The sequence below is a fragment of the Poecilia reticulata genome, chromosome 13 (genome assembly GCF_904066995.2).
Source record: "Poecilia reticulata chromosome 13, P_reticulata-male-v2, whole genome shotgun sequence".
NCBI classification, from domain to species: domain Eukaryota; kingdom Metazoa; phylum Chordata; class Actinopteri; order Cyprinodontiformes; family Poeciliidae; genus Poecilia; species Poecilia reticulata.
Window position 1 is genome coordinate 33663511 of NC_088842.1, and position 119105 is coordinate 33782615.

At 45.6% G+C, this 119105-nt stretch overlaps 7 protein-coding genes and 2 long non-coding RNA genes across 24 annotated transcripts; 4 read left to right on the forward strand and 5 right to left on the reverse strand.

Annotated features, from left to right (window-relative positions):
- Window positions 1-6965: 6965 nt before the first annotated feature.
- LOC145554723 (uncharacterized) lies at window positions 6966-8532 on the reverse strand. The gene is made up of 2 exons (XR_014090709.1): window positions 8046-8532; window positions 6966-7377 (listed from the first exon to the last, which is right to left on the reverse strand). It is a non-coding gene; the product is annotated as an uncharacterized LOC145554723 (long non-coding RNA).
- Window positions 8533-19273: 10741 nt separating this feature from the next.
- ostn (osteocrin) lies at window positions 19274-24481 on the forward strand. The gene is made up of 5 exons (XM_008402052.3): window positions 19274-19569; window positions 20469-20558; window positions 22576-22808; window positions 22894-23004; window positions 23074-24481. Exons 2-4 carry the CDS (start codon window positions 20469-20471, stop codon window positions 22979-22981), a joined length of 411 nt encoding a protein of 136 aa, XP_008400274.1. The 5' UTR covers window positions 19274-19569; the 3' UTR covers window positions 22982-23004; window positions 23074-24481.
- Window positions 24482-24929: 448 nt separating this feature from the next.
- iws1 (interacts with SUPT6H, CTD assembly factor 1) lies at window positions 24930-34925 on the reverse strand. Of its 5 annotated transcripts, XM_008402048.3 has the most exons (17): window positions 34623-34925; window positions 33606-33688; window positions 32223-33099; window positions 31527-31592; window positions 31214-31430; window positions 31085-31142; window positions 30907-31013; window positions 30620-30770; window positions 30404-30486; window positions 30192-30321; window positions 29523-29640; window positions 29333-29444; window positions 28476-28532; window positions 27886-27942; window positions 27174-27285; window positions 26355-26506; window positions 25132-25248 (listed from the first exon to the last, which is right to left on the reverse strand). In XM_008402048.3, the coding sequence occupies exons 1-16, from the start codon at window positions 34651-34653 to the stop codon at window positions 26381-26383; spliced, it is 2385 nt and encodes a 794-aa protein (XP_008400270.2). In that variant the 5' UTR covers window positions 34654-34925; the 3' UTR covers window positions 25132-25248; window positions 26355-26380. The 5 variants fall into 5 exon arrangements, with proteins under 5 accessions (XP_017158571.2, XP_008400269.2, XP_008400271.2 ...); XM_017303082.2 differs by lacking the exon at window positions 26355-26506 and having other exon boundaries at window positions 24930-25248; window positions 31214-31427; window positions 34623-34917; XM_008402047.3 differs by lacking the exon at window positions 26355-26506 and having other exon boundaries at window positions 24930-25248; window positions 34623-34912.
- Window positions 34926-35473: 548 nt separating this feature from the next.
- wdr74 (WD repeat domain 74) lies at window positions 35474-39514 on the forward strand. Its single transcript, XM_017303058.2, has 2 exons — window positions 35474-36322; window positions 38819-39514. The coding sequence occupies exons 1-2, from the start codon at window positions 35714-35716 to the stop codon at window positions 39347-39349; spliced, it is 1140 nt and encodes a 379-aa protein (XP_017158547.2). The 5' UTR covers window positions 35474-35713; the 3' UTR covers window positions 39350-39514.
- A 979-nt stretch (window positions 39515-40493) lies between these two features.
- On the reverse strand, window positions 40494-43472 carry LOC145554558 (uncharacterized). The gene is made up of 2 exons (XR_014090540.1): window positions 43337-43472; window positions 40494-40785 (listed from the first exon to the last, which is right to left on the reverse strand). It is a non-coding gene; the product is annotated as an uncharacterized LOC145554558 (long non-coding RNA).
- Window positions 43473-43553: 81 nt separating this feature from the next.
- Window positions 43554-54968, forward strand: LOC103460061 (galectin-9-like). Its single transcript, XM_081614632.1, has 8 exons — window positions 43554-43707; window positions 46559-46647; window positions 48817-49021; window positions 51833-51952; window positions 52061-52168; window positions 52252-52340; window positions 53949-54105; window positions 54684-54968. Exons 1-8 carry the CDS (start codon window positions 43675-43677, stop codon window positions 54828-54830), a joined length of 948 nt encoding a protein of 315 aa, XP_081470758.1. The 5' UTR covers window positions 43554-43674; the 3' UTR covers window positions 54831-54968.
- Window positions 54969-55910: 942 nt separating this feature from the next.
- Window positions 55911-66868, reverse strand: LOC103460059 (arf-GAP with coiled-coil, ANK repeat and PH domain-containing protein 2). 3 transcript variants are annotated; one of them, XM_081614628.1, is made up of 22 exons: window positions 66405-66857; window positions 66197-66266; window positions 66000-66057; window positions 65768-65887; window positions 65603-65656; window positions 65473-65531; window positions 65143-65326; window positions 65025-65069; window positions 64846-64941; window positions 64707-64781; window positions 63864-63967; window positions 63518-63569; window positions 62234-62334; window positions 61849-62139; window positions 61704-61773; window positions 61446-61540; window positions 61297-61373; window positions 60619-60758; window positions 60427-60536; window positions 57769-57879; window positions 57028-57089; window positions 55911-56484 (listed from the first exon to the last, which is right to left on the reverse strand). In XM_081614628.1, the coding sequence occupies exons 2-22, from the start codon at window positions 66247-66249 to the stop codon at window positions 56339-56341; spliced, it is 2103 nt and encodes a 700-aa protein (XP_081470754.1). In that variant the 5' UTR covers window positions 66250-66266; window positions 66405-66857; the 3' UTR covers window positions 55911-56338. The 3 variants fall into 3 exon arrangements, with proteins under 3 accessions (XP_081470754.1, XP_081470753.1, XP_081470755.1); XM_081614627.1 differs by having other exon boundaries at window positions 66197-66856; XM_081614629.1 differs by lacking the exon at window positions 57028-57089 and having other exon boundaries at window positions 56344-56484; window positions 66197-66868.
- A 210-nt stretch (window positions 66869-67078) lies between these two features.
- ilkap (integrin-linked kinase-associated serine/threonine phosphatase) lies at window positions 67079-73315 on the reverse strand. Of its 5 annotated transcripts, XM_008402040.3 has the most exons (10): window positions 72893-73296; window positions 71707-71811; window positions 71471-71588; window positions 71274-71380; window positions 71113-71206; window positions 70948-71035; window positions 70741-70871; window positions 70014-70133; window positions 67414-67495; window positions 67079-67321 (listed from the first exon to the last, which is right to left on the reverse strand). In XM_008402040.3, exons 1-10 carry the CDS (start codon window positions 72933-72935, stop codon window positions 67181-67183), a joined length of 1029 nt encoding a protein of 342 aa, XP_008400262.1. In that variant the 5' UTR covers window positions 72936-73296; the 3' UTR covers window positions 67079-67180. The 5 variants fall into 5 exon arrangements, with proteins under 5 accessions (XP_008400262.1, XP_081470756.1, XP_008400264.1 ...); XM_081614630.1 differs by lacking the exon at window positions 70014-70133 and having other exon boundaries at window positions 72893-73312; XM_008402042.2 differs by lacking the exon at window positions 72893-73296 and having other exon boundaries at window positions 71720-71810.
- Window positions 73316-74447: 1132 nt separating this feature from the next.
- Window positions 74448-118528, forward strand: ltbp4 (latent transforming growth factor beta binding protein 4). 6 transcript variants are annotated; one of them, XM_081614620.1, is made up of 33 exons: window positions 74452-74692; window positions 78184-78254; window positions 79416-79947; window positions 83294-83508; window positions 96677-96910; window positions 96993-97063; window positions 97583-97798; window positions 97908-98010; window positions 98481-98540; window positions 98945-99067; window positions 100358-100534; window positions 100599-100727; window positions 101616-102194; window positions 102738-102869; window positions 106934-107047; window positions 107586-107699; window positions 107916-108035; window positions 108121-108234; window positions 108308-108427; window positions 109358-109483; window positions 109551-109676; window positions 110283-110405; window positions 110487-110672; window positions 111371-111628; window positions 111710-111781; window positions 111855-111983; window positions 112060-112200; window positions 113330-113482; window positions 113559-113654; window positions 113917-114085; window positions 114159-114436; window positions 114729-114881; window positions 115216-118528. In XM_081614620.1, exons 1-33 carry the CDS (start codon window positions 74496-74498, stop codon window positions 115356-115358), a joined length of 5574 nt encoding a protein of 1857 aa, XP_081470746.1. In that variant the 5' UTR covers window positions 74452-74495; the 3' UTR covers window positions 115359-118528. The 6 variants fall into 6 exon arrangements, with proteins under 6 accessions (XP_081470748.1, XP_081470749.1, XP_081470746.1 ...); XM_081614622.1 differs by lacking the exon at window positions 98945-99067 and having other exon boundaries at window positions 74448-74692; XM_081614623.1 differs by lacking the exon at window positions 109358-109483 and having other exon boundaries at window positions 74451-74692.
- Window positions 118529-119105: the final 577 nt, after the last annotated feature.

Consider the following 119105-nt stretch of genomic DNA (forward strand, 5'->3'; position numbering starts at 1 on the left):
ATCATCCATCCGTCATCCACCCATCATCCATTCATCAATCCATTCATCCATCCATCATCCATCCATCATCCATCCATCATCCATCCATCATCCATCCATCATCCATTCATCAATCCATTCATCCATCCATCATCCATCCATCATCCATTCATCCATCCATCATCCATTCATCATCCATCCATCATCCATCCATCATCCATCATCCATCCATCATCCATTCATCATCCATCCATCATCCATCCATCATCCATTCATCATCCATCCATCATCCATCCATCATCCATCCATCATCCATCCATCATCCATTCATCATCCATCCATCATCCATCCATCATCCATTCATCAATCCATTCATCCATCCATCATCCATCCATCATCCATCCATCATCCATTCATCATCCATCCATCATCCATCCATCATCCATCCATCATCCATCCATCATCCATCCATCATCCATCCATCAATCCATTCATCCATCCATCATCCATTCATCATCCATTCATCCATCCATCATCCATCCATCATCCATCCATCATCCATTCATCATCCATCCATCATCCATCCATCATCCATCATCCATTCATCCATCATCCATTCATCATCCATCCCATCCCATCATCCATTCATCATCCATCCATCATCCCATCCATCATCCATCAATCCATTCATCCATCCATCATCCATCCATCCATCATCCCATCATCATCCATTCATCATCATCATCCATCATCCATCCATCCATCCATCATCCATCCATCATCCATTCATCATCCATCCATCATCCATCCATCCATCCATCCATCCATCCATTCCATCATCCATCATCCATTCATCCCATCCATCCAATCCATCATCCCATCCATCATCCCATCATCCATTCATCCATCCCATCATCATCATTTCATCATCCATCCATCATCCATCCATCATCCATCATCCATCCATCATCCATTCATCATCCAATCCCATCATCCATCCATCATCCATCATCCATTCATCCCATCATCCATCCATCCATCATCCATCCATCATCCATATCCATCATCCATTCCACATCCATCCATCCATCATCCATCCATCCATCCATCATCCATCCTCATCCATTCATCCATCCATCATCCATTCCATCATCCATCATCCATCCATTCATCCATCCATCATCCATCATCCCATTCATCCATCCATCCATCCATCATCCATCCATCATCCATCCATCCATTCATCCATCCATCATCCATTCATCATCCATCCATCATCCATCCATCATCCATCATCCATCCATCATCCATTCATCATCCATCCATCATCCATCCATCATCCATCATCCATTCATCCATCCATCCATCCATCCATCATCCATCCATCATCCATTCATCATCCATCCATCATCCATTCATCATCCATCCATCATCCATCCATCATCCATTCATCATCCATCCATCATCCATCCATCATCCATCCATCATCCATCCATCATCCATTCATCATCCATCCATCATCCATCCATCATCCATTCATCAATCCATCATCCATCCATCATCCATCCATCATCCATTCATCATCCATCCATCATCCATCCATCATCCATCCATCATCCATCCATCATCCATCCATCATCCATCCATCATCCATTCATCCATCCATCATCCATTCATCAATCCATTCATCCATCCATCATCCATCCATCATCCATTCATCCATCCATCATCCATTCATCATCCATCCATCATCCATCCATCATCCATCATCCATTCATCCATCCATCATCCATTCATCATCCATCCATCATCCATCCATCCATCATCCATCCATCATCCATTCATCCATCCATCATCCATTCATCATCCATCCATCATCCATCCATCATCCATCATCCATCCATCATCCATTCATCATCCATCCATCATCCATCCATCATCCATCATCCATTCATCCATCCATCCATCCATCCATCCATCATCCATCCATCATCCATTCATCATCCATCCATCATCCATCCATCCATCCATCATCCATCCATCATCCATTCATCATCCATCCATCATCCATCCATCATCCATTCATCCATCCATCATTTATCCATCATCCATTCATCCATTCATCCATCCATCCATCCATCATCCATNCATCATCCATCATCCATATCATCCATCCATCATCCATTCATCATCCATCCATCATCCATCCATCATCCATCATCCATCCATCATCCATTCATCATCCATCCATCATCCATCCATCATCCATCATCCATTCATCCATCATCCATCCATCCATCATCCATCCATCATCCATCCATCATCCATCCATCCATCCATCATCCATCCATCATCCATTCATCATCCATCCATCATCCATCCATCATCCATCATCCATCCATCATCCATCCATCATCCATCATCCATTCATCCATCCATCCATCCATCATCCATCCATCATCCATCATCCATTCATCCATCCATCATCCATTCATCATCCATCCATCATCCATCCATCATCCATCATCCATCCATCATCCATTCATCATCCATCCATCATCCATCCATCATCCATTCATCCATCATCCATCCATCCATCATCCATCCATCATCCATTCATCATCCATTCATCATCCATCCATCATCCATTCATCCATCATCCATCATCCATTCATCCATCCATCCATCATCCATCCATCATCCATCCATCATCCATCCATCATCCATCATCCATTCATCCATCATCCATCCATCCATCATCCATCCATCATCCATTCATCATCCATTCATCATCCATTCATCATCCATCATCCATCCATCATCCATCCATCATCCATTCATCATCCATCCATCATCCATCCATCATCCATCATCCATTCATCCATCATCCATCCATCCATCATCCATCCATCATCCATTCATCATCCATCCATCATCCATCCATCATCCATCATCCATTCATCCATCCATCCATCCATCATCCATCCATCATCCATCATCCATTCATCCATCCATCATCCATTCATCATCCATCCATCATCCATCCATCATCCATCATCCATCCATCATCCATCCATCATCCATCATCCATTCATCCATCCATCCATCCATCATCCATCCATCATCCATCATCCATCATCCATTCATCATCCATCATCCATTCATCATCCATCCATCATCCATCCATCATCCATCATCCATCCATCATCCATCCATCATCCATCCATCATCCATCATCCATCCATCATCCATCCATCATCCATCATCATCCATCATCCATTCATCCATCATCCATCCATCATCCATCCATCATCCATCCATCATCCATCCATCATCCATCCATCATCCATCCGTCATCCATCCATCCATCCATCATCCATTCACCATCCATCATCCATCCATCATCCATCATCCATTCCATCCATCCATCCATCCATCATCCATCCATCATCCATTCATCCATCCATCATCCATTCATCATCCATCCATCATCCATCCATCATCCATTCATCCATCCATCATCCATTCATCATCCATCCATCATCCATCCATCATCCATCCATCCATCATCCATCATCCATCCATCATCATCCATCCATCATCCATTCATCCATCCATCATTTATCCATCATCCATTCATCATCCATTCATCCATCCATCATCCATCCATCCATCATCCATCCATCATCCATTCATCATCCATCCATCATCCATCCATCATCCATCCATCATCCATCCATCATCCATCCATCATCCATCCATCAATCCATTCATCCATCCATCATCCATTCATCAATCCATTCATCCATCCATCATCCATCCATCATCCATTCATCCATCCATCATCCATCCATCATCCATCCATCATCCATCCATCATCCATCATCCATCCATCATCCATCCATCATCCATCATCCATCATCCATCCATCATCCATCCATCATCCATCATCATCCCATCCATCATCCATCCATCCATCATCATCCATCCATCATCCATCATCATCCATCCATCATCCATCCATCATCCATCCATCCATCATCCATTCATCCATCCATCATCCATCCATCCATCATCCATCCATCATCCATCATCATCCATCATCCATCCATCATCCATCCATCCATCCATCATCCATCATCCATCATCCATCCATCATCCATCCATCCATCCATCCATCCATCCATCATCCATCCATCCATCATCCATCATCCATCCATCCATCATCATCCATCATCATCATCCATTCATCCATCATCATCCATCATCATCCATCTCATCCATCCATCATCCATCCATCATCCATTCATCATCCATCATTCATCCATCCATCATCCATCCATCATCCATCCATCCATCATCCATCCATCATCCATTCATCATCCATCCATCATCCATCCATCCATCCATCATCCATCCATCATCCATTCATCATCCATCCATCATCCATCCATCATCCATCATCCATCCATCATCCATCCATCATCCATCCATCATCCATCATCCATCCATCATCCATCCATCATCCATCATCCATTCATCCATCCATCATCCATTCATCATCCATCCATCATCCATCCATCATCCATCATCCATCCATCATCCATTCATCATCCATCCATCATCCATCCATCATCCATTCATCCATCATCCATCCATCCATCATCCATCCATCATCCATTCATCATCCATTCATCATCCATCCATCATCCATTCATCCATCATCCATCATCCATTCATCCATCCATCCATCATCCATCCATCATCCATCCATCATCCATCATCCATTCATCCATCATCCATCCATCCATCATCCATCCATCATCCATTCATCATCCATTCATCATCCATTCATCATCCATCATCCATCCATCATCCATCCATCATCCATTCATCATCCATCCATCATCCATCCATCATCCATCATCCATTCATCCATCATCCATCCATCCATCATCCATCCATCATCCATTCATCATCCATCCATCATCCATCCATCATCCATCATCCATTCATCCATCCATCCATCCATCATCCATCCATCATCCATCATCCATTCATCCATCCATCATCCATTCATCATCCATCCATCATCCATCCATCATCCATCATCCATCCATCATCCATCCATCATCCATCATCCATTCATCCATCCATCCATCCATCATCCATCCATCATCCATCATCCATTCATCCATCCATCATCCATTCATCATCCATCCATCATCCATCCATCATCCATCATCCATCCATCATCCATTCATCATCCATCCATCATCCATCCATCATCCATCATCCATTCATCCATCATCCATCCATCCATCATCCATCCATCATCCATTCATCATCCATCCATCATCCATCCATCCATCCATCATCCATCCATCATCCATTCATCATCCATCCATCATCCATCCATCATCCATCATCCATCCATCATCCATCCATCATCCATCATCCATTCATCCATCCATCCATCCATCATCCATCCATCATCCATCATCCATTCATCCATCCATCATCCATTCATCATCCATCCATCATCCATCCATCATCCATCATCCATCCATCATCCATTCATCATCCATCCATCATCCATCCATCATCCATCATCCATTCATCCATCATCCATCCATCCATCATCCATCCATCATCCATTCATCATCCATCCATCATCCATCCATCATCCATCATCCATCCATCATCCATCCATCATCCATCATCCATTCATCCATCCATCCATCCATCATCCATCCATCATCCATCATCCATTCATCCATCCATCATCCATTCATCATCCATCCATCATCCATCCATCATCCATCATCCATCCATCATCCATTCATCATCCATCCATCATCCATCCATCATCCATCATCCATTCATCCATCATCCATCCATCCATCATCCATCCATCATCCATTCATCATCCATTCATCATCCATCCATCATCCATCATCCATTCATCCATCATCCATCCATCATCCTTCCATTCCCCACGTTCAGTTTATAACCACTCAGTTACCAAATGCAGCATAAATTACAGGCAAAACAACGAGATGAAAATCCTCCAGCTACAAACATTAAAACCATCATAAATATTTTACATTCTGACTCATTGGAGAATCGGAGTCGTGGTCGTCTGGGACGAGAGAAAATGTCTGTTATATAATGTACCGAAAACAAAATGAATTTATTTGTAAAACAAAGAGGGCCGCAAGTTGCAAATGTCAAAGTTTATAGTCACTTAAAAAGGATGCAGAAAGAAAGCTAAGCTAGTTGACGCTAGCTAGCATGAGCTATGTAAATGAAATAACTTACTTTCATTTACATAGCATCAGCTAGCTAGCGTCAACTAGCTAGTTAGATTACTGACGCTATTAACTTTGTACCAAAATACAGATTTAGTCACTATTAGCTATAAATATTAGATTAGCTTCTTGTCTATATGCTGAGTGAGAACTAGCTTCTGTTTTATGTTGGCTCTTAGCTCGGTATGCTAGCTAACGCTACTATAGTTAGCATACTGAGGAAAACTGCTCCCAATTAAAACAGGTTTATACTTTTATAAATCCCATGTAGTTTTCACCTTTTTGAATTTTATTTATGTTTATGATGATTTTATTACACACAACAGAATCAACATGTTGAACTTCTGCACTCAAACTGTCAGCAGCTTCTCTGTAGTTTTGGTATTTTCTGTTTTACACATTTAGCTGCACAGCTTTAAAATCAATGTTGGTTTAAAAACAGCATAAATTCAGAGGAAAAGCAAAGATTTTAGTGATGAAACACTTTAACATTCTGTACTAAATGATGGAATAAAGACGGTTTAGTTCAAGTTCAACGTTTGTTTATCCTACTTAAAAAAGGATGAAATGTAAAATAACCTTAGAAAACATTATCTAAAAGGCCCAATAACAGGAATAAAGTATTAACTATATATGATTTAATATAATAAATAGTGCTAATAAAAATGTAGGCAGTGAAAATGTGCCACTTTATTTCAGTGTTTTATGGGAATGTGGTTCAATCTGAGATTAACTACTAATCACATTTATTGCGTCATGTAGCTTTTGGTGCTGGTTCTGGTCCTGACTGGGCTGATGGGAGGCGGCCTGTCAGCTGTGAAGGTTCTGGTTCCGGCAGCAGTTCAGGCCTAACGAGGCAGCGGGCTACAGGTGGGCTACCTGGTGGTCTCAGTCAGGTTCAGGGGGCAGATGTTAAACCCGCCCGCCTCCCTTCCTCCCCGCTGGGATCCTAATGACGGTGGGCCGGGCAGAGGGGATTTGTTGGACGACAGCGGCGGCTCCCTGACTGCCAGCGGCCTCCTCGCCGCTGGACGTCGCGGCGGCGGCGGCCACTCCCAGCTCGCCTGGAGAAAACGGGCCTCATCTGCTGCTGAGCGGAGCCAGAATGAAAAACCAGAGAGAAAAATAACACACACGTTTTTATAGAGCAGCTCATTAGCTTAGCTTAGCATAAACTCTGCTCAAATATATCTGTATAAAAATGTAACACCAGTGACTAAAAAGGTCAGCATGAGCTAATATTGAGTTTGATTGTTTAATGCTGAGAAAAGACAAAAATAAAAAGCTAAATTATAAAAACGTTGGTTGGGTTAAGCTAAGCTAAGGAAACTAAGCTAAGCTAACATAAGCCAAGCTAAGGAAACTAAGCTAAGCTAACATAAGCCAAGCTAAGGAAACTAAGCTAAGCTAACATAAGCTAAACTAAGGAAACTAGAGGCAAAATAAACTCATATTATATTAAAGCTGATGGGGTGATAAAATATAAGATTAATTAAAATAATGAAGCTTTTTCAGTATCTGCTTGTTTTCTGATGTAAAAAGGAGAAAAATCAAAGAAACGATTTAAACAAAACAGATCAGGATCTTTAAAATGGAGCTGAAGGCGCCAACAGCTGCGGCGCAGTTGTAGAGCAACACACCTGTCAGGTGTGTGTGCGTGCGTGTGTGTGTGTGTGTGTGTGTGTGTGTGTGTGTGTGTGTGTGTGTGTGTGTGTGTGTGTGTGTGTGTGTGTGTGTGTGTGTGTGTAGACCTGCCTGGTTAATCCTGAGCATGTTTGTCTCCTGTAGAGATCATCTAAAGACGCCTGACTTCTGCACAGGAGGCCGCTGCACATTAACTACCCCCCTCAAATCATGAACTGCCCCTGACACACACTCCCTGCGTCATGCATGCATGATTTCACACACACACACACACACACACACACACACACACACACACACACACACACACACACACACACACACACACACACCATCAATCAGTGTGTGTGTGTGAGCCGCCGGCCTCGTGCTGCTGAGCCTTTTCTCCCTCCATAATGGCGGCCTGCGGCTCCGGGCCAATTAAAGCCCGGTGAGGAGCGGCTGAGGCGGCCGCTGCGCCCGGACAGCCCGGTTCTGATCCGAGGCTCAGGCGGGTCCAGCAGCTGCTGCGCTGACAACCTGCTGCGTCTGTTCATGCAGGTCGAGCTGCGGCGTCCAATCAGAGGACACGATGAGCAACCAATCACTGATCAGATCATCATCAGTCAGTTTTAATTATTCTTCTACATTTTATTAGCTTTTATTACTTTTGATCGTTTTTCATATTCAGGCTCATTTTTAGGAGCAGAATTCCAAAAGGTCAAAGTTCGGTGGTTTGAGCATCATTTATGTAAAGAATACTCAACAGGAGAAAACATTTTTTAAACTCTTCTCTTTGCTCCCTAAGTTTGCAGGCGCCATTTTAGCACAGCGCCACCTGCAGGAGCCTGCAGTGCCGTAATCACCGACAGCTGTCGTAAACTGCTGGTGTGGAGAAAAACAGTCACATCCGGTTGAAAGGCTTTAGAAAACGATCATAAACATGAAAACAAAGGTTTTTATATCAGTAAATAATGATAAAATCCTAAATAATGGAGATTATATTTATGTCAGTTAACAAAAATGTTTTATAAATTTCAGTTTTATTTTGTTTCACCACTTGAAGGAAATTCATACGTTTGAGTTATTTTATAATTATTTAATCCATTATTTCTGAAAGCTTTATTTGATTTGTGATAGTTAAATAAAAAGTCAATTTGCTGCACAAATTATATCTCAGGCTGCACGGTGGTGCAGTTGGTAGAGCTGCTGCCTTGCAGCAAGAAGGTTCTGGGTTCGATTCCCGGTCTTTCTGCATGGAGTCTCCATGTTCTCCCTGTGCATGGTGGGTTTTCTCCAGGTACTCTGGTTTCCTCCCACAGTCCAAAAACATGACTGTCAGGTTAATTGGTCTGTCTAAATTGTCCCTAGGTGTGAGTGTGTGTCTCTGTGTTGCCCTGTGACAGACTGGTGACCTGTCCAGGTGACCCCGCCCCTCACCTGGACCAGCAACCTCAAACCTGGATCATTATTCTGTAAAATATTCTAGTCCAGGCTCGAGTTTTTAGTTTTTTTTACTAGATTATTAGATGGAATCTCCCTTTAACCAGAAGCCATCTTTAGCATCTTTAGCATCTTTAGCATTCAATCAAATCAATTATTCAACTTTATCCGAGACGTGACTGAATATCCTGCTTCTATAATATTTGTTAATTATAACTGGAAATCCTCCATTTCAATTCTCACCCTAGCTCCACAGATTAGCCCCGCCCCCAGGAGGGTTAGCCCCGCCCCCAGGAGGGTTAGCCCCGCCCCCAGGAGGGTAAGGGTTAACAGATACTATTATTTCATGTTGATGGGCTGCTGTAACTTTGATTCAATGATATTTAATACATTAAATGAATTAAAACATTTAAACTTTTTCGGTATATTTAATGACTTCATGACATATAAATAATTAAAATTTTGTCCCGTTCAACCAGGAACGGTTCCATAAACAATCAGAATGAATCTAAAAACAGTTTTTTGTTCTGTATAAAAGGTTAAACTAACAGTGTTTCTCTTTCTTCAGGCCATTCATTTGTTTGGAGTCCGGTTTACGCACTTGATGACATCACTGTGGTCCTGGCCTCTGATTGGCTGACTGATAGTTTGGACTGAGTCTGTAGGTTATAATTAATCATCTTCTTCACAACTAAACTCGGATGCTTTTAAAAACAAGATCATTCACAGAAAACAACAGATCACTGCAACATTTTCCTGCAGGAGAATCTGATTGGTGATTTGCTGTTGGCTCAGTTGATATCAGAGGTAAAATCCTGGTTCGCCTCAAACTTTATCAAACGAAACAGTAAAACTGAAATTATCCTCATTGGCATAAAATCTATATTTTCAAAACTCCCACATTCCTGAGCGATTCCTCCGTTCATCCTCTCATATCCATAATCTGGTCTGCATGTTTCCATCAGCGTAACAGAAATCATTCTGTCATTCACTCATTCACAACTTATTGATTACTGCAACTTTCTAGAAACAGTTTCAGTCATAAACAGACATATTCAAGGTTTCCTGTGACTGGAGGCAGGTTAGGCTACGCTACCTAGCCGCTAGCATAGCTAGCTAGCTAGCTGTTTTACCAGTTAGCTAGTTTGTTTTTGCCACTGGCTCCTTCTGTTGCCAACCGGCTAGCACCAGCTAGCTAGCTAGCTTAGTTTGCACAGATTGGTGGTACTTTTGTTCTGGCCCCCAGGATAGATGCTAAAAGGCTAGTTAGCTTACATCGTATGCAAATTTACATACAAAAGAACAACAAAAAATAAAATTCAAATAATGATAAAATAAAATCAATTTCCACAGACCAGACAAAAAATAACAATGAGGATAAAAATGTTATTTCTAATTTGAACATAACTTTTACTCAGACACAGAAAGTTAAATCTCCAATCAGCCTCCGCAGCGGGACGGCGGCGGCTGCTGCGGCTCCAGGTCCAACAGAACTGCGGCCAAGCCCCAAGGGGTCACCGCCGGGCCAACGAGTCCCGTTACCGTGGCAACAGCAGGTCTGGACCAGGACCAGAGACATCCTGCACACGGACCGGGTTCATGGCTTCATTCATCTCTGGATGAAAACAGTTTAAACTGGTGAGAACTAAACACTGAAACCGGCTGCAAACCAAACTGCAAAAAAGAAACAAACTCAGACTAAAGAGCAACAATATGAGATAAATAAAACAAAACACCCACAAATGGTAGAAACAAAGGTTGAAACTTACCAAATAAGAAACTTTGGTTGATTAGACAGAGAGCGGAGCTGCAAATTATCATAAAGAAACAAAAAGAGAAACAAAAAGCAAAACCAGCCACCAATCACAGCGCAGCGCCCCGGGGGGCCGCTGGCTTCACCTGCCAATAAGAGGTTCATCAGCCAATCACAGCGCAGCGCCCCGGGGGGCCGCTGGCTTCACCTGCCAATAACAGGTTCATCAGCCAATCACAGCGCAGCTTCAGTTCACCAGGCTGAGACGTTCAGCAGGAACTTTCCTGAACAAGATCAACACAAAGATCCGATTTTCAGACAATTACATTCACAAAAGCATCCACACAAGAACTCTGGCCATTTTCTGTTGTTGAAAAACTGAATCACAGGAAATAAAGTTTAGATGGAAAAACGTTCATGTTTTTCTGCGCTGTGCTGCCACCGCCTGGCCGCCGGATGAACTGCAGCTGGATCTGTCTATGGAAACTACAACAAATCACACAAATAAAAACTGTTTCCAATAAATTATCCCATCAAATGAATCAATGTACCTAGAAATAAACGTAGATAAATATAAAGATAGTATTTATTTAGTAAATCAGTTGTATTTATGTGTTTTATTTGGATGCTGCTGGTGATTTTGTAGATCTGGTGCTGAAGCCTCTAGACTAGCGGTTCTCAACGTGGGCGGTACCGCCCCCCAGGGGGCGTTCAGAGGACGGCAGGGGGCGCTGGCGGACATTTTTACAAAAGGGGGGCGCTGGGATGCCTTTGGGGGGCGTTTGGTCGAAGGTAAACTTTACACCTTAAATCCACAACAATGCCAGTTTAGACTTTGAGCAACTTGGTAAAACTGTATTGTGTAACATTAAATCATGCTTGGCTGCAGCTCTATCGATGGCAGCTCTTCTTCTATTCAGTGTTTGTAGCTTCATGGCTCCGCATCAGTTCAGCGTTACAGCGGCTGATGACGCTGCTGTGATTCACTTTGTATGGTATTTATGTAGCTACATATGTTTTGGCAGTTCTGTGATCATGTCAAAGCAGCAATTTATATTAAAAAGTGTTTTATTTCCATTTGAAAGCTGCCCGCTTCCATGGAAGGACAACAGAAAATGGCTCTTATAAACATGTAATTACTAAAATCACGATACCCTGACTGTGTATCCCTCTGAAAAATAAACCCAGTTAAATAAAGAAATCCCTCCATGGGTGATACCTCGATAGAGAGCGTTAATTTTATAGCGTTAACACGGAGCTGTAAGTGGTCGGTCTGCATTTTCCGCATCGATATGTTTCCCGACCGCCCTGCACCTTAAGGGGTTAAAAAAAACAAAAAAAAGACGTTCACATTGCGCAAAACTCTGAAACAGGAGAAACGGGACATGAAACTGAGCGACGAACTAGATGTGAATTATGGCATAAAAACAGAGAATCTGAGCTGAACAGTGAAAAATCAACACATGATGTGAAACATGATGATTAGGCGGCGCAGCAGGTGATGAGTGAAGATTACTGATGGTGAATAAACAATAAAATAAATGTAGCAACAGGAAAGAAACTAAAGTGGACATAGCAATAAACCAAGAGAGGATAAAACTAATCAAATGAAACTAAATGGAAATGAATGAAGAACAAAATGAAAGAATAAACTAAGAAACTAAAGTAAATACAGAGGAATAAACTGGTATGGCAAGACCTTTAGAGCAATAATTAATACAGAGACTGTATGGCAAGAATAAACAGACACTATTTCCAGATAAAAGGTAAAATAATGTTGTTGAAGTGCCATGGGCAGGGGCGCAACTACACATTATTCAGGTGGATGCGAAAACATAAATCGGCGCCCCCCACGAAGGAGCGTAGAAATATACGCCCCCCCCCCTCCGCGCGCTACATTTATGTGTGTGAGGTGAAGGAGCGTAAGGCGCTGAAGTGTACGGGAAAACATAATCGGTGCGCCGATTCAAAACATCTACAATAATGATAGTAACATTATTAATAAAATAATTGTAGGTGCAAGTAGCCTACAAATTCTTTGGTGGGGGGCGGTGAGGGACCTGGATTAGGGCTAGGGGGGCGCTGGTCCGAAAAAGGTTGAGAAACACTGATTTAGAGGATATTTATGGATGGAGACGAACGACCCGCTGCCCCTTAAAGGGAAAAAGCAGAAAGTAAAAGAATATTTTCATCGTGTTGTATTTAGTAAAAAGCTGCAGATTTCATGGCTGTTTGGTTTTATGTTCCTTCGTTTCACTGAGTGGTTTTTTCTGTGCTTTGGGTCTGAAATAAATTAATGAAACAGATCAATTAGGTTCCCATCAAATGTTTGTTTTCATGTATCTGCATCTTCCTGTGATTCTCTTTGTGCTCCAGCTTGTTGGCGTCAAACCCTGAAGGGTCAGAGGAGAAACTGGCTTCGGTTGCTGAGCTCCTCCTGCAGTCCATCATCATGGAAACATCCAGAAGCCGTTTCGTTTCTGTTGGGATTCAGGAGCGTCTTCTGTCCTCACGTTTCAGGGCTTTTCCTCTGGATTTGTCTGTTTGGGACGTTAAATAAATCCGTGTGGCTCCATCAGTCGGTCCAGATCCACCTGAGGCTGCAGACGCCAAACGGAACAAGGTTTTTCTGCTGAGACCTCATCAGGTCCAAAGCTGTCCATCCGTCCGTTTTCTATACTCCCTGGTCCCTCAGTGGGGTGGGGAGGGATGCTGGTGCCTCTCCAGCTGGCGTACAGTGGTGCAGTGGGTAGGGCTGTTGCCTTGCAGCAAGAAGGTTCTGGGTTCGATTCCCGGTCTTTCTGCATGGAGTCTCCATGTTCTCCCTGTGCATGGTGGGTTTTCTCCAGGTACTCCGGTTTCCTCCCACAGTCCAGAAACATGACTGTCAGGTTAACTGGTCTGTCTGAATCCTCCCTAGGTGTGTGTCTCTGTGTTGCCCTGCGACAGACTGGCGACCCGTCCAGGTGACCCGTCCAGGCGACCCGTCCAGGTGACCCGTACAGGTGACCCGTACAGGCGACCTGTCCAGGTGACCCGTCCAGGTGACCCGTCCAGGTGACCCATAGAGGTGACCCGTACAGGCGACCTGTCCAGGTGACCCCGCCTCTCGCCCAGTACGCCAGCTGGAGGTCCAAAGCTGAACAGACTAAAACCACAGCAAACTGGATCAACCTGCATCAGAACCAGAACCAGACACGGAGAAGCAGCTTTCAGCTTCTATGCACCACAGATCTGGAACAAACTTACAGAAAACTGAAAACCAGCCGAAACCCTGAGCTCCTTCAAACCCAGACTGAACCAGCTGGTTGGAGTTGCTATGGAAACGTAACCAATGAAACATGGATCAATAATCCGATGTGTATCGACGCCACTTGGACAAATGTAAAGATCATTTCCTGATTTCTGTGCTGTTAAGATTTAAATCACTTTGAACAAATAAAGTTAATTTGATTTCCTCCAGTTCTCCATGACCAGCCGAGCGGCAGGAATGTTCTGCAGCAAACGGCTGGAGCCGTGAGGTTCTGTTTGGTCTGGACTCCGGGTCGGATCGGCTTTCAGCGTGAGAGCAGTCTGGGTAAACAGGTCTGGGTCAACAGCGGAGGCGGCGGGGAGCATCGGATCTGTGTGAACATCTGGGCTGCAGCGTCAGCAGCAGCAGCAGCAGCAGCAGCAGCAGCAGCAGCAGCAGCAGCAGCAGCAGCAGCAGCAGCAGCAGCAGCAGCAGCAGCAGCAGCAGCAGCAGCAGCAGCAGCAGCTGCAGCAGCAGCAGCAGCAGCAGCAGCAGCAGCAGCAGCAGCAGCAGCAGCAGCAGCAGCAGCAGCAGCAGCAGCAGCAGCAGCAGCAGCAGCAGCAGCAGCAGCAGCAGCAGCAGCAGCAGCAGCAGCAGCAGCAGCAGCAGCAGCTGCAGCAGCAGCAGCAGCAGCAGCAGCAGCAGCAGCAGCAGCAGCTCCAGCAGCAGCAGCAGCAGCAGCAGCAGCAGCAGCAGCAGCAGCAGGACGGGAAACAAACGACTTTCTGCTCCGCTCCGATTTACGGAGATGGTCGGCTGATCACTCATTCGCCTCTGCTGTTCTCCCGAACCAAAGACACGAGAAAGATGAGTTCCTTTGGGCGCAGCGGAGGCGGGGGGGGGGGTGAAGGCTGGTAGCCCATGTCTTCCAGATAAAAACCACCGGAGTCCACAAAACTTTGTTAAAACTTCTTTTTGACAATTTGTCGGCATTAAAGTGACAATTTACAGATTTATATCATAAACTTCAATGAAAATGTAGAAAAGTCAAATCACTGTGATTATAGAAAACCGTTTTGGTCTCACATTTAAAGCCACATTTTCATTATTTATGAACTGAAAACAAAAGATTTTGCAGGTTTGCCAGAGAATCTGTTCCTGCTGAGAGGATCTGAACATTTCCAGACAAAATCTCACCAGAGGGCAGAACCGCCAGGCTCACCGCCAGGCTCATTGTCAGGCTCACCGCCAGGCTCACCGCCAGGCTCACCACCAGGCTCACCACCAGGCTCACCGCCAGGCTCACCACCAGGCCCATTGTCAGGCTCACCACCAGGCTCATTGTCAGGCTCACCGCCAGGCTCATTGTCAGGCTCACCGCCAGGCTCACCGCCAGGCTCACCGCCAGGCTCACCACCAGGCTCACCGCCAGGCTCACCACCAGGCTCACCGCCAAGCTCACCGCCAGGCTCACCACCAGGCTCACCGCCAAGCTCACCGCCAGGCAGGCTCACCACCAGGTTCACCACCAGGCTCACCACCAAGCCCACCACCAGGCTCACTGCCAGGCTCAGACTGCAGGAAGTTAGAACAACCACCGCCCCATGCTTCATCTGGCAGCAGAGTTTAAGGATTGAAACCTACTTTGTTTATACATTTATTTACTTTTATGCATTTGTAAGTTTCTTTGGTATGAAGATGATGAGAGAAGAAGTTCATCATTTTCTGCAGACCAGTTAAACAGCAGCTCCAAGCCACACAGGGAGGCAGCTGCAGCTCCTCCATGTTCTGGTTCCTTTATGTTGGACCTGAAGTGTGTTAGCTCTTTATGACTGTTAAATCGATGACGTTGGCAAAGATTCTGGTGAAACAGCCAAGCCATGAGTCACCAGCTGCTCTTATGGCAGGTAGAGTGAAATTTAATGTCCTTGTTAGTTTAAACTCTCAGTCTGTGCCATGCCAGATGAATCATGATGCTTTTGCTCCAGGAGAGCAGCTGCTAAGGTTGGCCGCAATAAAACGTTCAACATGGTGAACTCTGCTCAAGTCAGGTAAAGCAGGTAGATCACGGTAAGTAATTCATCGTTTTAAAAACTATTTTCTGCCACATAAAATATTCCAATGAACTTAGCCGCGCTAACACGGAACTACTTATCAAAAACAGCAAAAAAGCGTAACACCTCTATTGTGAATAGTAGCAGCTAATGCTAAAGCGCTATACCAGTATTGTAAATAGTAGCAGCTAATGCTAAAGCGCTATACCAGTATTGTAAATAGTAGCAACTAATGCTAAAGCGCTATACCAGTATTGTAAATAGTAGCAACTAATGCTAAAGCGCTATACCAGTATTGTAAATAGTAGCAACTAATGCTAAAGCGCTATACCAGTATTGTAAATAGTAGCAGCTAATGCTAAAGCGCTATACCAGTATTGTAAATAGTAGCAACTAATGCTAAAGCGCTATACCAGTATTGTAAATAGTAGCAGCTAATGCTAAAGCGCTATACCAGTACTGTAAATAGTAGCAGCTAATGCTAAAGCGCTATACCAGTATTGTAAATAGTAGCAACTAATGCTAAAGCGCTATACCAGTATTGTAAATAGTAGCAGCTAATGCTAAAGCGCTATACCAGTATTGTAAATAGTAGCAACTAATGCTAAAGCGCTATACCAGTATTGTAAATAGTAGCAACTAATGCTAAAGCGCTATACCAGTATTGTAAATAGTAGCAGCTAATGCTAAAGCGCTATACCAGTATTGTAAATAGTAGCAACTAATGCTAAAGCGCTATACCAGTACTGTAAATAGTAGCAACTAATGCTAAAGCGCTATACCAGTATTGTAAATAGTAGCAACTAATGCTAAAGCGCTATACCAGTATTGTAAATAGTAGCAACTAATGCTAAAGCGCTATACCAGTACTGTAAATAGTAGCAACTAATGCTAAAGCGCTATACCAGTATTGTAAATAGTAGCAACTAATGCTAAAGCGCTATACCAGTATTGCAAATAATAGCGGCTAATGCTAAAGCACTATACCAGTATTGTCAATAGTACCGGCTAATGCTAAAGCGCTATCCTAGTATTGTAAATAGTAGCGGCTAATGCTAAAGCGCTATACCAGTATTGTAAATAATAGCGGCTAATGCTAAAGCGCTATACCAGTATTGTCAATAGTACCGGCTAATGCTAAAGCGCTATCCTAGTATTGTAAATAGTAGCGGCTAATGCTAAAGCGCTATGCCAACATTGCATTTAGAGGACAGCTTCAGGTTCATCTGAGTATTTCTTGGACGTCAGAAGTTGGACCAGGACCAATAGATCATGTTTGACTCTAGAAGACTTTGGGCTACAGATGGACTCATTCTTACCTCCCAGCTGCCATCATTCCGCCACCACCGTGCTTCACAGCTGGCATGAGGCGTTTGGTTTCCTCCATCGTGGTGCAACATCTCTACGTTGCCCCAGAAGTCAGATCAGACTTCAACTCTGCGGCCATTTTGTTTTAAGGAGAAAGAGGCGTTCTCTTTCAACCCAAAGTGTCCTATCATGACCTTTAACCTTTAGCCTGCTAACCGAGGCCTGCAGAGTCGTAGATGGAGCCGTTGAGTTAATCTGTGAGCCTCACGCTGTGACGTTGGGCTCAATCTGCTGGGATGTCTGAGATGTTTTGCTCTCTGGAGAATGATGGGACTTCAGAAGGTTTGGGCATGACCTTTGACCTTTTCCCAGCTGCTTTTCTGAGATCATTCCACCTTCACACACATCCTTATAGAGGCAGCGACTGAGACCAGTCCTGGGGATACTTTGCTCAACTTTTAATGTATCCTGTTTCTATGGCAACGGGGAGAGGTCCAGGATGACATCACCTGGAGAAGGTTGTCCCTAATTAGAGGGACAGCATGTGTTGCTGCCATTAACCCCCGTGTGTTTTTTCAGTGACACAATCCTCCATCCTGTAGTAAGTTGGGGGGGATGGAGCTGTGATGCTAGCATGCTAGCAGCAACAGGAACGCAAAGACGTTGAGGTCGGATTTCAGAGTTATTTGGGTTTTATTTGTTTATTTTGGGTTTTCACAGGATGAATGAAACTCATGTGATATTTACAGAGGAGTTCAGTGTCTCGTCTCAATAAAGCTTAAGAACCTTTTGTTGAGTTTATCTCTGCTGTTAGCATTTTAAATCAGTCAGTCAGCGAGCAAACGGTCAGATCAGTCCTTCCCCACAACTTCTTTAAGTATTTAAAACGTTTTCTCTCATTGGGTTTAATAAAAACTCTTCATCATCTAGACATTGCAACTTCACTTCATCAGGGTAAAGACTCTATTGACTGGATTTATCGCAGAACTTTGAGGAAAAGTCACAAAAAGCATAAAATGGAGCCAAATAAATGAAACAGAAACCTTTTGGTTACCTATAAACACAGATGACTGAATCCCGGTGGTGGGCACACTCAGAGCACCGCTCCTTTTTTTGTTTAGTACTTTAGCTTGTGTATCAATATGGTTAGCATTAGCTTCCACATGTTGGCATAGCGCTTTAGCGTTAGCGGAGCTGAAGCACAACCCTTACAGGCAGGTGTGTAATGACATATTAAACCCTGTGGAGTGCGACATACTGTGCTGTGCTGTTGGCACATGGTCGTATCAACAAGGTTAAAATTTGCACATTAGCTTCTGCTAAATACCTGTTTTATTTTTTATGTTTTTGGAAACAGCTTCTTTTGATATCTAGAGGTTCCTTGATGTCATGAGTTAAATTTGAGCAAAAGAAGATTAAACAAAATGTTTCTGGAGCTTCATGTCTCAATGTTTTCCCTCATTTCTTAAAATCCCGATGCAGTCACTGATAAAACGTGAACTGATGGTGGGAGGTTTGAGTGCAGGTCTTCCTGCTGGGACATCTGATGCCTCCACATCCAGGCGCTGAGGGAACGGCCGTGCTTGGGAAGCAGACGGGAGTCCGACTGTGTTTATTTTAAAAGCGGACTTCCAGGAGGAGGCGAGGTGTGACCGATCCCAGGAGAGCTCTTTATCAGGTAATGGACCTGGTGATCAAACATCTCACACAGAGTGGAAAAGAAGCAAGGGAAGTCGTCGTGTCACAGGAGGGAAGGGTCTGGATTGGACAGGAGGCTCCGGAGCAGCTGCTATAAAACCTGAAGCTGCAGGAAGACAGAAACGCAGAGAAGACGACGGACAGCAGAGTTTTATCTCCAGAATCAAGGTACAAGCGGCATGAAACTGGATGAACCTGCAAAAAAAAATCACTTTCTTCATTCCAAATGTTTTTACTCTAAATGCCTAAACTTCAATTTAGCAAATGTTGAATTCCTTGATGCTTCTGTAGACTGTCAGTGCGAAGCTTTCTAACTACTGCAGTGCTCCCACCTTGTGACACTTTTCTTGTGTAAAGTTGCTGTTTTCTGTAAAAGAGCACTTTGAAGACATGTTTATTTCTGCATAAAAATCCAAGCTGAAGCCGCTAAACGCAACAGAAATAAAACTGAGATCTTGAGAGGGCAGGTTCTGGTTCTGGAGAAGGTGGACCTCCTGCGTTAGGCTGCAGGGTTCTGAGTCCAGCAGAACAAGGAGTGTGTATCACGAGGCGTGTGTGTGTGTGTTTTATCCGGATGTGTGATGGAGGGAATGCAGCAGCGAGTGTGTAAGTGACGCTCAAAAGGCGTTTATTTGCAGGAATGGAAAGTGCTAAAATTAGAAGATGTTGCTGGACAATAAGTTTGAGCTAAAAGTGTCCGGCTGTCTGTGGGAGCCAGCTGTGTTTGAAACCATGAAGGGAAGCTTAGCTCAGGTTTTAATCAGAGGATGTTCTCTCTCCTACCTTTAGGTTCTGAATAATAATATAATTATTCAGAATGATGTGAGGCGGAAATATTTTTACTTTGTCTGCAGAGAAGAGAAATTTTAAAGTTTGTTTGGGTTCATTAAGTCTTTGGTCTGTTGTTCTTTTGGGTAAAGTGTTATTTTTTCTTAAGTTTTTATGTTATTTAGTTTTATTGCCATAACCATGTCCCGCTGTGCAACTTGTATTTTTAAAAATCAGTTTCTTAACTGAGCTCAGAGTTTAGTTGTCGGCTTTCTGCTGTGATTTGTTGCTGTGTTCAGATGCGGCTCTGCAGCCATCTTCTGATCTTCTGCCTGCTGCCCATCATCCTGCAATGCAGCGTCCTTGGAGTCCAACAGCAGCCGGCTCAGGTCAAGACACAGAAACACACATTTCTAAAAGAGGAACCAGAACTAAACCAAACTAACCTCAAGTCAGAGTCTGAAGCATCAGAATCAGGGCGTTAGTACAGGGTTCATCCTCCAACCGGGGGGTTGGCAGTTCCATTAGCAGGTCAGCAGAAATGCACCGAGGAATCTCACCTTCCCAAGGTTAATTTGACGGCTAAAAGTTTAGATATCCTCTAAAAAAATCCACAAACAGGCTAAAATTAAAATAATAATTTTGTGTGGTGAACCATGAAATCCGTCAAGAAAAGGCGGTGGTGTGCTGAACTTTGACATTTCTAGACAGCTGAACAAATGCTGTTGTACACACTGAGGTCTGTAAGGTTTCCTTCAAAAAAGACCTGCAATGTTAGAATTAAGACATAAGATTTCACTTGTCATAGAACGTTTAAAGGAAACCAGTGATGGCCTGGATTAAAAAATATAAAGCAGACAGATGGACGAATAGATGGATACAGAGAGCTGGCATCCATAAATCTGATGTACAGGCAACATCCTGTGCATCCACAACTAAAGATAAATAAAATACCCATTTAAATTTACTGATACACAGATCTTTTTAATCTGTATTTTATGTTTATGTTTTTAAATTATAGAGATCTTTAAAATGATGTAGAATTCCATGGAAAGGCTCAAATAAGTACAAAAAGCAAAACACAGGTTTGTCAAGCGAAAACATTTCTTGACATGTGAAAATGCCTCCACAATGCATAATATCTGTTATTCAGTGCCATAAAAATATTATCAAGTCCTGAAAATATAAATGTCCTCACAAACCAGCTGGTCCCCATAAGGAAGGTATATTTTCATAAATCAGAAGAGTCTTCAAAACGTGAAATAAACTCAAAACAGATTCTCAAATAGGACTGTAAAATTGTCTCAGAGTATCTCTTAGTGTGGCTCAAACTCACTTTAGTATTTAGAAAGCCACATTTTCCATAAAGTGCGTTTAATTGACTGGTCAGACAGAAGATCGGCAGGTGGGCTCCTCCTGGGGGCCAAAGCAAGCAGCTCCTCCTGGGTGCTGATATCAGATGGTGTGAAGCAGCAGGAAGAAAAGCAGAAATCTGTTTTCTCCTCAGTCTATTTTATACCAGATCTTCTGGAGTCTGTAGAGACGAACAGGCAGAGAGGAAGTCAGAAGCTAACGCACTACAACAAAACCAAAGCCTTTCAGGAGGAGCTGGAGGCTTTTTCTATCCTAAACCCTCCAATATAAAATTTAGGTTATTAACTAACTATTAATTAGCAAGCTAAATATGTAGTTTGCTAATTAAATATTTAGCTTCAAAATAAAGTTAGCTTGTACGTACCTACATATTTAATTTGAAGTTCAACATTTAGCTTCACAGCCAAATATTTATATGGAAACAAAAATTTTAACTTATAACTACATACTTAGTTTAACTAAATATTCAGCTTTAAACTAAAAATCAATATTTATTTTGCTAACTAAATATTTAGCTATTTTGCTAACTAAATCCATCCATCCATTTTCTGTACACCCTTTAGCCCTGCTAACTAAATATATCTTGATAATTAAATGTTTATTTTGCAACTGTGACATTTATAAATGAATGAATTACATGGTGTAAATATTACTAACTTAATAACCTTTTTTTGCTGTCTTTGTAAACAGCAGCTGGTGATTTTCTGATGTTTTTTGCCTCTTACTGTCCCTCAATCCACATTAATCAGCAACTTTTCAGAGGGAAGATTATTTAATTCAAACCTATTAGTTAGACTTTGCAGGAAAATATTGAATCTCAGAAACTCAAAGCAGATTATTTATATTCAGAGCGTAAACTACTTTCACATTTTATGTTTTTAGGACATTTTATCCTCTGGAAATTTAAATTGTTATTCAACCCAAATTCCTTCAGTAAAAAACAAACTTTTTCTGTCATGTCGGTTTTATTTCTTCTAGTTCGAAAGAAAGGTTTGAAGCTAAACATGAGGATTGTTGTTGCTCCTTTTCCAGCACATAGACTGGCCCGGGCTGAGGGCGCTGGCCGTCCTGTGGCGCCGAACAGGAAGGATGAAGCCCAGACTGGAGCTCAGCGCCAAACTCCTCCGAACAGACGACCTGATGATGATGATGGAGAATGACGTGACCGAGCCCCAGAGGAAGAGGAGTTTCCCTGGGAACAACGCCCCGCTGGACCGGCTGTCCGTGGGCTCCATGGAAACCAGACAGGGCAAGAAGAAGCAGAGGTAGGACTCACCTGTCCCAGGTGAATTCAACAGAACCACAGGCAGGTGAAGGAAGTTTCTCCTTCCACTCGTCTTTTCTTCCCAGCAAGGTGGCGGAGTCGCCACGGCGACGAAGCAATCCGCCTCCCATCGACCGAGTCGGAATGAGCCGTCTGCCGACGACTCGAGGATAGCAACGACGCCCTCATCTGGACAGGTGAGGAACTGCACAGGGCTGTGTCTATTCAGTAATAAATGTCAACACAACTTCTAATTTTAAACACAGGAATCCATTGTCATCTCTCTTCAGTCGAGTCCCTGCATAAATACCAGCCAACCACCTGGTCACCTCACCTGGACACGCTTTAAATGATGGTGCATTCAGGTGCAGCTCAATAAACTCAGGACCAACAGCTCAAGTCTTAAGGAGACAAACTTCTTCACAAAAACACAGAATTCATGAGGATATTACATAATTTCATGCATTTTAATGAAACTTTAATGAAATGAAAGCATCGAATTGTATCGAATTATTTTAGGCAAAAATTATGAGAAACACCCAAAATATTCAAATTCGACAACAAAGTATAAATATAAATAAAAATGTTTAATACCAGAACTGATTACGATGACCTGAACACCTTAAGTTATTAATCTATTAACGGTGTTAGAAAAATACCTTTGGTCAATAATGTGATTTATTTAGAAAAGCTCATTTTGGTGCAACAACAGTTCAAAATAACAAACCAAATAACAAAATAAATCTTTCACAAAATGTTAATTAGCTACAGATTTTAAGATTTATTTCACTCTAAATCATCAGGTCCACATTTATTGTTGCCGTTAGGGCTGATCTTGGTTCAGACCTTTTGGCTGCACCTGAACGCACCATCTCCGGCTCTCCCTGCTTCACCTGACTGGAAGCGACCGCCGCCTCGACTCGAAACGCCCGACACGACTGGAGCCTTCCAGCTTTCTGCTCAAGTCTCTTTTTAATGTTGCAGCCGGACGCATTTCTGCTGCAGCACAGAAACACACCGACGGGAGGCTGCAGCCGGTTTTGTTCACAGGGCGATGTTAAATCTGCCAAACAGTTCTTGACGGATTTGTTTTTTAAATTTTCTCTTATCAAATAAAGTAAAGATGTAAATTCAGAAATGTCATCTGAAAAAGTAGAAAACCACATTGATCGATATATTTAACTTTTGTCTTCCATTCTGTGAAAAACAATAATTTCTACTCCATTTATTTTAAAATAAACAATGAAAAGATGATTTTTTTGCATCTTGTCACCATGTGAAATTCAAAAATTTAAACTGTATGAACTGAAAGTCACACTGAATAGCATTTTAAACTTTATCACGTCTTTAAAGAGTAACTAAACCCCAAATCAACTTGTTTTGCATTTAAACTGTCTAAATTCTTTGTGCTTTAGTCCAAATGTTTGAATTTTTATGTAGATTTGCTTAATTTTGCAATCGTGGCCTAAATCTGTCTCTGTACTGCCCTCCTTGGGCTGAACGTGGTACTGCACTTGAGTTTTCCTGCTGGTTACATCAGTTCGGCTGATGTTTGGCTGGAGCTGTAATCCAGTTTTCCCATTTTAAAAACCTTCCTGTTAAAATTGAAAAAGATTTTCAAATGTTTTTCTCTGCCTGTGTTTAAATGTACATAATTAAGACAAAGCAAAGAATCATCCGTTTGGGTTGTCGACCAAACATTGAAAAGGATTTCAAATCATCGCCTTCTTAAAAATAATGGCCTGTTTTATCTTTTCCCAAAAGGGATTTTTGTGCAAAAAATTAAAAAATAATCACGTGGCAAAAATGTACATTATTTTATGACAGTGACAAAATTAATTTAGGCTTGGTTGGTACTCTGGGTTTCAGACACAGGATTTGAGTCACGCTCTTTCAAAACGCTTGCTTTATTATGTTTAATGTATTAAATAAAAGCACAAAGCCTGTAAAAGTTTCAGTTACTCTAAATGAAGGCCAACAGACTGAATCAGGCGTTGCTAATGGCTAACAACCCAAACTGGCTAAACTGGCTGACATTGAAACGGTTTCATGTTTAAAACGTGTTACAGTTCCTGACGGTTTGCCAGCTGCTAAAGCTAACAGACGAAAAACGGACGGCTGGTGACGTCATGATGGAGAGTTTATTGAATTTGTTCAGAGAGCAAAAAAGTTTACAGCAGATAATCACATTCGTTAAGAAGCCCTTAGAGAGGCAGAGCTGAACCTGAGGAGGGAGGACTGAGACGGTTCAGGAGAACCACCTTAAAACAAACCCACGAAGAAGAAATCCTAAAAAACTAAAGACAGAGACTGGATCAGAGTGGCATCCGGTTTCCTTCCACGCTGATCTTCACAGCGTGACCAGTCTTCGTCAGCCGCCGAATGTCCGCAAACCTGCGCATCTGTTTATCGACCCGGGACAAACCCTTCTTCACCGGCCCCTGCAAGAGGAAGACAGGAAGCAACAAGCTTAGCCTTCAAAATAAGAGCATCACCATAGCTCTGAACAGGGTTCCTACGCAGTTTTCAGGGAAAAGTTCCAGATTTTCCCAGATTTACAGAGTTATCCGTCTAAATTCACCATAAATTCGACTTGGCCTAAAATTTGGATGCAAACATCGAGACCGAAAGAGAAAGAAAATAGAAAGAAAGAACAAACAAAAAAATGAAGGAAAAAGAGAGAAAGACAGAAGGCAGGAAGGTAGATAAAAAGACAGGTAGAAAGTTAACAGATAGAAAGACCAGAAGACAGAAACATGGAAAGAATGAAGACAGTGAATGAAAAGAAAGAGGAAAAAGAGAAAGACAGAAAGACTACTGCCCTGTTTATGCGCTCTTCAGTAAAACATTTAGTTGCGATCTAACCGCTCGTATTCACGTCTCCAGTGATTGAACTCTCTGACTGGTGATTTATAAAACCTGGTTTCAGAGTGGATCGTTTTGGGCGCGACACCCCAGGAGGTGTGAAAGCACACGTACAGAACGGACAGCTGCTGGGTTTGGTTTGTTCATGCATGAGCAAAAAAAAACCAACACCAACAGCGGCTAGCACCGCTAGCATTAAGCGAGCTGCTTAATGTGGCCAGTTTAACACTATTTGTTAAATTAACATTGGTTCATTAGAGATGGGTTGCTGGTTTCTCAGGGAGATGGAAGTTAAGGGTCAAAAGCACATGAGGGTTTCAGTTACATGCTAAAATCACAGCTCCATCTAGTGGCCTGGCATGGCAGCTACAGCAGATTCAAGGTGCCTAAATGTGGAACTTTTCCCCAATCAGCATCTGAACATACCAGCAGCTTCCAGACAGCGGCCTCCTGGAAACAAAGACTGATTGTGTGTAGGAACCATGTGTCTGGAGCTCTGATCGGATCAGAACCAGCAGCTTCTGATCAGAACCAGCAGCTTCTGTTAGTGGAATCAGCTCAGCTCTAATTGAAGCACAGCCAGCAGTCAGACCAACCAGCCCTGAAGTGGTTGAAACTTCACTTCATCGACCCGATTAGTTCTACGTAGCCGCTGCGCTCCACACCATGCAGACGGACTTACTGCCCCCTGCAGGCGAGCAGCCGCAGCTACAGCGGCATCCTGTTCCCCTCTATGCTGATCTTCACGGCTCCCTGCGGCCGCCGCAGCTTCCTCTGCTCGGCAAAGCGCCGCTTGTGCTTCTCCAGCAGGCTGATGGCTTTCTTATAGCCGCTCTACAGAGGACCAATCAGAGCTCAGCAGCACACCTCACCTGAGTCACATCGTAACAACCCGTAGGTGAGGTGTCGTCTCCGCTCCACGAGGTTCTGTCCTTCAGTGACGGGTTTTATTTTGATTTTAATGCTATAATCTATTTTATGTAAATTTCTGCAAACTACATAAGCAAACAGTTTAAACAATTAAAGATCTAATTTTTTACCCTCAACTGGTTTTATCCTTTAAAACAATCAGTTCATCTCTATTCAAACTAAAATTAAATTCCTCAACCAGATGAATGATTTTGAATTAAAGACAAAAAATAAAAATAATCTTAACCCAAAATGCAAAAAATATTAAAAAGAAGAAATTTTTTTTGAATTTTGTCTAATATAAAAATTTTATGCCAGAATCAATCTGGTGTCTGCAGCAACAGAAACTGTAATAACTTACAATTAAAATGTATTTTCCAACTTTAATATGAAGTGTTCATATTCACATTTTTTTCTTTTCAAAAACAGTATTTGAATAAAACATGAAGTTTTTGGTAATGACCATTAAATAACAGCCACCGAGAGAAAAGTTATACTTTTACTCAAATTTACCTTTTAATTTCTAAAACTTTCAGTGAACATTGTTAATTCAAAATGATCCAGAATAAAAGCTTTTTAAACGGAAACTCACCCTGCTGGAATCCCCCTCCACGTTCCATTTGGGTCGGACCACGTAGTCCTTGTTGGAGGGCATCGGCACCCGAGCCCGGGCGCAGAACCCGGGATCACCGGGTCGCAGAGCTCTGCAGGTCAGAAACATCGATAAGGTTCACGTCAACTTTAAAAGAAATCTGAGTCACACAATCTGTCTGTGAGATGAGTAAATTCAATTATATTCAAATTAAATACGTCTAAATGAGAAGATTTATAAATTATAAAAAGGGAAAAAAATTAAAACAAAAACCTCGTATTACATTTAATAAAATGAAAAATGTATAAAATACATTTCAAAATATAAAAGAAACATTTTATAACAAAATTAAAAAGACTTATTAAATTTAAATATAAAACAAAATTCCTTAAAAATTACATGAATAAAAACACTATAAAATACCTAAAAATAATCAAATCAATTACAATAAAAAAACCAAAAAAATTATATGTACAAATAAATGTTTTTTAATTAAGAGCAGTACTAAAAGATTTCAAAATAAAAGTCTTAAAAAAATATACCCCCCACCCTGCCCCTAAAATTTCACGAATAAAAACGTTAATAAAAATTTTAAAAACAATTTGTAACAAAACAAAATATTAAACAAGGTAAATAACACAGAATTCCTAAAAAAATATTTCCCGATTATATTTCTGGTAAAAAGTGCATGATAAAATAGTGCTGGACTGACTTTTCCTCCCCGGTGAGCTGCTTCTCCAGGTCTCTGCGGGGCGTCTGACCTCCAGAGCTGCAGACCAACACAAACACAAGCTCTGCTGTAATATTCAGACTCAAGCCGCCACACCAGGGCTTCCTCCTGAAGCTCCATGCTGTTATCAGCAGGCTTCACCTCACTGCAGGTTAGTGAAGCCATCAGAACCTGGAGCCGGTTCCGATCCGATCGGCCTGCAGCAGAAACTCTGCACCACGTTTTAGTGTCACTGAGCTTCACACTCTGAGGTTTCTAACTGCTGAGCATGTTCCTGCCAGAAGGCCAGAACAGATTGAAAATGATTTCCATCTTGAGAGTCAGCCCCTCTGTGCAGCAGCGCCCCCTGCTGTCTACAGCTGCAGACTGTTCATCTTAATTATTACAGGCTGTAAATCCAGAGTGCTGCCTGATCGTCCATCTCCCTCAACACAAGCATTCCTTATTTTATGGCTTCTGGATTGCCTCAAGTTCTGCGGCATCACTAACATTCATCTTCAGGCTGCAGCTGCACAGAGGAGCTGCAGCAGAAACACGCGCAGCGCAAACATGCAGCAGCTCTGGGACTGGACCTGGTTGGTGGAGAGAAGACGTCGGGTTCCTGCGCCCTCTCCACCTTCTGAGGCTCACTGGTGGAGGAAGGAGGACGAGGACGAGGAGGAGAGATGGATGAGAGGAAGAAAGAAACACACACACGTTCCTGTTTCCCTATGCTTTTATAAAATAATTACAAAGAATATGAAATAGCTAAAAACTTCTGGATGGAAAGTGCAACATCTGGAGAAAGATGTGGTACTCTCTGTGACCGTTTCGTAAAAACAAATTGAGTGAGACTTCATAATTCAATTTATTTGTCGTTTCTGTTATGTTTATTTATTTTGGATATCTAAAACTTAATAAACTTTAAATTCATCAAAATTTAAAGTTAATTGAGTTTATTGAGAATTTGTTCTTGCATTGCTATACTATTGTCATCGTAATACCTAAAAATGATTTCAAAACAACAAAGTTATTGCTTATTGCAATAACGGGACAATTTATCATCCAGCAAAATTTGTCATCGTGACTGGCCTATTCCTAACCCAAAAATTATTATTTTGCTTTGTGTGAAAATGGCAAAATGTCCTCACAAATACACATGTCCTCACAGTTTTGGTTATTTAAGTACGTCCTCATACAATAGCTAAACAAGTACAAGTACACACACACACACACACACACACACACACACACAAGGAGGACAGATTTACCTCGCTGAGTTTCCCATTAAAAACATCTGACCAGCTGAAACCAGAACCTCCTGTCGCATCATGTGACTACCTGCTACTGCCAGTCAGAGATCTGTGTGTATGTGTGAGTGATGGAGACCTTGAAAAAGCCTCAAAGCGATCAGGTTTAGTCAAAGTTTGAATCTTATTTCTGTTGCTACCTGAGCCGGCGTCTCTGAGGCGTCTGCTGGTCCAGATCCCTCTGCTGCCGCTCTTCCCTCGTCATTCCCTTGTAATTGGACGTCAGACCGAAGATCGGCCGCGACCATTCGTCTGGAAGGAAACGGACCAGAAACATGTCAGGAACGTCTGGACTTTCTGCAGCTGGACCAGAACCGGGTCAGGTCTTACTGATGAGCTTCAGCGCCAGGTCTTTGTTGGCCCGGGATTCTTTGGGATGCTTGTAGAGGAACATGACGGCCCGTCCGATCCCGCTGTGCTTCAGCGTCTCCTGGCTGACGTTGGGGAGCTGCAGGAGGACAACAGGACGTTACTAGGGTCCAGAAGACATCCAGTCCGTCCCTGCTTCCAGTGCTAAATGGTCTTTAGAAATTATTTTAGTGGTCTTTGAGGGTGTATTTGTTATGTTATTTTAATGAAATTAGTCAACAGTGGTCTCAAGCAACAATATTACCGTTTATCGCAATAATTTCTGGAACAATTAATTGTCGTGACAAGCCTGGTAATGAATACTCAGAAGACCGTTTCCAAAAAATGTATTCAATTATTGTTGAACAACCACTGACGGGAGTTTTCTCCCAACTTTTGCTGTCGCCATTTTGCATAAGGATGACCATGGAGCGCCGCAATATGCAGACAGAAACGGCTACATTCAGTTTGAAAGGCTAATAAACAGAATCATAAAATGAAAAACTGATGGATACATCTAAAATTTCAGTATGTTTTAGTTTTTATAAATGATATAGACCAAGTTAGTTTTCCCATTTTTATTTATTTCAGTTAAATATTTTCTCAGTTTTTGTTATTTTTAATAAAATATAATATCCCAGCCTCTCCCACCTCTTGCAGGATCCGCAGCAGCTCCTCTCTGATCCGCAGCGCCGGCAGCGATTTGTCGGGCAGAGGGCTGATCCACTCCTTGATGGCCGACATCACGCCGCTGTCAATGAACGTCTCCTTCAGATCCTGCCTGGGGGGCGGAGAGGACGGTTGTCAGATTGGACCGGGTCGGTTCTGGTTCTGAAGTCCAAACGGAGCGGACAGAAACTCACTTCTTGAGGTGCATGACGACCTGCGGCAGCAGCGTGAGCTTCTTCAGCGCCGGCTTCTTCTGGCTGTTCAGAGTCCGGTCCTCCTGGTCAACAAAGCGGAGTCAGCAGCTCAGCTTTTATTGTGAAAGGATGGCAGACGAGGCTAAACCTGCCAGGCTTTTATTGTGAAACACAGCTGGGACTAAATAATCTAGGCTTTTATTGTGAAAGGCTGACCTCTGCGGCCTCGTTCATCTTGGTGATCATGGCGCTCACGACATCGTCGGCATCGCTGATGAACGTTCCTCCGTCTCGGTGCCTCCTCTTCCGGCTGTTCATGGCTTTCCTTTTGGCTAGCATGATGTCAAAGTCGGACATGAAGCTGGTGCTGAACACACACACACACACACACACACACACACACACACACACACACACACACACACACACACACACACACACACACACAGGTTTAGCACCCTGCTGGGTCCACGCAGCACCGGCCACCTTATGGGGACACCTACTCCTGGCCACTGCGGTCCACTCCTTCGTCGGAGTCGGAGTCATCGGCCGCCTGCTGCTGCTGCTTCGGCTGCTTGCTGGCAGCCTCCAACTCCTCCTGGTTGAAGCCCTGCAGGAGGAAGAGGAGGATGAAGAGGAGCCGATTCCCGATTGGTTCCAGCTCCAAAAGCGGTAACTTACCGTGAACTCCTCCTCTTCCTCATCTCCAGACTCTCCGAAAATGTCTGCGATCATTTTCCTGCAACACATTTAACTCTGGGTCAACTGCAGTTCCGCTTCCTGCCAGCAGGAGACAGTGGTCAAACTCACTCCTCTTCGTCGTCCTCGCCGGAGTCGCTGTCGCTGCCGAACAACGCCTTCTCGTCCTTCTTCACCGCCGTGGGTTTGGACCGGTCCTCCTCGTCGCTGCCGCTGTCTGACCCAAGCTCCCTCAGCTTGGCCGCCAGGCTTCGATCCGGGCCGACCGAGCCGTCGCCGCTGCCCGAGTTCTCGTCGTCGTCGGAAACCGCCCGGCTCCTCTTTGCTGCTGAGACACAAGGAAGTGGACAGATGAAATGACTGGATCGGTTCTAGAGCTCTGGGATGATGAACCGGGTCAGAACAGAACATCAGGCTGACTCACCTGGTTTGTCGTCCTTCTCTTCATCCTCGTCTTCACTGTCAGACAAGATGGCCTTCTTTCTCTTCACTGCAGAAACATATAAAGAGAACCTCAGAACCACCACAGAAACCCGATTCAGATGGTCCAGAACCAGTAATTATATATACTGGTTCTGGACCAGTATATATACTGGTCCAGTATATATACTGGTTCTGGAACAGTAGGCTTCCAAACACACTGGAAGCCTACTGTTGGGTTCAAGTTGTGCTAAAAGGAGTTAGCCTAGCAGTGATGCTATGCTAGCCTATGTAGCATTTGAATGCTAAACATGCTAATGTTAGCGTCCATATTTCTAAAGAAGCCCAGAATGATCCAGGCTTCCTGAAACACCTGAAGAATAAAATCTATAAATAAATCTGGTTTTGAGCTCATGTGGAACTTATTCAATAATTTAGCAGGAATAATTAATTTAGCAGGAAAAAGGTTTGGGAATTAAAATGTTGCTGATTTTGTCAATATATTTTTGACAGACAGCAGTCATTAAACAGTTCGGACTGTCCGACTCAGAGGGACAGAGACGGAGCTGATTGGACCGAAGGACAGGAAGTCCCGTCGGTTTACAAACCGGAGACGTCTGTATGCAGCATGGTGGTGGCAGCATGATTATGTGGGATGTGATAAACCCCTCCAGATCAGTTCTGGCTCTGATGTCTCTACCTGGTTTGTCGTCCTCTTCCTCGCCGTCATCTCTCTGTTGCTTCTTCTCTTCCTCGCGCTGCTCTTCATCACTTCCTGTTGCAGCCTTCTTCCTCAGCACCTCGTCCTCCTCATCCTCACTGTCGGATTGCATCACACCCTTCCACTTCCCTCCCCCTGCCCCTTCCTCTTCCTCCCGTTTACCCTCATCTTCCTCGTCAGAGTCCATCGGCGCCGCCTGGCGTCTGGCGGGCGGCTCTGCGTCAGAGTCACTGTCTGAGTGTTTCCGTGGAGACGACGCCGGTGCTGGTTTGTCCTCTTCGTTGTCGGAGTCGCTGCGGGCGCCATCTCCTCTGGGGGCGTCCTCCAGCTCAGAGCTGCTTCCTCGGCGCTTGGCGGGGGACGACACGTCCTCTTCCTCGTTGTCGGACGCTCCCCGTTTGACCGGAGACGACGCCTCGTCCTCCGAGCCGCTCGGCCGTCTCTTCCTCGGCGATTCCTCCTCTTCCTCGTCCGACGCGCTTGCCCTGCGTTTTGCCGGAGAGTCTTCGTCTTCGCTGCCGCCGGGCCGATGAGGCTCCGCCTCCGAGTCGCTCTTGTCTCGGCGGCCCCCAGGAGCCTCGTCCTCCGAGTCGCTCTTGTCTCGGCGGCCCCCAGGAGCCTCGTCCTCCGAGTCGCTCTTGTCTCGGCGGGCCCCAGGAGCCTCGTCCTCCGAGTCGCTCTTGTCTCGGCGGCCCCCAGGAGCCTCGTCCTCAGAGTCGCTCTTCTCTCGGCGGGCCCCAGGAGCCTCGTCCTCCGAGTCGCTGTTGGCCCGGCGCCGGTCCTCCGCGTCCGAGCTGCTGGCTGCCCCGCCCGTTTCCATGGCAATGGCAGCGTCTTCGTCGTTGCTGCCGTCGTCCTGCAGAGAGCAGATCGTCAACGCACCGAACGACATTAAACAGCAGAAGAAGAATCAGCCAGCAGGTCAAGCTCAGACTGCACTACTTTCCCCTACTACTCTCCACTTACGTTTTATCATTACTGCATTTTCTGCACTTTGTTGTCATCAGATGTTGACGTTATGCATGTCTGGAATAAACAGGAAGTGGAGATGGAGGTTCTGGTCTGACAGACCCACCAGCGTCTGGGAGCGTTCGCTTCGTCAGAACTTACTCAGCAGATGTGTTTCTATCTCCGTTTTAGCGCATTAACTCTCTCAGAAAGGCCAAAAACTGCCTCATGTGAGGTTAAAAAAAAACAACAACTTTGTTTTTCAAAATGGCTGAAGTTGTTTTGAATTACCATCAACTTATTCTGATGTAATATTTCAAAATGTGCATTAAAAAACGCACTGGAAACGCATCTGGTTCCCTGGCTGGAATCAACCAGGACATTAATAACTTATAACTAATCGCCGGTTCTGACCTCTGACTGCCGGCCGTCGCTCCTCATCTCCTCGCCGTCGGATTGAGGATGCTCATCCTGAACCGGAGTCCCGCCCCCATCGTCTGGAGACAAACGGAAGAAAAACTCTTCAGCATCAAACAAACTCAGAGATTAAAACTTCACATGTTCCAGAAACAGCAGCTCCACTCAGAGAGCCGAGGATGATGCTCCTTCATCACAACAATGAGACGTTCTGAAAGAATCTGATCTGATTAGATGTTCAACTCTCTGAAGTTTACAGACTGAAGGTTTTCTGTAGCGCTGATTAAATCTGCAGCACAAACCAACGTTTCAAGAGTTCAGGAGATTTTCCTGTCCAAATGATTCATGGATCAAAGGATGAAACACTTCAGTCAACAACAAAACGTCTTCAGTTAGAAGCTTCTTCAGATTAGCTGTAATACAGACTGCTACAGGAGATCCTTCCTCCCAACAGCAATCAGCATCAACAGTAACTTTTTGAAGAACCTTGAATTAAATGAGTTACAGCAGCTTTTAATTTTCCTTTGGAATCAATAAAGCATTTCTGAATTTGAATCAAACTCAGCAGTTTGCCTAGATATGTTGACAACAGAAGATCAGCTGGAACCAGCAGCTGAACAGATCAAAACACGATCTTAGCGGCCTGAGGAGAAACAATCATGGCTGAAACCTGTCAGTCAGTGATGCTGTGGGCTAGAGGTCAGAGGTCAGCCAGGATGTGAACGGATCTCCTTCCAGAATGACCCAGGCTCTGCTGAGCAGCAGATTTCAGCCATGAACCGCTGATTTACAGGAAAACCTGAAAACTGACTGAGGAAGAAACACAAAACACGCAACGTATAGATCTGAAACCAAGCTCTATCAGAACCGGAGCAGCTAACTGAACGCAGAACCGGGTCCAAACTTCAGGACCGATACTGAGGAACCGGGATGAACCCCAGAAAACACCGAAAGCAAAAAGCGTTTTATGGGCGAGCTCTTAAGTTTGTCAGCCGGGAAACAAAGCGCATTTACCGGACATAAAGTCCTCCTCTCCTCCGTCCATCTCTCAGACGAAGACAGACTCCGGTTCCGACCTTGTTGGGCGGACTGGTACCGCTTTACTGGTTTTTAGTACCGCAGCTGGAGGGAAAACCGAAAACCCAACAGTGAAGAGTAAACAAAACGCACATACACCAGAAGCTAGCTGCCGTTAGCACACCGAGAACCAAAATGGCGGAACCACCACCGTCTGCGCATGTGTGATGGATTACGTAATTTAGTTCTGTTCTTTTGGTTGCTTCATGGTGAAACGGAAACAAGCATTAATGTGTCGTGCCGCCCCCTACAGACCTGGAGGAGAGGCAGTGAAACCAAACAAACCCTTTTCTGCATTTTTTAAATTCTGGTTGATGTTTTCCCAATTATTAATAATTATTAATCAGTTCCAAAAAAATAAGTAAATTAAATAAATATTAAATTTAGAGTTGATAAGATTTAAAGTCAAGGTCAGATTAAGTTATTTTTGAAAAATACAAACTTAAAAGAGATCATTTTATGATTGTGTCTAAAGAATTTGTTTAAAAATAATTAGCGAATTTCCACCAAGAAACTCAGAAATTTTGAGATGAATCTCAGAATATTTCTGGAAAAGTTTCAAGTTTTCAAAGTCGACTTTTGAAACTCAGAAAATTTCATGTTTTTTTCAAGGAAATTTTAGGAATTAATCTCAAAATTTCTGATTTTTTAATAGTAAGTTTTAGACTTTTCAAGCTCATAAATATCTGTTTTTTCTAGAACATTTCTGAGAATAATCGCATTTTTTGTGTAAATGTATCTGTGGTTTCTATCTAAGTTGGCCGTAATTCGCCGTCGTAGAATTTAGTTTGTTAATACAAAGTTGAATAATTAATTTCACATTATGAGGTTTTTAGTGTTTATCTCCAGTCCGGTAGGTGGCGGTAGGGCGCCATCACAGTTGCAATGCACCTCCGTAAAACAAAGCTAGAAGAAGAAGAAGAAGAAGACAACATAGTGACGTATTTTCTCGTCGCCGCAGCAGCTCCACGTGCGTTTCAGTCAGATTCTGGTTCTGTTCGGGTTCCGGCTGGTGTCAGCCCGCTGTGATGGAGGAGCGCAGCAGACTGTGTTCCGTGTGGCTCGGGTCCGAGACCGGGATCCTGAAGGGGGTCAGTTTGGACCGGAAGCAGGCCTTTAACTTCTCCAACACGCGCACGCTGAGCCGCGACCAGGAGGTGCGCGCGCTGTGCTGGGCCGACCCGGCGGAGAGCGAGCTGCTGCTGGGCTGCGCGGACGGAACCGTGCGGACCTTCAGCACCGAGAAGGGCGTCTTCACCGAGGCCCGGAGCTGCGGAGACCCGCAGGAGGGCTGCTTCAGCGGGCTGGCCTCACTGCGGGGCTCCGCCGTCATCACCTGCGCGGAGTGCGGCAAGCTGCGGGTGTGGCGGGAGGACGGCAGCGGGCCGGTGGCCGAGCTGGACGCGGGCGGCAGCGTGTGCCGGATGCGGCAGAGCCCGGTGGACCCGAACCGGGTGGCGACGGGCGGGAAGGAGAACGGGCTGAAGATCTGGGACCTGGAGCGGCCTGAGAAGCCGCTGTTCACCGCGAAGAACCTGCGGGACGACTGGCTGGATCTACGGAGGCCGCACTGGGTCAGAGACATCGGCTTCATCCCGGACTCCGACAAGGTGGTCACCTGCACGGGCCACCATCAGGTAACTGCTTCCGGTTGTCTCACCTGTCTTAGGTTACGTCAGTTTTTACACCTGTGAAGCAGACTGCTCAGTCTGCTGGTGACGTCAGCACGACGTCACTTGTTAACGTAAACAAAGTGGAGACATGGAGCAGCTGCTCAGGTGAACCAGCAGGTGAACCACCAGGTGAACCACCAGGTGAACCAGCAGGTGAACCAGCAGGTGAACCAGCAGGTGAACCAGGTGAACCAGCAGGTGAACCAGCAGGTGAACCAGCAGGTGAACCAGGTGAACCAGCAGGTGAACCAGCAGGTGAACCAGCAGGTGAACCAGGTGAACCAGCAGGTGAACCACCAGGTGAACCAGCAGGTGAACCAGCAGGTGAACCAGCAGGTGAACCACCAGGTGAACCAGCAGGTGAACCAGCAGGTGAACCAGCAGGTGAACCACCAGGTGAACCAGCAGGTGAACCACCAGGTGAACCACAGGTGAACCACCAGGTGAACCACCAGGTGAACCACCAGGTGAACCAGCAGGTGAACCAGCAGGTGAACCAGCAGGTGAACCACCAGGTGAACCAGGTGAACCAGCAGGTGAACCAGGTGAACCAGGTGAACCAGGTGAACCAGCAGGTGAACCAGCAGGTGAACCACCAGGTGAACCAGGTGAACCAGCAGGAGGCAGAAAAGATCAAATCTGCTCTTTAATAAATGAGATTAAACTGATTCTAAAACCAGTTGCAGGTCCAGCTGAGTTCTGGATGTTCTGATCCGCACTTTGGACCGGTCCAGAACTTTCTACTGCGGCTATTTCATGACTAAGATGGAATATTGGAACCAGGTTAAGAATCCAGAACAATCTGAACTATAAGATTAAAGCTGTAATGGTTTTAAGATGAGCAGAATAAACATCGTCTTCATAATTCAGGAATAAAACCGTCGTAAAAATAAAAATAACTTGGTAGCAATCTGAGAAAAATGTTTTTTATAGTGCATAATAACCTGATAATAACACAAGAATAATGTCAATAATACCAGAATAAAGTCTAAACTTTATTGATCAGGACTGATCAATCAAGTCTTTCATTTAGTTTCTCTACATTTTCCCTGTTTTCTTTTGTGGCTCCATTTCAGTATCAAAGGTTAAAACGAGCCAGTTGGTGAACTGGGCTGAACGGGGTCAAAGGTCATGGAGGCAGCTGCAGTTACCGCGCGGCTCCACGCGGGGGCGCCAGAGCAGCTGAGCATTTATTCCACCGTTAATATCAGCATAAATATTAACATCTTTTCTCTCTGATGTAAGATCAAACAAACACATTGAACTCAAAGTTAATAATAATCTAGTTATAAATTTTACAAACTTCCTTCATTTGGATAACATTTAAACACAATATGTTTATTCTCTTTGTTGCTAAAACATGAATCTTCTGATGCCAGAAACGTTTTATTTTCTTAAACTCTTACATTGTTTACATTCGTCGCTGTTCTTCCTTCATCTTTTATTTTCTCAATTAGCTCATTTTCTCTTCAGATGTTCAAGTAGATTTGCGTGTAAAATATCAAAATATCTTCACTACCGATTTTATATTCATATTTAAAATGTTTTATCTGAATGAATACATTTGGAGGTAAAAGCTGTCTTAGTTTGACTTTTTGATATTTTGTCATTATGTGTTTGAGCTGGACGATAAATTAATACCCGTGTGTATCGTGATAATCAATAAATATCATGTCTGATGGAATATTCAGTCGTGTTTATAAACTCAGAACAGCAAAGCATTCTGGGAGATGTAGGCTAGTGAAGACAGGTTTCTGCTGCCCGGAGTTTTTCTGTTCATCATGAGACACAATTCATCAAACGTCGTCGGATTGGAGGAATATTCACCAAAAAGGTGGAATGTTCCCGGAGCGCCGCGGCTGCGATTCCAGGAAGAACCAACCGGAAAACTTTGTGTCAAAGTCGGAACGTCTGAGGGCGGCTGGCCAGAAACAAAGTAATTCATCACAGGAGGCGAGGAAAGGACCTGAGGGAAGTTTCCCCCCCGCCTTCTTCAAATCAGACAAAATTGGTGTCAAACGTTTGTGCAGCAAAATGTTTTGTTTGTGCTGCTTTGGCTTTGAAGATATTAATGAAAGTGTAAAGGTCAAAAGGTCAACCAGACCCTCAACTTTTATAAAATCCAACTTTCTTTATATCTTTAAAATGATAGCGGCACAAACGAACATTTTTGCTGCACAAACGTTTGACACCAATTTTGTCTGATTTGAAGAAGGCGGGGGGGGAAACTTCACTCAGGCGAGGAAAGGCGGAGAGAAGAGAAAAACGGGCGAAACAAACGAAACGGATCAATAATTACTGATATTGACTTTAGTCCAGTAAACGGTTTTAAAGAGGTGGATTATTCTCCTTCATTTCTCCCACATGTGGTTTAGATTTATCCTTCATGATGTCTGTAAATGTTATTAAAATAAAAACGAACAGGAAGTGATGTCAGCTGACGCATCCTGTCGTTCTCAGGTTCACCTGTTTGACCCGGCGACCCCGCGGCGGCGGCCCGTCCTGGAGGCGGAGTTCGGCGAGTATCCGCTGACGGCGCTGGCGCTGACGGGCGGCGGCGGCGCCGTGGTGGTGGGCAACACGCAGGGCGACGTGGCGGTGCTGGACCTCAGGAAGGGGCTGGTCCGCGGGCGGCTGAAGGGCGCGGCGGGCGGCGTGCGCGCCCTGCAGTGCCACGCCTCCCAGCCGCTGGTGGCGTCCTGCGGCCTGGACCGCTTCCTGCGGGTCCACAGCCTGGAGGACCGGCGGCCGCTGCATCGCGTGTACCTCAAGTCCCGGCTCACCTGCCTCCTGCTGGCCAGCCGGGAACTGCAGGCCGGGCCGGGGGGCGGGGCCACGGAGGGGGCGGAGCCTCAGGTGAAGGAGGAGGAGGACGAGGTGTGGGACAGGATGGAGCAGGTGGAGGAGGAAGAGGAGGCGACCAAGAGGAAACCAGCAGCAGGAGAGGAGGAGGAGGTGAAGAAGAAGAAGAAGAAGAAAGGAGGAGACTGAGAGGCGTTCAGGGTGTGAGGAGAGCGCAGGAAATCTCAGACTGAATGTAGACATTTCACCATCTGAACGCCTCGTCGGTTCTGTTCTGCCTGGGTTCTTCCTCTGCTGTTGGGTCAGATTCTGTAACTAATGTAATAAATTTACCTTTTTATAAAAGAAACTAAATTTGTGTTTCTCTTCAATCTGGTGATTAAAAAAACTCAAGAGTCCGGAGAAAAGTTCTGGTTTCGGATCAACCGCAAAGTTTTCTGTTGCTTTGTCAACATAAAAACCCGACAGGCGGCGACTAAGTTACACAAAGATGAATAATTTGGTTCTTTTAGATCGTCACAAATAAAACGGATCAGTCCTTTGATAATATCAGGTTCATTTTGTTGGCAAGTTAAATATTTAACTCGGCTAAATGTGAGTAAAATGTTTAGCTTTCAAGCAAAAAAACTAAAAGTTTGAGTCTAACTAGTTTTTTTGAAGCTCAAAATAAAATATCTGTTGCTAGCTAAGTATGTAGCTTGCTAGCTGAGTATGTAGCTTGCTAGCTGAGTATTTAGCTTGCTAGCTGAGTATTTAGCTTGCTAGCTGAGTATTTAGCTTGCTAGCTGAGTATTTAGCTTGCTAGCTGAGTATTTAGCTTGCTAGCTGAGTATTTAGCTTGCTAGCTGAGTATTTAGCTTGCTAGCTTAATGCACTTTGGAGCTTAAAACTAAATATTTGAGTTGAGAACTAAGATGTAAGTTTGAAACGGACATAAAGGAGAAACCTGGTGGAACATGAGGTTGAAAAACGAGCCGTTTTTAGCTGCTGAGGTTTAGCCGGGTCGCGGCTCCACCGGAAATGAGGGAAGGGAAAGTTCTGGTTCTGTCCAGGTCAGAAACTGGACCTGAAATGTTCTGCGGGCTGACCCAGAGGAACAGCGTCTTCTGCTTTTTATCAGCACAGGTTTGTCTGTCGGGTTCTGAAGCCTCCTGCTCCTGGACCCGGCCCGGCGGTTCCGAGCCGGCCTCGTCAGTGGGTCAGATGGAGGTTCTGCTGAGCTCATCAGTTTTCCGGGTCCAGAGAAAATGAAACTCTGGCTTCACTGCGACGCTTCCACGTTTCTGACCCGGAGAACCTGTAGCGGTTTATTAATGAGCCGTTTTCAGATCCCTGATTTAAAACTAGTTTATTTTTCCCAAATGTTCCCGTTTGGGAAAATATTCCTTCTGTGGGAAAACTACACATTTACTTAGCAAAACATAACAGCTACAGCAACACGGTGAAAATGTGTAAAATGAATCTGCATGTTTTGCTCTGACGGGCCAAACAAGCCCAGTTCATTTCCCCCATAATGCACTTCTGCTTCTCCAGCCCCTCCTCATGGCGTCGGCCTCGTCTGAAACCGGATCGGAACCGAAGGCAGTGGGTCAGGATTTCTCTTCTGCTGCTTTAAGCCACTAAAACTGAAACCACAAAGCAGAAGTGATGAAACTGTGAGGCAGCAGGAAGGAAGAACCGATCTGAGAGATTCTTCCTGCTCTGGCTGCTGCTGCCCAGCAAGGGTCAAAGGTCATCCGCCATCATTCTGCAGAGACTCCACAGTCCCTGCTTCTAGTTCCCATTTCTTTTCCATAATCTGGATTATTGTGGGTCGTGCAGTTGTGGCGAAATGCGGCTGAACTTTGATCGCAGAGGGGAAGTGAAAAGAGGAACTGATGAAAACGCATCATGTGATCAGAAAGAAGCAGCAGTAAAACCTGCAGATGTCACAGGCCAGCTACGGAGCTACATCAGGGCCACAACGTTCGTTGAAAAATTAGTTTTGAAACTGAAAAAAAAAATTTTAATTTAAGAGATAATTTCAAATCTCATAAAAGTTTTTTTTTAATTACTTTGAAACTTTTTTTTTTAGAAAACTGAAAAAATAATTTTAATCTCAAGTTTTTGTTTTATTATTTTTAAAACTGAAACTGGAAAATTAAAAATACAAAAAAGTTGTTTTGTCTTTTTTTTTTTACTTATTTTTAAACTTAAACAAAAATAATGAAAACAATTTACACTGAAAAATGATTTTGAATTGGATCAGATTTTTTTTTCATATTTTTTAAACAGTTAAGGTGAAGATGGGCCAACATGTTTACATACTTATATAACTTTGTCAACAAAAATAAAGTCAAAATATTGTTCAAATATGACTTTATTATTATTTTAACTTTGATCTCGTTCAACATTTTTGTAATATAAATATTCTCATCCAAGTTCACTCTAACAAATGTTTTAATTATTTTTGTAACTTTGCTTTAATACTCCACAAAACTACAAAAATACTTTTCAAATTAAAGTGTTTTTTACAGTTTCGGAAAATTTCTTTTGAAAAGCATTAAACTTTACGGCCCCAATTTAGTTCCGTATGTCTGGGTAAACAGTTGCCAGATGGTTCTAAAGGTTTCTGAGTTACGACATCATAAAGACTTTATGGTTTTATGGTACCAGGTCCGTTCACCTGCTGGTTCTGTGAATAATGAGGCGTTTGGAAAATATTCTGCTCAAGTGAAAAATACATAAAAACTTAAATAATTTGTTTTCACATCCTGAAACGTTGCTGCAGCAGCTTCACTAATCTGCAGCCTTCCTGCCAGATTCACTCCAGAACCTTTATTTTCCCACCCAGACGTGAATCTGGACCCGGATTCCTGGACTGCAGTTTCATACGTTCTGCTTTATTTCAGTCATTTTATGGATTTGATTGATTCTGATCAGATAATCATTTCATCAGACAAACAGAACATTAAACATCAGAGAATTAAAAACACTATTTCCTTTCAAAATGGCTGAAATGTTACTTTTATGTTTTAAATCTAGATTCTGTGTCTCGTGGGTTATATGAATATTTCATTGTTTTGTCAAATGGGCCCCAGGACAGAGCCGGCCCAAGGCACACACGAGCTGAGCAGCTGCTTGGGGCCCCCACACCACCAGGGGGCCCCGAAGAGCACTAAGTTAGCATGTTATGTTTAAAATAACTGGATAAAACAAACTAAATGCCATTACACATAAAAAGTATATTTGTTACAGACTCGATAGTTAATCTCTTCCTGCTGAAATACAAGATATTAACTTGTTTATTGTTTATCATCTGGTGTAATTTTCAAATAATCAAAATAATACGACACAATTAAACTCTTCTCTGTGTAACTGGGTCTATATTAATAGTTTTATATTTCCACAAAATGTGTTCTTTTAAGTATTTGTCTGCTTGACTGTTGCTGTGTTCCTCTGTGTACTATAAGAGGTTTGGTCCTCCAACTCCGCCTTATTTTCTTCTTCTTTTGTTCAGGGTCCTCCAGGACTATTATAAATATTAAGTTATTAATTTCCTCTCCCCTTTTGTTATTCGTTCCACTGGGGAGAGGCAAGTTTTATAATCTATTGTAATCCTTTCATTTATATTGTTCAAATGTTTATTTTTCCTTCTGTTTTAATGATAAGTGTTTGGATATTTTCATTTGAGTTGCTATTACACCTTTATATCATTTGATGCATGCTAACTATTATTTTGTATAGATCGGGTTGGAGAACTGGAGCACATGCTAGGTGCTAATGCTAATATCTCCCGATTGACAGATTAAATAAACGGAGACTTGATGTCTTGTGGTTTGTCTGATCACCACACAACGCAGAAATCCACCGGTCACATCTGCATTTCAAAATCTAAATGCATATTTTTAGGTTTCTTCTCCTGTAAGTTTAAAATAACTGGTATGATGTAAGCTAACTACACATGATGCTAATGCTACTAGCTACGTCACACGCAGAGATGAAGAATCTGGTGTTGACATGTTGGTTTGGGGGACCCGAATGAAAATCTGTTCAGGGCCCCAAAACGTCTTGGACCGGCCCTGTAACCGTTAGGAACCTGATGGCGAACAGTCATGATGCTGCCACCACCGTGGCAGCATCATGACCACGGTGGTGGCAGCAAATGTGTAGCTCTGGTAAATGTAGCAAACCAACCTTTAACCTTTAACCTCTTCTGATCGGATCGACAGATTTTCTCCTTTATTTCAAGTGAAACTGGATCTGCAGGGGAATAAATCCCGGTTTCCGGTGTTTCCCGGCTCCCCCTCTGTGGGGCCAGACTGGGAGCGGTACTGGCTCCAGTAATCTCTCCAGAACCGAGCCCCGGTTCTGCAGAAACGCCTCCCACTGCTGGGAAACCGAAACCTTGCAGAGAGCTTAAAAAGCCGCGGCTTCCTAAACTCCTCCATTTTAACTCAGAGTTCGCGGAAGGACATTCTGTGCGCACAGCCCGGTTCTGGTGTCGGTTCTGCTCCCACAGCCCGGTTCTGCTCATGGCTTTCAACCAGTCTCCGTTCTACAACCCGGTGAGTTTTATTCTCATCGCTTCTCGTTTCCGCTATGAAAGCAAAGCTCGTCGTTTCCTGCAGCCGCTCCGACAAGCAGCTTCATGAAACCCGAAGCAGGTTCATCCCACATGTTTCACATGTTCCCCTGATGTTTCACATGTTCCTCTGATGTTTGCGTGACATTTCCACGATGCTCCGCTTCCCTCCAGCTGTTTCCTGATTCTGACCTCTGGCTGATTCCTGTGAAACAAAGTTTCTATTGATGCTCGCGGAGCTTTTACTAAAAGAAATAACAAAGAAAACCTTCAAAAAAAACAGAAAAAAAAAAAAAAGATTTTAAAAAAGTCGACACGAGGACAGAGGACCAGATCATCTGAATAGTTATTTAAAAATTATAACATTAGAGGAAAAAATATCAAGTTTGTGTCACATCCTGGTATTTTAAGGAGTAAAACGGAAGTAGCAATAAATAATGTGACGTCAGTTAGAAAAAGGTCTTTACCTTCATCAGGTGGAACAAAAGGACAAAGCTGCTTTATAAGCAGGAGGGCTCACTCCAACATAAACTCTGGGACTGTTTAACGTGTTTTTGTTCCTCCAGTCAATGTAAAGTTAGCATCTCTATGCTAGTGGACTCTGGGCCAGAGGTCAGAGGTCGGGGCTCTCTGGATCCTCCCGTCAGCTCTGGATCAAAGTGATGACGAACCAACTAACCAACTTTTTTAAGCTGCAGTTTGTAACTTTTATAGAAAATAGTTTGTTATTTTTACACATTTACTGAAAATGTTGTGAAAGTTTGTTTTGTGTCAGATAATCTGAAAAGATCAAACTCCTCCATCTCCTCCCTGAGCCGCTAATGTCTGAGGAGAAGCAGCAAAGGCAACCAATCACAGCCAGGGGGCGGGGCTTAGCTCTGCCAATCACCCCCATGTACCCGCTGCTAAATCTGCTAACAGTGGAGAAACAACTCACAGTTACAGGACAGCCATTTATCTGCTGCCATCGGTGGCTGTGCTAACCAACCATAGCATTCTGGAGCTAGGCTACGCTAGCTCCAGAAAAGGGGAATGAGCAGCGCCACATGATGGGTGATTGACAGCGTTGAGACTCGTTTGATTAAACTGTCACAACATGGAAACAGTTTTAATAAATATGGAAAAAAGATAAATTTTTAAATAAAAGTTACATCCTGCAGATTTAAATACGGAAACAAACACAAACCTTTTGTTTGTTTCTGCTCATTTACAGTTTAATAATTTATTAAATGTTGATTTTATGACCAAAAGAAATCAAGTTAGAAAACAGATGATGTGGTTTTCAAAGCAAATACATTTTTATAAAGTATAAATCGTGTCATACTTTCATAATGAAACTTGACGGAGTCAGAAAGAGATTTCTGCACTTTGAGATCTGAACAGACAGGAAGTGATGACGATCACAGGAAGTGATGACGATCACAGGAAGTGGAGAGGCAGGCGTCGAAACAGGAGGGAGGAGATTAAACCGAAAGAAAAGATGCAGAAAAACTCCTGAAAATACGAGATGAATAAACCAGTTTGGGTCGGAACCGGGCCTGGAGCCATTTGGCCTCTGATGCGTTCGGCACATTAATGACTTTCACTCATTTAAAGGAACTAAAAACGCTGCTGGCGGTTCTCCTTCCAGCAAACTTTCTGCAGGATCGTTTCTGTAAAATTCAACATGAAAGGCTTTTTATTTTTTACAGTTCAGTTTCTCTGCAGTCGTCAAGAAAGAATCAATTTCCTGAAATCTGCAAACGAGCCTCAGTTTCACCAGGAATACACGCTGGAGTTCTGCTTCATCAGATTCCAATCCTGTCCGGAGAAAAAACCAGAATATAGAACAACATTCTGGACAAAATGATCACATACATCCTGTAAAGTTATCAGAGCCAAAACATCGGATCAGATTCGATTCACCTGCTGGGTGAAAACTCTGGATAATCCCTGAAATGTACAAAATGAGAGTCAAAACAACACTTTGCAGCAGGGTGTGAATACTTTCTGGGTTTGAATGTTTTAGAGTAACAGCTGCTGGAGGAAGGATCTGCGTTGACGCCGCTTTATGCGCCGCGGACGTCAGAAAACAGTAAAACTTTCTCTTTACTGAGATGTTTTTAAAAATGTTTCCACTACGGAAGTCCATTTCTGCCATAAAAGAAAAACTACAAGCCCAGCCGGAAGTCAACAGGTTTTAAAGTTATAATTATGAGATAAAAAGTTACAACTTTAAAACCGACTCTGACTCATTTTTGTAACTAAAGTTTTGTGTAATTAAATGTGCTGAATGCTGATTAAATTCATTTTCAAAGTCGTTAAACAAACATGGAGCCACAAACCGCAGCCTGAAAAACCACAGGAAGTGAATGAGATGCAGCTCACTTTGTTTTGTAGCTTCAAACTGAAAAAATCAATTTAATTCAGTTTATTTCTATTCCATCCGTTCACAGCACGTCGTCTCAAGGTCATTTCCCCAAAAAATGACTTTAATCTGATCATCCATCCCAGTTATCAATCAATACATAAAACTGAGTTAATTATTCAAATTAGTTTCCAGGAAGGAATCAGCCAATCAGAACGCAGAGAGGAAGTAAAGCAGTGGAGAGCAGTAGGAGAAGAAAGTGAGTAAAAGTAGAGAGGCTTAGCGTTAAGGGCCTGTAGCACCATGACTACAGAGATGACTCCAGATAACCCCAAGCAGACAGAACTGAGGTTAATAAATGAAACAAACGGCGTTGAACTTCCTGCCAGGTCTGATGAAGGAGTCGGTGCTGAGCAGCTGCAGTTCCCACAGTGACCTTTAACCTTTGTTCTGTCCACTGTGAGCTAAATGTCCTCCTCTGCTCCAGCCGATCCCGTTCACCGGGTCCATCCACGGGGGCCTGCAGGACGGGAAGTCCATCATCATCAGCGGACGCGTCAGTCCAGGCGTGGACAGGTCCGTCCACCGTCCGTCTCTCTGTCCGTCCACCGTCTGTCCGTCCACCGTCTATCCATCCGTCCACCGTCCGTCTGTCCACCGTCGGTCCGTCCACCATCCGTCTGTCCGTCCACCGTCCGTCTGTCTGTCTGTCCGTCCACCATCTGTCCGTCCGTCCACCGTCTGTCTGTCCACCGTCCGTCTGTCCGTCCGTCCACCATCTGTCCGTCCGTCCACCGTCTGTCTGTCTGTCCACCGTCTGTCTGTCTGTCCACCGTCTGTCTGTCCGTCCATCCACCATCTGTCCGTCCGTCCACCGTCTGTCTGTCTGTCTGTCCACCGTCTGTCTGTCTGTCCACCGTCTGTCTGTCTGTCCACTGTCTGTCCGTCCGTCCACCGTCTGTCTGTCTGTCTGTCCACCGTCTGTCCGTCCGTCCACCATCTGTCCGTCCGTCCACCGTCTGTCTGTCTGTCCACCGTCTGTCTGTCTGTCCACCGTCTGTCTGTCCGTCCATCCACCATCTGTCCGTCCGTCCACCGTCTGTCTGTCTGTCCACCGTCTGTCTGTCTGTCCACCGTCTGTCTGTCTGTCCACTGTCTGTCCGTCCGTCCACCGTCTGTCTCTCTGTCCGTCCACCGTCTGTCCGTCCACCGTCTATCCATCCGTCCACCGTCTGTCTGTCCACCGTCCGTCTGTCCGTCCGTCCACCATCTGTCCGTCCGTCCACCGTCTGTCTGTCTGTCTGTCCACCGTCTGTCCGTCCGTCCACCATCTGTCCGTCCGTCCACCGTCTGTCTGTCTGTCCACCGTCTGTCTGTCTGTCCACCATCTGTCCGTCCGTCCACCGTCTGTCGGTCTGTCCACCGTCTGTCTGTCTGTCCACCGTCTGTCTGTCTGTCCACTGTCTGTCCGTCCGTCCACCGTCTGTCTGTCTGTCTGTCCACCGTCCGTCCGTCCGTCCACCGTCTGTCTGTCCACCGTCTGTCTGTCTGTCCACCGTCTGTCTGTCCACCATCTGTCCGTCCGTCCACCGTCTGTCTGTCTGTCCACCGTCTGTCTGTCTGTCCACTGTCTGTCCGTCCGTCCACCGTCTGTCTGTCTGTCCACCGTCTGTCTGTCCGTCCACCGTCTGTCTGTCTGTCTGTCCACCGTCTGTCTGTCTGTCCACCGTCTGTCTGTCCACCGTCCGTCCGTCTGTCCACCGTCTGTCCACCGTCTTTAGCGTCACTTTGCTCACACCTGATCAAACTATCAGCCACAGGTTCATGTGTAGCTAAGCTCCGCCCCCTGACAGGTTTTTAAACATTCACTGGGGGGCGTGGCCAATGAGCGGAGGGGGTTTGGTTAACCCCCCCCCCCCCCTCTGCTGGTTGGCCACGCCCCCCCCGAGGGTTCGGGTCGCCAAATTAGCGAGTTTGTTGTTACATTTGCGACTTTTCAGGCCCTCTAATTACTTTTCCTTAAAAAAGCGAATAGGGAAAATTTAGACTTTTTTCCGTTATTATAAACTTTCATGTTGACGAGCAGAAGCACCAGTGATGTCAGCGCGCCAGGGCGGCCATCTTGTCCAACACGAAACTGACAACAGTTTTTTAAAATTAAAATTGGCCAACATAACGTCTTCAGAGCCCAGTAGGAATGGAGCTGGTTTTACTGGTCTGAACTGGTTTTACTGGCTTTAATGGTCTGAACTGGTTTTACTGGTCTGAACTGGTTTTACTGGTCTGAACTGGTGTGAACTGGTCTTAGTGGTTTTACTGGTCTGAACTGGTTTTACTGGTCTGAACTGGTTTTACTGGTCTGAACTGGTTTTACTGGTCTGAACTGGTCTGAACTGGTTTTACTGGTCTGAACTGGTCTGAACTGGTTTTACTGGTCTGAACTGGTTTTACTGGTTTTACTGGTCTGAACTGGTTTTACTGGTCTGAACTGGTGTGAACTGGTTTTACTGGTCTGAACTGGTTTTACTGGTCTGAACTGGTCTGAACCGGTCTGAACTGGTTTTACTGGTCTGAACTGGTTTTACTGGTTTTACTGGTCTGAACTGGTTTTACTGGTCTGAACTGGTGTGAACTGGTTTTACTGGTCTGAACTGGTTTTACTGGTCTGAACTGGTTTTACTGGTCTGAACTGGTCTGAACCGGTCTGAACTGGTTTTACTGGTGTGAACTGGTCTGTGTTCCCAGGTTCAGCGTGAACCTCCAGTGCGGCTCCAGGAGCGGCGCCGACATCGCCCTCCACTTCAACCCGCGCTACGACGGCCATCCCTACGTCGTCGCCAACAGCTTCCAGTACGGCAGCTGGGGCTCCGAGGAGAGGAAACAGCACCACCCGCTGGCCGCCGGCTGCAACTTCACCCTGCAGATCACCGTCACCCGGGACTTCTACCAGGTCCGGGAGAACGGGCCAGAACCCGGCTAGAACCAGGCCAGATCACAGCCAGAACCTGACCAGAACACCAACTGAACCTGACCAGAACACCAACTGAACCTGACCAGAACCTGACCAGAACCCGACCAGAACACGGCCAGAACACCACCAGAACCAGACAAGAACACCACCAGAACCAGACCAGAACCTGACCAGAACCCGACCAGAACACGGCCAGAACACGGCCAGAACACCAACAGAACCTGACCAGAACACCACCAGAACCCGGCCAGAACACGGCTAGAACCAGGCCAGATCACCAACTGAACCTGACCAGAACCCGACCAAAACACCAACAGAACAGGCCAGAACCCGGCCAGAACACGGCTAGAACACGGCTAGAACCAGGCCAGATCACCAACTGAACCTGACCAGAACCCGACCAAAACACCAACAGAACCTGACCAGAACACCACCAGAACCAGACCAGAACCTGACCAGAACCCGACCAAAACACCACCAGAACAGGCCAGAACCCGGCCAGAACACGGCTAGAACACGGCTAGAACCAGGCCAGATCACCAACTGAACCTGACCAGAACCCGACCAAAACACCAACAGAACCTGACCAGAACACCACCAGAACCCGGCCAGAACACGGCTAGAACCTGACCAGAACCCGACCAGAACCACCTCCAACTCGCTCAGTCAGCAGCTGCGTTTCCATTACAAACATCTGCAAAGTTTTGTCTCTGATCTCTTAATGTCTACAAAACATATTTTCACAATTATGTTAAATTTTAACCAATTAAAAATCAATCAAGGCAATTAGATGAGATAATTCATCATCTATCAGCCAATCAGAGGAGACGCTGCAGCAACGAGTCCATTTCTACTAGAAAACTGAAAACTGCCTTTGGAAAAACACTTTGTTGAAAAATATGTTTTCAAATATTTAGTGTTTCCAGTAAGTAATAAATCTATACTGGTAATTTGCATAATTCTGTGGCCAATGGAAACGCAGCCACTGAGTGAATATTTCTAAACTTTGAGACTCAGAACCGTCTGGTGAAAAGCTGCAGTGTTTCACCGCATCATCATTTTTAGTCAAACTACAACCTGTAGAAACTTAAACACATCTTGTATTTAATGACGTTTATCTGTGTGAGGCCAACACAAATATCAGTATAATGTATAATAATTATCCAGCTTTTTAGTCAAAAGGGCCATAAAACACTTAACTGACTCTGACTCAGTTTCTCAGAGTGATGCAGAACCTTTAAAGCTGCTCAGATCTCAGGACCACCAACGTTTTCCTGCAGGTAGACAAACCAGTTAGCAAGAAACGTGTTGAGAAAGAAAAATGTAAATGAACTGCAAGAATCTGATAAGAATGAGGCGTGAAGCAACCAGGGAGCTAACAGGAAGCTAGCAGGGAGCTAACAGGAAGCAACCAGGGAGCTAACAGGAAGCAACCAGGGAGCTAACAGAAAGCAACCAGGGAGCTAACAGGAAGCAACCAGGGAGCTAACAGGAAGCAACCAGGGAGCTAACAGGAAGCTAGCAGGGAGCTAACAGGAAGCAACCAGGGAGCTAACAGGAAGCTAGCAGGGAGCTAACAGGAAGCTAGCAGGGAGCTAACAGGAAGCAACCAGGGAGCTAACAGGAAGCTAGCAGGGAGCTAACAGGAAGCAACCAGGGAGCTAACAGGGAGCTAACAGGAAGCTAACAGGGAGCTAACAGGAAGCAACCAGGGAGCTAACAGGAAGCAACCAGGGAGCTAACAGAAAGCAACCAGGGAGCTAACACAAAGCAACCAGGGAGCTAACACAAAGCAACCAGGGAGCTAACACAAAGCAACCAGGGAGCTAACAGGAAGCTAGCAGGGAGTTAACAGCGAGCTAACAGGAAGCAACCAGGGAGCTAACAGGAAGCTAGCAGGAAGCAACCAGGGATCTAACAGGAAGCTAGCAGGGAGCTAACACAAAGCAACCAGGGAGCTAACACAAAGCAACCAGGGAGCTAACAGGAAGCTAGCAGGGAGTTAACAGCGAGCTAACAGGAAGCAACCAGGGAGCTAACAGGAAGCTAGCAGGAAGCAACCAGGGATCTAACAGGAAGCTAGCAGGGAGCTAACAGGAAGCAACTAGGAAGCTAACAGGAAGCTAAGAGGATGCTAACGGGAAGCCATTATCTTCTAGTGCTGCAGGTTAGCTGGAGTAGCTAGCAGTACCAGATGTTCTGAAATCGGACCTGAGGGAGAACCGGGCTGAAACCCGACCAGAACTGAACATCAGCTGAAGCGTTCAGACTGAACTGAAAAACTTAGTTCAAGAAGTGGAGAACTGGAAAATCTGGATCTTTCAAGAAGATAATGATGATATGCGAATGTTTGGAGGTGGAAACTGGATCCTGTGAGGACGAGACCCCACCTGAAAAATCCTCAAACTTGAACTGTGTGAAAACCGTTAAAGGGATCAAAATGATAAGAGGGTCGGTTAAAGTTCAGCCTGCAGTGAGTCATTTAGGTTCTGGCATTCAGTATCACTGAGCTGCTGAGGTCCAAACATCTGGTTTCACTCCCTGCATTCAGAGTGAAGCGTTGCTCACAGGTTCTCAGGAACTTCATTATAATCATGTTTCCTTCACTGTAGGAGGAATAAAGAAAAGTAAAGTATGGATTAAAATAATTAAAGTCATTTTATTTAGAGGGAAGCTGCTTACTTTTTCTGTTTTCTCCAAACTGGAGGTAATCGAAGGGAAAGCGCTGATGTCAGTACTTCCAGTTTGAAGGATTGCTAGTAATGAGAGTGAACTGCCGTTTCCCTGCAGGTGAGCGTGAACGGCAGCCACTTCATGGACTACAGGCATCGCATGCCGTTCCAGCAGGTTGACACCATCACAGTCGGTGGAAGAGTGGAAATTTCCTCCATTTCCTTCTCCACTCCAGTGGTGAGTAAAACACATGTGGCGTTCAAGGAGCGTGGGAGTTTGAGGTGATGATGAAGCCGTCCTGTAGAGAAATCTCCCTGTGACTGAAGCAAACCGTTGGCTGTGCAGCCGTTTCCGCAGCAGGTTTTCCCGCCCCAGTCCGCCTTCCCGTCCTACCCCGGCTTCGCCCCCCAGCCAGGATTCCCAGCTCAGCCTGGATTTCCTCCTGCAGCGCCTGTGAGTTCAGATAAAACATGAACCTCCTCAATGTCAGAGATTTGCGTTTGGTCACTGGTAGTTTCTTCTCCATTTCTCCGCAGGTTGTTCCGTACAAGAACTTCATCAGCGGCGGACTCCAGCCCGGCAGGACCATCACCATCCAGGGCGTCATCCAGCCCAGCGCCACCAGGTGAAACCAAACCTTCATCATGTCACGTCTACCGCTGGAGACCGCTAGCTGAAAAGCTACATGCGCTAACTATGTGCTAAAGCGCAATACCAACACAGGATTTAGCGGATCCTAATGCTAATGGTAAAGCGCTATGCTAACATGGTATTCAGGAAAAGTTAAAGCACAATACTAACACGATATTTAGCTAAAGCTAATGCTAAAGTGCTATACCAACACAATATTTAGCAGATGCTAATGCCAAAAGCACTGTACCAACAAGGTACTTAGCAAAAGCTAATAGTAAACGCCATATCATCACCACAATATGTAGCTGAAGCTAAAGCTTACACACAACACCAACATGGTATTTATTGAAAGCTAATGCAAAAGGGCAACCCTGACACGCTAAGTAGCAGAAGTTAATGCTGAACTGTTAGACCAGCACAATATTTCACAAAAGCCAATTCTGAAATGTGATACCAACATGCTAAGTAGCACAAGCTAACGCTAAAGCGCTATACGAACACAATCTGGAAAACTTAATTTACGGGAAGCTACGTTTCCTAAACGCTTTCGAAGATGCTAAAGGACTAAATGAAAAGTTAGCTCCATTATTAGTGGATTAGCAGAAGTTTCCACCTCTGTTACCGTCTAACATCAAACACTGAAACAACCGGAGTTTAACGAGGATTGATCAGCTTGTAGAGAACACAGAGAGAGTAACACCCAGTAAAACCCATAAATATCAACCAGGAGTCTCTGAGTCCTGCTGCTGTTCCTCCAAACGATCCTCCGGTGGCGACATGTGGCTCATCAGTCCATCTCAGGAAAACCCGTTTCTATCACAGTCGGACTTTCAGGATTTAAAAATGTTGACCAATTCAGGGGAAAACATTGACCAGATAGGAAAAGAGCCGCCATCCGGTGTTGCCTGAAACCGGAGCAGAAGTATTTTGCAGAACATCCGGGTGGTGCGGCAGGAAGTTCAGCAGGTCACCGTCAGTCATGAGACGACGACTCGGCCTGAAGTCAGCAGAACCGATGATCCGATTAACCTGAACAGAAACAGAGACCAGTTCTGCTAAGGTCACGGCTTCCTGCGTCCGGACAACTTCCTGTTTCACTCCAGGACTCACTCTGGTTTGATCGGGTCATGAAGTCGGTTCATGTTCGGACTCAGAACCTCGTGACCCAGTAACTGAGGCAGCTACCAGTGAAAGGACCAGTTCTGGTTCTGGTTCTGCTGGTCCAGACCAGCAGATGGTACCTCTACTCAGTCGGATGGCAGCTTCACCATCCACAAACCAACTTCGCTGACAACCTTCGCCATATGATCAATATGATCAACATGGCCGCTCATGGTACCGTCGGCCATGTTGGTTCCCACCAACAGTTCTGTTTGTCCTCAGCTTCTCAGAGTTCAACAGTTCAAAGGTCACCGAATCACCCATCTTTCCATTGATCCATCAGTTCGTCCATCCCTCCCTCCATCCGTTGGTATCCTCAGTGCACAAAGTAGCGTTATCGTAGCTCCTTCCCTCATGAGGTGCAGTAAATAAGTCCGAAGTTCAACATTCAATTACTCAGATTTTCCACTAAAGTTTCGAACTTCTGTTTTCCTCTCAGGTTCCACATGAACCTCACCCACCAGTCTGGCATCGCTCTGCACTACAATCCACGATTCAACGAGAACGTTGTGGTCCGAAACACCAAGCAGTGGGACAAGTGGGGATCTGAGGAGCGCGGCGGCGGCATGCCCTTCCATCGAGGACAGCCTTTCACGGTACGACGGCTCTGGAAGCGTCTTCAAACCTTTGTGAGCCCATTCTGAACAGTGCATGTCTACTGGGACCAATGGTGTCAGGCGTTACTTTCTCTGAACAGTGCATGTCTACTGGGACCAATGGTGTCAGGCGTTACTTTCTCTGAACAGTGCATGTCTACTGGGACCAATGGTGTCAGGCGTTACTTTCTCTGAACAGTGCATGTCTACTGGGACCAATGGTGTCAGGCGTTACTTTCTCTGTGACGTTACAATCTTACTGCTTTTTTCCCCCATATCTGTGGATCAACTGACCATCTGGGAATTACATTGTAATGCTTTAAGAGTGATGATCATCAGCTGAACTACTACAAATTAGGTCCTGCTGCCAGTTTCAATCATGTTCCTTAACAGGCGACCAACTTAAAAACATGAATTTGTCCAATAAGGTCTCATCTTTGATTATTCCTGTTGAAGTTAAATGTGGAAAGAAACGTTTTTTTTCCCAGGCCAGAAACAAATTGAAGTGAGAATGCCTTTCCTTCAGACAGCAGAGTGACAGCCGCTGGCATGACCTCTGTGACCTTTGCCTCTTGCAGCTGACCGTCATCTGCGAGAACAACTCGTTCCGCCTGGTGGTGAACGGGATGCAGGCCCACAACTACAAGCACCGCTTCACTCCGCTGCAGAGCATCAACGGCCTGGAGATCGGAGGAGACGTCCAGCTGACCTCCGTCATCGTCTAGGTTCTGATCTAGAGGAGCCAACGGCCATTAAACGCTGGAACCTGCTGCCGTTAAAGCAGCATGATGTGGAATTCACTGCCATCTAGTGGTCAAGATGTAGATGGCAGCCAACTCACACCAATAAAACGTGTCATGGTTCACTGTGTCGGTGTTTTTTTTGTACTGAATGAAGATGCAGTGGATTTTGTCATTCTGGCGCCTTAAAGAAAAGATGGCTGCCTCTCCGATCCCCCTTTATTATGTTACCTTTTATTTTATTTTAACCCGTAAAGCAGCGGTGGATGTTTGCTGCAGTAATCGGGACTTCCATGGTTCTGCCAGCAGGGGGCATAAAAACACCTCGTTTGTCGCCACCTCATGTATTGAGATGATTTTCTGGATAAATAGCAGCTTTTCTGTTCCTTCAGGTCACTAATGAGCTTTTCTCCAGAAAGTTTAATAACTGAACATTTTATCGCGTAAAACTAAATCCTTAAGAAACACAGTGATCAATAAACATCCTGGACGGGAAGAACAAACTTCTCATTTAGTGGTTAAGCCAACTTTGAAAGCATTAGCACATAGCATTAACACACTAGCATTAGCACACTAGCATTGGAACACTAGCATTAGCACACTGGCATTATCACACTAGCATTAGCACACTAGCATTGGAACACTAGCATTAGCACACTGGCATTATCACACTAGCATTAGCACACTAGCATTGGAACACTAGCATTAGCACACTGGCATTATCACACTAGCATTAGCACACTAGCATTGGAACACTAGCATTAGCACACTGGCATTATCACACTAGCATTAACACACTAGCATTGGAACACTAGCATTAGCACACTAGCATTAGCACACTAGCATTAGCACACTAGCATTGGAACACTAGCATTAGCACACTAGCATTAGCACACTAGCTAGCTTTTCCTGGATAAATTCTAAATTGTTAAATTAACTGGTTGATGATGAGTTCAATGTCTGTAAAAGTGTCGGAGTGAGACCTCCTGTGTTTTCTGCAGCTTGGTCATGAAAGCGAAGCGGTTCTGATCCGAGGCGGGAAGGAAACAGAGGAACACAAACAGCTTCTGGACCCGTTCAGAACCGGTTCTGACTTTATTCACCAGGAAATGTTTCTGACATTCTAGATTCTCATGATTAACAACAAGATGAACAATCGGGTTAGTGTTGATCTCCTTCCAGAACCAGAACCTCCTGGCTGAACCGGGTCGGTCGGGTCCCTCTGACCAACAGAACCTCAGCGTGAATCCTCCAGGCCGGTTCTGGTTCTGGTGAAATGAACTGTTCACAGTGATAAAAGCCCATCTGCTAAAGAAACGGTTCTGATCCGGTCGCTCCGGACCAGAACCAGGAACCGGGTCGCTCCGGACCAGAACCAGGAACCAGGAACCGGGTCGCTCCGGATCAGAACCGACAGCTGAACTCTCTGATAATCTTCACCCTAGATGGTTTGGTCCAAAGTCTGTAAAACGTTGCCATGGTAACCTGGAGGGTCAGTAGCGGCTGTTCTTATCCCCCCCTCCTTCATCCTCCTCTTCCTCGCCTCCTCGGCCGAACTGCCTCCTGCTGAGCCTCTCCGGGTCGTTGGACGCCATGTCGCTGAAATCCCTGAAGATGTCCTGGAACGTCTCGTCGTCACCTGGGAGACACACCAGGGACGCTGCTTAACGAGCTGATGAGCTAACGAGGCACTGAGTGAGGCAATAACTTAACGAGGTAAGGCGAGTGAGTTAACGAGGCACTGAGTGAAACAACTTAACGAGGTAAGGCGAGTGAGTTAACGAGGCACTGAGTGAGGCAATGACTTAACGAGGTAAGGCGAGTGAGTTAACGAGGCACTGAGTGAAACAACTTAACGAGGTAAGGCGAGTGAGTTAACGAGGCACTGAGTGAGGCAATGACTTAACGAGGTAAGGAAAGTGAGTTAACGAGGCACTGAGTGAAACAACTTAACGAGGTAAGGCGAGTGAGTTAACGAGGCACTGAGTGAAACAACTTAACGAGGTAAGGCGAGTGAGTTAACGAGGCACTGAGTGAGGCAATAACTTAACGAGGTAAGGAAAGTGAGTTAACGAGGCACTGAGTGAAACAGGTAATGAATGAAATTGATGAGGCGATGATGTAATAACACAATTGGTTAACAGTATCAATTAAGAAGGAAATGGGTTAACGAGCGACTGACCTGCGGTGCTGAAGACTCCCTCTGAATCCCTCATCTCCTCGTTCATCCGGGCCATTCGCAGCCTGAAACACACCCAGCTCAGACCCGTCAGAACCGACCCCAGTTTAAGTGTGTGTATCCCTTTAAGAGCTCAGCAATCAGGCGTTGTGTGATTGGTTGTGAGGTTCACGGTTTAATCTGATTTAATCACCATCAGATTTGCATGTTTACGTGTGGAGATTTCGCGCATGCGGGCAAAAAGACTCACACGCCACCCAGAGCCGCGGAGTCGTTCCTTTAACTCCAGGAAAATGAAATAAAAGCTCCGCAGAAAAGGGAAAAAACCAGAGTGCAACTGAAAGCCGCTTCTTCAGCCAAGCTACACTCAGACTCGTTACCATGGCAACTGACAACGACGCCACGTTAGGTTTCAGGTTTCAACACCGAAAAACATTAAAATATTTCCAAGATCAGAACATTCAGTCCGGTAGAATGGTTTAATGTTTACTTTATGATTATTAATAACAGCAGCAGCTGCCCTACGATGGATCAGCAGGCCGGTGATGTGCTGCCCCCTGCTGGACAGAACAGAAATGACCAGCAGCTTCCCCTTCATTCATTCACTCATTCATTCATTCATCCCTGCATGTCTGGCAGCAGCCAGCATTACAGAGCAGAACCGACCCACCGGGTCACCAACCAGAACACACCGAGATCCAGAATCTGAAAATAAGACGTGATGAAGATGAAAGCGAGACTCACAGAGTGACGATGTCAGCATTGGCGGTTTCCATGGCGATAGCCAGCGGGTCCTGCCCCCTCTCGTCCGCAGCGTACTGATTGGCTCCTCTCTTCAGCAGCAGACACACCTGGCTGTGTGGACCAATCAGAGCGAGGCGTGTTGGCCATGAAGTGTGTGTATCAGTGTGTGTGTCAGTGTGTGTATCAGTGTGTGTATATCAGTGTGTATCAGTGTGTGTGTCAGTGTGTGTGTCAGTGTGTATCAGTGTGTGTGTATCAGTGTGTGTGTCAGTGTGTGTGTCAGTGTGTGTATCAGTGTGTATCAGTGTGTGTGTATCAGTGTGTGTGTCAGTGTGTGTGTCAGTGTGTGTGTGTCAGTGTGTATCAGTGTGTGTGTATCAGTGTGTGTGTCAGTGTGTATCAGTGTGTGTATATCAGTGTGTGTGTGTCAGTGTGTATCAGTGTGTGTGTATATCAGTGTGTGTGTGTGTCAGTGTGTATATCAGTGTGTGTATATCAGTGTGTATCAGTGTGCGTGTGTATCAGTGTGCGTGTGTCAGTGTGTGTGTCAGAGTGTGTGTCAGTATGTGTCAGTGTGTATCAGTGTGTGGGTATATCAGTGTGTGTGTCAGAGTGTGTATATCAGTGTGTGTCAGTGTATATCAGTGTGTGTATATCAGTGTGTGTGTGTCAGTGTGTATCAGTGTGTGTGTGTGTCAGTGTGTATCAGTGTGTGTGTCAGAGTGTGTATCAGTGTGTGTGTCAGTGTGTGTATCAGAGTGTGTGTCAGTGTGTGTATATCAGTGTGTGTATATCAGTGTGTGTATATCAGTGTGTGTATATCAGTGTATATCAGTGTGTGTATATCAGTGTGTGTATATCAGTGTGTGTGTGTCAGTGTGTATCAGTGTGTGTGTCAGAGTGTGTATCAGTGTGTGTGTCAGTGTGTGTATCAGTGTGTGTCAGTGTATATCAGTGTGTGTATATCAGTGTGTATCAGTGTGTGTATATCAGTGTGTGTATATCAGTGTGTATCAGTGTGTGTATATCAGTGTGTGTATATCAGTGTGTGTGTGTCAGTGTATATCAGTGTGTGTATATCAGTGTATATCAGTGTGTGTATATCAGTGTGTGTATATCAGTGTGTGTGTGTCAGTGTGTATCAGTGTGTGTGTCAGAGTGTGTATCAGTGTGTGTGTCAGTGTGTGTATCAGTGTGTGTGTCAGTGTGTGTATCAGTGTGTATGTATCAGTGTGTGTGTCAGTGTGTGTGTGTCAGTGTGTATCAGTGTGTGTGTCAGAGTGTGTATCAGTGTGTGTGTCAGAGTGTGTATCAGTGTGTGTATCAGTGTGTGTATCAGTGTGTGTGTCAGTGTGTGTATATCAGTGTGTATCAGTGTGTGTATCAGTGTGTGTATCAGTGTGTGTGTCAGTGTGTGTGTCAGTGTGTGTGTCAGTGTGTGTATCAGTGTGTGTGTATCAGTGTGTGTGTCAGTGTGTGTGTCAGTGTGTGTGTCAGTGTGTGTATCAGTGTGTGTGTCAGTGTGTGTATCAGTGTGTGTGTATCAGTGTTCATGTGTAACTATCCAACAGGGGACATGCGTGTCATTTTACACTGACCAACAGGGGACTCACCGTTGAAGAGGGGACATTTTGTAGGTCCCCTCTTGGAAATGACCCTGTTTTAGGGTCAGGGGTTGCAGTTAGGACTAAGGTGTGAATTGACTTTTGGTTAGGGTTAGGAAAAGGGTTAGGTATGTGATGGTTAGGGTTAGGAAAAGGGTTAGGGTTAGGCTGTAGAAATGAATGGAAGTCAATGGAATGTCCCCTGTTGGATAGTAGCGTACGACTGCGTGTGTGTGTCAGTGTGTATCAGTGTGTGTGTATCAGTGTGTGTGTCAGTGTGTATCAGTGTGTGTATATCAGTGTGTGTGTGTCAGTGTGTATCAGTGTGTGTATCAGTGTGTGTGTATATCAGTGTGTGTGTGTGTGTCAGTGTGTATATCAGTGTGTGTATATCAGTGTGTGTATATCAGTGTGTGTGTGTCAGTGTGTATCAGTGTGCGTGTGTATCAGTGTGCGTGTGTCAGTGTGTGTGTCAGAGTGTGTGTCAGAGTGTGTGTCAGAGTGTGTGTCAGTATGTGTCAGTGTGTATCAGTGTGTGGGTATATCAGTGTGTGTGTCAGAGTGTGTATATCAGTGTGTGTCAGTGTATATCAGTGTGTGTATATCAGTGTGTATCAGTGTGTGTATATCAGTGTGTGTATATCAGTGTGTGTGTGTCAGAGTGTGTATCAGTGTGTGTGTCAGTGTGTGTATCAGATATCAGAGTGTGTGTCAGTGTGTGTATATCAGTGTGTGTATATCAGTGTGTATCAGTGTGTGTATATCAGTGTGTGTATATCAGTGTGTGTGTGTCAGTGTATATCAGTGTGTGTATATCAGTGTATATCAGTGTGTGTATATCAGTGTGTGTATATCAGTGTGTGTGTGTCAGTGTGTATCAGTGTGTGTGTGTGTCAGTGTGTATCAGTGTGTGTGTCAGAGTGTGTATCAGTGTGTGTGTCAGTGTGTGTATCAGTGTGTGTGTCAGTGTGTGTATCAGTGTGTGTCAGTGTGTGTGTCAGTGTGTGTGTCAGTGTATATCAGTGTGTGTCAGTGTGTGTGTCAGTGCAGTTACCCCGTGTGTCCAGCGGTGGCAGCAGCGTGCAGGGCGCCGCGCCCCCTCAGGTCTCTGCGGTTGACATTGGCTCCGTTCTGCAGCAGGAACTCGCAGGCCAGCAGTGACCCCTGCAGGCGGCAGACAGAATCGCAGCGTCACAGTCGGAAAGTTCGGATCGGATGGACAGAAAAACGTCGGAACGTCGCTCACTCCGACCGCCGCTCCGATCAGTGCCGTCCGCCCCTCCTCCTCGGCGACGCCGCCGTTGACCTGCGCCCCTTCTGCCAGAGCCGTCGCCATGGAAACGAGGTCTCCAGCCACGGAGGCCTGGTAGAGTCGGAGCCCCGCCCCTTTTTGAGGCGACGCAGCAGAATCACAGGGAAACATTAGCGATGTTTTCACTTCCGTTATCTCAGGTTAAATATCGTCCAAAACCGGAAAACAAACGTTTTATTATTTTCAAACAAAGACAGAAATATATTGAATTATACATTTATTTGACAACTGCACTACGGCTGAGATAAACGTTTAGTTTTGCTAAAGGATTTAAACTCTGGCAGCCCAGCAAGACGCCACTCAGAGCACAAAGCATAGTTAGACTGGATAGATCCGTCCTCACTGACCAGCTGAGTCCGAGGTTTTTTGTCTGACATGTTGTCGACTAAAGCAGGAAAGTCTCTAAGTGGTAACCGTGGTAACCGTGACCCGGTAGGCCAGGCCGTCGGTCCACTGAGGCTTCATGTAGATATCTGCCGATCACCAAAACTCAGGGAATAGATAAATCGGAGCATCTCCACAGATGTTAATATCGGATCGGTTTCTCTCTAGTAACCGTGGGAACCAAACGTCTCCGGATGGGACGGATACTTCAGGGTCAGTGGGACGTACCGGCTCCGCCTGCAGGGCGGCGCTGGACGAACCTCTTCTCCACGTATTTGTCCCGGATCCACGCCTCCCGCTCCGACCTGCGGCACAGAGCAGCGGCTCGGATCAGAACCGGCAGAAACGGCACCGACCCTGCAGCAGAACCGGCTCACCTGGGGCTGTCGGGTCGGGGCTTGACCCGGCCTTCCTCAGAACACCTGGCCTCGTAGATGGCGTTCACCACGTCGTTCCCCAGAACGCACAGCAGCTGCAAAACAGGAAGTTTCTCTGTGTGGGCGGCTTACGGCTCCAGCGAAAACGGTTTCACCGTAACAACGTCGCTCTGCGCCGTCAGGACGGCCGAGTTCAGCACCCAGACAATTCTCTGGGGATTTTCTCTGAGGATTGTCGCCGTTGGCAGCTTTCCGTACCTTCAGCTGCTCCGCCTCCCAGGAGTCCAGGGTCAGGGACCGCACCTTGGACAGGTGGACGCCCAGGCTCCTGGGACACAGAGACACAGACACTCAGAGCCGCCAAAAGAACCCGGCTCCGTCAGAACCCAGCGCTCCGGCTCACCTGTGGATCCCGGAGCACTCGATGCACACGGTGGCTCCCAGGTTGACGGCGGCCCAGCGCGGCTCCGGCTCTCCGCAGTCGCAGCACCGCTGGTTCCCGGGGCCCCCGAGGGCCACGCTCAGCACCGCCGGCCTCTTGGGGGGCGTGGCCGGCAGGGGGGCGGGGTCTCCGGCGCCAGGTAGGGAGAGGCGGGCGTCGCCACGCTCCCGGTACGCCAGGTCGATGCTGCCCTGCAGCGCGGTGAGCCACGCCTGCTGCAGCGGCTCCGAGTCGGCCTGCAGGGCGCAGCACCTGGCGCACACACACACACACACACACACACACCGTGAGCGGCGCCCGCAGCACCGCGCTGCGGCAGCAGGCGCAGGCGCAGGCGGCCTCTTACTTCTGGACGGACAGCAGCTCGAAGCAGAAGCGGCGGTCCAGATGCTCGGCCGGCTTCACGGCGCACAGCCGGAGGTCCTCAAACAGGACGGCAGCATCATCCTGAGGGGACACATGTGACATCATCAGTGACATCACAAACAACAGTCGCCATGACTCTGAAACATTCTTCCTGTTTCCATGGTAACATCCAGTTAGTCCAGTTTAAAAGGGATTCATTCAGAAACATTCATTCATTACATTCAGAAACAAAGAAGTTTAAAGTGTTTTACATCATTAAAACTCAAACATTTAATTCTGTCAAATGTCATCAATTCACAGAACAAATACACCTCAAATATGTTGATCAATAATCCATATATTATAAATCAAAGCCAACTCTAACCAGGTGGGTTTCTAGCCTTGATTTAAAGGGACAGTACTCCATGTTTTCCAACCACTCAGAGACATTTTATAGCATAATCTACTATGTTACCTTCAGTTCTTATAAAAAATCTGTATACATCAAATATAACCTAAAATAAATTTACTTCCTGATTTAATGCCTTGAAAGTGGGCCACTGTCTCTTTAAGAAGCTCCTGCTCTTTCTGAAGCTCCGCCTCCAGGAAGTCGTCCCAACATGGCTCCTCCATTAACCCTTTAATGTTTTTACCAGCTGCTGGCTGAGTGAGGGAGGAGCTGCGCCTCGAAGGCGGGGCTACGTCCACCCAGGTGTTTTGCACAGCTGAATGGTTGCCATGGAGATTAATGGCTGACTCTGTAAAGCTCTAAATGTGTCTGTGAAGGTTCCTCAGGTTTCTGCTCTGACTCTGGACGTAGAACCGCCTCCGGTTCCGAATGAAACTCCAGAACCCAGATCCCATCAGAACCCAAACCTGGATGTGTCAGAGAACAGACTCACCACGGAGCCGCCGCTCGCTGCCTTAACGCGCCGTCTTCCTGGAACAGCAGCGGGTCACATGACCCACAGAGAGCCGCCGGATTGGCTGAACGGTTTCACAGAATCTCCTGATTTAGCTGAACATTTATGATTGGAGGATCTAAACTCTGGATTTGAAACAAGCGGATTCTGGATTTCTGGAGGTGAGTGAATCAGCAGCAGCAGTTTACGGATCAGAACATTTTCCAGGAATCATGAGGGGATCAGATTTTCAGTTTGATCAGCTTCATTCGGTCAAAGTTTCTGAATCATAAATAATGTAAAGGAAATGAAACTGAGGACGACTTTAGAAAGGAACCAGCAGAAGATCTGCTGCAGGTGAGCGATTCCTGGGAGGATCTTACCTTGTGGGACTTCCTGTAGATCAGCTGATTGTCTGTGATGGAGAACCAGCACCTGAAGCAGAGAAACATCCAGACGGCCTCAGCAACTGCTGCACAAATTTACCTTCAGACTAAATGTTTAGTTAGTTTAGCTTGAAAACTAAAAGCTAAATAAAGACTTTACAGAAATACATATTTATGCCTAATGCATTCAGGCTTTGACAGCAAATATTTAGCTAAATATTTAGAGTTTTAAACTAAATAACATGATGAAAATATGACGGTGGAAGATGAAGCCCCGTGTTTCCTCTTATGAAATGACTGGTGTTAATTTTGACTTTCCAAACGGCGCCCCCCGTCTCCGCACCTCTTCCAGGTCTTGGATTTCCTCCTGGAGCGTTTGAACAGGTAACCCTGGATGATGTCGCCGCTGTCGGGACCCGAGCTGACCATCGGCTCGCCCGAAGCGTCCTGAGGAAACATCGGCAGCGTCACTTCCTGCTGACCTTCACATCTTAAAAGTACACGAGCAAAAACACGGAGGAGCTGTGGGAACGCAGCGCCGGATGCAGAGATCTCGTTTTGTGGTGCTAAAATATGTTTTCCTCATTAAACCGCAGATGGAAAACACAAAAACATTTAAAAAAAAAAAAGAAAATATGAATTATTCGGGTTTCCATGTATTTGGCCAATTAGAGTGATGTCATCAGATGTTGATGCTACACATGGCTGTTACAAACAGGAAGTAGCAGTTGCTAACAGGACAAAGCGAATGCTAACAGGAAGTAGTGGATGCTAACTAGCACGGAGCGGAGAGAGCCGTCCCTTCGCAGCTGGAGGTTTCTGAGTTTGGTGCCTCTGGTAAGGCGCAGACCCACCAGTGGATGGGAACGTTCGCTGCGTCAGGAAAATGAGGAAGTTATTTTGAATATTGCCTTTCCATGAACCTTTTCTGAAGCAAATTAAAAAAAGAAGTTGATGGAAACACGACACCTGAAGAAAACGATGAGGAAAGAAAGTTTAACATTTTGTTACTCGCCACTCTGAGGCAGCAGAAGGAAGAAATACCGCCATCTGCTGGTGGGAGTCATTTCGGTTCAGTTTTCCTGCCTCAGTTTAATCATCAGGATTCAGTGAGATGTTGGGATCTGCAGCTGTGTCTGATGCCGGACCGGACCGGACCGGACCCAGACGGGAGGCGGCTCCTTACCCGCTGCTGGACCAGCAGGTGTCGGTTCTCCAGCTCCTTCCTCTTGGCGGAGCAGGCGGCAGAAAGCTGAGACAGCTGAGGAACAAACAGCAGGTCAGATCATCCAACAGGGGTCACCAGAGAGGTCAGAGGTCATTACCTGAGCTCCCATGGTCTTCATGCTGGGCTCCAGGTCTCTGAGCAGGTCGAAGCCTTGGTGGAAGAAGGTGAACTGGGCGTGGACGAAGGAGAACACCTGAGAAACCGGATCGTTAACGCAGCTCACAAAAACAACGAAACGAATCGTTTTTTATCCAAAACGTTGCAGAAACGACTCACAGAGTTCAAGACGTCGATGTTCTGTTGGGTTCTAAAGGTGTTGAGCTGGAAGAGAATCAGAACCAGAGTTTAGAGAACCTAATGTCGGCCCGGTTGCCCGCTCCAGTCCGGGTCGCACCTGCAAGCAGTAATCCAGGGCGAAGTGTTGGTAGCACTTCCGGGTGGCGAGCAGCAGGTGGCTCGCCCGCTCCGCGTCGGCCGCCTTGTGGCGCGACACCTGGGCGTTCTTCGCCGCCGCCGTCTCCAGATCCTCTCCGATCCGAACGAACTCCTTCCTGGTGTCGGCTAGCTGCGGCCGGAACCTGGGAGGAACAAACAGCAGGACCGGATCAGGATCCGATGATGACTGAATCAGGATCAGCTTGGAACCGGATCAGGACTGGGTGGTCATAAGATCTGGGCTGGATCAAGACTGGAACAGGATCCTGGTGGATGAGGAGCGACTCACTGTGAGCAGAGGCTTGAGAGCTGCTGGATGATGGCTCTCTGCATCTGGTCCAGCAGCATCTGAGGAGCAGAGGTCAGAGGTCAGTCAGTCAGTTCCAGCTGCCAGAGAAGAAGACAACAGGAGGACTCACGGTGTGGAAGCTCAGCATCTCCTGCAGACCCTGCTGGAACTGGCTCAGGCAGCTCTGTGTAGCAGGAAACAGGAAGTCACACACAGGAAACAGGAAGTCACACACAGGAAACAGGAAACCATCCCAACTAATCAGACGAGCGGCGATGGCGCAGCAACGTCTCACCATGATCACCGACTCCTTCTTCTGATACAACAGGAGCTCAGCCAGGCCGCTCAGGAACAGCTGATTGGCTGCGTTGTACGCCTGACCAGCCGCCACCATCTTCCCGCACAGCTTCATCACCTGATTGGTCAGAGACAGCGAGCAGAGAGACTGTCCATCCAGCAGCAGGTGAAGGTTTAATGTTGGAAAAGTTCAGGTCAGGTGATCAGAATGAGGAAAAACCAGAGCTTACCTTATCCAGATGAGTCTCCAGCAGGGAAACATCTGCCTCAAACTGATCCAGAGTCAGCCTGAAGAAGTAAAACACACCATCACCATGGTAACCTGGAATCACTTTCCAGGAGGTTTCTTCAGCTTATAGTCGGTATGATCATTAACAGCTGAATTAATCTTATTTATTCATAACCTCTGAATAAAAACGGAATTTACCTGAACTCGGGTGAGTCCTTGATGCATTCCTCAAAGTCTAAAAGGGATTCCATGACGTCACGCAGGACCCCTGGTAACGTCACCGAGTTTTAATGAAGTTCGTTCAACATCCTAACCGTTAGTTAGCAGTTAGCCTGTTAGCTCCGTTGCAGAATCCGCTAACTTCCGGTGATTCGTGTCTTTAAAATGACACCCTGTGGACACAAACCTGCACGAAGCCTTCGAGAGAGCCCGGTCCGATCCGCATACCGGCTCGGTTCGGATAAAACTGAATATATGTGGTGTTCCTGTTGTTTTATTCCCCTGACAGCTGTGTCCGTTTTACTGTCAGATAATAACCCGGTTTAGTTGGCGTCGGTTCAACAGGAGAGACGCCCAGTGGCGGGGAGTGGAACTGCAGTCACCGAGCGTCAATAACACGGAGAAAATAAACATTTAACATGTTTAAATGTTACTGAAGTTCATAATGTAATTCAGAAATGCTTCTAGATATTTGATTTACCTTGTAAATAACATATAGATCTATATAATTTCAAAAATATTTTCATAATCTTGACTGATTCATTGAAATTTTAATTTGGGAAAAAGAAAATCACTAAGTATTTAATCATTATAGAAGCCTTAAAAGTCTTTGAATTTATAATTTTACATCTAATTTTCCTTCCACATTTTATTTTATTCAAATTTTCAAAATGCAGTAACACAACTAAGAACCTAAACTCGTTCAATAAAAAACAAATTTCTTTTTTCATTTTCAAAGCTCCAGAATATATGAAAACAAATATCTATATATATACATTTATAAGCTCTGCTTTATAAACGTCTGCTTTTTTCCTGAACACATCATCTGAGTCAATCACAGAAAATCTAAAGGACAAAAGATAAAGAAAAAGATTTTATTTGCAAACGAACGAGACATGCAGAGTGAAGCCGGCAGGATGATGCTGCTGCTGCTGATGATGATGATGGTGGTTCTGAGCGCGCTCAGTGGCAGACGGAAACCAGGATGACTGTGACGTTGTCGGCGCAGCCTCGCCTCACCGCCTCGCTGGCCAGCTGCTGACACGCCGCCTCGAAGCGCAGCTCCTCCTCCGTCAGCTCGTCCTTCTGCTCCACGCTCGCCTCCTGCAGGAAGACACAGGAGCTCTGTGACCTCACTTCCTGTCAGACCAGAACCGTATCCAGGCAGATTTACAGCATCGACACGGACATCACACCTGGAGGACGCCGAGAACAAACTTGACGGCTTCGTCGGCTGAAAACACTTTGAACAAACCGTCACAGGCCAGAAGGATGAACCTGCAGAAAAACACGTCTATTAATGTTGGAGGAGATTAAGCTGTTTATATTTATACGGATTTGTTAATTTCATCAAAGTCAGGCGAAAATGTTAGTGTGAACAAATGTGCATCTGGGAGGAAATTCTCCCAGTTCCACCAGACCAAGACCTGCAGCTTGTTCTTGTCCTAAAGGAGTTTCAGGCGTGGCGCCATCTTGTCGTGGTCATTCAGTGCGTAGGCCTTTTGGCGGCTACGGTGGGAATGACAGTGATGGAGAGCAGTGGTCCCCAACCCCCGGTCCGTGGACTGGTACCGGTCCGTGGACCAATTGGCACCGGGCCACGTAATAAATAGTGAAATATTTCCGTTTTATGTATTATTTGAGTCTGGAGGATCTTTTATTTTGAAAATCCTTTAACTGGATTCTCTCGGTTACTTGTGCGCCAACATTGAGCCCACAAGCAGCAAAATGAGTAAGAAACAGATCAGATGTCTTTGGAAAGTTTCTCTGCAAAGGGGAAAAGGCCCATGAAGAGACAGGAGGATGGATTTATCCCGGACCGGTAGGTGAGTCCCACATTACAAGCCGCTCTGCATAACATGCGGCGACCGGCTGCTAAATAGGCAATGAAGCTTCAAGCTGCTTCACCACGTAGAGACCAAGCAGGCTGTGGATATAAGCAACACTTCAGGTGTTATTGTCTCTCATCTCTCCCAGATGGAACCGTCTGGTTGCAGAGAAACAAGCTCAGGGCTCCGTTAGTCATTATCCTGAGTTAAAGTTTTCACAAAAGTAAAATGTATCTGTATCTTATTTTGAAGGGATATATAAACGTTACCATAGCGACCAGAGTCAGAGCGTTTGGGTCGAGAGGAGATGAGTAGAGCTTGTGAGTCTTAAGTCTGGTTTAGACGGAAAGATTTCAGAATGTCGGCCGATTCTCCAAACCTCTGTGACCACAGAGCTGATAAAGTCCAACAGGTTCGATCGGTTCGTGTGTCCAAGGCAGGAGCAACACGAACCGATTCCAGTCAGAACATCCTGATTCCAGAGGATAATCCAGTAAAACCCCCAACATAGCAGGAATTTAGAATAACCAAACACGGATGACGATGTAGAAGCAATAGTGATAGTTTGTGGAGTCATTTTAGAGATAAAAGATGAAACAAAAAGAAAAGGAGGTGGATGAAAGACGACGGGAGCAGCTGCTCTATTTGCTGCTCTATGATTTGGAGGTGACTGTTTTTTCATAGTTAACATTTTTAACTTAATAAACATAATAATGACCTTTAGATTTAATAATAAACATTTCCACATATCATCTCTGATATCCACCGGACTCTCAGTTGCTCGATATGTCAGCTGTTTGGGATTCCCCTCTGTTCTGACGTCACCGCGCTTTCTGATTGGCTACCGTCACATTCAGCAGGTCGTTCTCGTTCCATGTCAGGAAAACCCCACAGGCTGCGATAAAAGGGCCAAGAAAACCCAAATAGGGCATATTCAGGATTTAGCGGGAACACCAAACCCACCCCGCCCCCCCGGAGCGGGGGGGCGGGGGGGCAAAATTTTCCAAGTCTTCACTGTAATAAAAAGGTTGGGGGCCACTGATGTAGAAAACATCACTTTGAGGTTCCTTCAGGCCCAGAAGATCTAAAACATCTGCTGGTTTAAGCTGTGTGGGAACAGCAGGGCCTGTGGAATAAACTGCTGTCTGTGTGTTATGCCAGCATTGATGCCACGCTTACAGTCACTCTTATGATCAGAAGACGAATGAAGGGATATCATTTTCTTTACATGTCAGTAGAAGAACATGTGTTCAAAATATTTTATTTATATTTAAATATTTTACTGACTTCAGGTTTGTGACAGACATTTACCTCCAGCATCAGGCAGGAAGTAACGAGGTCTGGTCATGTGACCTTTCACACTACGTACATGAAACTGATATTGCCCAGACTAGACACACTATTGTTTTATTTTAAAACTTCAATTAGCCAAAAGTCTAAACCATTCTTTTAGAGCTTCTAGAAGTTAGAAAAAATGTCTGGCAACAATTGTTGCCGGTTTGATTAAACGTGGACCAGCTTAAACTCTGCCTGGTTTCTCTTTAAACAGATTCCCACCTCATTTCCCTTTTCCTCTGTGTAGAAACTAGAATATAATCCAGAATAATCTAGAGTAGCGCCTCCTGGTGGCAGCATGGTGGAGCTGCTCTGCTCTGGTTTCTTCTTTCTGACTTTTGTTCATCATTTCCTGGCTGAATATTTGCCGGTTTGCACAACTATTCTTTCTTTTCATGGATGCTGAGCAGCTGAAAGGATTTCTGAGTTCGAGTAACCATGGCAACAACTGGAAGCAGCTGCTTAGCGTCTCAAACAATCCCTGAACTTTGACCCTGAAGTAGACGGATGCAGAGAGAGAAGGAAGAAGTTCAGACCGTTGTTATTCAGCGGATCATCCTGACCTCACGACCTCCGACCCGAACAGGCGGTCGGTGTTTTGGAGCAGGGAGCGAGTGCGGCTGCGTTCTTGCCTGTCATTGGCTGTGAGCTGGCACCTCCTCACGTCGGGCGTAGAAATCACGCCGCAGCGTTTGTACTGACCGTCTCCGATGGACCGGGACACTTCCAGGACGCCGAGGACGCGGCCGTCCCTGTGGAGACGGACAGACAGACGGCGCTTTACGGACGGGTCTCTGGATCCTCATCCTTCCGTTTCAAATCCTTGTTTTGGTTTCAAATAATGTTTATAATACAATTCATTTTATTTCACTTTCTCAGTTTATTTTTTTCAATATAATTTTTATCAGCTTCTAATTATTTTTCAGTTTTAATTGACTTCTTCACAATTTTTAGGCTCCAATTTTTTATAATTCTATTTATTTTTGTTTTTTCCGTTTATCAGTTTAAAATAATTTCTTATTTCATTTTTTTTCCTGTTTCAAATCCATGTCTTTTATGTCAAAACGTTGTCTTAGTTTGAAACGATAATATTTTTGACAAACCATTCGGCCCTAATGTAGCTCCGTAGGACTCAGTTCTGTGGGGGATTTGGGCCGACAGGGTTGGAGAAAATGCCCGTATGCGGCGTGTTTATTGGTTTTAACACCGATACAAAGCTGTGAGCTGATTTCCATATTTAATGTTACTGTTACAGGTATTAATATTTCCTTCTTGACGCTGTAAAATTGTTCCCATGGCTGCCTTCACCTCTATGCTTCAGGTAAACCTCCCACAATCCTTTGCTGCGTGCGGGCTGACCTGACGGTGCCTCCGGCCCTCTGGATCCTCATGCGCTCCTCGTAGATGGTCGGGTTGTGTTCCTTGCTGAGTGCCAGAGTGACCGACTTCCTCTGGCTGTCTGCGGCCGCCTCCGTCCGACACAGCACCGCCTGCAGACACACAGCAGCTGCTGCTCAGCGGGGCCCCCTGCAGGAACCCCGGGGCGCTGCGCCGAGCCCAGCTCACCCTGCTGTCCCCCAGGTTGGCGGCGTACACCGTGTCGTCCACCACCAGGACGCAGGTGGCCGTGGAGCCGTCCTTCCAGGCCGGCTTCCTGCTCACAGAAACAAGATGGCGTCTCAGCACGCGTCCCCTGGCGCTCCTTCAGCTCCGAGCGTTTTGAGGTCTTACTGGCTGGAGGCTTTCTTCAGGAAGTCCTCGTCTGTCTGCCGGAACGTTTCCAGGAGACACTTCTTCAGCAGCTTGTCCAGATTCTCAGCGTCTCCTGGAAAAGAGACGCCATCAAGAAGCGTTCATCAGAAGATCCCGCCTGGACAGGAAGTGAGACTCACCTGAGGGGAACTTCTTGGCCAGGTTCAGGTGAAGGTTTTCAGCTGCGAACCGAGACGCTCGAGCGCCGCCGTGACCATCAAACACGGCGAAATACGAAACGCGAGAGCTGCAGAGACAGAGACCAATTCTGTCCTCCTGAACCAGAGCAGGACAGGAAACAGGAAGTCAGGGAGACAGGAAGTTGAGGCGGTCTTACACGTGTCCCGGCAGCGAGGACAGACAGCTGCTCATGTCGGGCATCAGCACATGGGCGTCCTGCATCTCGTCGCGCTCGCCGCGCCGCGCGGCCGCGTAGCCTCTGAGCCGGGGCAGACCTGCGGCGGACAGACAGACGGAGTGGGTCGGCTGCTGCTTCGCCTCGGCTACTCAGCGGCTGACAGCTTCAAGAGAGCAAAGGAAGAAAACAAACATTGTGGTGGAACAGCTGAAAACCTTCTCTACAAACTTTCTTGATCTCGTCCTCCTCTTCCTCTTCCTCTTCGTCGTCTCGCCTCCGTTTGAACCTTCTGTCCTCTTCATCCTGAGCTGGAGGAGCAACTGGAGACCAAGAAGACATTTAAAGACAGGAAGGTCATTCAGATCACCAAGCTAACATTATCATAGCATTAGCTGGCTGAATTTAGCTTATTTTAGCTTTAGCATTAGCTGCTATACAGCTGAATATTGTCTTCACAGAAAAATGTTGATCTCAATATTTTTTTTCTTTTTCAAACATTTTCTTTTACGCTTCAAAATTGTTTTTCAATTCATTTTTGTCTGTTTCAAAATCTCATTACAATTTTCCACCAGATTCAATTTTTTTTTTTTATTTCTAAATGTTTTAAGTTTCAAGTCATTTTTAGGTTTAATTTTTTTTATACATTTCTTTCAGTATTAAATCTTTGTTTTCAATCTCAATTTTTTTTTTTTGCTTGAAATCTTTAAAATAGATTTTCAATCTTTTTTTCTGTTTCACAAAAAAATAGTGGATATTTCTTAAATTCAAATCTTTAATTTTTTCTCAGTTTCAAAGTTTATTTCTTTAAATCAAACTTCATGGTCCCAGTTTAGCTTCACTGGGTTTTAGTGTTGCACTGATACGAAAACTTTAGTTGACATCGATATCCAAATATTGATATTATTGCTTTGGCCGATATTAATTATATTTCCCTATATAATTAAAATAATGTGATGCTTACGGACCTCCGGTTGGTCACATGACCAAACAGACCAACTCCCTCCAGAAACACAAGCAGCAACATGATGGAAATAAACATCTGCCCAGCTTTACTTATCGGACCGATATCGATATATCGGCCTCACTAACCAATTTATTTTCAGCGATTTATCTGATTTTCTGAAGCTAAACTCATGTTAACACTTCGGTTCTGCAGAACCATCACTGGCTTTGGTTTGGACTCAGTTCGGTTCCAGATCCAGTTCATGTCAGCAGTAATCATTAGATTTCTGCAGCAGAACCAGATGTGTTAATTGGTTCTGGTTCTGAGTCCACTGCAGATGTTTTCTTTTAGCAGATGCATCAATGAGAAGCTGGTTCTAGCTGCTAAACCCGGACTGGTTCTGGGACCAAACCGCGCCTCATCTCAGCTGCTGCCGGTACCGGTCGCTATGGACTCACCGGACGTCTGTGTCGGTTCTGGCAGGTCGTCGAACAGGTCCATTCCTCTCCTGGAATAGCCCAACAGCTAACAGGCTAGGCTAACTAACCTTCAGTTCGGTTCCGCTGTGTGTGTGTGTGTGTTCTGACACGGTCCACAAAAAGGTCGACTCCAAACCCCGTTTATTTTTTAAACCGGTTCCGACGGTCCAGTAGTGAACACACCGTGCGCTGTGTCCCTCTTTACCGCAGAAAGTCAGGCTGCGGACCAAATTCAACGGTTAGCATAAAGCTAGCTGAAGCTAATACAGGTTCCGGTCATTTCATTCAAAATAAAAGGTCGTTGAATTCTTGAAGTTATTTCAAAATAAAAGCTTCCAATCTATAATAGGTTTTTTCACACTGAACACAAACCTTCCAAGTAGATTTTTTTCCAGAATAAAAGCTTACATTTACAACTTTATAAATGTCTTTCAAAAATAAAGTAAGTAGTCTAAAGTTTCACAATAAAATATTAAATGTTCCTTTGAGTTTTTTACAAAATAAAAGTTAGTATTTTTACAATTACTATAATTTCTTTCAAAAATTAGGAAAAAAAATCTTTACAAACTAATATTTACACACATTTTAAAGTAGTTTTTAAATGTGAAAAGCTAACTTTTAATCAAACAAATAACAATAAAACATTCCATATGTACAGCGATTTCTTTCAAAAATAAAAGTCATAAAAGGGAAACATGACTGCTTCCTTTATTACTCTGCAAATAAATACTGACATATTTTATCGTAGCATAAAAATGCTAACAATTCAAAGTTCAAAATAAAAGCATGTAATTTGAGTAAAAAACTTTTTGTAATTCAAATTAAACATATTTGTTTCTTTCAGAATAAAATTCCACAAGATAATTTTAGTATCTTTCAAAATAAAAGACATACATAAATAACACTGAATATTACAGACTAAATGATGTTACACATGGAAACCATTTTCTATATTATTTTTATAGTGGTGACATTAATCTCTCCCTGCTGCCGCTCTTGGGGAAATATACGATGTCAAACTTGTCAACTTGTTTTCTGTAAAGTTAGTGTCTACTTTCAAATCATTAAAATAAAATGGCACAATTAACTACTCTGCATTTCTAGATCTAAATTATTTATTTCTAGGTTTCCACTCCTTTAAAGTTAGAATCAACAGCCATAACACCAGCATGATATAAGCTGGTGATGCTAACGGTGCTAGCTATGCACCGTTAGCATCACCAGCATGATATAAGCTGGTGATGCTAACGGTGTTAGCTATGCACCGTTAACATCACCAGCATGATATAAGCTGGTGATGCTAACGGTGCATAGCTATGCACCGTTAGCATCACCAGCATGATATAAGCTGGTGATGCTAACGGTGCTAGCTATGCACCGTTAGCATTGCTGGTGCTGACATGTTGGTATGGGGGACCCCGAAAAGGCTTGGTCCGGCCCTGGTCCCTTGTTCAGTTTCCTTCGGCCCTGGAGCTGTGACCCGTCTGTGGAGACGTTCCCACCGCAGCAGTGACCCTGAACGCATCACCCGGAGGTGAACGAGGCCGGGGTCCGCTCTCTGCGCAGTCTGCGGGCTCTCATCATGCGGCTGGGGCTCCTGTGTCTGTGGACCGGCTGGATGCTCCGGAGCGCCGCGTCGCAGCCTCCTCAGCCGGAGGACGGAGGCGTGCGACCCGGCGGACAGCTGCAGACCGAACCGGAGGGAGTCCGGACCGGGCTCCGGAGCCAGAGCACCGGCGATCCGGCAGGTGGAGCCCGGAGGAGAGCAGCTCTGAGCGGGTGAGCAGCAGGAGGAACACCGCGGACCGGAACTTCACCGAAACTCACTAAAATAAAAGTTATGCTGGTGTTAATGTTAGTCTTTAACTTTTCTTCATGTCTTTAAATATAAGACACCATCTGATTGATAGCAAATTATTCTCTGAACTCCTTTAATCTTTTTTATTTTTCAATATTTTCAATTAATCATTTTAATTTCTGAGCTGATTATCAGTGATTTTTTGCGGTTTTTTTGTTAAATGTTTGTGTCTTACGCACAGGAGATGAATTATTTATCATGTTTAGTGTTTATGGAGTTATAGATGTTTCCTGTATCCATAAAACGTGACGTGAATTATACACTTCAGTAAAAACTGAAGAGTTTTTACTGCTGTTTTGTATCAACTCACAGCTGAAGAGTGCGGATGGCTCACGCGTTTGTTTTGCAGCTGTTTTGCTGCAGCTTAATGATCACATCTGTTTCATCCTGAATACTTTCTGCCTTCAGCTTCTTTGAGAAACATCAGGAATGTGTTGAAACTCTGTTTCTGCTGAGCGACAGTCCAGTGACGGGTTCAGAGTCAACACCAGACCAGCGAGTTTTAAACCCTGTCAGCTGACGGAGCAGGCGGCCATTTAAACTTTGTGCTTCATCTTTTTAACACATTTCATGAAGTCTGAGCCTCCAAACCTCCACGGCAGGAGACCAGTTCACAGCGATCCGATGCATGTGGCGACAGTGGAGAGGAAAACTTAACACGTAGGAACCTTCAGCAGAACCGGGTTCAGAATCAGAACCGGGTTCAGAATCAGAACCGGGTTCAGAATCAGAACCAGGTTCAGAACCAGCGGCCATCTGAAGCTTTGAGAAAACGGAGCAGAGACGGAAACAGAAAGAAGTGAAACGTAAACAGCCGCAGAGGGAGAGCAGTCCGGTGATGGCAGCATCATAACCAGTCAGAGCAGCTGTAGAGAAAAACAAAAGAAAAACACATCATTCTGCTTTTCAGTCAGTTCTCACTACTGCGGCTTTGCTTCCTGGAAAAGGCTCAACGAGCAGATCTATTCATCTGTTGGTGTTTATTTTGAAACTGAGTTCAGCTCTGAACGCTCCAGGCAGCAGAAACTGATCAGACTGACGGCCCAGAGGGTGAAAGCTGCTTCCTCTGCTCTGCACACAGGCTGAGCTTCAAACATCTCCTCCTTTTGTGTTGAGAGAACCGAGCAGCTGATGCTGCAGCTCCCAGCATTCCTCCTCCACCGGGCGACTCCACTGCTCTGTGAGCCGCAGAAACAGACTCCAGGCAGGCGGCCCGACTCGTCTCAGGCAGTTAGCGACTTCAGACACTCGGTTCATTCATGAGCAGAAAACACCTTCCAGGCCCGTCATCCGCAACAGAACCAGCAGAACCGGAGAGCTGGTTCCCACCGCGACCTTGGAGCCTGAAGGTGAAACTGTCTGTGGCTCGGCGGTCACTGGGTCCAGTTTGGGTCCAGTCAGCGGGCCTCCTCCGCTTCAATGGGACCAGTTCGCCGTGAGTAATGACTAAATCCTCTGCGGAGGCCGGATCCAAACTCACTGCTGCCTGAACCCGAAACAACAACATTCAGGGACTGAACCGAAACCAGAACCTCTGAGCCAGAACCAGCAGAACCCGGACACAACGGGAGAGGATCTGAAGAACAACACCGGACAGACGGAGGGATGGATGATGGATAAATGGATGGATGGATGATGAATGGATGATAGATGGATGATGGATGGATGGATGATGGATGGATGATGGATGGATGGAGGGTTGGATAAACAGATGGATGGATGGATGTTGGATGGCTGGATGATGGATGGATGATGGATGGATGGAGGGTTGGATAAACAGATGGATGGATGGATGGATGGATGATGGATGGATGTTGGATGGCTGGATGATGGATGGATGATGGATAAACAGATGGATGGATGATGGATGGATGATGGATGGATGATGGATGGATGGATGATGGATGGATGGAGGGTTGGATAAACAGATGGATGGATGGATGGATGGATGATGGATGGCTGGATGATGGATGGATGATGGATAAACAGATGGATGGATGATGGATGGATGATGGATGGATGATGGATGGATGGATGATGGATGGATGGAGGGTTGGATAAACAGATGGATGGATGGATGGATGGATGATGGATGGATGTTGGATGGCTGGATGATGGATGGATGATGGATAAACAGATGGATGGATGATGGATGGATGATGGATGGATGATGGATGGATGGATGATGGATGGATGATGAATGGATGGATGATGGATGGATGATGGATGGATGATGGATGGATGATGGATGGATGATGGATGGATGGATGATGGATGGATGATGAATGGATGATGGATGGATGGATGATGGATGGATGGATGATGGATGGATGATGGATGGATGATGAATGGATGATGGATGGATGGATGATGGATGGATGGATGATGGATGGATGATGAATGGATGATGGATGGATGGATGATGGATGGATGGATGATGGATGGATGATGGATGGATGATGGATGGATGATGGATGGATGATGAATGGATGATGGATGGATGATGGATGGATGTTGGATGGATGGATGATGGATGGATAAATGGATGGATAAATGGATAAACAGATGGATGGATAAACAGATGGATGTTGGATGGATGATGGATAAATGGATGGATGAGTGGATGGATGATGGATGGATGGATGGATGGATGATGGATGAGTGGATGGATGATGGATGGATGGATGGATGAGTGGATGGATGTTGGATGGATGGATGGATGGATGAGTGGATGGATGATGGATGGATGGATGAGTGGATGGATGTTGGATGGATGGATGGATGGATGAGTGGATGGATGAGTGGATGGATGATGGATGGATGGATGAGTGGATGGATGATGGATGGATGGATGGATGGATGGATGGATGGATGGATGGATGGATGGATGAGTGGATGGATGAGTGGATGGATGATGGATGGATGGATGAGTGGATGGATGATGGATGGATGGATGGATGATGGATGGATGGATGGATGATGGATGGATGGATGGATGGATGATGGATGGATGATGGATGGATGGATGATGGATGGATGATGGATGGATGAGAGGAATCCCTTCATACTGTAGTTTTGGTTGTGATCCATTATTCATGAAGCTGAAGCTCAGTTAGCTCCTCCGCCACCAGGGGGCGCTGTGAGGAGCGCAGCAGCGCTGTTGGAACATCCGGGTTGTCTGTGGTTATTATGACTGTTTGTCTCTGAGCTGATGGCCCAACAGTCTGCAGACAAACACGGTTAATGGAAGAATTAATGTTGTCACCACATTGGCCAGAAACCGGCAGAGCCGATTTCTGGTGCCTCGAACTGTTTGAGCTGCAGCTTCTGAAAGTCAAGATATTATTCAATAACAGACCCACTCCTGATAAATGACGTGTTTTAAGGCCATAAATGACCCTTTTCTCCGCAGACCGCGGGTTTGTGGCGGGCGATGTTGTCTCGGCTGGACTGTGTCCCCTAAAACCAGGAGGTGCACCAAGCGTAAGCATCTACTTTCTACTTTCGGATTTATTTCATTTTAAATTCAGATTTTCGTTTAATTTTCGCCATGAAGACGTTCAGGTCTCATTTTCTCCGAGTTTCCTGCAGGTTTTAAGGTGTCAAATTTTCCAACATGACCTTTTTTCGGACAGATCATAAATCTACCCAGACCAGGTCAGAACGACGTGCCGAAAGCCACAAAATGTTCCCAGACTCACGTATCAAACACATTATTCATAATCGCTTCCATCTGAGGCTGTTCGAAATTTGACTCGTTTGCGACACAAGATGGCGCCGATTCTACCTTCTCTACAGAACAGCTCGACGTGAACGCTGCGTGCCGCCGGACAGTTTACTGTGTGACACCGAGTACTTTGCTCGGACGCGTTTGTCCAGCGGACCTGCCAGGAGCGCCGCACGCAGACTCCCTCAGGCTCCGGTCTGTGAGCCGGTGGATAAATTCCTTCATTTCCTGTAATCCTAATGGATAGTTAGCAGGTTCGAGTAGCTAGCTGGGCTAGGCGCCCACCCAGGGCCGCCATGACACATCAGTCAGAGAGCCGCCGACTATCAGCCTATCAACTTGGCTGTATACAGTCAAGACTTTTTTTCCGCCGAGTAGTTGACTGTGGGACACTAGCATACTTCACTACACCAAGTGAAGCATGTGGAGGCGTTTAGTCCCTTCAGATTATTGACATTTCTACTGCTAAGCTGATTCTCTGCCCGTTTCCCTGGAGGTGGGCTGCTGTCTACCTTGTGAAGACGTTTCCTCTGAAGGCTGTTGGTCGCCTTGCTCCCTGACCCGCCAGGAGGTGCTCAGCATTCCCCCTTGCTTAGGGTCTCTTCTTTCTTTGGGTCTAGCTGCTCAGACCTGAATTGGACCTCATGTTTTCCAGCCTCTAGTCTGGATTCCCACCTCTGCCTCACCGGCGGCTCCATGTCCCAACCTTCTTGCCCTGTCGAGAGGTTCTGTGACTGTTAGCACAACTATCTTTCATTTCCAGTAACCAAGTGTCATGATATGGTGTCCAAACATATTTTTCCATTGCTTGACACAAGATATCCCTATGTAGCAAAACATTCCCAAACCGTCATCCTTCCTCCACCCTGCTTGACGTTTGCAGGAGTGTGGATTAAATCTGTCCTCTTGTCCCGCAGCCAGATGTTTTCCTCCCTGCCGTAACGGATCATCGTGCGGACTTCCCAACAACTGTCTGTGCAGGAAAGGTTTCTATGGCGTCCGCTGCCAATTTTCCAGCGTTCCTCTTCCTGTGGGAAGGCCTCCAGAGACATCCAGCCATCCCGCCTCAGCTGGACCAATCGGGTCCAGTCAGAAACCTGAACCTGCAGGTTCATTTCAGAAGCCATTAAACGGTAGCGACTCTGGTCCTCTGAAGTCTGGACGTCCAGCAGGTCAAGCTGAGGGCATGAAGGGGGATCCAGGAGCCCTAAGGTCTCTGAACCGAACGTCTTCCGGAAGCACAGCTCTGACGAGGGCAGATCCAGATCCAGAGAGGCAAAGCTCAGATTCAGAACATGTCCTGGAGTCGAAGCTCCAAACTAACAGCGAAAACAGGAACCAACTGAGATCTGAGTCCCTGGAGCTGCAAGCAAGTCTGGAAGTTGAAGAGGACGAGGATCCGACTGGAGCAGAGAGGAGACCAGAGGAGACGAAGAGGCAGATCCCGAGGTAAAAGTCAATCCCTCGTGTCCTCTGACGTCTCCTCACACAACAAAACGTTGTGCGATCTCCTCAACTCTCTCATCATCTTTCACCTTCAGCTGTTCACTTGCAGCGCCTTCCTACCTTTCAAACCTTTGACTTTCTCCACTCTCAGTCTTCTGTCCTCCCTCTGTCTCCTCTCTGTTTCCTCAGGGGTGCTCAAGTCCAGTCCTCAAGAGCTGCCGTCCTACAACTTTCAGATGCTTCCCTGCTCCAACACACCTGGATCAAATGAAAGGCTCGTTACCAGGCCTGTTTAGAGCTGATCCCGGTCTGTTGGAGTAAGGATATTTCTAAAAGTTGCAGGATGGTAGCTCTCGAGGACCGGACTTGAGGACCCCTGCGGCTTTCCTCGTCTGTTTCTCAGTACATCTCAAATCGTCACACCTCATTGCAGTTTTCTGTTCAGCCAGCAGGTGGAGACTGTCACCTGTTCTATACAGGTGTTTTTTTCCTCTGTAGTCTCAGCGCGGGCTGCACAGTGGCGCAGTTGGTAGAGCTGTTGCCTTGCAGCAAGAAGGTTCTGGGTTCGATTCCCAGCCTGGGGTCTTTCTGCATGGAGTCTCCATGTTCTCCCTGTGCATGGTGGGTTTTCTCCAGGTACTCCGGTTTCCTCCCACAGTCCAAAAACACGACTGTCAGGTTAATTGGCCTCTCCAAATTGCCCCTAGGTGTGAGTGTGTGTGTGCATGGTTGTGTGTCTGTGTGTTGCCCTACGACAGACTGGCAACCTGTCCAGGTGACCCCGCCTCTCGCCCGAAACGTTAGCTGGAAATAGGCACCAGCACCCCACACAACCCCATTAAGGGACAAGGGTGCAAGAAAATGGATGGATGGATGGATGGATGGATGGATGGATGGATGGATGGATAGTCTCGGCGCTGAAACAGACAGCTGCATCGTTTATATCAGCAGTCTCCGGCTGCAGGTCCAAAGGGTCCAAAAGGACCAAAGGACAGTAGTTCTGGAGGGTTGGACTCCTGGTTTGTACTGAAACACTCGACGTCCACTTTGTTTCCTTCAAGCAGAAGAGAAGAAAGACCCGATTGTTTGTCTGTAAAGAAGTAAAGCAGCTGACTGGGAGTGTGAAATGTAGATGAACAAACCAAACTTCAATGCCCCGACTGAGAGGTCAGAGGTCAGAGCCTGGGTCATGACGGCCTGTGGGAAGATCTGGAGGGATTCTGAGTGAATCCGTCTTTAAACGTACCAACTGTGGATAAAACTGTTTGTTTGTATTCAGGGTTTATGAAAGTTATTCTGAGGTTTTCCTTGGACTTTGACTGGTCCATTTCAGTCCAGAACTTCCCCGTTTTCAGGTGAATGAACCGGTTTCATGGCTATGAATCATTCAAATCATTTTTTGCTGCCTCAACATGGAAAACTTCACAAAAGAGTTTCAGCTTCATCTCTGTTTGCTCCAGCTTCTTTGGCAAATCCCTGAAAAACACCAAACTCAGCCTTACGGATAAAAATGAGGATTTTAACTCCAGCACAGTGGCTGTTGGCTGAAAACTTGTTTTCCTGTAAATTATCAACAGGTTGGCCCGTTTATAAAGTTTAAACTATAGAAATAAAGCTAAACTGTTTTGATCTAAGCTCATTTGATCTTGGCTAAGTTTGGGTTATCATGACTTAATTTAGACTTAATTATATTTAATCATTTCTTAACTTGGCTAATTCTACATTAGCTAAGCTCAGTTTAGCTCAGTTGATTTTTACTTTAGTTCACATCAGCTTTATCTTCTGTCATTCTGCTGTGGGTTAGTTTAATTTAGTTTAGGTTATTTGAGTGCAGTCTACCTTAACTAAGCTTAGTTTATCGTATCATAGGTTAGCTAACTTTAGCTCTTCTTGGTTTACTCTATTCTAGTTTATCTCAATTTATTGCAGTTTAGTTCAGGCTGATGGAGTTTAACTTATTTTAGTTTGATAGCTTCCCTTGCGTTAGCTTAGCTTGGTTTAACTTATGTTAGCCTTCCATTAGCCTATCAGCATCCTAGACTGTTTTAAAAGACAGACTGCATCACAACATGATCGCATCCTCTTGTTCTACCTTGTTGTTTTAATAATTGCTTTTTTATCTCCACGTTTATTTTGGAGCCGTTACTTTAGTTCGGTTTGGCCGCGCAGCTGCTTTGTAACGATGTTCATCGTTTCCTTTCCAGTTGTTTTTCTATCTAAGCGACACGGACATGGAGGAACCGCGAGGCTCCCCCAGGTTTGGCCTGTTGGTTTTTGTTGGGGGCTGATTTAACGGCGCTCAGACAGTTTGTGTCAGATCTCTGCACCGTGACCCTGCAGACCCCTGGCAGTTTCATCTGCCCTGTCCGCTTCGCACACCGGGAACCCAGGTCAGGCTTTCAGTCCGGCGCCGGCGCTGAGCTCTGTGGCCCAGAAAACCAGAATACAGAGAAAAGGTTTCGTCTGAGTGTGGTGGATCTAGATCAGGGGAGTCCAAAGTGCGGCCCGGGGACCATTTGTGACCCTCTGAAGGGTCTTGGGCGGCCCTCAAATCTAAAATGGATCCAATCTGTTGCAGAGTTTGGAAGTAACTAGTTACGTTTACCTGAGTAACTTTTTAAAAAAATTACTTTTAGGAGTATTTATACTGTTCTGTACTTTTTACTTGAGTAATTTTATAAAGTATTTCTACTCTTACTTAAATAAAATTTCTGGATTTTCCACTGAATGAAAAACGAGTTTTAACCAAAAGTCAGCAGAAACTCACCTGCAGGTTTTATTAAAGCTTTATTAGTTTTTATTTCTTGAATGAAACGGATTTGGAAACTTTTTCTTTTGCCAGATTTTGTTATTTTTTGTTACATGAATTTTTGTCATTTTTGGTTCTTAAAATCACAAAATTTAAACTTTATATTTTGGTCTGTCTGATGTGATTGTTAAATATTAAATGATTGATAGTTTTTTACTTGCGTGGGTAAAAACACGTTGAAGTTGCTCTAACTGGGGTTCAGTTTCCGGTCTGTTGATGCAGCTGGACACTTTTTCATCTTCATGTTTTGCAGATGAATAACATCTGCTTAATATAATATTAGGTACTAGAAGTAGATTTATTAACAAAGTGGTTCCAGTTTTGCCGTAACTTTTCCTCAAAACCAAATAATGAAACGACCCAGAAAATGTAGGATGTAGAACCTTCTGATTTTCTGAGATCCTGATTTTTCTGTGAGGAAAAAATAAAGGTTTGAAATTTTCACTGCGTCATGAACCTATAGAGACGTAAAACACGGAACATTTTGACAATATTAAAAATGTTAAAGCTGGATTTGATGGAAATGTTTCTGTGCGTCAGTCTGAGGGAGGCCCAGTCCGTTCTGCTGAGAAACTCTTTATCACAAGGAGGAAGAGGAGGCAACATGGCCGCCCTGCTGATGAAGCACATAACCAGAGAGAAGAGGAAGCTACACACACTGACCTCTTCATCCTCCTCCTCCTCTTCACCAACGACCATGAGGGCCTTCCAGAACCAGAGGGGTCGGGTCGACTCCCACCTCGCTGCTCCTGAAGGTCAGTTTGTCACGTTTGTTTCCTGCTTATAAGCCAGACGCGCCCTGATTGTTCAGATAAGTAATAATCAGCCAGTCGTATAGCAGGAGGAAGTGTTAGTGGAGGTCAGAGGTCAGAGGGGAATGGCTCGGATATCTACTGTAATGCACTGACTTTAAAAAGAAAATAAAAAATGACACTTGGCTGTCAGTCTCAGGTGACCTTTGAAAACGTTTTTATTATAATTATTAGACTTTTGCTCTTTATGAAAAACAAAATTGTGGAAAAACAATAAAAAATGTTCTGTTGTGTCAAAACGCTCAGTGTGACGTCTGAGGGAGCGCAGATCCTGAACAAACACGTTGTTGGTTTTTCATGAACTCAGCGTAACTAAAGCTGAGGAAACGTCCTTTAAACTGTTACATCGGGACCAAACATTTGGAAAAGCTGTAAATCAGTCGCGTTGCAGTTGCAGCACTCGTTGCCACCAGACGATGCAGCAGCAGCTGACGGCCTGCAGCAGCAGATGAGCTGCAGCAGCAGCTGAAGGCCTGCAGCAGCAGATGAGCTGCAGCAGCAGCTGAAGGCCTGCAGCAGCAGATGAGCTGCAGCAGCAGCAGATGAGCTGCAGCAGCAGATGAGCTGCAGCAGCAGCTGACGGCCTGCAGCAGCAGATGAGCTGCAGCAGCAGATGAGCTGCAGCAGCAGCTGACGGCCTGCAGCAGCAGATGAGCTGCAGCAGCAGATGAGCTGCAGCAGCAGATGAGCTGCAGCAGCAGCTGACGGCCTGCAGCAGCAGATGAGCTGCAGCAGCAGATGAGCTGCAGCAGCAGCTGACGGCCTGCAGCAGCAGATGAGCTGCAGCAGCAGATGAGCTGCAGCAGCAGATGAGCTGCAGCAGCAGCAGATGAGCTGCAGCAGCAGCTGACGGCCTGCAGCAGCAGATGAGCTGCAGCAGCAGCAGCAGCAGACCATGATGGCTGCCAGTGCTGCAACCCGGGGCAACGGAAAACGTTTCCTGGTCCAGTGAGACCCGGTTTCAGATGGTTCTGTCAGAATTTTGGAATAAACATGAAGACATCCGTTGATATGAAACAAGTATGTGAAAATAAATAGCTTATTGTATATTAGCTGGCTTAGCATTAGCCATTAGCGCTACATTAGCTTGGGTTTTCTTAGAAGCTAAACTTCTTTAGGAAGTAAATATTAAAACAGTTAGATTTAAAACACGTTGTTCTGTGAAATTGTAAAACTATTAAATGTTTTATGACTGATATAAAGTACAGGAGAATACATTTCATTATTGTATCAGCTGGCGTAGCATTAGCGCCACATTAGCATCAGGTTTCTTACAAGCTAAACTTCTTTAAAGAGTTAAATATTAAACGGTTCAATTTAAAATAGAAAATCATATCAAATTAGTTGTAAAGCTCTCATTTTAAATGTTTTTACAACAGATTTTATCCGATATAAATCATTTATGGTTCAGGATTACCTTTCTTGATTGTAGCCTCTTAATAAAAACTGCACAGATAAAATAAGCGTTATGACACTTTAATTACATGCTTTCTAGAAACGATTATTTTCCTTCAAATGAGCCTGTTTGACATTTTCCTGTATTTTTCGCAGCAGACGGCCAGCCTGATGTTTTCCTGTAAGTGTTGGACCTCGGTGTGTTTTTCCTTCCCGCCTTGCAGACAGCCGGTTGGGTTGTTGTTTAAGTAAATGAACAGGGTCGTATATGTAGCATGCCACAGAACGTGGATCATTTTGTGGCTGATAAGTTGTGTTCTGTGAGATAAAGTGAATACAGCGCAGGCCGCTAAGCTGCGGCTGCTGGAATGTTTTCCGTCCATGATGTGTTAATGGAGCCGGCGGCCTGGTGTTCACTGTAAACCTCAGATAAGCTGCGTGTCCAAGCGGTCACACGGTTCAGGTCTGACTGCTGCGATTAGACCAGTAAACAGTTCCTGTTATTGTTCAGCTGTTGGAAGAAAATGCCTCAGGCCGTTCTTCATCAGGGGGCGCAGGATCAGCTAGAGGTCTAAATGTTTCATTCACGTGTGAAGGACACTGGTGCAAAAAGAAAAATGAAATCGTAACATGATGAAACATGATGGTTTTCTGATGTGCACAAGCGAAGCTGCAGCTTTTAGCTGTTAGTTTTACCAAGAGATCCAACTTTCACCGCCTCTGTTGTTGGGATCTTTGTGTTTTTATCAGCAGATGTTTTTATCAAGTCCAACCACTAAGGCTACAAAAAACACCAACTCTGAAAACAGCTTTGACCCGACTCCGGTCCGTTGGTCTAGTCAAAGTTCGGTTCGGCGGGTGAGGTCTGAATACTTATTGACCTCTGACCCCTGGTCCTCCCAACCTCGGTCTGGGTTCAGTGGAAGTTGCTCTCAGGGTCTTCAGAGGTTTTTGTGTCGTTTCCTTCAGTGGTTCTTGGTGCAGCGCCCCCACAGGCCAGGAGGGGAACAGGTTGGTTTGACTCAGAGCAGCTGGAGGTGGAGCAGATGTTCTGGTTCTGGTTCTGGTTGGTCAACCGGACCATCAGGGGGATAAACAACTTAAATATCAACCCTAAATCTCTTCAACTTGATACATGGCAGGAGCTTAGAGAATTTTATGTACTTGAACACATTTACATTCTGTTTTTGTGTTTTTGAGAGTGCAGAACCTGATTCCTTGGGTCAGAGTGAACAGTAAAGGACCAGCTGAGGCTGTAACGTTGGAGCTAAAATAATAAATAATAATAATAATAATAATGCTCTCAGTGGGTCAACTTTCTGCCACTGGTGGTGTTTGTAGTGTTTCTGCTTCACTGATCCTGACTTTACATCAGCCCTCATTCAGTCAGGACATGAGATCATAGACAAACACATGCAGACACAACCAGGCTCTATTCAGCCAAACACTGTGGTCCTCTGCCCTGCCGGGGCCCAGTTGGGGCCCTGCTGGCACACCAGACGGGTGTCGGTCTCACAGGTTGATCCCTGCTGTCAGGCCTTTGCTTGTTGGAATCCGTCCATTTTCCAGCGCCTTCGCAGGACGTTGGCTCTGCTGGTGGGAGGCCAGCAAGCGAGCGCAGATAGCCTTAAATGGGCAACTTTTCCCTGCTCCGTTGGAAGCAACATGATGCTATTAAGAATATACAGTGGAAAACCATGGATACAGGAAGGAAAGAGCTCAGGTTGTTCTAATGTGGGGATCATGTTGTAAACAGCAGGGAGAAAGGCGCCTACAGTAAAAACCACTTAGGAAGTTTCTCCTCCTGATGGTCCGGTCGACCCGGTTCTACTGGTACCAAAACATTTAACATCTCCAGCTGCTGTGGTTCTCTGTGTCAAACCAACCTGTTCCCCTCCTGGCCTGTGGGGGCGCTGCACCCAGAACCACTGAAGGAAACGACACAAAAACCTCTGAAGACGCTGAGAGCAACTTCCTTCTTCACCAGATGGAAACAAGATGGAGGATTTTAGCGGTTGGAGGATTTCTCTCTAGGCTAAAGACCAGGAGCCATTTCTGCTGCTAGCGCTAGGCTAGCACGTTAGCTTTGGTTGGATTTACCCAGAATGCCCTGCGCTGTAGTCCACTTCCTGCTTTTGGAGCGGACTCTGGTCCGCTTGGCGTTCACATTCAAACCAAACCAGAGTTCACTTCAGCCGAACCCAGACCGAGGTTTGGAAGGTCAGAGGTCAGAGGTCTGAGGTTGGTTAGCGTTCACACCTCACCAACCGGACCGGACTTTCTAGACAAACAGACTGGAGTCGAGTTAAAGCGGACTGAACTGGGCTGGTGGGAATGAAACCCTTTAGGGGAACCAGACTGCAGCAGGATGTTTAACCTTTGAGGAGGTTCGATCGTGTTCTGCATTGAGCCTGGAAGTTTGCTTGGGAATCCAGGTTCAGGAACCAGTGACCCTAAGTCTTGTTCCTGACTGGCCCCTGTCCTGCATGTCCTACATGTCTCCCTGTTGCACACACCACATTTAAATGAATGGGCTAATAACAGGTTTCTGTGGAACTCGATGCAATGCAATAATTTGAGATGACGACAAAACAAACACAAAAAACATTCACTTCTCTGGTTTTCCGGATGGCGATCCCTTGAAGACTACTGATGGGACTTTCCACCAAAGCAGTTTGGAGCCTGCTTTGGTTCCTGGATGTGGTTCTGAATTGATGCTGTGCGTTTCCACTAGAAGAGCGAGGTTCCAGAACGTCCAGTCCGTTTCCAGTCGGTCGCTGTGGTTTTCCCGGTTCATCAGCGTGACGAACACCTGAAGACAAAGCAACAGCAACCGCTCTCTTTTGTTGAGAGCCGTCATTGTGGGAACCAGGGATGCTACATCAGCAGGGGGCGCTACACACCACAGAAGAAGAGCTTAGTAGCAAGATGGCGGATGGCCTGCGTGCCTCTGTAATCCCTGTTCGCAGAGTGTTTGCCTCCTTCCTACATCAGGCTTTATGGCATCTCTGGTGTATGACGTGTTCCTCTGGTATTCAGATGATTGGTGTTTTTAATCAGACTTAAGACTCTGAGTTCAGAGTGGAGCTGCTGCTCTTCCCCATCTGAAGAACCAGTTTGAGCGATACTTTCTGGACACCTTCCAATCAAAGGACTCACCAAGAATTCAGGCGTCTCAGCTCTGTCTGTCTGAACCCTCGGCTCTTGAGAAGTGATTTCTTCCTGGAGGCTTTAAACGATTGGATCTGATTTTATCTAGTAGCTAATGTTAGCTAGCGTTAGCTTGACAAAGCTTACCGGAAATTGCGTCTACTTTACACAAACTCATGGAGAGTAGAGCCATGACATCTCTATCAGGCACAAAATGTCTTAAACATTCCTCTTGCTCCGACTTTAGTTCTTCCATATTTGGAAGCATGACCAACACGGACTGAACGGCTTCGCTCACTTCCTCTGCTGCCGTCGCCAAAACTACAGGCAGACTACAAGATAAAACAACAACGTCAGTCTTTTATGAATCCTCTTTTTGTCTGCTGATTATCCCAGTTGAAATTCAACCAGACAAATCAAACTCAATGGGAGAAAAATCAGACGGAGCACTGAAGGGAGATGAGAATCAAGCTAAGCTTGGTCAGAGCTGAAACTGTGACAAGATTCTGATGTTTGAGTTTGTTTCCATGCAAGAAATCACAAAAATATAACAAAATGAGCATTTAGCTCAAATCTGTAAATGTTAAAATAAGATAAACTAAACTGAGGTAAACTACGACAAATCCAACTGAGGTGCATAAAAAAGAGAAATTAAGATAAACAAAGCTTGCGCTAATAAAATAACATAAACCAATATACGGTCAGATGAATTGGCATGAGCTGAGGTAAAATAACTGAAGCTACGATGAATTTACATGCCAATAATACCAGAAACTCTACTTTCCTTGTAGAAAAGCAGTTGGACATAAACATGATGTTTCCCTTGATGTGTTTCTCAGCCAAGGCTTCAATATTTCGCCGACAGATCGTACTTCATCACTTCCTAGGAAATATCTGGAGACTTTTTTATTTCTTTGAGCTTTAGGACAAGTTGACCAGCTTTAAAGTCCAGCTGCTGAGCCTGAAGCTCCTCAGAGGAGCTGCAGAGGGAACTGGAAGGAATCAGAGCTCCAGATGCGTCATGTAAACACGACGGCAACAAATCAGGTTCAGCAGACAACAACATGTCAACAACAAGTGAGTAAACTCAGCAGTTCCTGCTCAGCCTGCAGCATCATGAAGAAACTGAGCAACCCGACTCCTGAAACCCAAAACCGGGTTGCATCATCAGCCTGACATCCTCTAAAGCTCGGCAGCGCGTTACGAAACCAGAGATACGGGGCCTCAGGAGCGAGGAAGAGGAGTAACCGCTGGCGCTCCGCACGCCGACCAAAGGAGCAGATCCCTGCTAAACATTTAGTTTGGAGTTGAGCCCAGCGCTGCACACTGCTTCCAATTATCTGCAGCTCTCTCTCTGCCTGCTCACACTCTGGAGGGTTTAGTGAAAACTGACCGGGGAGGGAAGGGGAGGGAGATGGCGTTTTCTTCTTCCTCCCTTTTTTTTTTCCTCCTCCAGTGCTTGTTTTCACTCCACCAACTAGCAAGAAACTGAGAGCGAGTTCAGAGTCGGAGAGCGTAGAGCTTCGAGGCTTTCTGGCCATGCAACAAATTCACAAACTCTCCCTGCAACTGTGAACATGCAGCAGCTGCGACTCGCCTGCTTCCCGCTCCTCTTCATCTTCCTGGCCTCTCCTGGGCCAACGTGGGGACAGATGGGAGCCAGAAGAGGACTGGAGAGGATTCAGGTGATGTTCACGCCGACCATCTGCAAGGTGCTCTGCAACCAGGACGGCTGCATCAACCGCTGCGAGAAGGGCAACGTGACCACGCTGTACAGCGCCGACGGCGGAGCCGCAGGAAGGCGAGACGGCGCTCACGGTCCCGGCTTCAGAGTCTGTAAGTTTCCAGGATCTGGGACTAAACCCGGCAACATTCAGGCTGCACGGCTGGTCGCTGATGCAACGGGGAAAGCTTTAGGTTGTGTTCAAGCCACCAATCCGATAACTCCTGTAAATCCACTAGAGGGCGCTCAGACTTCGTTCTGTTAAAACATGGAACAATTCAGCAGCATTGGGTTCAGAAACATCACATACGTTAAACTTCAGAGGTTTTTGTGCAGCATGAAACAATGGAACATGAAAAGCAGCTTGTCAGAAAATAACGTGTCTTTCTGTTAAACAAGTTTATTTTTGGCCACAGGCAGCAAAGATGTCACCGAGTCTAAAGAGTGCATGGCTCGTCTTTGGGGTTTATATTTTTTTTAATCTCATGTTCACAACTTTTAAAATCTGCTTTACAGTGTTTAAAACCAATCAGAATTCAGCTTTCAGTTGATTATTGAACTTTATTTAAAAAGGGAATCATAAACGTCACTGCGCCGAACCAGATTATAGCAGAAGCTGATTCACATCTGAAACAAATAAATATAATAAATGAACGAAACAACAAATAAAATGGAGACAAAAAACAAAATTGTCCTTAAAAAATTCTAGATGAGAGCAGAGCAGACTGAAGATGATTGTCTTCTCGTTTTTGGTAGAAAAGAATCAAGAGAAAAACCCATTAATCATGCAAATGGAAATTATGGAGTTTGTTTTAATTTATCAGGCGATTAATTGATGTATTGCTTATTAAAACAGGCTTACAATGCTACAAAAATAAGTAAATAAACATGAACTTTTAGTGTTTTTAATTCTCCACTCGGTTGCATAAACGCTGCCTTCTGATTTAAATTTTCCGTGACTTCTCGGGTTTTGACGGCCGTCCTCCACTGCAGGTTCTTTTGGTCTTTTTCTCGCCAGAAACGTTTCCATTTTGCGCTCGCTATGCTAGCTTGAGTGATTTGACTGGCAGCCAGTCAGAAAAATGAACTTTACAATAAATTACTTTAACTTATATTTTGCTAAAATGATTGAAACACAGATTATATTTTATTATAGAAAAAAAATTTCTTTCTTGTTTGTTTAAGTAGTGACAAATGTTTAGTATAAAGAAACACTGAAAAATATAATTTCTAGCCTAAGCTAGTTAGCATTGCGCGTCCCCAGATGAGCCTTTAACAACATAAAAAAATTAAAAACGATAAAGAAAAAATAATTTAAGAAATTGAGATCCTGTTTTTTGGGGGTTTTTTTTACCGTTGCATTTATTTTTGTCATCCTCCCCCCAGTTTTCTGGGGCCCGCCTGGCGCCTCCTGGTGGTCCCCTTTGGAGCCACAGCCACCACTTTGTAAAACAAGTTTGGTTAGAATGGCCTAGTCAAAGTCCACACCTGAGAATCTATGGCCTAAAATGTTGTTGTTCTCCATCCAACTTGACTGATTTTGATCTGTTTTTAAATGAAGAAAGAAAAATTCTGCATTTTACCTATAAAAATGTTAAAACTTCATCAATTCCTTTCAGATTTAACATACAAACCCACTAAAAGCTTTAGATTAGATTAGATTAGATTAGATTAGATCAGATTAGTCCAACTAGTGAAGAATGGGGTAACACTTTATTTGAAGGGGGTGAATAAGACTGACATAACAAAGACATTTTGAATAATGTCAACTTTGTATTAAAAGTGTCCTGATTTACCGAATGACGCTTTGACAACAGTCATAAATATTCATGAAGACTTATTCATGTTCATGACAGGTGTTTATGAAAGTGTCATGTCAGTCTTTTACACCCCCCTTCAAATATAGTGTTTCCAAGAATGGTCCCATAAACTGCATCAAAACCAGAAAAGCTTCGACATTTCAGCAGAAAGCGTCTGTCAGACCTGCTGCTGCCGACAGCAATGATTTAACTTCTCCTGATCTGGGATCAGTCCAGAAGGCAAAAATATTCACTGGCTCTTCTTCAGACGCAGCGATCTGCAGGTCACATGGCTGATCTGGAGCAGCTTCACTCAACACACTGAGCTCTGTTAGCGCTGACATGCTAATCCAGGTTCAGGCTCTGAACGTTTACCAAAAACAGCACAGGTGGACGTCACCTGACACACCCTGATGGAGAATAAAGGAGCAGCTGCTTCTCTCAAGTCATTGTTATCGTCTTTCCACATTAGCATTGTGCTAACGCCCTGGAGCAGGAGCTGCTGTTCTTGAGGTTTCACTCTGAAGATGATCAGTTTGTCAGCAGCTTCCTTTTAAATTAAATGAAAATTGAACGGATGAATTTGGTTTTTCGTTCACTCTGATCGTGTGTTTTTGTTTTTGAAGCTGGATTTGTTGAACATGAATAGCTGGAAAGATCCAGATGTCTTTTATGTTCTGCAACTCAAAGGATTTTAACTTAATGAGTACACAATGTTGCACAGTTTAATGGAAAAAGAGTAACAGGGAGAGGAAACAGCGCTGACATGTGGCTTTCATTTTTCATTAGCTGACAACTCAAAACAAAATAAGTCAAGTTTATTTGTGTAACACATTACAGCAACAAGGCAGTTCAAAGTGGAAAACATAAAAACATTGTGCAGTCATCAATTATGAAACAAGCAATAAACATCACAGTTTGTCATATATCATCTGAATTTCCAAGCAAATACACATCAAATGTGTTGAAGCAGCTCTGAACAGGTTGGTTTTAGTGTCTTTAACTTATTTTGGTGCTAAGCTGTTCAGTGATTTAGAAACTAACAGAAGCATTTTAAACTCAATTATCTAGATCTTGCTGGGACTTTAGTCATTTAGTCCTGGAGATGTTCTTTAGGTGACAGAAGGTCGACTTTCTAACTGTCTTTATGTAACTCTAAAGGTTCAGGTCGGAGTCTGTCACCCAGATTTCAGGCCTGGTCTCCAGTTCCTAGCTGTAACAGCTGAAAATAAGTATTTCTGAGAATAGAAAGGAACCTTTATTTACTTCCTGAACATTTCCAAGCATATTTAATCGATTTCTGATCAAATCAATAGATTTGATCAGAAATCGTTTTTTTTTTTGCTACAGAGTTAAGTCCTTGCAATGCATTTTGTGTTTACGGTTTTCACAGTGCTATAAATAGCAGCTCACGCAGACACACAATACAAAGTCCTAATATTTAGCACCATATTGGGACTTTGTATTGATCTCCATTCATTTTGTTTGATACTGGTTTCTCAATTGTTGACTGTATGATGTTTTTATGATTTGTTATTCTTGTGTTTTTATGGTGCAACAGATTTGAACTGCCTTGCTGCTGAAATATTCAGTTGAACAAATTGCAAGTATACAACAAATAAACAAATGTGTACATGTTGTATGCAGAGGAATACAGCACTTACATAAGTAAAAAGCCAGAAGTGTTAAACAAAAACACAACATATTTGAATTTACTGATTGAGCTTTAGCTTTAGTTAAATACTGTTAGTGTTGAGCTTTAGCATTAGCTTAGGTTTAATATTGTGTTGGTGTAGCACTTAGCGGAACTAATGTTTACGATTACTGCTTCATGGTTGGCGCAGCTAGTTGTTTAGTTAGTGGTGATCACTACTGCCTAAACCTAAATCACTCCCTAGCCTGACCATTACTAGTCTATTCCTGATCTTAACAAAACTTAATTCACATCGCATCTCTAAACCTAACAAGTAGAGCTGCAGCGAAAATGTCCTCGCTCTTCACAGTGACCTCAATTTGTGGGTGAAAGTGGAGGAACTGGTCCTCTATATGTAGCATATGCAAGTACACACACACACACACACACAGCGCCTCTGATTGATGTGTGCAGGATGTTTTGCTGGTGATGTGTGACTGTTTGAACTTGCAGTGAGGTAATGAACACCAACACGCTCTGGGAGGTAAAAGGGTGGGGGTGGTGACATCATGGGGTCAGAGGTCAACTCCCCTGACCTTACAGCTGTTCTCTGCTCAGCTTTTAGTGATTTAACACGAAGAGCAGAAATGTTTGAAGGAGTGTCTTGTTTTTCTCTGTTTGTATAAACTGTAGCCAACATTACAGCGGCGCAGTAATGAGTTCAACGGTCGCAGCTCTTCTGACTCCCTCTGCATGATTTACTGTTGCTTACGCGACATTTTCCAAATAAAAGCCTTCAGGTCAGGCTTTCCCATGCAGCCAGAAAATCACCACGACATGAGAGGGACGACCCGAGTCTGGCTGTGCCATACTTCAGTTGCATTTCATCCATAATGCAGTCGAAACCAGATATTTACTGTAACATATCCGCAGCATTTTTTCCTCTCTAGCTGTTTTTCCGTTGACCAGGAAATTGTGACAATGAATTTTAGTGGAAATGCCAGTTTTGAAAAAAATGGGTTTTTTAAATTAAAGTCTTTGCGCAAGGTTGAAGTGGTTTTTCAACATTGTTGAATCTGCAATGGAAACACTTTGACACTTTTGATGACGTTGTTGGTTCTCCTCTGCTAATGACTGAAATGACCTGAAACCTCTTGACAAAATGGTTTTCTGGACGATAAATTGTCCCAGAAGTTAATGCGATAATGATAATATTGTTGTTTTGAGACCATTTTCCAGTAATATTATGGTAATGATGGCATAATGGTGCAAGAAAACCTTTGCAAAGATCAGTAAACTTTAAAAACTTTAAATTCAAATGAACATTTAACTCTGGAACTGGAAGATGTTTTAAAAAACAAACGATAAATGAAATTAAATATAAAGCCTCAGGAAACAAAATTATCCTTCAATAAAGAGTTTAGTTGAGACCAAAGCAGCAGACTGAAGACTTTTGTCATCCCGTTTTTGGTAGAAAGAGAAAAACAGAAACATTATTGAAATGGAAATTAAGTTTGTTTCAGTTCCTCATGTGATTGATTATTGATTATTGATTCTGTTGGTCAGCTTAGAGTCGACGTTTTGAAGTGGTTCATCTTTTAAACATGAATCTGAAACATGATCTTTGCAGCAACGTTGGAACACGTTTCTCTGTTTCACTTCATATTGTGTAACATTTTGCTAGCTGAGCCAGGATCCCGGTGGGGTCATAAAGTCCCTTTAGAAGTATTTACCCCCCGGATGTTTTACCCCTTCTATTGTTTTTACAGGAGATAAACTACATTTGTCTTTTTGAAGAGAAACCTGCCATGTTGCCTTTTATCTGATTTCTTGCTTTCTCCTCCTACGCTGAGCCCAACAGATTGTTTGTGTTTCTGTGATTTTTCTCTGTTCATGATGTCACAGTTTTGTTTACCCCGAGCTCGGCTGTTTTCTGGGTTTGGGCCTGAAACTCGCTCCAGACTCGGCGTTGATGGGCTCCATCTGTGGTTCAGTTCGATAACCGTGCAGGACAAATCCGCTCTGTAGCAGCTAGCCTGAGCGTGGCGAGCACACACACACACACTCACACACTCACACACACACACTCTCACACACACACTCTCACACACACACACACACACACACACACACTCACACACACACTCACACACACACTCACACACACTCACACACTCTCACACACACACACACTCTCACACTCACACACACACACGCACACTCACACACACACACTCACACACACACACACTCACACACACTCTCACACACACACTCTCACACACACACTCTCACACACACACACACACACACACACACTCACACACACACTCTCACACACACTCACACACTCTCACACACACACACACTCTCACACTCACACTCACACACACACACTCACACACACACACTCACACACACTCTCACACACACACACACACACACACACACACACTCACTCACTCTGGGTCCATGATGGCGCTGGTCTCCAAAGTAAAAGCACCGTAAACACCCAGAGGTTTCCGTCGGTTTCCGTCTGATCGGCGGCGTTTTGGACTCCAGCGGCTCTCGGACTAACAATGCAGCCACTTCCTGTGGCGTCGCCTCAAACAGGAAACAGGAAGTGGTGGCTGGTTCTGTTGGCGCCAGCCTCACCTGTTAGCGCTCCGATGTGGATGAACTGGGAATGCTGGTGATTACAAACTGGGAATTCCAACAAAGCCAAACCACTCAGGAAAAAAATGTGGAATAATTTAATTTTTGTAACTTTTTTTCAAACAATTAAAATAAAATGTCTTGCTAAACATTTTACTGATTGGATTAGTTTTTGGAAGCTCATTAAACATTTTGCTTGGAATATTGAACTTTATAATTTCGCCCATATTTTGGTGAATTATCAGGATCTGATATTTACATTATTTTGATATTTAATTTTTTTCTATTTCTTTGTAGGTTTAAACTAAAACCACTAATTATTAAAATGTCATTTAATAAGTACTTATTTGTTTTTTTTATGTTTAAAGTGTTAGAAATAAAATTTTATATTTAGCAACATATTTAGAAAAGTTTCCACATTTCCTGCATTTAAATTTTATTTTTGGAGAAATTCTTAAATTTAATTATAAATGTTGTACTTTTCTGTGACAAACTAAGAATAATTAGATAATCTAAATGTTTTTCAGTTTATTTAACAGGAACAAACAACATGGAGGTTTCAGGCTAATGCTAATGTTAGCTTCCAGGATTTAAACACGTAAAAAGCTTAAAGGTTTCAAATATTACCAGTAATAACATTTTAAAAAATCCAATAATGCAGGTCAGTTTTCACTGAGCCTCTGTCCAGCCGTTCTGCTGCTGGTTCCGACCCAAAGGGACCCGGACTGAGCAGAACCCGGTCCATCTCCTCCGCAGTCCTCTGCCCGCTGCTGTGTAAGAACGGCGGCCTGTGCCTGCAGACGGACCGGTGCCTCTGCCCCGCTAACTTCACCGGGAGGTTCTGCCAGATTCCCGTCCCGCCCCCCGGCGCCGCCTCCACCAATGAGATCGTCCGGCCGCCGCCGCCCTCCTCCGCGGCGGCCAATCAGGAGCTGATGCGGTCGGAGTTCCTGCTGCCGCTCGGCCAGAACCGGGCGCCGCCGTCCGCAGGTGAGTCGACGTGTTTATGAGACGTTTTTGTGTTTTCAGAGAAACGTTCGGTTTGTCTGAGTTTCTTTTACCAAACGCACAGACCCCCGCATGGTAAAGGTCAGAGTTCAGCACCCCCCAGAGGCCAGCGTGAAGATCCACCAGGTGATGAAGGTAAACCAGTCATCTCCTCTCATCCAATCAGAATCTACTTCCTGCTCAGGTTGCTCAAGAAACTAAGGAATGTTTTGGTTTCAGATTTTTTATGAATTTAATTGAATTCTGATTTATTTTAGGATTTTCATGTGATTTTCTTCCAATTGTGTCTTTTTACAAATTCAGTTTGAATTTCTTTTAAATTGTGTATTTGATTCTATTTTCTATTTAATTCTTACTAATATTTTTCAATTTATTTATTTTTCACTTTTGTTTTTTAGATTTCCTGCCTGAATACTTTTTACATTATTTTAATGGTTTTATTACTTTTTTTTAAATAGTTTCATTTGGTAGATTCTGTATTTTTTTCATTTTGCACTATGTTGTAAAAATTAAACTTAAAAAAAGTTTAATTTATTTTACTAATTTAGTTTTTTGGTTTAATCTCCATGTGTGATTAATTTTCTTTGTTTTTATTTATTACATTCTGTCCAACTTGAACTAAATCCCAGATTCTTTGCCTCCGTGTCGCTCCAGGTGTCCGGATCCAGCCCGGCCCTGCGGACCCTCTCCTCCTCCTCCTCCACCTCCTCCTCCTCCTCTTCCTCCTCCTCCTCGTCCTCCTCGGGTTCGGCTGGCGCTCCGGCTCCAGCAGGTGGCGCTAGAATCCAGGCCCAGACTCTGAGGGGCGGCGGTACCTACAACCAGCAGTCTGGCTTCAAGTACTGCTTCAGAGAGGTGAAAGACGGACAGGTGAGCGGAGGCAGGTGAACGTTAAGATGTCGCTGTGATGTGCAGCCGGTTTCCGTCCTCCTGCAGCAGATTATCCCTGCGGTGTGATCCGTGTTCGCTGTGTTTGCAGTGCAGCTCTCCACTTCCTGGGCTGAGGAGCAGAGAGGTGTGCTGCAGGGGAGTCGGGAAGGCCTGGGGTCTGAGCGACTGCAGCCTCTGTCCTGAAGCTCCAGGTGGGAACACGGCAAAACCCCCAGCGGACACAAAACTCCCACTTTCACCTGAAGCTAAATTAGAATTACTGAGCAAAGCTAAACAAACAGCTGAGCTAAAACGAAACTGACACAAGATCAGATAAACAATCTGTAAAATAAATGAGCTTAAGCTGAACTATGGTAACATAAACGTAGCTAAAGTAAATGAAGCTTCGCTAAGCTAAATAAACTAAACTAATAAGACAAAAATACCATGAATTATCCCGGGTTAAGGTAAATTAAACCTGGAAAGTCAAAGCTAGATGAAATATTGTTGACAAAGGTAAATACAAAACCATTAAATATAAAGGAAGGTAGCGTACGTTAAGCTAAGCTAAGCTAAGGTTAAATAAGCTAAGATCAGCTAAGCTAATTACGGTAAACCTAAATAAAATAAAATAAGCTAACCAGTTAGCTAAATGCTGAAGAAAACGTTTATTTGTTCGCAGGTCAAAGCAACAGCAGCTGTCCTGTTGGCTTCGAGCGAACCAATGGAACGCAGTGCGTCGGTGAGTTAAACACCCACACAGAGAGGTCAAAGGTCAGCGGCAGGTGGAGGGCTCCTGAGATGAGTTCATCCAGTCCAGAAGGGGGCGCTAATCCTCCAGTATGTAAAACATGAAAAGATGAGCAGAAGGTTTTATTTTCCTTTTTGTTTTTACCTAAACATAGAAAAATATTAATATTTTTAATATTCAAGTTGTTTTGCAGGAACTCGTCTAAATCGCATCGTTTTAATAATCAGGAGATTTTAATCTGCAGATTAATTTTCCTGCAGAAACCAGGCGTGGTTTTCTGAACTGAGCTTCAGGTCTTTGGGTTGCAGCAGTTCTCCTCCCGTCTCTGAGTGTCGGAGTCGTGGAAGTGAAATCCCGTCACTCACGCGCGTGTGTGTGTGTGTTGGTGTGTGTAGATGTGAATGAGTGCCTGCAGCCGGGGCTGTGTGAGAACGGCATCTGTGTGAACACCAGGGGGAGCTATAGCTGTGTGTGTCGGTTGGGGTTCATCCTCGACGCCACACATGGAATCTGCATCTGTAAGTAACACACACACACACACACACACACTCGCACTCCGCCGCCGGCTTCACCAGAGGAATAACGCAACTCTTCCAGAATCCTCCTGAATGTCCGTGGAGCTGCAAGGCTTCCATCAGGTGGGAGGTGTGAGGCGTTCAGGCGGTTTCGGTGAATCCTGGCGGCAGTTGCGTCATTCCGACCGGCATTCCTCGACGGAGGAGGAAGGAGCTGCAGGATGCTGGTCTGGCTGCTGTCTGAGGCATCGTCTCTGTTTTCACTTCCATTTTCCACGATTGTTTTTAAATCCAAGTCTTTTTGCTCCAGTTCCTGAGCGTCTGTCTTGTTTCGGGCCCAGAAACTGAACCGGAAGGGATCTGAGATACAGGAAGCAGTAAAATCTGCGGACAGAGCGTTAGCGTTAGCTGATTAGCACAGCAGCACCAAGCCAGGAGTAACAGATACAACACAAAGTTAATGTCAGCAACATCTACTGATAAGAGAGCAGTAGGAGACAGTAATAAAGCACAGACAGCGGTGAGCAACACTAACTGGCATGTTTACTGCATTAGCCATGAAGTGCTAATCATAAACGTTAGCTCTGCTTTAGCTCTGTACCAACATGGCATTTAGCAGTAGCTAAGAAGTTATACCAACAAAGTATTTAGTATGCTAATGCTAAGGTGCTAACTTCAATCATGTTGATAACCAACGTGTACTACAACATAATATCGCTGCTGAGTAAACATTCTTCAAAATAAGAGCATGAATAAACGTCTAACAAGTGGAATAATTCCTAGTAGTCGATGAGCAAAACTTCAACACAGATGTTGAAGTTTCTTCAACTGAAAGTTTACAAATCAGCTAAATTAAGTTAAGCTAAGTGTGCCGAACGTTTTCAAAGTTAGCAAACATGCTAAAGTGCTAAAGGACAAGCTAGCTGTGCTATTAGCGGATTTCTAACAGCTCCTGAATGAAAAACTCCAGATGTGTTTGACTCTTGGTTGGTCCAGAACTTACCATCCATCTCCCTGATTGTTGTGTCTCGGCCCGGTTCTGGTTTTGCTCGGCTCGGTTCTGGTCTTGCTCGGCCCGGTTCTGGTTTTGCTCGGACTGGTTCTGGTCTTGCTCGGCCCGGTTCTGGTCTTGTATCTGCCTTTATTCTCTGAAGGCACCAGGAACTGGACTCTGCGTGCTTCCGCTGGCCAGAGATCAGCATGTTCTGGTTCTGCATGCGGCGCTCTGGCGTCTCGGCCCGTTTGGACCGGAATGTGCTCGGTGACGTATCTCCGTCTCTGTTTCCTCCTCAGCGCAGAGCGTGATTTCAGAGGAGAAGGGTCAGTGCTACCGGGTCCTGGGCTCGAGTCGGGGTCCGTATTCCTGCTCCCTGCCCATCGTCCGGAACATCACCAAACAGATCTGCTGCTGCAGCCGGGTCGGGAAGGCCTGGGGGCCCGACTGCGTGCGGTGCCCCTTCTTCGGTTCAGGTGGGTCGGTTCTGTTCCAGTGGTTCTCTGGAGCTTTCCGTCAGACTTTCTGTTTGCTCCTCAGTTGCCTTTAAGGAGATCTGTCCGGCCGGCCCGGGTTACCATTACTCGGCTTCGACTCTGCAGATCAGCCAAAGAGCGGACGGCGATTCGACGGGCCGAGAATCCCTGCTGACGGCGCAGGACGGCTCAGGTTAGCATCCAGTTGGATCCGACCTCACGTTTCTGGGCCGCTCCTGAAGGTTTTAATCATAACATGTTAAAGTGTTTGCTTAAAAGAAGAAGGAATCAGATTTTGTTACTTTTTGCTTTTGGGAAAACATTTTATTCAAATTCATTTGAGCAAAAATACCTCCGTTACAAAATGCTCCCTAAAAACTGTTTGTTGGTCTTAATTAGCAAAACTGGTGACCAGTTTGGGGAACACTTTAGCTAATCGGCTAATAGCGAGCTAGTTTTCATTTAGCGCTAGTATTTTTACTAACTTTGAAAGTTACAAATAAATTCTAAATCGCTAAGCTAAAAATTAGCTCCATGGTTATTTGTGGAACTAAGTTTTTAGCTTAGCTTTGTGGTTCAGTCCTTTTGCTGAGTTTGAAAACACTTAGCGTACATACATCTTCACTGAAATACATTTCTGGGTAACTTCCAAAACTAAAAATTAGCACCACTATTATTAGCAGAGCTAATTTTTCTCTTTTTTTTGGTAGTTTTAGCTTCTGCTAAAGTTTCTGAATAAATAAAATGCTAAGCTAAAAATTAACTTGGCAGTTGTTAGCGGAGCTAATTTTTAGAGTAGCAGTTTTGCTAACCTTGGAAATATTTAGCGCACTTAGCTTCCGCTAAATTAAATTTTTCGGATAATTTCTAAAGCTCTATTCAACTTTATTCATTTGAACAAAGTTGTGCTGAAGTTTTGATTATCGGCTGTTAAGAATCCTTCAGGTCGACGTTTATATTCATGCTCTTATTTTGAAGGGGAGGAAGTAAACTCGGTTCCTTTCTCTCCTTCAGCAGAATCGGACCTCCAGAACTTCTGATGATCATTCATTAACGGTTCGGACCTCCTTCTTCCCTGCAGATCCGGTTCCTGGGTCCAGCGGTGCTGGAACCTCCAGTTCTCAGCAGAGACCCAGTTCATCCGGGTCATCGTCTGGTACCAGAACCGGTCCAGTCCAGTCCCAGATCCAGGTCCCTGCTCAGCCAGGTGTGACCGCCGGTTCCAGACCGACGCCCCCTGCTGGTTCTGCAACCCGAACTGCTCAGGCCCGACCGGAGGTCCAACATGGCCGACCGGAGGTCCAACATGGCCGACCGGAGGTCCAACATGGCCGACAGGAGGTCCAACATGGCCGACCGGAGGTCCAACATGGCCGACCGGAGGTCCAACATGGCCGACCGGAGGTCCAACATGGCCGACAGGAGGTCCAACATGGCCGACAGGAAATCCAAAATGGCCGATTGGACTCGGCTCTGGCGAGGCCGCAGGCGTTGCCGTCCTCTGGATCGCAACCCAACCCGGCGCCGGTACCAGCGGACTCTCTGCCGACCCCGGTCCCGCCCCGGACCTCGGAGCGCGGGTCCAGACCTGGACCAGAACCGCCCGGTCCGGAGAGACGGCCGGCTGCGAGCCCAACCAGCCGGCCCGCCAGAGTCCAGCGTGAGTAGAGCCAGAACCAGAACTGGACCATCCGGTTCTGGCTGTGTGTTGGTAAAAGAACCGGGTCAGATAATGTTAAAATATCTGAAATAGATTATGAATCAGTTTCACCAAATTCTGATGAATTTTGCCTCTGAAGTCTGAAACTTTCTGAGTTTAGGTTTTGTTTTGTTTTTTAAAGGAAAAGTTAAAAACATTTTCATATTCTGAAGGATTTTATAATTTCATATGAAAAATAAATTATTTTTTATTTTTTAAAGAAAAATAAAACATTTCTGGCAGCGTCGTGTTACAACAATAACCAATTTTACTGGACGATAAAATGTCCCAGTAATTATCGTGATAAACGATAATATTGGTTTGAGACCATTTTTAATATATCGACAATGTAAACAAAATATTGATCTTCAGATCGGAAAGTATTGATCTGTTCAGTTCATTATGTTATCATTTGTTTATTGTGAAATGCCAATGAGCATTCACTAGTGTGTGTGTGTGTGTGTGTGTGTGTGTGTGTGTGTGTGTCTGTCTGTGCGCGCGCAGCTGTCCGTGGTGTGTGTCAGATCAGACCAGGTGTGTGTGAGCGTGGCCGCTGCGTGGATCAGCCAGGTGGGAAACACACCTGTGAGTGTGATGAGGGATTCCAGCCCAACGCTCAGCGGAGTCGCTGCTTCGGTGAGAAAATCCACTGGAAGGACGAAACCTCAACATGATTCATTATTAAAATGTTTCATTTCACCTGAACATCAAACTGTTTAGGACATTTTTGATTATTTAAAACAATTCAGCAGCCATTTTTCATCCTGAATCATAAATTATTCAGATAATTTTATTACAAATTTGAATCAAGACAAATTGGAAAAACAAAATATTAAATATTCAGTCAGAATTATATCATCCATCCATCCATTTTCTTCCTCTTATCCGGGTCGGGTCTTGGGGGCAGCAGCCTCAGGAGGCCCAGACTTCCCTCCCAGCCTCTTCCAGCTCCTCCAGGAACCCCAAGGCGTTTCCAGGCCATAGAGAGACATCGTCCCTCCAGCGTGTCCTGGGTCTCCCCTCCTCCCGGTGGGACCTGAACTCCTCACCAGGGAGGCGTCCAGGAGGCATCCTGACCAGATGCCCGAGCCTCAACTGGCTCCTCTCGACGTGGAGGAGCAGCGGCTCTACTCTGAGTCCCTCCCGGATGACCGAGCTTCTCTCTCTAAGGGAGAGCCCAGCCACCCTGCGGAGGAGGAAACCCATTTCAGCCGCTTGTACCCGTGATCTCGTTCTTTCGGTCATGACCCAAAGCTCATGACCATAGATGAGGGTGGGAACGTAGATCGACCGGTAAATCGAGAGCTTCGCTTTTTGGCTCAGCTCTCTCTTCACCACGACGGACCGGTACAGCGCCCGCTTCACGGCAGACGCTGCCCCAATCCGCCTGTCGATCTCCCGCTCCCTTCTTCCCTCATTCGTGAACAAGATCCCCAGATACTTAAACTCCTCCACTTGAGGCAGGACGACCCCCCTGACCCGGAGAAGGCACTCTACCCTTTTCCGGCTCAAGACCATGGCCTCGGATTTGGAGGCACTGAGCCTCATCCCGGCTGCTTCACACTCTGCTGCGAACCGCTCCAGTGAGAGCTGCAGATCACGTTCCGATGAAGCCAACAGGACCACATCATCCGCAAAAAGCAGAGATGTGATCCTAAGGCCACCAAAACGGATCAACACCTCGGCTGGTCTAGAGATTCTGTCCATGAAGGTAATGAACAGAATCGGTGACAAAGGGCAGCCTTGGCGGAGTCCAACTCTCACCGGAAACGAGCCCGACTTACTGCCGGCAATGCGGACCAGACTCTGACACCGGTCATACAGGGACCTGACAGCCCGTATCAAAGGGCCCGGTACCCCATACTCCCGGAGTACCCCCCACAGGGCCCCCCGAGGGACACGGTCGAACGCCTTCTCCAAGTCCACAAAACACATGTAGACTGGTTGGGCGAACTCCCAGAACCCTCCAGGACCTGCTGAGGGTGTAGAGCTGGTCCAGTGTTCCACGACCAGGACGAAAACCACACTGCTCTTCCTGAATCCGAGGTTCGACTATCCGATGGACCCTCCTCTCCAGGACCCCTGAATAGACCTTACCAGGGAGGCTTAAGAGTGTGATCCCCCTGTAATTGGAGCACACCCTCCGGTCCCCCTTTTTAAACAGGGGGACCACCACCCCAGTCTGCCAATCCAGGGGAACTGCCCCCGATGTCCATGCGATATTGCAGAGTCGCGTTAGCCAACACAACCCCGCAACATCCAGAGCCTTAAGGAACTCCGGGCGGATCTCATCCACCCCCGGGGCCCTGCCACCGAGGAGCTTTATGACTACCTCGGCGACCTCGTCCCCACAGATTGGAGAACCCAACCCAGAGTCCCCAGGCTCAGCTTCCTCAACAGAAGGCATGTTGGTGGGATTGAGGAGGTCTTCGAAGTATTCCGCCCACCGGCCCACAACGTCCCGAGTTGAGGTCGGCAGCACACCATCCCCACTATAAACAGTGTTGGTGCTGCACTGCTTCCCCCTCCTGAGACGCCGGATGGTGGACCAGAATCGCCTCGAAGCCGTATGGAAGTCTGTCTCCATGGCCTCTCCAAACTCCTCCCACGCCCGAGTTTTTGCCTCAGCGACAACCCGAGCCGCATGCCGCTTTGCCTGCCGGTACCCATCAGCTGCGTCTGGAGTCCCACAGGCCAAAAAGGCCCGATAGGACTCCTTCTTCAGCTTGACAGCATCCCTCACCGAAGGTGTCCACCAACGGGTTTGAGGGTTGCCGCCGCGACAGGCACCAACAACCTTGCGGCCGCAGCTCCGATAAGCCGCCTCAGCAATGGAGGCACTGAACATGGTCCACTCAGACTCAATGTCCCCCACATCCCCCGGAACGTGTTCGAAGTTCTGCCGGAGATGAGAGTTGAAGCTCCGTCTCACAGGGGACTCCGCCAGACGTTCCCAGCAGACCCTCACTACACGTTTGGGCCTGCCAGGTCTGACCGGCTTCCTCCCCCACCACCGGAGCAGACTCACCACAAGGTAGTGGTCAGTGGACAGCTCCGCACCTCTCTTCACCCGAGTGTCCAAGACATACGGCCGCAAATCCGATGAGACGATGACAAAGTCAATCATCGAACTGCGGTCTAGGGCGTCCTGGTGCCAAGTGCACATATGGACGCCCTTATGCCTGAACATGGTGTTCGTGATGGACAATCCGTGACGAGCACAGAAGTCCAACAACAGAACACCGCTTGGGTTCAGATCGGGGGGGCCGTTCCTCCCAACCACGCCTCTCCAGGTCTCACTGTCATTGCCCACGTGAGCGTTGTAGTCCCCCAGTAGAACAAGGGAGTCCCCAGGAGGGGCACTCTCCAGTACCCCCTCTAAGGACTCCAAGAAGGGTGGGTAATCTGAACTGCCGTTCGGCCCGTAAGCACAAACAACAGTCAGAACCCGTCCCCCCACCCGTAGGCGGAGGGAGGCTACCCTCTCATTCACCTGGGGTGAACCCCAACGTACAGGTGCCCAAATGGGGGGCAACAAGTATGCCCACTCCAGCCCGGCGCCTCTCACCGTGGGCAACTCCAGAGTGGAAGTACGTCCAGCCCCTCTCAAGGAGACTGGTTCCAGAACCAGAGCCATGTGTCGAGGTGAGGCCGACTATTTCTAGCCGGAACCTCTCAGCCTCGCACACTAGCTCCGGCTCCTTCCCCACCAGAGAGGTGACGTTCCACGTCCCAAGAGCTTCTGCAGCCGAGGATCAGACCGCCAGGGTCCCCTCCCTTGGCTGCCGCCCATAGCACAATGCACCCAACCCCTTTGGCCCCTCGGACAGGTGGTGAGCCCATCGGAAGGGGGACCCACGTCTCCTCTTCGGGCTGAGCCCGGCCGGGCTCCGTGGGTAAAAGCCCGGCCACCAGGCGCTCGCCATCGTGCCCCACCTCCAGGCCTGGCTCCAGAGTGGGGCCCCGGTGACCCGCGTCCGGGCGAGGGAAAACGCAGTCCAAAGTTTGTATTCATCATATGGGGTCTTCGGGCTGCACTTTGTCTGGTTCCTCACCTAGGACCTGTCTGCCTTGGGTGACCCTTCCAGGGGCATAAAGCCCCAGACAGCATAGCTCCTAGGATCATTGGGACACTCAAACCCCTCCACCACGATAAGGTGGCAGCCCAAGGAGAGAGAATTATATCAAATATTATTAAATCTGAAAACAGTAAGCTATCAAAAATATGTCTTGCACCAAATTAAAAAAATTAAAAGCTCTGGAAATAATAATCAATAGTTTAGTTAGTAATTCATTAAAATCTACGGAGCTAAATTGAGGCCATAAAATTTTGTTCAAAAACTTTGTACTGAAAAAATTGAAACAAAATATTTGAAATTGAAGAACAACTTTTAAACTAAAAAATGGAGAAGAATGAAATCTACTTTTTGATTCAAGTGTTTTTATCAGATTCAGAGGAAGAAGAATCATGGCTGACAGTACGGAGCTAAATTTGTTACAAAAATTAATTTTTTGAAACTGAAGAAAAAGTTAAAATTAAAACTTTTGTAGCAATAAATGCCAAAAATATCGACTTTGTTGAAAGTTAACCGGAAAAAATGTCAACAAAATTAAAAAAAATTAAACATAGAAATAAATATGTATAAAAAAATATAGAAATATTGTTTATAATGCATTTATTTCCTCGTGTTGAATCCCAGATGTGGACGAATGTCAGCAGAATCCCTGCAGTAACGGGCGCTGCGAAAACTCCCCAGGGAGCTTCAGGTGTGTCTGTTACCATGGTTACAGGCTGGCTGGGAACACCTGTGAAGGTAAAGGCTTAACGAGGAAATAATTCCTAAAAATAAACTTCTTAGCTAAAACAAACAGAAGTGAATGTTGGAGCTCTGGTGGGACTGGAGGAATCCCACAGGTGTGTGTGTTTACCTGTGTGTGTATTTTTACCTGTGTGTGTGTTCACCTGTGTGTGTTTACCTGTGTGTGTGTTCACCTGTGTGCGTTTACCTATGTGTGTGTGTTTACCTGTTTTTACCTGTGTGTGTTTACCTGTGTGTATTTTTACCTGTGTGTGTTTACCTGTGTGTATTTTTACCTGTGTGTGTTTACCTGTGTGTATTTTTACCTGTGTGTATTTTTACCTGTGTGTGTTTACCTGTGTGTATTTTTACCTGTGTGTGTTTACCTGTGTGTATTTTTACCTGTGTGTATTTTTACCTGTGTGTGTTTACCTGTGTGTATTTTTACCTGTGTGTGTTTACCTGTGTGTATTTTTACCTGTGTGTATTTTTACCTGTGTGTGTTTACCTGTGTGTATTTTTACCTGTGTGTGTTTACCTGTGTGTGTTCCAGATGTGGACGAATGTCAGCAGAATCCCTGCAGTAACGGACGCTGTGAAAACTCCCCAGGGAGCTTCAGGTGTGTCTGTCGCCGTGGTTACAGGCTCACTGGGAACACCTGTGAAGGTAAAGGAGGTGATATTTCTTTCTGCTCTGACTAGAAGATGTTTTGGGTGTGTGTGTGTTGTTACCTGTGTGTGTGTTTACCTGTGTGTGTTTACCTGTATGTTGTTACCTGTGTGTTTACCTGTGTGTGTTTACCTGTATGTTGTTACCTGTGTGTTTACCTGTGTGTGTTTACCTGTATGTTGTTACCTGTGTGTTTACCTGTGTGTGTTCCAGACGTGGATGAGTGCGTGGATCCGCTGCGGTGTCCGGGTCAGGAGTGCGTCAACATGCCGGGTTCGTTCCGCTGCTCGCCCTGCCAGCCGGGATCTCGGCTGCTCAACGGGATCTGCACAGGTAACGCTAACCTGCCTCTCACCTGAGGCGCCGGGTTCCGATTGGACCGGACCCGTCCAGCTCCGATTCTCCGTCGTGTTCGCAGACATCGACGAGTGCCGGCAGTCCCCGTGCTCCGGCGGCCTCTGCGAGAACACGGCCGGCAGCTTCCGCTGCGTCTGTCGCCACGGTTACCGGCTCCAGAACAACACCTGTACAGGTAGGCGCGGTTCGGTCGCGGCGCCGCTCGGCGGGAGCGGTCGGGTCGGTGACCGGGTCCGCTGTGTGTTCAGACGTGGACGAGTGCGCGGAGCCGTCTCAGTGTCCGGGCCAGATGTGTGTGAACTCTGTGGGGTCGTACAGGTGTGTGTCGTGTCGTCCAGGATACACACTGACCAACAGGCAGTGCACAGGTGTGTTCACACGCACACACACACACACGCACACACACACACACACACACACACACACACGCACACACACACACACACACACACACACCGAGGTTCTGTTATCACAGAAATGTGACGGATCCTTCACATCATTTTATCATGAAATTTATTGGTCTAAATGTCACGTAAGTAAAAAAGAAGCCGTTATTTTCACTAACCAGTCTGCTGCTGTGTGTAGTACCTCACCTCTCCACCAGATGGCGCACCACACAACGTTGCTTTGGGTGCTCACATTTCTAAATCCTTTGTTTTAGTTCTGGTGTACCACACGGACCAGCACTTGGCCCACTTGTGTTCCGTTTTCATGGTTCTCAGCTCTGATCATTTTGGGCCGTAAGAGTCGACCTGTTTGCTGACGATACTCAGGATTTCATCCGACTTTCCGTAAACGTTCCAGCATGTAGACTTCCCGTCTCGTTTTAGATGAAATGTGTGTTTGGTTGCATCGGCTCTTGGTTCTGACTGAGACGGTCCTTTAAAATACATTCCACAGTCCATGAGTCCTGGAGGAATGTCTGTCTGTCACCTGGTTTTCGGTGCCTGAATCCAACAGATTCATCATCTTCATGAAAGCCTTCAGTTCGTCTCCACTCAGCTCCGCTCCTACTAACCAGGAAGTGATGTAACATTCGGAGGTGGAACTGGAGCCTTCGGCGCTCTGAACGTTTGAAACGGCGCTAACTAACGTCACTGATTAATGTTAGACACTCGGCGACCAAATTCAAGACGGATGTGGAACTTTCTTCAGCTGAAAGCCACTTATGTTCCTACACTGATTTAGGAGGAGCCAAGTGTTGTAAGAAGTTAGCAAAAACGTTAAAGCTAAAAGTTAGCTCCTCTGTTAGCGCGCTAGCAGAAGGAAGTGCTCACTAAGCTAGCTCTGTCCTGCAGACGTGGATGAGTGCGCGAGCGCCGGAGCGTGTGACGCGGAGCAGGTGTGTGTGAACAGCGTGGGCTCGTTCAGGTGCGACTGTCGCCCCGGTTACCGGAGCTCCGGCCTGGGCAGGCGGTGCGCAGGTGAGCACAGCGCGGCGCCGCTCAGGTTGGCTTTAAACGGAGCTTCTGATCAGGTTTGTGTCTTCAGACGTCAACGAGTGTTTGGAGGGAGACTTCTGCTTCTCCAGAGGGGAGTGTGTGAACACACCTGGATCATACACCTGTGTGTGCTCACCTGGGTTCACGCTGAGCGAGAACAGGACGGCCTGCCTCGGTGAGCCTCGTTCTGACTCTTCACTGACTGTTCATTTGTTTTTTCATTCGATTGAAGTTTATTGATCACCTGGTTGAACTGACAAACTGAAGGTTTTTAGCCACATGCTAATTAGCAAACACAGATTTGGCTGCTGGACTTTAAAGCTGCAACTGATGATGTTTATTTATTGATTATTCTGATAATTAATAAGATTTTAAAAAGTCACATTCTGCAGATTTTTCATTTAACCTCTTAAGCTTTTTTATAAACTTAGAAATGCATAAAAGACTCAATCAAATAATAATTAAGTTGAATTTTGAAGTAAGAAAAGCTCAGATTGAGCATAAATACAGCCATTGGGGATTGATATGGGGGTTGATTATAGACTAATAATTGGTTGCAGAAGATGCTGGTAGCAGATTTTACCAGAATTTGAACCAGTGAAGCTAAAAATGCCTCTTTTAAAATCTAAAAAGTGGCATTTTGTTTGTTTTGGTGCAGTTTTGACTTGATTTCTGCTCTGTTTGATCAGTTGGTTAATAAATTAGCTGATGCTTATTTCAGTAATTGATTCCAGGTTTTCATATTTTCATCCTGACGGCCATTTTTAAACTTCCCTCCCAGACGTGGACGAGTGTGTGAGGCCTGGTGTGTGTTCGGACGGCCGCTGTGTGAACACCGACGGCTCCTTCCAGTGTCGGTGTGACTCGGGCTTCAGCGCCGACCCGGAGCAGACCGCCTGCCTCGGTGAGCCGCCGGAGCGCCGCCCGGAGCGCCGCGCCGTCCCGGACGTCCTCACTCAGCTTTCCCGTCTCTCTGTGTCCCCAGACGTGGATGAGTGTGTGTCCAGCGGCGGCTCCGTTTGCCCGTCGCGGCGGTGTGAGAACACCATCGGCTCGTTCCGCTGCCTCGCCACCTGCCAGCCGGGTCAGCGGGTCGCCGCCGACGGCTCGTGCGTCGGGCCGCCCGTGTCCTCGCAGCCCGCAGCACCACGGCTCCCATCGTCTGTTTCAGGCAGGATGATGATGATGATGATGATGGGTTTGCTCTCTCTCTCTCTCTGAACCACTTCCTCATGGCTTCCTCTATGATTTAACTTTTTGTCACATTTTGCTCATAACTCAGAGTGAAATTTCTGCTCACACTCAATTTTTTCCCTTTCTACACATTCTGTACCCCAAAACGTGGGAGTCCGTGTCTGAAGGCGTAGATCTCGTCGCTGTGGCGCCGGCCGCTCGGCGAAACGACACGATGAGGGAAACTCAGTGCAGCTCTGATCTGAACCGTTGTTTCTCCTAAACGATGCCACAGAAACATGTTGGAGTTTCTCCTCCCGTCTCAGATTCTGCCATCATTTTCACACCTGTTGCAGTTTTTCCATGAATTTGGTTCATCGCCAAATGGTTCAAGTTGAAACTTTTCACGTACATGATTAGATCCCCCAGCCGGATCGTGAAACGAGGATGGCTGTTCCTGATGTGCAGCAGCACCTCGGCAGCCTGCTGTGTTTTACGGAGCCGTTTGTGCCTTTAATATGCAGGAACATTTCTCTGTCGTGACGGCAGCAGCCTTCACTTCCTGTGTTATGTTACTAACCGTGGATCTCTCTGGTGAACCTGGTGGTTGTTTTAAAGGTTCATACAAATAGATTTATTAAAACTATTTGGTGAGATGTTGTGTTTTAAAGTTCAGTGATCTTTCTGATTCTCCAGAGTCCGGGTCCCGCCCTGAGTCCACACACTCCTCCTCTTCCTCCTCCGGGTCCCAGATCAGTGCAGTGGATGTTTCTGCGGTTCTGCCGCGCCCGTCTGCGGCGCAGCCCGGTGAACTGAGGGACTGCTACTACAACCTGGCGGCAGGCGGCTGCAGCCTGCTGGCGGCCAACACCAGCCAGCAGGAGTGCTGCTGCACCGCGGGGGAGGGCTGGGGGCGGGGCTGCCGCGCCCACACCTGCCCCGCCGCAGACACAGGTGGGACCTGCAGGACGCAGCTGCTGCAGCTGCTGCAGCTGCCGCGTCGCTGCGTTCTTACGGCTGCCTTTCGTGTTGCAGCTGACTTCCTGTCCCTGTGTCCCAGTGGGAGGGGCTACGTGACGGCGGGATCGGGCGCCTTCAGCTACACAGGTACCCGCCGTGTCTCGCCCTCTGGTTGCCGTGGCAACGGCGGCCTCTCAGCCTCCTGCTGTCTTGTCCCCAGACGTGGACGAGTGCAAGCGCTTCCAGCCCGAGGTGTGCAAGAACGGCGTGTGCGTGAACAACATCCCGGGCTACAGGTGCTACTGCTCCAGCGGCTTCGTCTACAGCGCCGCCCTGCTGGAGTGCATCGGTACGGACACAGCTGGGTCAGCGGCCGCGGCCGACGTCCGTCCGGCCGCGGCCGCTGACCCGTTTCCCGTCTGCAGATTACGACGAGTGTGAGGAGGAGAGCTGCGTGGGCGGCGTGTGTGTGAACACGGTGGGGTCGTTCTACTGCAGCTGCCCGCCGCCGCTGGTGCTGGACGACACGCAGAGGAACTGCGTCAACGCCTCGCACCTCACCATGGGTGACCCTTCCTCATCCTCATCTTCATCACACAGCCAGCGTCTCAGATCAGTCCATGCCAGAAATCAGCGATTCGTTTTATCCAACATGCTGCCGTCAGTTTGCTCTCCGGACCGGAGGGAAAACAAAACTGATCTCACAAAATCCAGTTTGTATCCTCAGATGTTCGTGTTTCTCTAGGAGAGCAGAGGAGCTGAACATGCAGGCAGGTTGTTGCTAGGCAACCGAAGTCACTCAGCAGGTTGTTGCTAGGCAACCAAAGTCACTCAGCAGGTTGTTGCTAGGCAACCAAAGTTACTCAGTTACTGATTTTTTCATGTTCATAGTGGCACAAACATTTGTCCCTCCATTTCTTTAAAGCAGGGGTCCCCAAGCTTTTTCCTCTGAGGGCCACACAACTCTTCCCTTCTCTGGTGGGCCGGAGTCAGTTTGTAACACGTTTATCACCTGGGCTGCCGGAAATTGTTGCCAGGGGGCGAGGGGGTGCGGGTTTCTCGAATGATTTTTACCCAGCAAGCACATGGGCAAAAACCGTTAGTGAAACAGTCACTGGGACTGACTGGTATATATTCCATTGAGGGTAAGTAACTTTAACATATGAATTCCTCATATGTTAACATAAAGGCTCGTTTTGAAGTATAAGCTGCTACTTACAGGCTTCGAAGCTCGACCTGGAATGCGGCGTTCATAACAAACACGTGTTCATCTGCTCTACCGCTAGCAAACAACCGCACTGATTACATAACATAAAAGTCAAGCAGTTCCCTAAAAGTCCAACAGATGGCAGCACAAAACACCCACAGTTTACAGGACACTCTTCCTGCTAAAAAGAATGCTCTCTGGTATTGTTCAGGGAGCCGGACCAAATGTGGAGGCGGGCCGGATCCGGCCCGCAGGCCGTAGTTTGGTTTAAAACCTAAATAAATCCTGAACAGTTCATCTGTCATCAGGTTCTGTTGACTTTCTGCTGTGGAGTCAAAGAAAATGGCCGCCTGCGGCGCTGCCGTTCAGCTGCAGGTGGAAGGCCAAACCTCCTTCAGGCCTCCAGCTGCTTCGTTGCGGCCGCCAGCGCTGCAGGTTGCGTCGTGTCGTCTGCGTATCGACAGAACTGCTGTTTGTGTTGCGTCCAGATGAGAACCTGTCCTTGTGCTGGCAGCACGTCAGCGCCGACCTGCTGTGCCAGAGTCCTCTGCTGGGGGCGCAGGTCACCTTCATCGACTGCTGCTGCTTCTACGGCGAGGGCTGGGGGATGGGCTGCGCCCTCTGCCCCGCCACAGACTCAGGTAAGCGTCGCGCTGCGGGGCGGCCCGCCTGCGGTGGCCGCGGCGCGCTGACGGCCGTCTGTCTGTCTGTCTGCAGAGGACTACGCCTCTCTGTGCAGCTCCTACTCTGCTGCGGCGTTCCCGGGAAGCTTCCCAGACTCCGCCGGACCAGAAACCGGGCCGGGGCGAGGAGGTACGATAAGACGATGACCTCATCAGGCTGTGCAGCATCTGCTCCAGCTGATTGGTTGTTCCTTCAGACAGCAGTAGCAAATCAGGGAGGATGTGGAGGAGATGGATCTGCTCACATTACCTGACTCATCGCAAACTGTCTCAACATGGAGACATTTTTAATAAATATATAGAAACTTTGGTCATTAAAGTTCCACCTGCTGAACTGAAGCTTTTTTCTCAGAGAAGTTTTGCGGTTCTTGATCTTCTCCTGCTTTTCCCAGCTGCTCCCTACAGTCCGGAGTTCTTTCCTGCAGCGCCGCTTCCTGGCAGAGATTTCAGTCAGGACTACGACGACTACTCGCCAGCAGGGGGCAGCAGGTCCGGCTTCAGGGCCAGGCCGCCTGTCTCCTTCGCCCCGCCGGACGACGCCTACGGCGGCTCCGAGTTCAGGTGAGGCCAGCGGCGCCGGCTCCTGACGTCTGGCTGCTTCTCGTGTTTCCTGACGCTCCGATGTTCCCGTCAGCCCCGGTTTCTACCCAGAGGGAGACTACGGCTCCGCACCCAGGACGCCCGCCTTGCGACTCCCTCCGGACCCCCGGTCCGACATCGCCTTCATGGCGCGGCCTCTGCCTCCGTCCAGACCCGACCAACCGCCGCTCAGCCTGGCGCCGCGGCCCGGACCGCCGTACGACGACCGGGAGGAGGGCGGGGACTTGAGGGGGTGGAGGCCGGGGGCGGGGCTTCCTCCGTTCATCGACAGAGGAGAAGGCGGGGGCGGCGGGCCACAGAGGGTCTATGAGAGTAAGTCTGAGGCAGAACAACTCCTGAAAACATGGAACTGATCTGCCTAACGGAGAACGGAGGAAACGCCGTCTGTAGGCCAGCGTGAAAACTTTCTAGATCAGGACCTGCAGCCTTAACAAACCAAAGAGACATTTTTGCTGTCAGTCCAGCCGAATAAAACTTTAGCGCCGCTGATCTCAAAAAACTGTTTTTATTCATGTTAAAAATGTGAATCGTTTTCCCTTTTAGTCTCATTTAAATCCCATTAAAATAAGTTTCTGGGTGTGAATACTTTGTGTCGTTCTTCCAGGGCGCTACGAGACGCACGCCAGCCTGAGTGCCGCCGAGGATTGTGGGATTCTGCACGGCTGTGAGAACGGCCAGTGCATCCGCGTTGCCGAGGGTTACACCTGCGACTGCTACGCGGGCTTCGAGCTGGACCTGACGTCCATGAGCTGCATCGGTACGTACTGGTGCTGCGCCGCGCCGCCGTGCTGCATCGCGCCGCATGCCGTGCCGCCGTGCTGCATCGCGCCGCATGCCGTGCCGCCGTGCTGCATCGCGCCGCATGCCGTGCCGCCGTGCTGCATCGCGCCGCATGCCGTGCCGCCGTGCTGCATCGCGCCACCGTGCTGTGCTGCGCCGCGCCGCCATGCTGCTCCGCGCCGCCATGCTGCATCGCGCCGCCATGCTGTAGTGCTCCGCGCCGCCGTGCTGCGCCGCGCCGCCATGCTGCATCGCGCCACCATGCTGTGCCGCGCCGCCATGCCGTCTCTGACTCGCTGTCCGTTTTCCAGACATTAACGAGTGCGAAGACGCTGCTGCGCTGCCGTTCCCATGCGTCAACGCTCGCTGCGTCAACACGGAAGGCTCGTTCCGATGCGTCTGCAGGAGAGGATACGTCATGTCGCGCAGACGCAACCACTGCATCGCTGCTTAGACCCGGCAGGACCTGCGACCCGGCCGAACTGCCAGCAGCTCACTGGACTGCCACTCTGTTGTGGAAAATGTATTAATTACATGAGCTGCGAAAAGCAGGAGTTTTTATAAAATTTTAATTTAAATCATTGGTCGATTCCTTAACAGAACCATGAAGCAGCAGGTTGCTGACCTCTGACCTTTAGCAGGTGGAATGACACTGAACCGAAGTATTCAGTTCTTTCTGTTTGCACTAAACCGACCGAAGTCAGAAGAGCTGGTTTAACATCTTCCACGATAAACAGAATCTCACGCTGGTCTCCGTCTAAAGGCTCATCAACGTTCAGAAAACTTTTCCTTTCCAATCCTGGACAGTTTTATTTATTTCACTGCCAAAATATAACAAAGATGGAAGAAACGGCTTCAAAACGAGGCTGTCGGTGCGTAGAAACGTCCACCAAAGTAAAACGGGAAGATTTATCCAGTTAGAAGAAACAGGAGACGTAGCAAACCGGCACCATAAGGAAGGATTTAAAAGCTTTCTGTGGTGAGTCTCAAACAATTCCTGAGACAAAATCTGTTATTCAAACCACTAACATTTAATTTTTTAAGTCAATTTTAGTCTCAACTTTCATTTCCAATAATCTTGAGGATTATCAGGATCCTGAGAGATTTTCCTGCTGTGTGTTCAGGGATCTGAGCCGCTCTGAAGGAACTGCTCCAATCTGAAATCAGGGATATTCATCCTATCGGATCATCTTGGCGCGGTATCGCATCGTGCGGCGTCAAACGAGAACGCAGCAGTCTGTTGCATCTAGCCAATCAGAAACACAGAGATGGATCTAAAACAGCTGCCGTGGCGCGGCAGAAGGTCCCGTGGTGTTGGAGATCATCAGAGATCTCTGTGTATCGTTGTTTTATCTTTTAAAATAATCCACAACCCATCAACACAGGACCAAAGCTGTTATACCTACAAAGTTTTATCGTCTGAATTTCTAAACCTTGCCGTGTGAAGCAGGCATTGTGTGTAGTTTGTGCTCCTGTTCTGACCAGCATTGTTGCTCTGAGGCCACCTGATGTCAACAGCACTGAATTTCTCTCAACTTGTTTGGATTCATCATGTTAACATTTCAAATCTGAACAAAAGCAGATTAGGAGTGTTGATATAAAGCAAAGTGGCCTTTCTACAGCCCAGATTTTAATAAATAAACTTTATTTACTTTCTTACTTGCAGATTAAACAACATTAACGATAATAAATCAGGTTGGTGGTTGAAACCTGCAGGGCTCATAGTTTGTCTTCCTGAGGACATTCATGGGCTGAACGTCAATCATATGAAGCAGATTCAGACTGACGGAGCTCAACGTTTGCGTCATATAAAGTAATGTTTCCATTTCCTGTTTTAAATTAGTTATGTATTCATTCGTAGATCAAACATTTCATCCCAAATGACTGTTTTAGTTTCTAGTCACATGATCCACGGGAAGAGGCTTGGAATGGACCAAATTTAATATCGTTAACAAGAGAAGTTGATACAAAAAACAAACAATTTTAACAACAATAGAATTCAAAGCTTCAGATGTTTAATAAAAACTTTACGTTTTAAGAAAGATTCATGCAGATGTTAAAGTTTAAGGCAATACAATATCTTATAGTTTTTAATCAAATATTTTAATGTTGGTTCTGCTCAACCTAAACTTATTTATATAAAAATTAAAGCACTCACTGTTAGCCCTCAACATCAGGTAACCAGGTAATGCTAACAAAGATTTAAATATCAGTTGAAATGAAGTCTAGTTGCTAATATTTAATTGTTTCTAAGGTTGTAGTGTTTTTTTTATTTTCAATACACCAAAGTCATTTATTGGTAAGCAATGAGTAGCTAAATATATGTTGTTTAATTTCTACCTGTTATTAGCTAACATATAAAACCAGGTAGTATTAACATTAAAGAGTTCCTTAGCATTCAGTCCTTTCAGCTGTAAATGGTTGAAAGGATTGAAATCTTAAGGTCTAAAATCAAAGCTGCAGCAGCTGAAATACTTGGGAAAAACATTTAGAGATCAACCACTAACTATTGAAATGAGCCGTTTGGTTTGTTTATTAGCTTATAGCTGTTTGGCTGTAGTTAGCTCAGATGCTAATAAGCAAGCTAAACGTGTTACTGTCAAAACAAACACTTTTGGGCTTGAACGTTACCTTTGTAAAACCTTTTAAATGGCTTAAAAGTGTGTCATTTTGAATATGATTAGTTTTTCTCCTAACAGTTGGCACCAGTGCTCATCAGTTAGCAAGTGTTATTTAATCTAAAAAATCTAATATTCTAATATGTTCACGCCTTTATTATTCCACTAAGACAATTTTTTCTGAAAAATAATTAGTTACACTTTTGTAGTAGCGCTACTTGGCTAGCAGCCTCCCGCTTAGCGTCAGATGAGCTTCCAGACCAAAAGCAGAAAGTTGTGACTGAACTCTGTTCACCATGGTGACGTTTCAAAGAGTAAAACATCACAACTTTCAAATCAGATCTCATTTAAATTGCTGAATTGTAAATAGTTCTGGCTGTTTTTACTACCTAGCATATTAGCTAGCTTGATTTTAGCCACCTGTGTTTATTTCTAAGTAAATGCAATGCTCTTGGTTTTTGTAGTTACTAGTCCAAATATAATTTTTACTGTATATGTACTTATTTCAACTTCATTTTATTTTAAATGATTTTTTAATTAACATTTTTAATTAAACTTGTTGTACAGAATTAAATATGAACAGAAAGTCCACCAAATATTCAACTTATTTGTTAAATATTTGTATTACATTTTCAGTGGAAAACAGTGATATAGTTTAATTTCTGTTTTCAGTTGGATTTATGATGTTCAGCTCTCATTTTGATGTGCTTGTAGTATTTTTTCCACAGCAGAAGTTTGAAATGAAAATGAAATGTGTATAAAACTTTCCTTTATGTGATGTTATGCTAAATCAAGTGTCATAAGCTTTATTTTTCCTCTTCAGCACATGAAGGTTCAAGTAAAACATGCACTGTATCTGCCAACTTCCTCACAGTGGGTTTCATAACCAATCTGAAACCATGTTTTTGGTTTTTAAATGGTTTTATTTTAAAGTTTGATAAAAACGTTTTTGTATTATTGTTTCTTTGACAAGGACTGCAAATACATTTGCACACATTAACTCTTAGATGTGTTGTTGTGTTTTGTTTTCTTGACCTTTTTAGGAATAAATCAAACTTGCAATATTTTAAAGAAACTATAAATAAATCACTGTAGTTCCGAAAAAGGGCCTCAGATGTTTGCATCAACAGCTGTTAAAACGTTATAAAAGATCATAGCTAGCATAAGGCTAATCAGGATGAAAATGACACACAACCAAATTAGTTTGTTTATATTTAAACTTCAACAGCAGATTGAAAATAGTTGCAGGTTGTATAAAGACAGAAGAACCTTGAAGGAGAGTTGGGGGCGGGGGAAAAAGGGCTAAAAAATGACTAACAGCTGGAGTAACGTGGCACTAAACGAGGCTAAATTAAAAATGTTGCAAAGCTGAACATGACTCCTGATTACATAACTAAATATTGAAACAGATTTTTATTTACTTTGAAAGAAGAAAAATTCTGCCGAGAGTAGTGGTGACTGTAATAGAAAATTTCATTTTCAGTCTTAATTCATTCTTGAAGGAACTGATGATACTTTTTACCATTTATTTACTGATAATATCTGCTTTGTTTTTGTATTTCTGCAAGATGTGTTTGTCCATT

Excerpts from the sequence above, each read along its gene's own strand:
- iws1 (XM_008402047.3), bottom strand. The coding sequence starts at position 34,653 with ATGGACGGAGGAGAGGAGGACTTTATGTCCG. Across the intron at positions 29,445-29,522 it reads CCTGGCGCTGAAGCTCATCA|ACGAATGGTCGCGGCCGATC; the intron begins GTAAGACCTGAC and ends GTTTCCTTCCAG. Across the intron at positions 28,533-29,332 it reads CCTCAGAGACGCCGGCTCAG|TGAGCCTCAGAAGGTGGAGA; the intron begins GTAGCAACAGAA and ends TTCCTCCACCAG.
- ilkap (XM_008402040.3), bottom strand. The coding sequence starts at position 72,935 with ATGGACCTGTTCGACGACCTGCCAGAACCGACACAGACGTCCG. Across the intron at positions 71,207-71,273 it reads GGCCAAGAAGTTCCCCTCAG|GAGACGCTGAGAATCTGGAC; the intron begins GTGAGTCTCACT and ends TCTCTTTTCCAG. Across the intron at positions 71,036-71,112 it reads CTGAAGAAAGCCTCCAGCCA|GAAGCCGGCCTGGAAGGACG; the intron begins GTAAGACCTCAA and ends TTCTGTGAGCAG.
- ltbp4 (XM_081614620.1), top strand. The coding sequence starts at position 74,496 with ATGCGGCTGGGGCTCCTGTGTCTGTGGACCGGCTGGATGCTCCGGAGC. Across the intron at positions 74,693-78,183 it reads AGGAGAGCAGCTCTGAGCGG|ACCGCGGGTTTGTGGCGGGC; the intron begins GTGAGCAGCAGG and ends TTTTCTCCGCAG. Across the intron at positions 111,984-112,059 it reads CGCCCTGCTGGAGTGCATCG|ATTACGACGAGTGTGAGGAG; the intron begins GTACGGACACAG and ends TCCCGTCTGCAG.
- LOC103460061 (XM_081614632.1), top strand. The coding sequence starts at position 43,675 with ATGGCTTTCAACCAGTCTCCGTTCTACAACCCG. Across the intron at positions 52,169-52,251 it reads GATTTCCTCCTGCAGCGCCT|GTTGTTCCGTACAAGAACTT; the intron begins GTGAGTTCAGAT and ends ATTTCTCCGCAG. Across the intron at positions 52,341-53,948 it reads ATCCAGCCCAGCGCCACCAG|GTTCCACATGAACCTCACCC; the intron begins GTGAAACCAAAC and ends TTTTCCTCTCAG.
- wdr74 (XM_017303058.2), top strand. The coding sequence starts at position 35,714 with ATGGAGGAGCGCAGCAGACTGTGTTCCGTGTGGCTCGGGTCCGAGACC. Across the intron at positions 36,323-38,818 it reads CCTGCACGGGCCACCATCAG|GTTCACCTGTTTGACCCGGC; the intron begins GTAACTGCTTCC and ends TGTCGTTCTCAG.
- ostn (XM_008402052.3), top strand. The coding sequence starts at position 20,469 with ATGCGGCTCTGCAGCCATCTTCTGATCTTCTGCCTGCTGCCCATCATC. Across the intron at positions 20,559-22,575 it reads TCCAACAGCAGCCGGCTCAG|CACATAGACTGGCCCGGGCT; the intron begins GTCAAGACACAG and ends CTCCTTTTCCAG. Across the intron at positions 22,809-22,893 it reads CAGGGCAAGAAGAAGCAGAG|CAAGGTGGCGGAGTCGCCAC; the intron begins GTAGGACTCACC and ends TTTTCTTCCCAG.
- LOC103460059 (XM_081614628.1), bottom strand. The coding sequence starts at position 66,249 with ATGGAATCCCTTTTAGACTTTGAGGAATGCATCAAGGACTCACCCGAG. Across the intron at positions 65,327-65,472 it reads CTCTCAAGCCTCTGCTCACA|GTTCCGGCCGCAGCTAGCCG; the intron begins GTGAGTCGCTCC and ends TGTTCCTCCCAG. Across the intron at positions 57,880-60,426 it reads GCCACCGCTGGACACACGGG|CCAGGTGTGTCTGCTGCTGA; the intron begins GTAACTGCACTG and ends TGGTCCACACAG.